The 144179-nt window shown below is 40.4% G+C and overlaps 2 pseudogenes; one reads left to right on the top strand and one right to left on the bottom strand.

Annotated features, from left to right (window-relative positions):
* Positions 1 to 21141: 21141 nt before the first annotated feature.
* Positions 21142 to 21320, bottom strand: LOC138088825 (U2 spliceosomal RNA; annotated as a pseudogene).
* Positions 21321 to 48648: 27328 nt separating this feature from the next.
* LOC138088301 (protein-L-isoaspartate O-methyltransferase domain-containing protein 2-like) lies at positions 48649 to 116373 on the top strand (annotated as a pseudogene).
* Positions 116374 to 144179: the final 27806 nt, after the last annotated feature.

The raw sequence follows: 144179 nt of genomic DNA, 5'->3' as shown, positions 1-144179 counted from the left end.
ACATGGAGTTGAAGTGACTTTCTAGTATTGTTCTGATTACTTTTGTAGGTTTTTTCTCTGAAGAAAGAAAAGGATGGAAAATACTAAAAGAAAAACTGGAAATTTAGAACTTTTTGATAATTGGAATAAATAATAGGAGTTCGAAGCCTCATGCTCTATGCCTTTGATAGCTTCTGATTCTTTTTTTTGTCAAGCTTTGGTTTTTAAACTAAGGCCTTAGCAGTACTTTCACTCCTTTAGGGCACTGGACGTCCATTTAATACATAATTTGCACAGGTTAATTGATCCCCAGTGTCATGAAATAGTTAAAGCCCTTCTGACCACGTTTACTACCAAGCAATGACTTACAATTCAGCCTGTGGCAGGAACAGGGATAGATGTGTGACTTGAGGCAAATTCTATCATTTCCTTCATTTCTTTATATTTCTCACCTCATTTTGGCAAATGAGAGTAATACCATAATCGCTCAGGAATGCTAATATGTTAAAACTAATTTTATCTAGAAATATACTGGAATGGAATGTCAATTGAAAGTAAAATGAAGAGCCATGAAAAAATTCCTGTTATTTATCACAGTGGACTTTCTGACGATCAATCCTTTTACTTTGAAGGAGAAATAGAAATGAAAGTATATTCTTGGAAGGACTGTAATTTATGTCTGTCAAAGCCAAGATTCTCAGGGACTCAGGCTTAAATGCCGGTTTATCTGCTCTATGGGCCAAGTGAAAATCAACTTCCTTCTAGAGTTGACTTGAACTTACATTTCTAATCAGAAGCGGCCCTGCAGTATTTTCACCCTCAGAGCCCCATTGTGCACCATGCTATTCCACATAAATTGAATGGAAGAAATAAGACCGGATCCTTTGAATTGTGTGATCCTGTCATTCATCTCAGAAGGATTTTTATAAATATAAAATGTACTTTTTAAAACTGCATAATTTTGTTTCAGAGAAAGCTTTAATAATATCCTTTCTGAGTGAGAAATAGAGAAAGAAAATCTACCTAAAGCTGACTCTATAGCCCTTCAATTGTTTTATTATTGAAAAGAACAGGACTTATTATACCTCAGTTATGATTCTAAATTGAAATTTCACATCCGGGTGGCTTAAAAAGTTACTGGGTTTCAAAAACTATTGTTTATCTTTATTAATATAAAAACTTGAACCATGTTAGTACTTTAAAATCTCACAAAATATAAAGTGAGGGAAAAGTGAGGAAGTAATAGAAATATGATGTCAAGATGGTCACAGATTTTAAGTATCAGTCTGTACTGCGTGTCTGTAACTCTACAAATTATATATATTCACCCTCATTGAACCTCCAAAACATTATTTCCACTTGTCGCAAGCAAGGGCACTAGATCTCACAGAGTTTTGGTTTTGCACCAGAGTGACACAGATTACACTGGGATCATAGTCTTTCTCTGTGGGGGACTGTTCTCCTGCAGCCCTGCGTTAAATTCTCCAGGGAGGGAGGAAAGAGACGAGCAGAAAGAGAAGGAGAAGATGATGTTTCCTCACCACTCCCAGGGATGTCAGCTTTGGAGCAGGGAGATGGACACCCCCCAAAACCTCTGTGTTGGGACTGGATAAATGTTGGATGGATGTGTGCGTAATGTGCCGTGAAAACATCTATGCCGGGCACCTCAGGGTGTCACCTTCCTATTGACTGTACTCCTTGCCTTTGACCCTCCCTGGGGGATGTCCGCCTTCTTGCCCGTCTTCCCTTTTTATCCCCCATCTGCACTCCCCTCCACTGCACCCTGGAGGACTGTGTGGCTTGGAGACCTACTGCTTCCATAGCTCCAAGCTTTTCCATGAAGGAACGCACTCCACTTTGAAGAGACAAGCCACTGGAATTGGGCTCTGCTTCTGCAAGCCTAGCATTCTCCACCCCTGCCTGGTAGAGCTTGGCTCAGGTGAGGATGCAGCCTGCTGCCAGCTCCACGTGCCTCTTTCAGTTGACTGCATGTATTTCAGATCTGACAGTTTTCTTATTTTTTACCGTTTGCTTCTCTGTCTGAGGTAATATCATGGTGAAAGTGAAAGTGAAACTCGCTCAGTCGTGTCCGACTCTTTGAGACCCCGTGGACTATAGAGTCCATGGAATTCTCCAGGTCAAAATACTGTAGTGGAGAGCTTTCCTATCATCGAACCCAGGTTTCCTGGGTTGTAGGCTGACTCTTTACCAGCTGAGCCACATGGGAAGCCCGATATTATGGTGCTTCTGACCAATGTTTCTCAAAGCATGTTTCTCCAAAGTGCATGCTAGCAAACAGGAATTCTGCACATAGCAGCAGTGATTTAGAGCAGAAAAGGAACACTGACTTTTCACAAATGCATCTCTTCTTCACTACTGTTGGCTTTTAAACATCAGTGGGGGGATGTAATTTCCCCCCCATCTTCTAGGACTGTGTTTCCTGGGACTGCTGGTCCTCCATGGAGACCTGAAGCTTCTTACACACCTGTACTCTACTTGGGGTGACACCCTGTATATGGGCTGTGAACACCCCTAGGTGAAGGCCATTTGTTTGAAGTGTTAGATCTTCAGAGGCTCCGCAACCCAAGTTGGTTTATTTTACTTTCCTTTATCATGCCTCTGTATGGGAAGGGATTTGGATGGTTCTATTGGAAAGGGTAACCTGGAAGGCCAGTGTGTTACAGATTATTATATCATAAATCTCTCAATGACCAAATCATATGAATTTTCAAAACATAATATTGAATATACCTAAGAGGGTCTTAAATTTTGCATTTGGAAAGCTCCCTCCGATGACATTCCACATTTAGAAATCTGACACTTTCTTCTACATTTGGAATGAATGATTTGACAGTAACAAGGATTATAATTTAGAGATAAGTCACATTGCTGATTGAACAATTGAATCTTTTTTGCTGTTTTATTCATTAACTATTTCCTACAACCATGGTATGATTTTGGCCTTCATATCTTTTCCTATCCTCTTATCTTCTACATGTTAAAAGCTTATCCACTATTGATTTATTTCTTAGGCTTCCATCCAAGACAGAAGCAATTGATTCGAAGTGCTAATATTCCCAGGATTTTAAACAGTGGCAAAGCTCATTGGTGAAGAATACAGCTCTGGGTTCTTTTCCAGTTGTGGTAAGCGGCGCTATTGTTGGTTGACAGGCCTTTTGTAATCTGTATGTGACTTAAATCCGGAAATGAAATATAAAATGAAGCCCTTGTTATGGGCACAGAGGAAACAGTATCTATTTATGGGAAGCTTTGGTCAAAGGCATTTTTAGCTCGCTCTGAGGTGTAAATCCCCACGTGGCAATCAACCGTGGTTGGAAATTGGATTTAACGGTTCAGTTGAAAGTGTCTTCCAGCCCAGAACATTGCAAGAATTGTGGAATTTTAGAGTTGGTAAGAATCTCATGGAACAGATTGAAGTCTATTGCCGTGGATGCATTTGGAGAGTGAATTTGGGTTTTTGCAGCCAATTTAAAACCAAAGGAGCCTGGCATACATGCGGACCATCACCCACAGTGTGCTATTCTCTTGTTGTTGGAGCAGAGACATTTATAGCAAATTAATATATCTTGTGCATCCAGTGACCCATGTTGGTTTTTGAGGATCTTTTTATTATAGCCTCATCCTGTTTTCTTCTGAAGAGTTTTGCTGTGGGTGTCGTGGTCACATGTCACACTTGGATCTAGTGGGGAAAACCAGGAGGGTTCTCTGCCAACACCCCCCTCCCACCCCCAGCCTGACTCAGCACCCCCAATCCCTAAGTCGAGCCCCCAACCTCACCTCAGGTTATTTCAGCTGCTTCTGAAGTGAGATTCAGGGAAGAGAAGGGCCAGGGCCCTGGAGCTAGGGGAGGCTCAGATGTGAGGCTGGGGCAATTGCATGCTGGCCTCCTGTGCCTGCTCTTTGCTCCCATCCTCAGAGCTTCTCCCCTCTAATCTGAGCCTTTAGGTGGAGGACAAGGCAGGAGGCCCAGGGCCTGGAGTGGCCAGGAGCCCTCAGGCATCTGCAGCCCCAGCACCCTTTCATCACACCTGTCACCTGTGACTCTCCCTGTTGGCCAGAGTCCATTCTGTTTAGACAAATCTCAACTTCCTGGTGCTCTTATAAGACTGATTTTATCTGCATGGAAACTAGAGGCTCAGGAAAAGGAGCTCCTCCCACGACAAGTAGGCATGACCCCTCCCAAGATGCTGTCATCGCCTTAGGTCCCGAACCCCGCATCTTCCTTGTCTACACTGTCCTCACAACATGCCTACACTCTGGCATGGTTTCATTCTTTGTTATGGCTGAGTAGCATTCTACCTTGGCCACCTGATGCGAAGAGCTGACGCATTAGAAAAGACCCTGATGCTGGGAAAGATTGAAGGCAGGAGGAGAAGGGGACAACAGAGGATGAGATGGTAGGATGGCGTCAACGACTCAACGGACATGAGTTTGAGCAAACTCCGGGAGATGGTGAAGGACAGGGAAGCCTGGCGTGCTGCAGTCTATGGGATCACAAAGAGTCAGATACAATGGAGTGACTGAACAAGTGTTCCACTGTGTGTATGTACCACATCGTCTTCTCTGGCACCCTTTTAATTGTTTCCTGTTGTGTTGTTTTTTCCGGGCTCAGAAGCAGCCAACTGATCTGTGGTCCACACAGTGTTGCCAGAAGTCACCACCACCCATTCCTATTTAAAGATCAAGCCAGGCTCCAGCTCAGCACTTTGCTCCCTGGGTATGTGGACAGATGAGCCATCCTGCAAGTGTGGGACTTTGAGTGACCTCCTGGCCTCTTCCCATGAGATGCCCCTCATGCCATCAGCTCTGGTTGTAACCAACAGCCATAGCTGCCCATGTTGTGAAACATCCCTTGTTCCTGAATTGAAACCACTTGTCTAGCTTGAGTGTGCGTGTCTGTTTCTTAAGCTAATTTTCACTTTATTCACACTGCTACCAGAATAATGTTTTTATAATGAAAGTTTCATGAAGGAATCCCCTTTCTTTAGGGCTTCCCTGGTGGCTCAGTGGTAAGAATTTGCCTGCCAATGCAGGAGGAACGAATTCGGCTCCTGATCCAGGAGGATCCCACAGCGGTGGAGCAGCTGAGCCCATGTGCGCAACGACTGAGCCTGTGCTCTCGAGTCCAGGATCTTCAGGTAATGGGGCCCGCACACCCTAGAGCCCACGCTCTGCAACAAGAGGGGCCACTGCAGTGAGAAGCCCTCACCCCACAACTAAAGAGTAGCCCCCTCTCACCACAAGCAGAGAGAGGCCCATGCAGCAGCCAGGAACCCATGCAGCCAAATAAGTAAAATTTAAAAAGAAGTTCCTTTTCTTTGAACCTTTCAATGTGCCCTGGTGATGACTTTCAGGTTAAATTCAAGCTTCCTTGTTGAGCATGAAAGAGATGAGTGGTCTCCCTGCCCAGCTTATCATCCTGAAGCTCCGAAGCTCTTAGGCCTCTGACCCACGCCTCTGTTCTGTAGGAGTCATCACCTTCCTGCCTCAGTGCCCACATAGGCTTGTCTTCCCACTTCTTAGACTGTCTTTCCTCTTTCACATCCAGTAAGCACAGCTTGTCCATAAAAACTAGCTAAAGAATCCTATTCTCTACACACCTTTATCTTTAAATCAGATTCAAGTCGTCTGTCTTCTTGTGGTCTTCTTTGCATCCCATTATCAGAACACATATCTGTTAGATGTGATCATTGATTTCTTGTCTTTTTCCTCTTGCCAGACTCTAATGTCTGAGAAGGTCAAGATCTTGTCCCACATTTCACAGACACTCAGTTTAGCTCACTAGTGTTTAATATGCTAGAGGATCGAGGCAAAGTGAAGTTACCTTTGGCACGAGCAATCATCTAGCTCTCAGTGGAGAGAGTACCATTTGAATTGAGCCTAAATGCATGAGAAAATATTTTAAGCTTTAGACATTGTAGAAAGAAAAGAGTCAGGTAGATTCAGAGATAGGCACATAGAAATTTTGTTAGAGCAGATATTAGACCATGAGGGTTGAGAGGAGTCACATGTTGGCACTAGATCTTGGGGACCCTTCACTCCAGTGGAAGATGTTGGGGAGACATTTGTAATCCTAACAAGACCATGGTATCATGAGCATGTGTTCTGCCAGAGTTACCAGATAATCCAATATGGCAGACGGGGAAGAAGAGATGGTTCAGATGGACCATTTATAGCTATTCAGTTAGTCAGTTCAGTCACTCAGTTGTGTCCAACTCTTTGCAACCTCGTGGACTGCAGCGTGCCAGGCTTCCCTGCCATCACCAACTCCTGCCCAAACTCATGTCCATCAAGTCAGTTATAGCTATTAGTTCAGACAAAAAGAAATACAGACTTGAAATAAGAGAGTGAAGCACTTTTTACAACTCTCAATTGGACTATTGCTAAAGTGTGTTAGAATCATGACGTTTTTGATAACTATTCTGATTTCGGATTGAAGTAAGTTCTTGAGGAGTCCAACTTGTGTGATTTTTAACTGATCTTAACTATTTAAGCATAAACACAGTCCTTGTAGGATACATCTTGATAGTGTCCCCTGCCATTGATTCTGGCACAGCATGCAAAGAAGATATTAGAAAGCTTTTCTCTTGAACCTAATGGATAATGATAATTCAGTCTATTTTTTCCTTTAAACTCACTTAGAATAATTTACTGTGCTCTGAAATAAGGATCTCCATTCAGAAGCCTAATTAACTTCTAAACTGTATGAATAATTTATTGCTCTAACGCATCGTTCTTGCTTGCTGTTGTCCAGTGAAGCTTGAAAATGCATATTTTAATGTTGCCTGATTTGTATGGAGACTTGGAGTCACAGGGCACATCCAGCATGTGGATGTGGGAACGGAACACAGTGGATCCACAAGTCAGCTGCCTCCTTGGTGCTCCTTCTCAGCAACTTTGCTGTTCAGTCTCTCAATCAGTGTCTGACTCTTTGCGACCCCATGAACTGTAGCCCGCTAGGCTCCTCTGTCCATGGGATTCTCCAGGCAAGAATACTGGAATGGGTTGCCATTTCCTTCTCCAAGGGATCTTCCTGACCCAGGGATCGAACCCATGTCTCTTGGGTCTCCTGCATTGGCAAGTGGATTCTTTACCACTGAGCCCCTGGGAAATAGGATGCTGCACCTCTATTAATTTTTTATTAAGGTGCATAAACCCATCTTCTGTTTTATTCCATAGGATGTGGCTGAGTTCATGCTTGTGAAGGTGAAGCTTGTATAAAAACACTGGCTGGTTATTCATTCTCTGTAATTTGAGGGCTGTCTACTAAGCCTGTGCTAAGACCCTGGGGATGTGGAAATGAGCTTACCCCTGGCGTGGCGTGTCTTCATGGAACTTGAAATCCAGTTAGGGGAGAGAGATGGGGGTCAGAGACTCGCTCAGGTAGAATAAAACCACAGCCGTATGTTGCTATGAGAGCCAGGAGTAGGGCACTTGACAAGCACTCAGGGAGGGCTTACCAGAGGAGACGACACAGTGGAGACCCACAGCCTGGGCAAACAAGGAGGGACTGGTAACCAGGCTGAGAAGACAGTGTGCAGAGTATGGCAAATACAAGATTGAGAGACCAGGGTGGAGTGGAAAGAGGCAAGAGATGATGGAGAGAAGGCTGGAGAAGCGTGCTTGGGCAGGATTATGAAGAGAGTTGGGCTCTATCAAGGAATTAATTGTACCTTTGTTATAAAGTGAAAGCTTTAAGAGCTTCAAGAAGTGTTTGCACAAGAGAGGGGCACAAGGATATGGGACCAATAGGCTGGTTCTTACGTCACAGCACTGGAGGGCAGGCTTGGTCTAGACTGGAAGCAGTGGGTGGGAGGAGACTGGGATGCATTCAGAGACGTGTGGAGGCAAAAATCAAAGTGATATGGAGCCAAATAGAAAAACGGAGTGAGGGAAGAGGTGGTGATGCTTCTTTTTCACTTGGACATGTGGCTATGTGGTAGTTCCATTGACTAAACAGTAACAGCTGAGCAAAGCAGGTGCCATGAAGGATGATGACCTGGTTTTGGACACACTGGGTTTGAGGCTCCATGGTAGGTATCCAGGGGATATGGAAGAAGCTGTTGGGTGTGTGAATCTAGATCTTAGGGGTTAATCTGGAGATGTAGTTTGTGCGCCTGCTGCATAGAGATATTAACTGAAGCCATGGGTATAAATGAAATTATCTGAGGAGACTGTATTTGGGAGAATATAAAATGATACCAGTGATGATTTTCTGCCTTCCCAGGTGGCTTAGACAGTAAAGAGCCTCCCTGCAATGTGGGAGACATGGGTTCGATCCGTGGGCCAGGAAAATTCTCTGGAGAGGGGAATGGCTACCCATGCTGGTATTCTTGCCTGGAGAATTCCATGGACAGAGGAGCCTGGTGGGCTACAGTCCAGGTGATGGCAAAGAGTAGGAAACGACTTAGAGACTCACACTGTCACTTTCAAAATGACATGAGTGATGGCTTTCTGCTTTCAACATACGAAGAAATAGTTACTAATTCATTAATGTCTAAATTCTTTGAAATGATTTAAATAGATTTCAGATTCTTTCAAGTCACCATTTACATTTATCTATTTGTAATGTATGCCTAGAAATGTCAGGATTTTCAATAGCGTAGTAAAAATTAGGTTATAGAAGAAGGTAGGCTGGCTATGTTATCAAGTTGAGAAAACAGTGAAAACTGAAGTTAAATCTCTCCTTACTTGACAGGGCTAAAGCCATAACATATGTCAAACAAACCAAACTGGAAATATCACATGCAACCCACTCCAGTATTTTTGCCTGGAGAATTCCAAGGACAGAAGAGCCTGGTGGGCTATAGTCTTTGGCGTCACAAAGAGTAGGACGTAACTGAAAGACTAACATTTTAGAATTAGTATAAAGTAATAACATATTTTTTGAAAAATTTTGTTAGAGAATTTGTCAAATTATATGGACAAACAGTTTAAAGACATCTGGTTTATAATCAGATAGAACTCTCTGGGTTGTCTTATTTCCCTGCTGGGAACAAAATCTGCTTTTGTGCATTTTCCACATTCATTAGTAGTGAACTCAAACACTAGTGGTGTATCCTACCGTGTATCAGATTGAAGTCTAGCAGAAAGCATTCAACCTACCAGCCATCCCAGTAGGTGAGTCTGGAACTAGGGAGATTTATTCCAGGGGCCCATTGGAGGAAACAAATAGGCTGTGATTAGCAGGTTCTTAGTAGTCTGTGCTGGAAGAAGTTATGCGTTCCTTACGAAGGACTTAGTATAAATTGCTCACATAAAATATTCAACTGTGAAAATTAATATTTGTCGATTCTTTTCATTACTGTGGAATACAATTCTATTGATGAGAAGTATAACTGTATGACTTGTTCCTGACATCATGGTATGATATCGAATAAAACACTGCGTTCTCTTTTAACCCTTCCATTGTCCCTGGCCCTGCTTGTAGTAGGCTCAGTGTGTGAGTTACCCTCCCAGCAGACAGCTCTATTGATTTTGTGACCTTCAGTTTGGGGACCACGTACCCATGCAGACCACACAGTGTGCACAGCTGATGGTGGTGGAGGGAATAGTGTTAATGAAAAGTACCTCTGCTAAACTTCGGTTTTATTTATGGTGACAATTCTAATAAAGAATTTGTTCAAACAAAGGTTAAAAAGTGGGAAAGAAGAAAAGCAGGCCTAGGTTGTTCATAAACCAGCAAATTCACTGTTACAATCTGGACGAGGCATTAAGTGGTGACTTGGCTTGCATCCTGAAAATATGGTATGTTTTCCAAAAAGAAAGCAAATGAAGAATTACACAGCTCAACTTAATTGGGAATCTATCTAAATTAAAACAGATCTGAAAAACAGTCTGCGTTAGTAGTTTGAAGGCTTCTACAAGGATGTCGTTTAATGTTAATATACAAAACAGTAAAATTAAAAGCTAGTTAGCCACTTCCTCAAGCCTTTGTTCCAGTTATGCATGTTTGCATAAAGAAGCAGAGGAATCATAATGCATATAATCACATCCTTTAGTTAAAATTTTTTTTATTTTTTAATTAATTAATTTATTTTAATACATCCTTCAGTTTTGTTTGTCTTGCTGGAGTCCTGGGATGAAGGGTATGGTCAGCTGTGAAGAAAGGAATTTCCACACAGGGATGGAAAGCAGTGAAACAAATAGAGTGTTTATTGGGAGGAAAAAGGTACAGTGTGTATGGAGAGACACATGGGTGAACTCAGAGAGTCGTGTCTAGATTTCCTTCTTTCTGTCTTGGCCTGTCTTTGTCCTGGTCCTGACCAGCCTGCTCTTTCTTGCTCTCCTCAGTTGTCTGTTCATACTTGAAGATACTGGGCAGGTAGTCTCAATGTCTCCTGCCCTCTGTTAGGCAGGTCTGTTTTCTCACAAAATTTCCCCGGGGTGGGAGTTTTAGTTTGGATAATTGGGTGGGAAAATGGCAGATTTCTCCTTCCAACGTACTAAGAGGGGATTTCTCTCAAGTCCAGCTTCACCCCAAATCCATTACTTTTCTTCTGTCAGTTTGTTCAGCTTCTTTAGAGAGGCATTTATACTAACAATAAGGATTATATATGTATATTTTCTTATTGGGCTTGCCTGGTGACTCAGTGGTAAAGAATCTGCCTACCATGCAGGAGACTTGGGTTTGATCCCTGGAGTTGGAAAGACGCCCTGGTGAAGGAAATGGCAATCCGCTTTAGTACTCTGGCCTGAAGAATCCCCATGAACAGAGGAGCCTTGCTGGCTATAGTCCATAGGGTTGCAGAGTGTCAGACATGACTGAAGCAACTGGGCAACATAAACATATATTTTCCTGTTAGCAGCTGGTGTCCTTATAGGTGTGCCAGGTACAGTTAGCTGTATTTCTCCACCAAGGGCTTTGTAAGCCCCTCTGTTGGCAGCCCCTCCTCCATGCCTGCCCCCACCTTCAAGGGCGAGGTCTCTGCCCAGACAGTCAGGTGCTTCCTGCCTCAGGGCTCTCTCTAAGCAGGAACATCTCATCCATTTCATCTGTCATCCTTCTCCCATGAATTTTATGTGTTTCCAGAGTTTGCTGAAATCTTCTGCCTGTTGGTGACCTCCCCCATTCTGGCCTTTTGATTGTTATCTGTTTATTTATTTGCATTGACCATCTGGGCTGTTATTTCCGTGAAATCTTGAAAGAGAATGAGGCGAATTGGGGTACACAGCTAAGTTTCAAATCAGAATTTTTTTTCCCTGTAACTTTGAAATTGTTTGTTGAAATAAGACCTTAAATATTAAAGTAAAATTATTCTATTAAGGTATTTCTCAGTTCAGTTCAGTTGCTCAATCGTGTCTGACAGTTTGTAACCCTGTGGACTGCAGCACACCAGGCTTCCCTGTCCATCACCAACTCTCAGAGCTTGCTCAAACTCATGTCCATTGAGTCGGTGATGCCATCCAATCATCTCATCCTCTGTCGTTCCCTTCTCCCCCTGCCTTCAGTCTTTTCCAGATCCAGGTCTTTTCTAATGAGTCAGTTCTTCTCATCAGGTGAGAAGTATTGGAGCTTCAGCACCAGTCCTTCCAATGAATATTCAGGACTGATTTCCATTAGGATTGACTGGTTGGATCTCCTTGCAGTCCAAGGGACTCTCAAGAGTCTTCTCTAACACCAAAGTTCAAAAGCATCAGTTCTTTGGTGCTCAACTTTCTTTATGGTCCAACTCTTAAATCCATACATGACTACTGGAAAAACCATAGCTTTGACTAGACAGACCTTTGTCAGCAAAGTAACGTCTCTGCTTTTTAATATGCTGTCTAGGTTTGTTATAGCTTTTCTTCTCAGTCTGAAGACATTCAGGATGACTCTGCCTGTCACCCCTCATCCTCATGTAACTAGTTTAGCAGCAGCAGGATACAGAAACTAGGTCCACGTTCGTGGGACTTGATGGAAGCCCCTGTGGGACAATCCTGTGACAGGTCCCCCCACCCCCCAACTTGCATGGGAACAGCCTTCTAAGGGAGGCAGGAGGCCCACACAGGCAGCACAAAACCCATGTCTTCATCTTCCCTGTGAACAGAAGGAATGAGTGGAAAACCCTGGAACTTTACCAAAGTTAGGCTTTTCTCTGGTAGATAAGCCATATCTTTAAGTGTCGTAAACTATTTTATTTAAAAATCTTATTGCCAAGGAAAGGAATCTCTGCATATTTGGTGGAGCCACATGGCTTGAAATGCTTAAGCAGGTTTAGAGCTTGATGCACAGGCAGGAAATTGCAGGAAGGCCTTTGCCAAACTGCTCAGGATTCTGATGTTTGGTCTAATGACTCCCGATTGGTGTTGGGGACCCTGACAGCTGGGCTGTTCTTCTCCAGTGGCACCTGCAGTTTGCAGATTGCTGAGATCTGGGCATCCCTGATTTATCGGCTCCTTGTGTTTATCTTGCACGTGTACACTGACCTCCTCAAGCCATAGCTTGTGTTTTACATGCTTCTTTTTTTTTTTTGGTGTATGTACTTTTATTCTGTTTTTGATGTATATTTATATACCCTTTTATTTTTATACAATTGAAACAATATTGCTTTAGTGCCCTATTTTTTCTTTTTTTCCCTCTCTCTTTATTGGAGAAGGCAATGGCACCCCACTCCAATACTCTTGCCTGGAAAATCCCATGGATGGAGGAGCCTGGTGGGCTACAGTCCATGGGGTTGCGACTGAGCAACTTCACTTTCACTTTTCCCTTTCATGCGTTGGAGAAGGAAATGGCAACCCACTCCAGTGTTCTTGCCTGGAGAATCTCAGGAATGGCGGAGCCTAATGGGCTGCTGTCTATAGGGTCGCACAGAGTCGGACACGACTGAAGCAACTTAGCACTTAGCACTATTGGAGTATGGTCGCTTTAGAATGCTGTGTTAGTTCTTGCTGTACAGCAGTGTGACTCAGCCATATGTGTACTTATATTCCCTCCTTCTTGAGCCTCCCTGCCACCCTCCTCCCTCGATCCCACCAGTCTGCTGCTGCAGCTGCTAAGTCACTTCAGTCATGTCCGACTCTGTGTGACCCCACAGGCCCACCAGGTCATCACAGAACACCGAGATGAGCTCCTGTGCTTTACAGCAGCTTCCCACTAGCTGTCTTTTTTATGCATGGAAATGTATTTAGTCAATGCCACTCTCCCAAGTCATCCCACCCTCCCCTTTCCACCCCCCTACATGTCCACACATCCATTCTTACGTCTGCATCTCTATTGCTGTATGCTTCTTTTGGAATCTTTAGTGATTTTGTCTGTAAAAAAGTTTAAAAAATAAAACATCAAGAAGAAGAAGACCTTGGTATTCTGTGTCCAGAAGGAACACTGGTTGTGCCTGCAAACACATTGATTTTGTTGGTTTGGAGAGAACAGACTACTAACTACATCCTGCTAGGGGTTTATGGAGTGGCATGGACGGACCCAGAGCCAGCCAGCCTGGGAGACGACTTCATTACCAGGCATTCACCTTACCAAGGCCGAGGCATCTTTGAGAGGCTTTCTCTGGGAGTCTTAGCTGAGTATGAAGTTTTCTCTCCTTCTCAGAAGTCTATTTAATTTCCAGTGGGTGCTTTTTGGAACATTCACCTAAAATTCAGGCCAAAGATTCTTTTTTCTCTCCTCCTCAGAACTTTTTCCTAAGAAAACTCATTCACAGTTTTCCTTTCTTAACAACATGTATGTTTCTGTCCCAGGAGAGAGGTAGTTCCTTATATTAATTTCCAGGCAGAGAATGTTGCCAAAATATTATTTTTTTGACCAAGTATCTTTGACAGATGACATCAGCAGCAGATAATTACACAACCCTCCCCCAATACAGGAAGAAGTGCTCTTTAGGTCTGTGTTGGGAGTCAAGCAATCAAAGGAAAACTTCTGCAAGCAGAAATCACCAGAAACATTGCAGAAATGTTCTGAAGAGTCACTTCAGGAAGTTGGACAAAAGAAAGAAGAAACAGAACACAGACATACGTTTTTGCATCCCTGCTAAACAGACTCCCAAAACAATGTAGCTGTTTTAGTGCTATTGCTGAGATAGTAGTATAGGGGGTAAATAATAGTTATTATTATCATATCGCGTCCAAATTTTATGGAAAAAGATACTGAGACTTAGAGAGTCATCGTTAATCTGTTGGAGACAAGCAGTTACAGAATTAACAAGTAGAAGTAATCTCCTATTTGGGGAACATGATAAAGTATATGACACAGAATAATGCTGAAATAACATGAATTTGGAACATTTTGTCACCATTTACATAAAACTAAGAAAAAGTTTTGACAGTGATTTTTCAATATTTATATACCTTGACTCAAAATCAGTAACAATGGAAATGCTGTTTTTTTTTTTTTTTTTTTACCTTGATTTGTTTTGCTGGATAAACAGTTAATTCTGGTTTACTGTCAGGAGACCTGGGTTTGATTCCTGGTTCAGAAAGAACCACTGGAGAAGGAAATGACATCCCACTCCAGTATTCTTGCCTGGAGAATCCCGTGGACAGACAATCCTTGCAGGCTGTGGTCCATTGGATCGCGAGAGTCAGACACGACTTCGCGACTAAACCACCATCACCCACTGTCTCAGAAAGTAGATACCATCTTCCACTCTCTGATTACTGATGCAATTTCCAGCCTCTTAAAGATGGTGAGAGAATGAACAACAGTTATTGTTCTGTTGTTATCACATTGAACTACACTAGTTGTAACATAATGAAGTGAGCCTGTAGCTTGGCAAAAATGAAACCTGCATAAATTGTCCAAATGATGTGGCTTTCCCCAAGATTGAGCAACAATGTTCTATGAGCTATTTCTCCATCCATCCACTGTTGAGATTCTGTTCCAGTATTCCCAGAGATAGGGTTAGGGTTTTTGGTGGGGAAGGAATTTCATGCATACCTTCCCTAACCTAACTGCCCACAAGTTCTTCTCCAGTCATTGCTTAAGACTTTGGTGAATGGGGTGGGGTGGGAGAAGGTGAGTATCAGTTCAGTTCAGTTCAGTCACTCAGTTGTGTCTGACTCTTTGTGACCCCATGAATCGCAGCACGCCAGGCCTCCCTGTCCATCACCATCTCCCGGAGTTCACTCAGACTCACGTCCATCGAGTCCGTGATGACATCCAGCCATCTCATCAGCTGTCGTCCCCTTCTCCTCCTGCCCCCAATCTCTTCCAGCATCAGAGTCTTTTCCAATGAGTCAACTCTTCGCATGAGGTGGCCAAAGTACTGGAGCTTCAGCTTTAGCATCATTCCTTCCAAAGAAATCCCAGGGTTGATCTCCTTCAGAATGGACTGGTTGGATCTCCTTGCAGTCCAAGGGACCCTCAAGAGTCTTCTCCAACACCACAGTTCAAATGCATCAATTCTTCGGCACTCAGCCTTCTTCACAGTCCAACTCTCACATCCATACATGACCACAGGAAAAACCATAGCCTTGACTAGGCGGACCTTAGTCGGCAAAGTAATGTCTCTGCTTTTGAATATACTGTCTAGGTTGGTCATAACTTTTCTTTCAAGGAGTAAGTGTCTTTTAATTTCATGGCTGCAGTCACCATCTGCAGTGATTTTGGAGCCCAAAAAAATAAAGTCTGACACTGTTTCCACTGTTTCCCCATCTATTTCCCATGAAGTGATGGGACCGGATGCCATGATCTTCATTTTCTGAATGTTGAGCTTTAAGCCAACTTTTTCACTCTCCTCTTTCACTTTCATCAAGAGGCTTTTTAGTTCCTCTTCACTTTCTGCCATAAGGGTGGTGTCATCTGCATATCTGAGGTTATTGATATTTCTCCTGGCAATCTTGATTCCAGCTTGTGTTTCTTCCGGTCCAGTGTTTCTCAAGGAATCAAAATAGAGTCAGGGGAAAATGTTTATCTACTCAGCTGTGCATCGTGTCTCTAAACCCATAAAAAGAATGGCTCTGGTGGCTGTCAGAGTGAAGCTACAGGCAGAACACTGGTGAGAGAGCATGGTCAGATGACCTCACTTCATTTTGAGGTGGGAACACTTGCTGTGAAGGAGGACTCAGTGAGATGCTGGTATGGCTGACTGTTGGCATCTGCTAGATATGTCTGAGGGTCTCTGCTCCCATCCTCCAGGCTCCAGATGAGAGTGGCATGGGGCAGTCTTTCCTCTGTGCTGTGGAGACTGCTGTCTTGTCCCCCTTTATCCCCATGTTTTCTGTGGAAGATGCGTTCTCTGGTGCTGGAGACCCAACAGTCCCTAGCTGATCCCAGTGCAGCCATAGTTTCTCTGGTCACAGAAGGGGAAGTGGGATGGCCAGACGGTGCAGGGATGTCCGGGGAGCAGAGAGGAGGAAATCCTGTGTTCTGGGTCTCCACTGCCTTCAACTTCCTCCATCACCTCCTTGTGGAAGCTGACCAGGGAGAGGAAGCCTGGAGGCACCCTGGATAGCATAACCAGGCCCTGGGAGGGGACTGGCCTGGAGGGACCAGTGGCCACAGCAGCACCAGCTGGGACTCTAGTTTAGTAAAACCTCAGCTGGCTGAAAGCTGAAGTGCACAGGTTACATCCACCGCATCCCCGTAACCAGGGCTCCTCTGCAGGCTCCTGAATCATGAATGTTTTATTGTGCTGTTCTTTTTGATGAATACACCATCCATCTTGATTTCCTATCTGTTTAAAACCTTATTTCTGTGAATTTTTCTTCAGTGTTTGTGATCTCTAACTAAGCAAAACAAAAAACTCAAAGGAGCAAGGGGAAAATATCAACTAGTGAGAGATGAGTACTCTTTAAAACAAATCCTTGCATAGTTGACATTTGCTTTGTTCTCACCCTTTCTCCCCAAAATATTTTGTTGTTGTAATTGAATTTTTCTAATTATCAAAGATTATAAATGTATAATATTAAGACATATAGGACAATACTTTTAAATGTACTTACGGTCATAATTAGGTGAAAAAAAAATTACCCCTTAAACTCTTCATTACTCAGTGGTAGCTAAAAGTTATTTTTCATTTTTCAGATTTTCGCATAATAACAAATTGTCTAACATCCTGCTGGGAGTTCTTTTCACGTGGCCTCATTAAAGAGATTGTAAGTGAAAGCAGATGCATAAATACAAAAACCTATGATTTTCTCCAAAATAAATAAATCCGGGTCTACGGTGTGCCTTCATCTCCTTTCGCCAAGAGAGGTTATTGTGAGTCCAGCGTGTTAGGGAGAAAGCTTTTGTTGTGAGCTCCAGATTCATGCAGGACCCAGATCGTCCGCTGCACTTTCATGAGTTCTCTTAGAAGTGACTTTCAAAGGGAATGGTGAAGACAGACATTTTCCTCGGTTCTCAGCAATTTCCTTGCTGATAAATATAAAGATTCTCAAGACTTCCTTTTTCTTTAACTTTTTGTTAAAGAAGAGATGAGAGAAGTTCTGAAGACAGCCCGACCCTCTGGCCAAGCCTCGAAGCTTTCCTCATCTCTCATGGGGATGTCAGTTCAGTTCCTCTCTTCCTTCATTAAACAGACTGAATGAAATCCCCATCCAGACCCCTCGTCTCACAGCTCTGCCAGGTGACTCTCACTCCTCTGCTCTGATCTGTCCTTCACCCCATCTGTGTGTACGTTTAGCATTGTTGATGTCTTCTTGTTTGTGATTTTTCCCTGCACACCAAAAAAACCACTAATTATCAGGTGACAGTCAGCGTCCTGCTCCCGATGCTAGCTGCTGGGCGCCACATGGAATGAGTGAGCATAGGGGGGTCTCCCACCCGAGGCCACTCTGCCGCCCTTGCCCTTAAGATGTCATATGCCCAGATGCAGGACCATTAGTACATGGAGGTGAGGGTAGTTGTTGTTGTTCAGTTGCTAAGTCGTGTCCGACTCTTTGAAACCCCATGGACTGCAGCATTTTTGAAATTTTCCGCTGGGCAGTGAAGAGGCCCAGTGAACCAGTCTTTGCGTGCGGTGACTGTTGACTGGACACTGTCAGAAGGCAGGTGCCTTCTATTCAGCATAGCTGGTGTGATAAGGATGCAGGAGCACCTTCCAAAAGCAAGTGTGTGTCCGTTTCACCTTAGTTATTTATCTATAGTCAATGAATACAGTGCTTTACAAAAATCACATTAACACAGAAATGTAGGACTTCTCTGGTGGCTCAGTGGTAAAGAATCTGCCTGCCAATGCGGGAGACACAGGTTCGATCCCTGGTCAGGGAAGATCCCATATGTCTTGGAGCAGCTAAGCCCGGGCGCCGTAACCATTGAGCTTATACTCTGGAGCCCGAGGGCTGCAACTACTGGAGGCTGCACGCCCTAGAACTCATACCTTGCAACAAAAGAAGCCAGCATAGAGAGATCCCGTGCACTGCAACTAGAGAGTAGCCCCCACTCACTGCCACTGGAGAAAAAGCCCTTGAAATAAAACCTAGCACAGCCAGAAATATATAAACTAAAAATTATAGAAAAGAACTTAAAAATATAGAAATGTTGAGAATATGTCACCAGGTGAGCCTCTGTTTTATCTGTTGATTGGTAACTAAAACTGGAGTCAAAACGGACGGAGAAGGTAAACTAGAAGAAATCAAATACTTTAACTCAGGAGATTTAAAACAAACATCGATAAGTCACTTTTAACAATTGAAAGCCTTGCATGCCAGCCCAAGTATCTGGGTTCAGGGCTGTAGAGTGACCATGACTTCCTGTGGCCAGGGGAGCTCGCTGAGACTATGCTCGAAGTGGCCACGTGTGAGCACCCCAGAGGACTGCACTGACGGCGGCGCCTGTTGGTTACAGTGGAGGAATTCAACGGCAGTGTGTAATTTTCTTTGTGCCTGTAAAATGCCTTTCTTTGTCCTCATTCTATGAAGTGTATTATATAAAGTTGCATTTGGAAGGGCATCATGTCAGAAATGATTTTCTAGTGATTTAGTGAAAAATTTGGTCAATTTCCTTTTCATCATCTGCATTTTTTTATTTAAGGAATTTTTTTCTTTTTATCATCATAAACTGTAAAAACTGAGAGAATGTTAGAAGATCATTTAATCCAACTCCCAAGTTTCAAAGGAAAAAAATCTTGAGGAAAATTATGTTTCAACAAGATCGTAGGACATTGTGACCAATATTAAAGGCTCCATTTATAACTTAGTATCACTTAGTGCTAATAATTAATTATATTTCCCAAACTTTAGGTCAAATATCATAAATATTCATTGCTAGGAGAAACATCCAAGAAATCCATGTTTTCTTTCATGTAAGATAGGACCACAGATATCATTAAAGTATGAAAATTTGTTTTAATCTCACTTTGTATATTTTAGATAATGCAAATTTAGGGTTAAGCAAGCATGTGTTTTCAACAGCTTTATTTAAGCTATCAAATCTTTCTTAAAGAGCTGAATATTACTTCTTAGGATATTATTTGATTCTAATTTCAAGCTTTTAATATAAATTAGAAATTACCTATCTACTTTTTTATATATCCTTATATGTAATATTATTGCCTGGAGAATTCCATAGACAGAGGAGGTTAGCAGGCTACAGTCCATGGGGTCACAGAGTTGGACATGACTGAGTGGCTAACACATCAGTTCATATGTTGTTTTAAATATGAATCAATGAATATAAATGCATACATACATACTTGTGTGTTTATGTATATATGTGCCCATACTTAGGTATGAGTGTGACATTTGGGATCTTTGGAAGCTTACTTGTATGGTAGCTTTTGATGGAAATTTGTTTTCTAATGCTCCATTTACTGACAAGTCAGCATATAATCAACTATGAATTTTTATGCTTTTCTTCATGTAATATTCTAAGATATATTATAAATAGTTTGTATTTTTTGTATATAATTTTAATTTGTAATTGTAGTCAGAAACTCAGACTTGTTTGTAGAATGTGTTTTTAATTCTTACAAAAAACAAATGTAGGTTAAAAACAATTTGGCAAGAAGGTGATTATGAATACTATTAAATCTGGCATCTAGCCCAGGAAAAATACTTCAATTTATAGAAGACTCCAATTTATTTCCATCTGGAGAGTGTTCAGGAGTGCCTGGAAAACAAAAACTGCTGCTTATAACATCCTAAAACTGCTTGCTCTGGCTTCTTATAGTTTAAATTCAGTCATTATGTGTTCAAGGTTACAAGGGCACTGACTAGTGGTCAGAAAGGGACAAATCAAGAATCATGTTGCCTGATGGAGAGTGGGATGTAAAGGTTTTAAAAACAATGAGTAAAGAAACTAAAATCATTAAAAAGGAAACTAAGACATTTAAAAGGAAGAAATAAAATGAGGGAAAAGTATAGAAGTTGAAATATGTGTTAAAATACTGACCATGTCATATAGAAAAATTACACATGGAAGGGAAGGATTTATATCAAGAAATGTCTAATATCCAGATATCATCTTAACTTACTGTTATTATTGAGCATTTTTTTCATAGAAAGGCAAACCATATACTGAAAGTTCATGAAAGGTCAAATATAGTGTAGAAAATTGTTATTGTTCAGTCACTAAGTCATGTCCAACTCTTCTGCGACCCCACAGGCTATATAGAGCCCACCAGGCTTCTCTGTTCATGGAATTTCCCAGGCCAGAATACGGGAGTGGGTTTGCCATTTCCTTCTCCAGGGGATCTTCCTGACTTAGGAATCGAACCCATGTCTTCCGCACTGGTAGGCAGATTCTTTACCACCGAGCCACAAGGGAAGCCATAGCAATTACTTTGAGTAAATATCTGTTTAACATAAGCAGGTGGAAAAAAAAAAACAACACACTGTCAATTCATTCAGTTCAGTTCAGTTCAGTTGCTCAGTCGTGTCTGACTCTTTGCGACCCCATGAATCGCAGCACGCCAGGCCTCCCTGTCCATCACCAACCCCCAGAGTTCACTCAGACTCACGTCCATCGAGTCGGTGATGCCATCCAAGACATCACTAAATCATTGCCATGCCTCTTTTCTGTGGTGGAGAGTGATACTAACTCTGGATTTTGGTAACTCATGATGGCTTCCTAAAAATTGTGGTAAGATACTAAAAAATGAGAAGAGAATAACACTTCCATGCTAGAAGGGGAGAAAGAGTTCATAAAGAAAACTGTGTCAACCTAAGCAAAGGGAAGTGTTGGTCGTTAAGCCGTGTCCGACTTTTTGCGACCCCATGGACGGTAGTTCGCCAGGCTCCTCTGTCCGTGGAATTCTCCAGGCAAGAATACTAGAGTGGGTTGCCATTCCTTTTTCCAGGGGAATCTTCCCAACCCAGGGATCAAACTTGGGTCTCCTGTCTTCCAGAAAGATTCTTTACTGTCTGAGCCACCAGGGAAGGAGAGATAATTTTAAACTGATTAAGAACAGATATTGCATTTGATCTTGGCCAAAAGGCTAAGAAGCAATGACGGGGAGAGATAATTTTAAAGATAAAGTGTCTGATGTAAAAACACTCAGGTTTGTGTAAGTAGAATTTACTTAGTGGCCTTTTTTTTTTCCTTGAAAATATGCCAGTAAGCATATTTGGTTTAATGAAGAAGGATCAATAACTTTTCTTAAAGGCAGTCATCCTCTCTGCTACCTTTTATTCGTCAAGTCCCTAGAAGTTTAATTCTGACACATATTGGATTATCTTCCTTTCCAACTCTGGTGTCAGGCACTCATGTCCAAGCCTTTCTACCTGGGTTATTAGTAGCTTTCTCTGTGCTTTCCCTTCCCTTCTTCTGGCCCTTTATTTCTCTGCAGCAGCTTACACTGCAGCCTAACACACTGATGGCCAAGCAGTACTGTAGTCTTACAGGCTCTGTGTCCTGTCCTGTGTCCCTGTGGCTGCAGCCGGGGCATGTGAGGGAAGGTCTTTGTGATCTTCATCTCTGTCCAGTATCCATCATTTCACTAATATGCATAAGGCATTAATATTGTCAAAACCCATTAAGTTTTTATTGCTGAAATAGGTTAAGTCAATATATCTCTACTCTTCAGTGTATATTCATCTCAGGAATTAAGGACTCCCCAAAACTTAGACCCCCAAATTAGGGATTTTAACACTCTGTCTGCGAGTGTGTGTGCTAAGTCTGTTCAGTCGTGTCTGACTTTCTGCAATCCCATGGACTATATAGCCTACCAGGCTCCTCTGTCCATGGGATTCTCCAGGCAAGAATACTGGAGTGGGTTTTCATGCCCTCCTCCAGGGACTGTTTCCTGATCCAGGGCTTGAATCCGCATCTCTGATGTCTCCTACATTGGCAGGTGGGCCCTGTACAACTAGTGCCCCCTGGAAAGCCCTTTAACACCGTAATAAGTCTTTAATTTCTGCTTGACATTCCCAGAAAAGGTGAAACTCCATTCATGAATCAATCTACACCTTATATGGAAATTGAAACTTACGTGTTTCAAGAATACTTGGTGAATCAGTTTGCAGTATGTTTGGCTGAGAGTAACTGAGGACTTGATGAGATGGCTTAATGCATGGTGTGTGTGTGCATGTGTGTCCATGTGTATGGTTTATTCATGTGCCCCTCATAGTGCTGGGTAAGTCTACTTAGAGTTGTTGCATTACCCAAGGTGCAGTGATATCTTTCCCTTATTCAGTCCCTTTCATGTTGGCCTCTTTTTCCTCCTCATAGTAGTTGCTTCTTGGCCACAAAGTAGCTCCTGTAACCCAGCTTCATGCCCACATCCCAGGTGCACTACTGCAACCAGCCTGGATCAACTCACCAGTCAGTGTTTTCTGCACTGAACCATTTCTCAAAGCATCAGTTCTCTGGTGGCTCAGCGGTAAAGAATCTGCCTGCAGTGCAGGAGACCTGGGTTCAATCCCTGGGTCAGGAATATTCTCTGGAGAATGGAATGGCTAGCCACTCTGGTATTCTTGCCTGGAGACTTCCGTGGACAGGAGCCTGGCAGACTACAGTCCATGGGATCACAAAGAGCTGGACACGACTGAGCGACTAACTTACACCGTAAGTAGCAATAGATCAATAATTTCTTGTTTCCATTGACATGTTTGAGTAAAGAATTGTTTTTCTCCTAGAAATGTTAATATCATGAAAACCTTTTCTGTGCTCTGAAAAGAAGGTACAGAAATGGATTTTTTTCCTGGTAACTCCTGGGGGAAATTACTTTCAAAAGACCCAGACATTATTTTCAGACTTTCAATGTGTCGAGACTGAAAAATCCTTTTGGAGGAATGGTGCCGGCTTTTGTTTCACTTGCATTATTTTGTATTTAATGGGTGCTTTTGGGAAGCAAGGTGCCTGTTTAGACATTTGTCCTGTGACTGGCTCCTTCATTTCACACCCAGCTAGTCCTTTCCCTTCTTACTTTCTTGCATTAGTTTCTGTTTTTTTTTTTTTTTTTTCTGTTTGCTCATCTGCATTAGCTGATGTCTAACTGAACTCTGATCACCTTTCTGGTCCTGTTCATTTTTCAAGCTACAATATGCTAATGGTTTCTTTCTGCCAGTCAGTTGGCACTGAAATTGCCATCTGCTTATCTTTTGTCTCTTGCAGCCATGCACTTGTATTGCTTGTAGATCTGTGTATCGAGATTTTTAATTGGCCTTGAAATGGTCCATTAATCATTCACTACATTTATAAAAGAGGATTCTTTTATTTGACTGGTGTATAGACTAAATATTTTAAGATGTACCCTTTTTGTGTCATCCTAACAGATGTTCTATCTATTTTCTTTAGTTCTTTTAATGTCCTTTTTAAGCCAAATTCACAATTACCCAAAGATGAATTTCCTTCCCTAGACTGGCTGAGCACAGGATAAAGAAAATTAAAAATTAAAAGAGCTTCAAAGAGAGGTGTGAATCCTAGTGTGGGCACTTTGGTGAACAAGCCTATAGTCATCAACAGTGTGAATAACAAAAATACTCTTCTGGGAGAGGCATCATGGTCATGGATTTTGTAAAATCCACCAAGAGTGAGTTTTAATAAAATAGCATTGAGGGTGGGGCTCCTGGCCACTATCATGAGAAGAAAAGATCCAGAATTGTCAGCACACCATTCCAGTCTAATTCCTCCAGCCCATACTTCCCGCTTTCCATGTTTAGATCTTTTGGATTTTCTCACCATTATATCAAAATTTCTTCAATGATCTAGCAAGTTGGTCATTTTAGTGTTTTTTTTTTTTTTTGGTAGGATGTAGAGTCCAGGAAATTAAAAAAAATATTTTGTGTATGAGACCACATTGACTAACAAGAGTTTCATCCTGATTTGGCTTATGAGTTTTAGTTACCATTAAAAAGTTGAAATTGCATTTCCCAACACTGATGCCTTGACTAGATGACTACTTACCACTTGCTTTCATTGTGTCATTAATCCACTTTTTAATGTAGAAATATTTTTGTTCATTGGAAGTGATTCCTGATAATTCTAAGAGCAAGTGTAATATTCCGGAAAGAGCAGCAGGCCAGTTGAGTGACCTAGATTCTCACACTGTCTTTGCTGTGGATTAGCTGTGAGGGTTATTCCCCAGCCTCCCCAGGCCTGAATTCCTTCATCCGTGGAGCAGGGACCATGTCAGCTCTTCTGGGACCTGATTCCTAATATCTTGCAGGCATTCCCAGGGGCTTTCAGGGAGTTGGGACCTGAGACTCTGTCTGCCATCAGAATTGGAGATTTTTAAAAAGCTTTATTATTTGCACACAAGGTGAAACCTGAAACAAGCACACTTTGCTAAATATTATTTATCTTGTCATTTTCTTGTATTTCCAGAGGGTGTGCAAGAGCAAAGAGTGGCAGGGATTGTGGGAAGATGGAGCAATAAAGACAAGGGATCTCTCAGGTCATCTCAGAAAGTTCTCTGGGAAAGTAATCACTTAGATATTATTATTGATCATAGAGTCCTTGTTAAATGGCCCCTGTGGATTTATTTTGTATATTAATTCAGGAGTCATGAACAGATTTTATAACTGTCTATGTAGCTATTGGCTAGTCACAAAAAAATTCAAGTGTCGAAGATCTGAATATTTGGAAATCCTTAGAATTTGACTTGAATGTGATTTATTCCAAAGGATCCTATCATTTGTTGGATGGATGGACATTCATTCATCTTAAGGAGCATGTTTATTCTTTCTGAAATAAATAGGGCAAATTGTTTTAAATTTTACTGTGTGAGAGTCTGTAAAAAATTTTGTCAATGATTCAATTATGATTTGTATTTAAATGTCTATCATTTAAGTAGACATTTAAATAAATAACAACTGTGAGTATTCAATCATATGAGCAGCTCCCATAAGATTAAGGAATAATTCCTGCTTATCGATGACTGCTTTTATGCTTGCAAACCAGATATGTATTTTTCTGGTTTCCCTAGTGACTGGGTGGGATGTTGAGCATTTTTCGTGCCTATTTGTCATCTGAATAGTCTGTTCATGGCAAGGTCATACCTTTTGTCCATTTTCTTTGTAAATTGTTTGGTCTTTTACTGTTGAATTTTAAGGTTTCTTTGTATATTCTAGATACTAACTCTTTGTTGTGTACGTCGTTGGCAAACATTTTCTCTTAGTCGGTAACTTGTCTTTTCATCCTCTTAACAAGGTCTATCAAAACACAAAAGGTTTTTTAAAATTAAAAAAAATTTTTTTAAATTGAAGGATAATTGTTTTACAAAATTTTGTGGTTTGCTGTCATACATCAACAAGAAGCAGCTATAGGTACACCCATGTCCGCTCGCTTCCGAACCTCCCTCCCATCTTCCTCCCCATCCCACCCTTCTAGATTGTCACAGAGCCCCTGTTTGAGTTCCCTGAGTCATACAGAAAATTCCCATTAGCTATCTATTTTACATATAGCATTGTAAACTTCCACAGTACTCTCCCCATACATCTCACCCTCTCTCACTTCCCCTCTCCCCATGTCCATAGGTCTGTTTTCTATGTCTATTTCTCCATTGCTGCCTTGAAAATTAATCCATGAGTATCATCTCTTTAGATTCCATATATATGTGTCTGTATATGATATTTATGTTTGTCTTTCTGACTTATTTCACTCTGCATAATAGGCTCTAGGTTCATCCACCTCATTAGAATTGACTCAAATGTGTTCCTTTATATGGCTGAGAAGGCAATGGCAACCCACTCCAGTACTCTTGCCTGGAAAATCCCCTGGATGGAGGAGCCTGGTAGGTTGCAGTCCAAGGGGTCACAAAGAGTCGGACATGACTGAGCGACTTCACTTTCACGCACTGGAGAAGGAAATGGCAACCCACTTCAGTGTTCTTGCCTGGAGAATCCCAGGGATGGGGGAGCCTGGTGGGCTGCCATCTATGGGGTCGCACAGAGTCGGACACTACTGCAGTGACTTAGCAGTAGAAACAGTAGTATTCCATTGTGTGTACAAACCACAGTTTTTTTATCCATTCATCTGTTGATGGACATCTAGGCTGCTCCCATGTTCTGCTGCTGCTGCTGCTGCTAAGTCACTTCAGTCGTGTCCGATTCTGTGGGACCCCATAGACGGCAGCCCACCAGGCTCCTCCCGTCCCTGGGATTCTCCAGACAAGAACACTGGAGTGGGCTGCCATTTCCTTCTCCAATGCGTGAAAGTGAAAAGTGAAAGGGAAGTCATTCAGTCGTGTCCGACTGTTAGCGACCCCATGGACTGCAGCCCACCAGGCTCCTCTGTCCATGGGATTTGCCAGGCAAGAGTACTGGAGTGGGGTGCCATTGCCTTCTCCACTTCCATGTTCTAGTTATTGTAAATAATGCTGCAATGAACATTGGGGTACATGTGTCTTTTTCAGTTTTGGTTTCCTCAGGATATATGCCTATGAGGGGGATTGCTGGGGGTGGTTTTATTCCTAGCTTTTTAAGGAATTTCCCTACTGTCTTCCATAGTGGCTGTATCAATTTACATTCCGACCAGCAATGCAAGAAGCTTCCTTTTTCTCCACACCCTCTCCAACATTTATTGTTTGTAGACTTTTTGATGATGGCCATTCTCGCTGGTGTGAGGTGATATCTCCTTGTAGTTTTGATTTTCATTTCTCTAATAATAAGTGATTTTGAGCATTTTTTTTCATGTGTTTGTTAGCCATCTGTATGTCTTTTTTGGAGAAATGTCTGGTTAGGACTTTTCCCTGCTATTTGATTGGGTTGTTTATTTTTCTGGTATTGAGTGGTATGAGCTGCTTGTATATTTTGGAAATTAATTCTTTGTCAGTTGTTTCATTTGCTCTTATTTTTCCCATTCTGCGGATTGTCTTTTCATCTTATTTGTAGTTTCCTTTGCTGTGCAAAAGTTTTTGGTTTAATTAGGTCCCACTTGTTTATTATTCTTGTTTTATTCTCCATTACTATGCAAGATGGATCATAGAAGATCTTGCTTTGATTTATGTCACTGAGTGTTCTGCCTATGTTTTCCTCTAAGAGTTTTATAATTTCTGGTCATATGCTTAGGTCTTCAGTCGATTCTAAGGTTATCTTTGTGTATGGCATTAGGAAGTGTTCTAATTTCATTTTTTGGATGTAGCTGTCCAGTTTTACCAGCACCAATTATTGAAGAGGCTATCTTTGCCTCATTGTATATTCTTGCCTCCTTTGTCAAAACTAAGGTACCCGTATTTGCATGGGTTTATCTCTGGGCTCTCTATCTCATTCTGTTGGTCTATATTTCTGTTTTTCTGCCAGTACCATACTGACTTGATGGCTATAGCTTTGTAGTATAGTCTGAAGTCAGGATGGTTGATTCTTCCAGCTCCATTCTTCTTTCTCAACTGATTTGGCTATTCGGGGTCTTTTGTATTTCCATGTGAGTTGTGAATTTTTTTTGTTCTAGTTCTGTGAAAAATGCCATTGGTAATTTGATAGGGATCACATCAAATCTGTAGATTGCATTTGGTAGTATAGCCATTTTCACAACATTGATTCTTCCTACCTAGGAATATGGAATAGCTCTCCATCTGTTTGTATCATCTTTGATTTCTTTCATCAGTGTCTTATAATTTTCCATATACAGGTCTTATGTCTCCTTAAGTAGGTTTATTCCTAGATATTTTATTCTTTTTGTTTCAATGGTGAATGGGATTGATTCCTTAATTTCACTCTCTGATTTTTCATTGTTCTTATATTGGAATGCAAGAGATTTCCATGTGTTGATTTTGTATTGCGCACCTTTGCTGAATTCACTGATTAGCTCTAGCAATTTTCTGATAGTTTATTTTGGGTTTTCTATGTATAGTATCATGTCATCTGCAAACAGTGAGAGTTTTATTTCTTCTTTTTTAAACTGGATTCCTTTTATTTCTTCTTCTTCTCTAATTGCCATAGCTAGGACTATGTTGAATAATAGTAGTGAGAGTGGACACCCTTGTCTTGTTCCTGATGTTAGAGGGAACGCTTTTAGTTTTTCACCATTGAGAATAATGTTTGCTATGGGCTTATCGTATCGTATATGGTCTTTACTGTGTTGAAGTGAGTTCCTTCTCTGCCCATTTTTTGAAACGTTTTAATCATGAATGGGTGCTGAATTTTGTCAAAGGCTTTTTTTTCTGCGTCTATTGAGATTATCATATGATTTTTATCTTTCAATTTGTTAATATGATTGATTTGCATATATTGAAGAATCCTTGCATCCTTGCAATAAATCTGACTTGATAATGGTGTATGAGCCTTTTAATGTGTTGTTAAATTCTGTTTGCTAGACTTTTGTTGAAGATTTTTGCATCTATGTTCCTCAGTGATACTGGTCTGTAATTTTCTTTTTTTGTGTTGTCTTTGCCTGGTTTTGGTATCAGGGTGATTGTGGCCTTGTAGAATGAGTTTTCAAGTGTTCTTTCCTTTGTAATTTTTTGGAAGAGTTTCAGAAAAACAAGACTTAGTTCTTCTCTAAATGTTGGATAGAATTCCTCTGTGAAGCCATCTGGCCCTGGGCTATTGTTTTTTGGGAGGGTTTTTTTTTTTTTTATCACAGTTTTGATTTCAGTGTTTGTAATTGGCCTGTTCATTATTTCTATTTCTTCCTGGTTCAGACTTCGGAGGTTGAACTTTTCTAAGAATCTGTCCATTTCCTCTAGGTTGTCCATTTTATTTTCATATAGTTGTTCATAATATTCTCTTATATCCTTTGTCTTTCCATGTTGTCTATTGTAATCTCTCTTTTTTCATTTCTAATTTTGTTGATTTGATTTTATCCCTTTTTTTCTTAATGAGTCTGGCTAGTGGTTTGTCAACTTTATCTTCTCAAAGAACCAGCTTTTAGTTTTATTAATCTTTGCTATTGTTTCCTTCATTTCTTTTTCATTTATTTCTGCTCTTTTCTTTTTGATTTCTTTCCTTCTGCTGACTTGCCAACTTTAGGGTTTTTTTTTTGTTGTTCTTCTCTTTCCAGTTGCTTTAGATGTAGAGTTAGGTTGTCTAGTCAATGCTTTTCTTGTTTCTTGAGGTAGGATTGTATCATTATAAACTTCCCTCTTAGAACTGCTTTTGCTGAATCCCACAGGTTTTGGGTCATCATGTTTTTATTGACATTTGCTTCTAGGAATCTTTTGATTTCTTTTATTTCTTTAGTAACCTCTTTGTTATCTAGTAATGTATTGTTTAATCTCCATGAGTTTGTGTGTTTTTGCAGTTTTTTCCCTGTAGTTGATATCTAGTCTCATAGTGTCATCATCAGAGAAGATGCTTGATAAGATTTTCTAAAATTTATTGAGGCTTGATTTGTGGTCCAAGATGTGGTCTATCCTGGAGGATGTTCCATGTGCACTTGAGAAGAAAGTATATTCTGTATTTGGATGAAAAGTCCTGAAGATATAAATTAGATCCATTTGGTCTAATGTTTCATTTAAGGTTTGTGTTTCCTTATTGATTCTCTGTTTTGATGATTTTTCCATAAGTGGGGTATTAAAGTCCCCTTCCATTACTATGTTACTTTTGATTTCCCCTCTTATGCCTGTTAATGTTTGCCTGATGTATTGAGGTGCTCCTATGTTGGGTGCATATTTATAATTGTTATATCTTCTTCCTGGATTGATCCATTGATCATTATGTAGTGTCCTTCTTTGTCTGTTATAATATTCTTTATTTTAAAGTTTATTTATTCTGAAATAAGGATTACCACCCTGACTTTTTCACATGGAATATCTTTTCCCATCCTTTTACTTTCAGTCTGTATGTGTCTCTAGGTCTGAAGTGGGTCTCTTGTAGACAATATATATATGGGTCTTATTTTTTTATCCATTCAGTCAGTCTATATCTTTTGGTTGGTGCATTCTATCCATTTACATTTAAGGTAATTATTGATACATATGTTCCTATTGGCATTTTCTTGATTGTTTTGGCTTTGTTTTTGTAGGTCTTTCCTTTCTCTTGTGTTTACTGGCTATATAAGTCCCTTTAGTATTTATTGTAAGCCTGGTTTGGTGGTGCTAAATTCTCTTAACTTCTGCTTGCCTGTAAAACTTTTGATTTTTCCATCAATTTTGAATGAGATCTTTGCTGGGTATAGTAATCTTTGTTGTGGATTTTTCTCTTTCAGTACTTTAAATATATCCTGCCATTCCCTTCTGGCCTGCAGAGTTTCTGAGGAAAGATCTGCTATTAATTGTATGGGTTTTCCCTTGTATGCTACTTGTTCTTTTTTCCTTGCTGCTTTTAATATTCTTTTTTTGTGCTTAATCTCTGTTAGCTTGATTAATATGTGTCTTGATGTGTTTATCCTGTAAGGGACTGTCTGCACTTCTTGGAATTGATTGACTATTTCCTTTCACATGTTGCAGAACTTTTCAACTATAATTTCTTCAAATTTTTTCCCAGTGCCTTTCTTTTTTTCTTCTTCCTCGGGGACCCCTATAACTTGAATGTTGGTACATTTAATATTGTCCTAAAGGTCTCTGAGGCTATCCTCAATTCTTTTCCCTTTATTCTGCTCTTCAGCAGTTATTTCCACCATTCTCTCTTCCTGCTCCCTCCTCATTCAGAGGAATAACCTCAGTTATTCTGCTATTGGTTCCTTCTAGAGTATTTTAAATTTCAGTAGTTGTGTTTTCATCTCTGTTTGCTTATTGTTTATTTCTTCTATGCTCTTTGTGATTATATTAACTGTGTTAAATAGTTCTTACATTTTCTCCATTTTATTTTCAAGTCTTTGAAGCATCTTTACTCCAAATTATTCTGAATTCTCTTCCAGATAGGTTGCTTATTTCCTCTTTGTTTATTTGATCTTGTGAGTTTCTATCTTGTTCTTTCATTTGTGCTGTATTTCTTTGTCTTTTCTTTCTTTTTTTTTTTTTTCTTAACTTGCTCCTCTTGAGGTCTCATTTCCCCAGGCTTTAGTGTTGTATTCCCTCTTCCTTTTGGTTTTTGCCCTTGGAGGGAAAGGTTGATTGAGTAGTTTGTGTTGATTTCTTGTTAGGGGTGACTTGTGCTTATGTTCTAATGGGAGGAAATCAAGCAGATCAAGCAGGTAATTATAGACATAATGGGAAATGTACACACGCTTCCACACATACAATTATAACCAAAGTATTCTAAAGAAAAGAGTACAGGACACTGTTGGTGAACAAGGGAAACCAAAAATGATATTAGCCAATTAACAGCAGAGCTAGCGATTGCTCAATCTGGATATCTGAGAATGAGCAGAGGGCCAACTGGGGAATACAGCAAAGAGAGCTCAACAATTTAACTTATTTGGTGAAAAAAGAAAGAGTGAAGGAAACAAGGGAGAAGACAAGAAGAGGAAAAAAAAGAGGAGAAGGGAGGGAACAGAGAAAATGAGGGAGTGAAGAGTGGGTAGGAAAAAAGAGAGAAAAGAAACAATAGAAAAGCAAAGATAAATAGACATATGTAAAAAAGATTTATATATGTTTATGAATAGCTACAGCCAGTAAAGAACTATAGGAAAAACAGTTGAATATATAAAAAACAAAATCAAAGAACTCATCAAAAAAAAATGAACAAAAAGAAAAAAAATCTTAAAAAGATTTTTTTTTTAATAAGAAAAATAAAAAGGAAAACCCCACAGCACCACAAAAGGCTAATATGAAGGTAGAAATATTCAGGGGGAATAAACAGTGTGATTTATAAAAATAAATAAAAAAGTTCTTAAAGTCATAGTTCTTGGTTGTGGAGTCTGCCCGTGTTGATGGGGTTGGTTGGTGTCCCATGTTGTTTTCCTGGTTGGGAGATCTGTGTTCTGGTTGATGGAGCTGGATTTCATCTCTCTGAAGAGCAGTTCAGCGTCCAATAGGAGATTTTCTGGTGTCTATGGGTTCAGTATGTCTTCGGGTAGTCCTTCTGGTTTTGGTCGTGTTAGACACATCTATTTCTGCAGCTGCTTCAAAGTGGCCCTCTCAGCATATCTTCACATCCGCCAGCCCCTCACTTGTCTCTGGGATCATTGCCGGTGCTTCTGTTCTGCCCTGCACTGCTGGCTGAAGCCTGCTAGGTAGGGTTTTGGGTGGATCTTTTCTCAGCTCCCCAACTGTGCCCTCTGCATTGGGGAGGCTTGTGTGCACTTGTTCCATCTCACCCGCCTGCCCTTTTTGTCGTGGGGCTTGTGTGTTCCCCTCTCAACATACACCCCTGGCCGGCCCTTTGCACCTCAAGGGTTGTGTGTGCTGGCAAGGTTTATATGTCTCCCCACTCTTGGTTCCCCAAGCCTGCCGTCTGGTTGGGGCCACAGTCTGTGAGCTATTAACGGGCTGAGAAGTGCAGCTTTCTCTGTTTTCTGCCCTCCAAGTCCCTGCTTTGTTCAGTTTTCCAAGATTCCACAGCTCCCCCTTGGCCCTGCCTGCAAGAGAGCTTCCCTGTTCATGCGAACTCTTGTTTCAGGCCTCCCTCCCTCCCTCAGGGCACAAGTTCCTTTCCAGAAATTCTCCATGTTTTCCCTTTTTATGTCTCCATCCTCTCTCCCATCTCATTTCAGGGAGCTTAGCCTGTCCCCCTGGAGGCCTGGGGTCTTCTGCTGTTGCCTAGAGGTTGCTTTGTAGGGGTTTTTCCATATCTTGATGAATTTTTGATGTATTTGTGGGGAAGCTGGTGATCTCCCCATCTTACTCCTCCATCATCTTCTTCTGCCCTGCACAAAAGATTTTAATTTCGGTAAAGTCCACTTTATCATTTTTCTCTTTGGTGAATTGTGATTTAATGCAAAGCGTTTGCCTGGCCCTAGATTCCAATGATTTCTCCTATTTTTTTTCTAAAAGTTTTCTGTTTTATATTTAAGTTTTTTGTCCTTTTTGAGTTAATTTTTTTTTAGCTTTCATTTTATTTTTTATTTTTTTACTTTACTTTACAATACTGTATTGGTTTTGCCATACATCAACATGAATCTGCCACAGGTGTACACGTGTTCCCAATCCTGAACCCCCCCCCCCCTCCCCTGCTCCCTCCCCATACCATCCCTCTGGGTCATCCCAGTGCACCAGCCCCAAGCATCCTATATCCTGCATTGAACCTAGACTGGTGATTCATTTCTTATATGATATTATACATGTTTCAATGCCATTCTCCCAAATCATCCCACCCTCTCCCTCTCCCTCTGAGTCCAAAAGACTGTTCTATACATCTGTGTCTTTTTTGCTGTCTCGCATACAGGGTTATCATTACCATCATTCTAAATTCCATATATACGTGTTAGTATACTGTATTGGTGTTTTTCTTTCTGGCTTACTTCACTCTGTATAATCAGCTCCAGTTTCATCCACCTCATTAGAACTGATTCAAATGTATTCTTTTTAATGGCTGAGTAATACTCCCTTGTGTATATGTACCACAGGTTTCTTATCCATTCATCTGCTGATGGACATCTAGATTGCTTCCATGTCCTGGCTATTATAAACAGTGCTGCGATGAACATTGGGATACATGTGTCTCTTTGAATTCTGGTTTTCTCGGTGTGTATGCCCAGCAGTGGGATTAATTTTTGAGTAAGGGGTGAGACTTACTTTGCTGTTCATTATTTTGCTTATGGATACCCAGTCACTCCAGCATCATTGTTGAAAAGGCTTCCATGGAGTTGTTTTAGTACCTTTGTCAAAACCAGTTGGGCATATTTGTGTGGTTCTTTACCCTGTTCCATTGATGTACATGTCTGTGTCTACCATTCATCAATACCATACAGTGTTGATTACTGCAGCTATAGAATCAGTCTTAAAATCTGGTGAGCTGGTTCCTCTCACTTCATTCTTCTTGTTTACCTCTTCCAGTTCCTTTGTATTTCTATATAAATTTTAGAATAATCTTGTCTATTCTTCAAATAATGTCTTGCTAAAATTTTGATAGGAATTGTGTTAAACCTAGTATCAACTTACGGAGAACTGACTTCTTTATTATCTTGAGACTTCCAAGCCTTGACAATGTGTCTCTTTATTTATTTAGCCTTTGATTTCTTACATCAGCATTTTTCAGTTTTCAGCAAATAATTTCTATATATGTTTTGTTAGATTTATATATTGCCTAAATATTTTAAAATTTTAAAGACTTGTAAACGGTATTATTTTAAAATGTCTGTGTCCATATGCTCATTGCTTGAATATACACATGCAATTGATTTTTCCTTTCCATTTATCTTCTATCCTGCAATCTTGCTGAGCTCACTCTGAAGTATTTTGATAGGTTTCTTAGGATTTTGTACACAGACGATGATATCACCTGCAAATAAATAGAGTCTCTTGGTCATAGTGTATAAATCTTTTCCAATTAATGGATTTTATATTTGTATACTTATTTCTTAGCTGAGTAGTGGATACAAGGATTTTCATTATTCTTTCTTATGAAAGAATAATGCACTATGCTAATGAATTTTGTGTCTGCACTCATGAGAAGTCCTAGTTCTGTATCTTCTTTTTCTGCTTATTTTTATTCCTGTCTTCATGTCCTCAAGAGTCAGGAAGATGTCTTCCTCTTTTATTCTCTAGATGAGATTCTATAGAATCAGTGTTCATTCTTTTTATTTATTTTTAAACTTTTTAGTTTGTATTGGAGTATAGCCAATTAACAATATTGTGATAGCTTCAGGTGGACATAAAAGGTACTCAACCATATATATCTTTCATTTTAAATTGTTGGGTAAAATTCTCCAGTAAAAAGGTTTTCCTGGAGATTTATTTTTTGGGTGTTTAAAAAATTACAAATTTGATTTCCTAAGTAGCAATAGGACTATTTCAGCTATCTATTTCATTATTAAGCGAGTCATGGTAATTTGTATTTTTTGTGGAAATGAAGTAAGATTAAATCTTTTCATCCTAGCCAGCGATAAATTTTTGATGTTACCATACACCCTTATTTCAAAGATAAAAAAGATGCTGAGAAAGAATAATGAAAATCCTCGTATCCACTTCTCAGCTAAGAAATAAATATAAAAACATGATTAAAGGCTGTGCATTCTACCTGCTTTTTCTTTGCTCTCACTTCTAGCATTATTACCACTATCCTGGGTTTGATGTTTCTTATTCTCTTAGATGTCAAAGTCATTGATTTAAAAAAATATACTTTTTATGATTGACCAATACAGTCCCCAGATTTATGCTGCTTGAACTGCTCGACTTGACTGGCACGTATTGACAAAAATGGTATCATATGACATTATTTGGGGTTGTTTCCGAAGCTCTCCTAGTGTTTACTCAATTATCAAGGGACACGTGTAAAGTTGGAAAGAATGTGGACATGTCAAGTCAGGCTCAGGGAGAACCACTGTCGACTGTTACGTGGAATAAGGTAAGATCTCAAGTAAAAGTACCACAGTGTTAGAACACTGGCAGACGGATTGCCTGGCTGAAATGAAGTAATGATTCTTAGACTGATTTATTGCCGTTGTGATTTTTTCTAGCAAGTAATAGTTTTTACACTGAATAGATCTGCTGCCTTCTCCTTTCTCTCTCTCTCTCTTTTTTTTAAGTGACTGTATCTGATTTTGCCTCAGGGCTTTTGATAAAGTTTATTCTTTCTCATTTGCTCAATGATGAAAGCTTCATAAGCGAAACTAAATTCCTCTAAGGAAAAATTCCTTTTGTCTTGCATAAATTAAGAGTTTTAGTGACTGGCAAGAGACCATTTTAAATTAATAACTCAGAAGTGGTTTGAAAGTGAGTCATGAGCTGAAACAAGAGAGGATAAAAATCTTGGTACCAAAACAAATTGACTTGAAAAATAGGACTTCGTGTGTTCAAAACTTAAGTGACTTTCAAGAAATAATAGCTCCTTACTATATGTCTTACTTCCTTTTTGGGTCATATAGTTTCAATGTAACTGCTTCTTCCATTTAAGTTTTTCATCAAAATGAGGTGATTGGCCTCAGATTCTAGGGTTCCTAAAATATACACAAAGCTGTATACATTTGAATGGCAGTTTTTATGAAAATTTTGACAAAATAAAAATGTGTGAAGTGTTACAAAGCTGTTTTCTGAAACAACTTGGCTAATTGTTATAGTTAATACAGCTATACAAAACTTGTGAGTACATAGAAAGAACGAATAGAAGCAAATCAGAACTGTGAAAATATTTTTGATATATTTTAGTTGGTGGATTTGTGAGCAGTTTTCTCCTTTTCAGGTTTTACCTTTATTGATTTCAGAAATTCTTTTTCAGAAGTCAGTAGGGCGTGAACAAATGTTTATAGTCATTGAAATGTAATTTTAAAATAATCATCATACTGAACAATCACACGAGTGAACTTTAGTGTGTCATGTTTATTTTGACTAGAGACACCACATTTCCTGGAAACCACCCTGTTTTCTCTCTCCCTCCCTCCATCCTCTTTTCTCCACTGGAACCATACAGCTCCTCATCCACAGCCTGACACACAGTACACGCTCAGGGGATATTTGCTGAACAAATGACACTTTATCAATTAGACATTATTCTGAAAGAAGTCATCTTTCCTCCAGGGACCATTCTGTTTCATCCCCAGGCAGAGTTCCATCCCCTGGGGCAGTGAGTTCCAGGTCCTCAGTGGACCAAGGGTCAGTGTGAGTGTGTGACTGACCAAGGGCAATGTGAGCGTGTGACTTGACTCCCTCTGGTCTACCTGTGGCCAGTGATTCTTGGAATTACTGGAAAGTGTTTAAGCTCCTCACGCACAAGAGGGAGTGTTCTTGGACAGTTTCTGCTCCTAGTCCTAACCATTCACCTCACTGCCCTCCTTCCCTTATACATTAATAGTGGATCAAAACTATATTAACGGTAAACTCTTCAGTGTAAATTATGTTAAATGGGTATCAAACAGCAAAAATAATAATGCCATAGGAAACAGGAAAAGCAGGAATTTGCAAATATTCTCTTCCGTATGTTATTAATTGAGAAGATTTCTGAGACAAATAAGATATTAATAGTATTTTTTTGTTCTAATATGCCCCAATAAACTGAACTTGTTTTGCATAATACAGTGCTGTTTTGAAGAAATCTCTTTGCAATTTGTACAAAAACAAAACAATACTGAAACCAAATGAGTAATAAAAAGATTATTTTACCCTAAAACTAGGAAACTTAAAAATTGATAGTTAAAATGACATAAAAGTGAGAGTTAATGTTAAGGATATTTGTTATATTTTTAATATTCTTAAAAAATGAACTAAAAATATGGGTATGCTTAATTGTTTTTCATATATGAATTTAAAATATTTATTCATGATCATTTTTATTTCATATGTTTCTTGAAATTTAAACTTCTTGAACCATCATCATGAGAAAATTTACTATGTCAAAGATTATCAATTCTAAGTGAAAAGCATCCTTTGTCTATAAAATTGAAGTTGACAGAATTCTCACACTTTCAAGAGCTATAGAAACAGCATGAATTATTTTTCAGTGAAATGTTACTGAGAGTTCAATTCTTGCTTTAAGACATATCCATAGGGTTGTAATAATATTTACTCTGTTTTAATGTTTAACATTAAAGCAAGGTGGCTGAAGAGATAGGCTTTTCATATCTTGCCCAAGATGACAAATTGCTAATGTGCTTGAATCCTATTTGAATCAGGGTTGTAAAAGAGGAAATATTTCACATAGCTTTACCAGATTCTGGAACGCTTTAATTCCCTAAATAATGCTTGGTGGGAGCTTTACTTTAGGATAATTGCCCACTTGTCCTCAGTGGACAGTATCATGTCGACAGTGTATAATGTTGTTATTGTCTTAGAAGTTTTTACAACACCATTTATGAGCACACCATTCTTAACTTCAAGGTCGGTTTGATATTTTCCATCATGGAATCGACTTTCAAAGCCATACAGGGTGGCCAAGCTGGGGCTGGCTTTGCTGACTCATCCACTCTTGATGCTGGGCAGAAGGTTGAGAGCAAAATTAACAACACACAAAGGCATGGATTTTCACAGTAAGATATTTTGGTTACACAATTGTTGTCCCTTCTGTTCTCCTTACTTTTCGATGATCTCCATAAATCAGAACAGGATGGTGGAGACTGTGGCGTGTTTCCAGTCTGTGTGCAGGGACCACCTTGGACTGGAGGCCATAGAAGTTGGGTTGGCCTCAAAGAGAAGGAAACTTGTTCCTGCAGAATCTGCTGCTGCTGCTGCTGCTAAGTCGCTTCAGTCGTGTCCGACTCTGTGCGACCCCAGAGATGGCAGCCCATCAGGCTCTGCCATCCCTGGGATTCTCCAGGCAAGAACACTGGAGTGGGTTGTCATTTCCTTCTCCAATGCATGAAAGTGAAAAGTGAAAGAAGTCGCTCAGTCATGTCTGACTCCTAGCAACCCCATGGACTGCAGCCTACAGGCTCCTCCGTCCATGGGATTTTCCAGGCAAGAGTACTGGAGTGGAGTGCCATTGCCTTCTCCGCAGAATCTAAGTGGCATTAATTTATACCACAGATCTGTTCTGATGCTCCCACCCCAGGGAGCAGGTTTTGAGGTGCCAGCCTCTGCCCGGTGATCGGTCCTGCCAGGCCTTGTCAGGTCTAACGCACCTGGTTGTATGCCATTGCCCACAGGTGAGCATCAGGCTTTGGGAGGCACTGTTTTTATTATAGTTGGCATACGAGCATCTTGAGACCAGTGAAGCTGTTTGATTCCACAAATGCCTCAAGTGTCCTGATGGAGGCACCTGGTTCAATCAACTGTGGTTGTTGTTGTTCAGTTGCCCAGTTGTGTCCACCTCTTTGTGACCCTATGGACGCCAGGCCTCCCTGTCCCTCACCGTCTCCTAAAGTTTGCCCAAGTTCATGTCCATTGCATCAGTGTTGCCATCCAGCCATCTCATCCTCTGATGCCCTTTTCTTCTGCCCTCAATCTTTCCCAGCATCAGGGACTTTTCCTTGATGAAAGCTTGAATCAGCTGTTAGTGTCAATCAATAGTTGATTGATGTTCACATCAATCAACTATGATGTCTTAATTTTATATGAAAGGGAATGAAAAATGATGACAGAGAAAACCACATTAGTGTTTGATTCATGCATTATCTTAACCCCAGTTTCTGAAAATTAAAACTCATTCCGTCAGCTCTGTAGCCCTGCAGGAAGGGAGACACATGGTTGAGCAAATAAAAAGTGACAAGAGGCCAATTAGAATCCGGATGTCAGTCAATTATCCCCAAGGTCCAGGCTCAGAGGGCACTGGTGCTGTTCATTCTGCAGAAGCAGAATGCAAAATAATGAGCTCAACACTTGAAAGCATGACATTGAATTTAGCATCAGTTTCATGGATTTTATAGTTGTGAGTCTTAGTAGCTGTGTTTTAGGCATGGAAAGATAAATACCTGACTTCTTTGCTGGTTCAGACAGTAAAGAATCTGCCTGCAATGCAGGCGACCTGGGTTCAATCCCTGGGTCAGAAAGATACCCTGGAGATAGGAATGGTAACCCATTCCAGTATCCATGGACAGTGGAGCCTGGCTAGCTTCCGTCTGTGCAATTGCAGAGTTAGACATGACTGAGTGACTAACACTTTCACTTGCACTATAGTATATGTGTGTGCTGCTGCTAAGTTGCTTCAGTCGTGTCTGACTCTGTGCGACCCCATAGATGGGGCAGCCCACCAGGCTCCTCTGTCCACTGGATTCTCTAGGCAAGAATACTGGAGTGGGTTGCCATTCCTCCTCCAGGAGATCTTCCTGACCCAGGAATCTAACCTGGGTCTCCTGCGTTGCAGGCAGACTCTTTACCATCTGAGCCACCAGGAAGCCCATTATATATATGAAATAAAGGAGCAAGAACCATTTGTTGCCTGTTTTCCAGTGTACCTTGACTTCCTGCCCTGGCTCCTACCACTCACATCTCTTCAGTTACTCTATGTCAGTGTTCTCTCCCCTGAAAACCAAACTTTATCCTGTCTTTCAATCCTTCACTATTTTCCTTTCCATAATTTCACCTTTTACTTTTTAATTTCCCTTTTCAGTTGTTTTCCTATCTTTTTGGTTATGGAAAGAGGAAAAATCTGTCTTGGGCTTACCTGTCTTTAACCCCAATACTTACTTGTTAATGAGCCTTTTAAGCAAAAAGAAAATGTTTCTCAAGACCAGAGATTTCAAAGAGTTACTGTATGTTGGTAAAATCTAATAAAATTGTTTATTTTTTCAGTGTTTGTATTTTATCCTGACTGTAAAACATATCTCAAAAGCAAATTTCTCATCCATGCTTACCACTGGGGTGAAAAAGGGGAGGGGATTTTCTTGTTAATAGTTGTCATGTGGTAAAGGTCCAAATGTTATGTCCATGAAAGATTTTCTCTGAATGGTTTTTCAAATATGCCAGTGTTTCTTGCACATGAATCACTGGCAGACGTGAAACTGTTCCTTTTGCGGTGTGAAGTCTGTCCTTGTCTGTTGCCTCCTGGGTGTACCTGTGTCAAATTCTTCATTCTCTGTCATCATTTATATTTTTATATTTCTGTTTCTTCTTGTTCTCTTTCACTTTATTTTTAGTCCCATCTCTTTCCCTCTTTCTCTAACTGATCACAAGGTAGAGCTTGAATGACTATTATTGTGCATAGAGTTCTGTGTTCTGTACTCTGCTTTTGAAAATTGGATGACTATTACATTTTTAGTTCTCTGTAAACTAGCATGTGAAGTAGCTTAGATTATTTTCTTCCTGTAAAGTGGATGTAGAAAGAAATGTTCTTCCTCTTACAAAAGCAAAAAGTGGATAAGGCTGTAAGAAAAAAAGGAGACAATTTATTCTCCTCACTTGCTTTATTTTGTGTGCCATTTCAGTTACAGAGATAATGTATCTTAAAGACAGAGCATTATAGCTGTCCAAAATGCGTGATGTTTTAATTGTAGAAGAATTGTAAAAGAAAAAGTTATGAGTCGTTAAAATCTTTCAGGAAGCATTTAGAGTCCTAAGGTAAGTGTTTAGTGAAAAGTATTTTGAGGCAAATTTCCTTCAGGTGAAGAGACTAACTTTTCTTTCTGGTGTTTTAGTGACTGTCAGTTAACCATAGGGCTTCCCAGGTGGCTCTGTGGTAAAGAATATGCCTGCCGATTTCAGAAGACGCAGCTTCGATGCTTGAGTCGGAAAGATCCCCTGGAGAAGGAAATGGCAGCCCACTCCAGTATTCTTGCCTGGGAAATCCCATGGACAGAGGAGCCTGGCAGGCGGCAGTCCATGGGGTCGCAAAAGAGTTTGACACAACTTAGCAACTAAACAACAAAAATTAACCATAGTGTTATACCACGCGTGTTTCTGATCTGACCGTCATGCCGGACGTGTCACTGCTCGGATGGGAGTGTATAGCGTGTCACGGCTTCTCTGAAGCTGAAGCAGCTGCTCGGGAGGGGACATCTCCCCCCTTCCCCCTTGAGTCCTGTGGCTGAACTAATGATCCAGTTGACACCAGAAAGGTTCAGTTCAGTTCAGTTCAGTTGCTCAGTCGTGTCTGACTCTTTGCGACCCCATGAATCGCAGCTTGCCAAGCCCCCCGTCCATCACCAACTCCCAGATTTTACTCAGACTCGCGTCCATCGAGTCAGTGATGCCATCCAGCCATCTCATCAGCTGTCGTCCCCTTCTCCTCCTGCCCCCAATCCCTCCCAGCATCAGTGTCTTTTCCAATGAGTCAACTCTTCACATGAGGGGCCAAAGTACTGGAGTTTCAGCTTTAGCATCATTCCTTCCAAAGAAATCCCAGGGCTGATCTCCTTCAGAATGGACTGGTTAACAGACAGAAAATAAACAAATTTTGATTCAGGCAGCTTTTATACTTTTTAGACAAAGACACAATAAATTGGTGAGGAATTGACAGGATAAGAGACTTAGGTTTTGGTATCCAATTATGGAAGAATCTAAACAGAGTTTGGGCATGGGGGAGTCAATTAAAAAAGTCACAAGTCTTGTTTCTGGAGGCTTCTTCCCTCGAAATCTCCATCTCTGGTGATAAAAGCAACCTTCTCTCTGGGTGCACAGAAAGAAACTCTCAAATGAAAGATTGATTTCCTGCTTCAGAGAGACAGAAGTGATTCTTCTTGTGTTGACCACTTCTAGCTAACTTTAATTCAGAATAATCAATATTGTACCCCTGTACATGTGGGGTGACCTACCCTGGGACCCGATGAATTCCTCTTGAGGCAGAAAAAGTGTGATTTTGTGTCACATTCACAAGGGCATTGTGCTTGTTTGAATGATTCATATTTTCTCTCTAAAAGTTACTAAATGATCGTATTTGTACTAAAAATTCAGAAGAGTCTCAGAAAGCTTTTCCATAAGGACATTTTATCACAAAATGGCATTCCTCAACATTTCCTCAATGTTTGTGGTAGAGGCTTTTGTTTCTTTTAAATCATAATTGCTACATTGTCTGTCCTTCATCCTGAATCAGATAGGTAGGTACAGCCCTGGGGAGAGGGGAAACATTCAGGAGCTTCTGCCTTCTCTGAATGGTCCAGCTGAATGAAAATTCTTATTATTATCCATCCTTTCCAAGCAGACATTAAGGCAAACAGCCCTTATGAAATTAGATATGGATCGACATTGTTGTCTTTGGGGCATGAAATAGCTCATTTCAAGGTCTGTGAATCTTTTCTCTCGATTCTTTGTACATCAAAACAGCAACAAAAATACCACTTTGAAGCATGGCTAGACTTTGTTTCCTCTTATTATTCCATGAGTGTTTCTGTTTGGCAGTCATAGAAGGGTTAGAAGTTAAATGTAAACAGTTAACCTTTGCAGTCATCAAAGTCAGAAGACCCCGTGAAGACAGTTTCCACGCTCGCCCTGGGCAGGGCTCTCTAAGTCAGTCCTTATTTTGGGCAGTGCTGTGGTCAAGGGCATCTGCAGGCTTCAAGTTTGTGCCTGCGCTCAGCAGAAAGGAGGTCGGTCTGCACTGTCACCGTCGCCCTCAGGAGCAGTGCCCATCACGTGCCATCTCCGAGTGTACAAATCTTGACAGTCATAACCATGCTGCCTTTACACCAGTTTAATATTTGAAGGGTTTCCCAGGTGCCAGTAGTAGTAAAGAATCTGGCTACCAATGCAGGAGATATAAGAGATGTGAATTTGACCCCTGTGTATGTTGCTGAGTGTTAGGTTTGGGGAGGAAATTTGTCAAGTGAAGTGATATACCAAAGATACTAATAGAGAATTTGCTTTATATTGTTGCTTGGGGTTAACTTGGGCTTCCCTGGTGGCTCAGTGGTAAAGAACCTGCCTGCCCATGCAGGAGATGCCAGTTCAATCCCTGGGTCAGGAAGATCCCTGGAGAAGGAAATTGCAACCCACTCCAGTTTTCTTCCCTGGGAAATCCCATGGGCCGAGGAGCCTGGCCAGCTACAGTCTGTGGGGTCATAAAAGAGTCATACACAACAGCATACACACACACAGGGGCTAGTTATAACTAAGAAAGAGGAGTGACAGTCAACAATTTAAAAAGTTAAAAAAATAGGGCTAGCATCCTCTTGAATCATGAGGGTGAATCAATAAGTTTCTGCAAATGTATTGATCTCAGACTCCCCTCTGATGAGCCTGGAGCTCACGACTCATTCTGTTTCAAACATCAGCTCTGTGGCATTAATAAGTTACTCAATATGGTACCTGTGCTGTGCATGTTTGAAAGACTCTCAATATTCTCAGAGCTCTAGGGTGAGCCACAGTGCAAGCAGCAAGTGACAACAGGGACGGGCATGTTTAATGTTCAGCTAAATTGGTTATGACCTGAGAAACAGATCAATACCAAAGGACTGAAATGAACAAAACCAAGATTATACTATCAGGGAAAGCTCAGTGTTCTGCTTTTTAAAACCTCAAGCTACCATGTATTTTCTGAACTCTCACAACTCATGGCTATTAATTTCACCTTTTTAACTTTCTGATTTCCATTAACCATTATTGCTCGTGCTGTATAATTTAAGCTTAACCATTCAGAATACAACATAACTTTATAACTTATTCTAAGATATTTAATTTAACAATATGTTCAAAGATAAAAATCAAAATTACCTTACATTAAAAATGAGTAGAAAAACTGTTTTAGAAGTTAGGGGTGAATTTAGCATGAAATTATGGGAGCTAATAATCACATTAGTTTCCTAGGGCTCCCCTGACAAGAACCACAACTGGAAGGCTGAAGAGAGTAGAAATGACTTCTGTTTGGAGGGTAGAAAAGCCTGATTCAAGGAGTCAGTGGAACCCTGCTCCCTCTGGAACTTGTAAGGGCGGATCCTTCCCTTAGTTTCTGGCGGTTTGCTAGCAACCCTTGGTCTTCCTTGGCTTGTGGCTGACACGTGCCGTCGGCCTCCGTCACACCGAGGTGTATTCTCTGTGTGTCTGTGTCTGCATTTTCCTCCGCTCACAAGGACACCAGTCATAGTGGATTAGAGCCCAGTTTATGGACTCAACTTGATACCATCTGAAAGGATCCTGCTTACACATTATGAGACCCCATGGACGGGTGCTGGAGATGAGGGCTTCCACAAACATTTCTTGAGGACACAGTTCGGCAAAAACAATAATCAAACTTTATTTATTAATGTAGCACATTATCCACTTATCTTGTTGGAAATGCAGAACAGGGCACAAAGCAATAAAGAGAAACAAAACACTTTGGCAAAATAGTCTAGATGTTGTGACCTCAAATGGGAAGGAAGCTTTTCAGAATAAATTTCTGACACATGTTCTTCAAACCAAGCCTCGTATTTACTTTATAAATAAATCTAGACAGTTCCAAATCCCATAGAGTCACTCAGAGAGTATAAAAGGAGGGAATGCAGAACTCTTATTGTCTGAGGACAGCAACATTTCAAAATTAGAAAAAACGAAAAAAGCAGTATGAAAAAAGCAACTTTTATAAGATAATATCTCACAGAAATTTAGACAAAAATTCTAAACAAGGTATTGAAAATCCAAGTTGAGCAATATATATATAAAACATGACTAAAATAAGTTCACTCTGTGAATATAATTGGTACCAAAATTTTAAATATTCATATAATTATGTCATGAGCAGATTAAACAGGAAAAAAAAGATCATTTCAGTATTTGTAGGAAAAATATTCCATGAAAAGTGTAACATCTCTCTTGAATTTAAGAGAAGTTCTTACTGTTCTAGGAAAAACAGAGCATCCTAACTTAATAGAGAAAAATCTACTACAAACAATTAATTAAATGTTAAAAACATTTCATTTAAAAGCATAAATAAGACAAAGATGGCAGCTACCGTGAGTCATAGTCAAAGTTGTACAGTCAATGCCCATGTCCTCAGTTCTACATCCATGGATTCAATCAACCACAGCTCATAAAAGAAAAAAAAATTCCAGCAAATTTCAAAAAGGAAGGATGTCAAACACTGTCTAGAATTAAGTTTTTAATTAGCATTGTACTAAAAATTACTCTTTCCTTAAAAATGTTCTTCCAGATAGCTTCCATTTGTGAATTATAAAGAAAGTAGTTAAAAGTTTAACTGTTTTTATTGCACCTTGGCAGATGTAACTCACATACTATTTCATTTAATTAATTCTTATAAATTATTTTTAGCACTCTGGACTTATTGCAACACATCATTGGGCTAATATGCTTAAGGGTAATAATTTAAGAATATATGTAGTCAAAGACTAAATGAGTTGGGAAAGCTTTGGTGCCTTGAGAAAGCTGTCTTCCCTATGTGATTAGTTTGCTAGGGTTGCCATGACAACATACCAAGACTGGGTGGCTTGAGTAGCATAAACTTACTCTCCCACAATTCTGGAGTCTGAAGTCCGAGACCAAGGTGCTGGGAGAGTTTGTTCCTGCCAACGGATCCCACCTCACCTTGTGGACGGCCGTCTGTTCCCTGTGTCCTCACGTGATCTTCCCTTTAGCCTGTGTCCACTCTTCCTTTCAGGGCACTAGTCATATTGGGTTAGGGTCCGTCCTAATGGCCTTATTTTTACTAACTACTCTTTAAAGTCTGTATCTCCAAATTCAGTCTATTCTGAAGAGCTGGGGGTTGGCACTTCCACATATGAGTCTGCGGAGAGGTGGGGGGCACGGGACACCATCGCAGTTCTCAAGACCGCCTCGGTGGCACCAGTTCTTCTGTGTTGCACTTCAGTCTGCTCTGGTGGATCCAGCAGGAGAAAGCACTCGGTGTGTGCTACTCAATTATTTCTTGAAGGAATGAACAACAAGGGTCACTTTAATAGCGTTCTTAAACTGTAGCCTTTCATTTAAAAATGCATGCGTTTGTTTCAATGAGTCAAGAGATATAATCAACTAGTATATGTCAATTAAGAGCAATAGGTCCTTTATAAGTTAACATGTCAATATTAAATCACTCAGGCAATTTCTAAGGCCAGTTCATGCAGTTTTAGGTGAAAAGATGTGTGCGGTGTTTTTTTTTTTTTTAAATCTTGACAGAACTTTGAACCATTTTGTAAAACTTAAATAGAAAGCGATTGTTCAAAAGTCTGGGGTTTAAGAACTTGGTAACTGTTGCTGACTATTCAGAGCTTCCCAGCTGTAGAGTGAGCATCTGTCTTCCCACCACGTCCCTTTGGCTGACCTGGCTTCACTGTTGAGGGTATGTCACTGTCACTCAGTCCAGGCCCTACTGTCACATGCATCTTTCTTTTCTCACCAGCAGGTCTGGTATCAAAGCCTTGGAGTGTTCAGCCCTGCACGGGTCCCCCAGCTGTGACTGGTGATGGCATTCAGCAGGCCCAGGCTGCTGTGTGTGTGAAGGCAGTGCGCCCATGGGATGATGTGAGCTGCCCTGAGATTCTCAAGGCCCATGTGCGAGTGTGGCGGACAGTTCTGGAGGTCAGTGCCCACATCATTGCTTGGGGTGGATTTAGGTACATGCATTTCTTTATTGCCAGGGTCAAAGATCATGCTCTTTGCACAAAAGTACACAAAGAAACACAAGCACTTTCTTCTCCCTTGAGAAGGCAGGATGCTGATGGAGGGGACCCTAGGGAGGCCAGAGCAGCTCTCCCCCAGCTGCCTCCACTCACACCACCCTTGTAGGGGGAGACGGACCCAATGGTGGATCTGGTCTCCTATGCTCATTGCATCTCTCATGCCTACACCAAGGACCAAACACCATTTACTGGTACTGAGTAAATTTTCCTGGGGGTCAGCAAGAGAGAAAACATCCCAGGAATCCAGCTGATTTAGACTATCCATGCTACGTAAGCTGTCTAGCCATGTTCATTGGAAATTTGGGAAAGGGGAGTCCTGTTAGCATTAGTCAAAGACCTTGTCTAGTGATATGTGGTTTGTGATACCTACCTTATCACCTTTTGCAAGCCTTCCAAGTTGCTTCGTAGACACCTATTTTGTCCTCACAGTATCTTTTGAGATGTGGATTCTATCATCCTTCAATAAATGGGGAAAGTATGGCTCAAAAGAAGGAGAGAGTGGGACCAATAGAGTAGCACTGAAATATATACACTAACCTATGTAAAACAGGTAGTTGGAGGGAATTTGCTGTATGATGCAGGGAGCACAAACCCTGTGCTCTGTGACAACCTAGATGGGTGGAATGGGGTGGGAGGGGGGTTCAGGAGGGAGGGGACATATGTGTACCTATGGCTGCTTCATGCTGAGGTATGGCAGAAATCAACACAATATTGTAAAGCAATTATCCTCCAATTAAAAATAAATAAATTAAAAAATATCAAATAGCACGGAGTGAGTGGCGACCTGGAACCAGGAAGAGATGGATCATCTGCTGATGCCTGGAAATGAACTAAGGGCTGGATGGCCCTTAGTGGAACGTGCTGGGGCTTTCCCACGTGGGCACCTACTTATGCTTGTGGCCCCGCCATGGCCACGTGCCTGCCACCCGTGGAGGCTGTGGACTCTGGCAGCTCCCATGTCCTTGGGCAGCTCCCATATTTTCGGGCAACTCCCACATTCTCTGAGAATGAAATCGTGAGCCCCTCATGGAAGCAGTGTTGGGCATTCTCAGGGGAGGGGAGGAGACTGTCAGCTGCCACATGCAGAGCGCAGAAGCAAGCACTGGAAATACAAGAGACGGTCTCGCAGAGCCACAGTGACCCCTGGGCCCTGGCCTTCCTCTCCTCTGTGGCGCTGTTCTACAGACAGATTCAGTCCCATGGGAGGACGCTGTACCTGTCCTCGCCTCAGTGATGGTGGCCAGGGATACTGCAAAACCTCCAAGTCTCCAAATCATGAAAGCAGCGAGGCGAACCACAGAGCAAGGTGGAGGGTTTCCTCACCCCTCCTCAGACCAGTTGTGTGCCCACTGGGTGGAGGGAAGTCAGGTGCACAGCAAAGTGGGGGCCACGCGAGGACCGCGGTGTCCTGGGTGGAAGCAGGGGCTCAAGGCCAGGACTTGGAGCCTCGGGTCCTCCTGTGCCCACCCCGCCTGGACTGTGTCTAGACGTCAGTGCCTCCTGCCCCGATGGAGGATCCATACGTAACACCAGCCTTACAGGACCTTTATGAGTCTTTCAAGGTAAACATTGTTATCCTTGTTTTAATATAAGGAAAGTGAGGTCCCTGGATGCTAAATGCACATCCTGAGGACGCACAGCTGGGATGGACACCTGTGTACCCTGAAGTCCTCTCCTCTGTGCTTCATGGGAGTTGGCTGCCCTGGTGGCTCCTGTGGGGCAGGTGCAGGGCACAGAGACTGGGCACACAGGGCACAGACGAGGGCACCTCCCTCTCGGCTGGTCCCAAGGCTCTTCTGTGCTGCCACACCCTGACATCTCAGGACCAAGAGGAGAGGGCTCTCATTGCTGACACTGTGATGTGCTTGTTATGAGCAATATTTGTTACAGAAAATCCACAGATAAGGGGAGGAGAGAATCTTGAATATGGGAAACACTCTTATTATTAAGATCTGAATTTGTTGTCCTGAGCAACAGCAAGAATGCCCTTCTCTGACAGTGGATCCAAAGATACCTGGGAATTCATCAGCCAGTGGTAAACATCTAGTGAGCTGAATGGAAAATGCACTGTGTTCTTCCATGGTGCCATCATCCTCAAAACTGCTTGGTCACAGGGCATCACTTCTTCCTTACACAATGAGCTCAGAAGTCTTTTTAGCAGCAGAATCCCATAAGGATGTAAATATGCCACATGCAGTTCCAATCATAACATAAGGAATCTGAAAATGTTCATGATGAGAACCCTGTAAATGGATGCGAATTTGCTTCTTCTTGTGCTTTTTGAATAACAAGCATGAACTTTTCAGAAAAACAAATTATAAGGCATTTTTTTAAAATGAGGAACTTTAAATGAGGGTGTTTAGTGACAGCTCAAAAGTGGACCAGTTTCTTACGGCACAGGCTTGTTACATCTCCCAGTGAACAGCAATGTGTTATTCACAGCTACATGTAAGTCAGGGGCTGATGAGTCATTTGGATGCTGAGAAATTATAATAATTTGTAGATTGTTGCTCTGTAGTTTCCTTAGGTCTTGCATTTTAATGGTTTGAATTAACGGGTCCAGAGGTCCTTATCTAAGTCCCGCTTTGTCCACCCCCAGACCTGAAGTGGTGACTTTCTTCCTACAAAGGACTGTAGAAAGGACCAAAAATTGCTACCTTCACGAATCAGATTGCTGGGTTCAGTCCTGTTCGCATTCTTGCTAAAGGAGTCTTCATTTTCCTCGGATCATATGATTCTCAGATGAAAACTAGTGCTGGAATGGTATTTAAGTGACTTAGCTGTTTTAACTGACTTTACGCTAGATAAAAATGTGGACTCTGTTTGGGATCTGAATGCCTCTCCAGGCAGCCTTACTGATTTATCCTTATTAAAAGGAAAGGTATTATTAAACTGGTTCTCAATTACATATGCTACTTTTAAAGAAGCATTTTTTCAAGACTGTTTCTTTAGTTCTGTTTCCATGAATAATAGCCTACTGGTTAATACTGATTATTAGATGCATGCTAAGTTGCTTCAGTCATGTCCAACTCTTTTGCAACCCTATGAACTGTAGCCCACCAGGCTCCTCTGTCCATAGGATTCTCCAGGCAAGAATACTGAAGTTGGGTGCTGTTTCTTCCTCCAGGGGATCTTCCTGACCCAGGGGATCTTCCTGAACCTGCATCTCTTAGGTCTCCTGCATTGGCAGGTATGTTCTTTACCACTAGTGCCACCTGAGAGACCCAGTACTGATTATTGGTGACTTTCAAATTTGAATTTAATTACAAATATAACAACAGCAACAAATCCTGGGGAAAATGTTCCTATTCTAAATGCATAAATACATTGCAATTAAGACTGCAAACTAGTACAGCCACTATGGAGAACAATGGGAGGTTCCTTAAAAAAATGGAAATAGAACTGCCTTATGACCCAGCAATCCCACTGCTGGGCATACACTCTGAGGAAACCATAATTGAAACAGACACGTGTACCCCAATGTTCATTGCAGCACTGTTTGTAATAGCCAGGACATGGAAGCAACCTAGATGTCCATCAGCAGATGAATGGATAAGAAAGCTGTGGTACACCCAGTGTTCATCGCAGCACTGTTTATAATAGCCAGGACATGGAAGCAATCTAGATGTCCATCAGCAGATGAATGGATAAGAAACCTGTGGTACATATACACAAGGGAGTATTACTCAGCCATTAAAAAGAATACATTTGAATCAGTTCTAATGAGGTGAATGAAACTGGAGCCGATTATACAGAGTGAAGTAAGCCAGAAAGAAAAACACCAATACAGTATACTAACACATATATATGGAATTTAGAATGATGGTAATGATAACCCTGTATGCGAGACAGCGAAAGAGACACAGATGTTTAGAACAGACTTTTGGACTCTGAGGGAGAGGGAGAGGGTGGGATGATTTGGGAGAATGGCATTGAAACACATATACTATCATATAAGAAACGAATTGCCAGTCTAGGTTCGATATAGGATACAGATGCTTGGGGCTGGTGCACTGGGATGACCCAGAGAGATGATATGGGGAGGGAGGTGGGAGGGGGTTTCAGGATTGGGAACTCATGTACACCCATGGCAGATTCATGTCAATGTATGGCAAAACCAACACATTATTGTAAAGTAAAATTTTAAAAAAATAAATTAGAAAAAAAAAAGATAATTGAGTGAAAAAAGAAAGCTGTGGTACATATACACAATAGAGTATTGCGCAGCCATTAAAAAGAGTACATTTGAATCAGTTCTAATGAGGTGGATGAAACTGGAGCCGATTATACAGAGTGAAGTAAGCCAGAAAGAAAAACACCAATACAGTATACTAACACATATATATGGAATTTAGAAACATGGTAACGATAACCCTGTATGTGAGACAACAAAAGAGACACAGATGTATAGAACAGTCTTTTGGACTCTGTGGGAGAGGGAGAGGGTAGGATGATTTGGGAGAATGGCATTAAAACATGTATAATATCATATGAGAAACGATTCGCCAGTCTAGGTTCAATGCAGGATACAGGATGCTTGGGGCTGGTGCACTGGGATGACCCAGAGGGATGGTATGGGGAGGGAGGGGGGCATTCAGGATTGGGAACACATGTACACCCATGGCAGATTCATGTTGATGTATGGCAAAACCAATACTATATTGTAAAGTCAAAAAATAAAAAAAACCTAATGTATCCAAGCAGTAGAAAATAATAATGCAGTAGGGTTTGGGTAACTAGACTTTATTATTCTTTAGGTAAAAAGCATAAGACAAAGGATGGACATGGAATCATAAATATGTCTCTCAGAGAGCTACAAGGGGGGGTTTGTGTGGGTGGCAGGGCTGGAGGACCCTAGGGTGTTAAGAAATTGGACTTTGTTTAATTTATTACATGCCAGGAAGACTTCTTTCTACCTTTTTTAATCTGTAAATCTGAAATTTCTTTTCAATGACACTGCAGACAATTCTAAAAGAGCATGCTGATTTTTCTTCTTTTGCTATTATGCCATTCATTTGCTTCTTGTCTGGTATATATTTCTCTATGTCATCCCATTTATATATTTATATATATGTAAAGTATATATAATAAATTTATATATATATATATATATATAGTTTAGTGTTTAATGGGTATATTGAATATACCAAAATTTGTGTGACCATACTTTGTATATCAATGCTTATCTTTCCATTGGCTGGATTATTCTAAAATTCTAAAAGTAAAGTGGATTCAAGAATATGTTTATAGTTTCTTTTTTTTTTTACTTTTTAAAAAAAAATTTAACCCTCTCCCACCTCCCTCCCCATCCCATCCCTCAAGTTCATCCCAGTGAATCAGCCCTGAGCACCCTGTCTCATGCATAGAGTCTGGACTGGCGATCTATCTCACATATGATAGTATACACGTTTCAATGCTATTATCTCAAATTATCCCACCCTCGCCTTCTCCCACAGAGTCCAAAAGACTGTTATTTACATCTGTGTCTCTTTTGCTGTCTCGTATATAGGGTCATCGTTACCATCTTTCTAAATTCCATATATGCATTAATATAATATTTTATACATCAGTTCAGTTCAGTCGCTCATTCGTGTCCGACTCTTTGCAACTCCATGAATCGCAGCACGGCAGGCCACCCTGTCCATCACCAACTCCTGGAGTTCACTGAGACTCACGTCCATCGAGTCCATGATGCCATCTAGCCATCGCATCCTCTGTCGTCCCCTTCTCCTCCTGTCCCCAATCCCTCCCAGCATCAGAGTCTTTTCCAATGAGTCAACTCTTCGCATGAGGTGGCCAAAGTACTGGAGCTTCAGCTTTAGCATCATTCCTTCCAAAGAACACCCAGGGCTGATCTCCTTCAGAATGGACTGGTTGGATCTCCTTGCAGTCCAAGGGACTGTCAAGAGTCTTCTCCAACACCACAGTTCAAAAGCATCAATTCTTCGGCGCTCAGCCTTCTTCACAGTCCAACTTTCACATCCATACCAGACTACTGAAAAAGCCATAGCCTTGACTAGACGGACCCTAGTCGGCAAAGTAATGGCTTTTGAATATACTATCTAGCTTGGTCATAACTTTTCTTCCAAGGAGTAATCGTCTATATATAATATACTTTAAAAAGTTGTCTGATGTATTTGTAAAATAGTAAACATTATAGTTCCAGGAATACCTACAAGAGTACCCATTTCTGCACTGACGATGGATGATACAGCTGTTTGGTTTTTCCAACAATGCCATGAAGAAACACTTGACGATTTCCTGTTTGCCTTTCAGTTCAGTTCAGTTCAGTCGCTCAGTCATGTCAGACTCTTTGCGACCCCATGAATTGCAGCACACCAATCCCCCCTGTTCATCACCATCTCCTGGAGTTCACTCAGACTCACATCCATCGAGTCCGTGATGACATCCAGCCATCTCAATCTTGGTTGTCCCATTCTCCTCCTGCCCCCAATCCCTCCCAGCATCAGAGTCTTTCCCAATGAGTCAACTCTTCTCATGAGGTGGCCAAAGTACTGGAGTTTCAGCTTTAGCATCATTCCTTCCAAAGAAATCCCAGGGCTGATCTCCTTCAGAATGGACTGGTTGGATCTCCTTGCAGTGCAAGGGACCCTCAAGAGTCTTCTCCAACACCACAGTTCAAATGCATCAATTCTTCGGCACTCAGCCTTCTTCACAGTCCAACTCTCACATCCATACATGACCACAGGAAAAACCATAGGCTTGACTAGACGGACCTTAGTCGGCAAAGTAATGTCTCTGCTTTTGAATATGCTATCTAGGTTGGTCATAACTTTTCTTCCAAGGAGTAAGCATCTTTTAATTTCATGGCTGCAATCATTGCCTTTAGTTTGCAACAATTTGCCTGGCTGCTTGCTTTAGGGATGCCCCTCTGGGACTGGGCTCTTGTATTCATTCTGTATGAGCCAGGCCAGGTCTGCGTTCTGACGGAGCAGGGAGTGATTTCCCCGGGCTTGTTACTGGATGGAAATGATTTTATCATTTTACCTCATAGTTACATGCTTGCCTTTATTGTACCTATATTTGTTTGTATTTCTGTAGGTTTCTCCTGTTGCTCTACTTCTCTTTCACAGGTACAGCTGCTGCATTTTGACCATGAGATCCTTTCTCCTTTTACATGGCCGGGTTCTCAGGTCCTAAGGTGAGAGAGGATTTTATTAGTATGAAAATGTCTTCCCTTACTTTCTTCATTTACTGTTATTTAGTGCTTTCCTCAGAGGTTGACCTTATTTCTTAATCTAATTATGTGCACATATGTTATGTACCTTGACACAGTAATGATAAATGTATACATCTATACTGTGGCAAGTGGAAGATACATATGGTTACTTCTTTATTTTTTCGGTTACACCACATGGCATGTGGGTTTTTATCTCCCTAGACAGGGATGGAACCCTCGCCCACCCTATTGGATGTGCAGAGTCTTAACCACTGTACCACCAAGCCTTAACATTGACTTCTTCTCAGTTTTCTTTTTCTTCGGCCTTTTCTTGAAGTGGTCTTTTCTATTTTATTATTTAGTGCTTTTTAAAAAAATCATGTACACCCGTGGTGGATTCATGTCAATGTATGGCAAAACCAATACAGCATTGTAAAGTAAAATAAAGTAAAAATAAAAATTAAAAAAAAAAAAATCAAGTAATGGTCTTTTTTACTTCGGATACTTGTGTAAAATGTTTTGAGTTTTGTTTTATCCTAAAATATATTTTTCTTTCTGAAAAGCAAAGGCTGTCTTACTTTGTATAGAATTCCTGATGGTGGTCTTTCTTTTTTCATTGATTTTTACCTTCTTATAGTTCAGCTGAAAGTTTAGAAACCAGTTTTTCCTGCTTATATAGGTTTTTCAAATTCTTTATGGCAATTATTCTCCCAGGCTCGGGCAGGAAGGCAGCTCATCTACCCAGGTTCTTTACCTTCTGAGAAGCAGACATCTGACCTTGGATCCTGGAAGAGCTGAGCTGCCCAGAGCCCTTGGCCAGGCTGGGAGGGTGCTCTGAGGTTCTGTCCCCAGGGTCCAGCACAGCCCATTCCATCTACATGGGCACATCTGGCCTCCAGGTCCTTTGGGGCTAGGAGCTGGGGCAGGACCCTCCTCCAGATACTGGAACCTCGAGGTCATGTCCACTCCTGCAGTTCCAGGGGTCCTGTAATGAGCCATCCGTTTGTCAGCCAAGGACCTTCCTTCTTGCCTTTGGATGAGCTGTGTCCTGAAGAAGGTCCTTGGGGAAAACATGAGGACTGGAGCTGTCCTGCGTGACAGCCTGAAGCAGCGGGTTGGCTGTTGAAGGTCACAGAGGTTCTTGTTTAATCATTTCCTGCACACTGGGGTCTTGGCTAAAAATATGCTGAAGCAAGTGATGAGAAAGCCAGTTTTGCTCTGAAGAGAAGGTAGGACCTAGAATTGAGTTGTAAAACACATCATTTTTTAAGTTTTAAGATTAAAGTTGCTCTTATACAGAACCTCAGGAATTACCCCCAGGAAAAAGCAAGCACGCTGACCCTGTGCTGACCCATCCTCCCTTCTGTCTGGTGTCTGTGAAGATGCTAATCCATGGGCTCAGAGCCTGCTTTTCCTCAGAGCCTATTTCCTTTAAAAACAGGTAATTTGGATTTATTTTTAATATTGCACTGAGGCCACAGTTACCATGATGGGCTTCTATTTGATCCTGTTGCTTCCCTGTGGAGAAACATGGCACATGACCCCGTTCTCTGGAGACGGCTGTCTTCTCCCCAGTAAGTCTCCATTTTCACTAAATAGACATTCATTTTTTGTGTTCCCAGTTCGGACTTGCTTCACAGTTCTGATTCTGTGCATTGGTTAGTCTCTCAACACATTGTAATTTATCCAAATCTTTATTGAAGTGTGCCATCCAGAAGTGAGCTCAGTTAGCAAGGCATGTTGTAGACAGTGGGCTGATTGTCCGAGCGGCTGGATTCCCTTCCTAACCAAAGGTAGGTCCCCAGGCCCTCAGTTTTAAAAGCAAAAGTCACTCTGTCAACTTCCCCAGATTCAGGGAACCCATCTTTCTTAGGCATCCTGTATGTTCTATTGTGGCATTGCCACCTTCTTGCTTTTGCCTTGTGGGTTTACCTCTCTGCTGGGCTTCTGTATTTTGACGCATCACTTTACAGCTGTCCACTGTCCCCTCTCTGCACAAGCTGCGCCCAAGTGGGTGTCCATGCCTGTGTGCTCAGCTGTGTCTGATTATTTTATAATTCCATGGACTGCAGCCCACCAGGCTCCTCTGTTCCTGGGATTTCCCAGACAAGAACACTGGAGTGGATTGCCATTTCCTCCTTCAGGAGATCTTCCTGACCCAGGGATTGAACCTGCATCTCCTGAATTGGCAGGCAGATTCTTTATCACTGAGCCACCTGGGAAGCCCCCAAGTGTGTGTGACCTAATGTAATTATATATATCTAAAGATAAGCTGGGTGTATCTACTAGGATGACTCCTTCAAGGACCAGCTCTAGATGTTTCCTGTTCAGTTTCTTGTTGTGCACCCAGCTGTCAATCGACATGAGTCTATGTTATATCAAAACAACCAACCAAGTGACTCCAGCCTATTTAAACATTAAACTAGCTTTCAGGGATAATTATAGATGAGTTGATTGCTTGACTTGGAGTTACTCTTACTTTGGCCAGCAGAAAAGTAGTAATTCTAGTAGTAATAATGCCATAGTAAATTGTACATTATTCATGTGGTAGTATTGCCATACATATGTGTTGGAAATCAGTGGGTTCTCACTGAAAACATGGAACAAAGCATGAGGAAGAAAGAGGTGTCCAGGGCAGAGCCTGGGCTGTTGAAGGTATAAGTTACAAGCATTCAAAGTAATGACTGATCAATATAGTGAAAATGAGTATACTACCCAAAGCAATTTACAAATTCAATGCAATCCCTATCAAGCTACCAGCCATATTTTTCACAGAACTAGAACAAATAATTTCAAGATTTGTATGGAAATACAAAAAACCTCGAATAGCCAAAGCAATCTTGAGAAAGAAGAATGGAACTGGAGGAATCAACTTGCCTGACTTCAGGCTCTACTACAAAGCCACAGTCATCAAGACAGTATGGTACTGGCACAAAGACAGAAATATAGATCAATGGAACAAAATAGAAATCCCAGAGATAAATCCACACACATATGGACACCTTATCTTTGACAAAGGAGGCAAGAATATACAATGGAGTAAAGACAATCTCTTTAACAGGTGGTGCTGGGAAAACTGGTCAACCACTTGTAAAAGAATGAAACTAGATCACTTTCTAACACCGCACACAAAAATAAACTCAAAATGGATTAAAGATCTAAATGTAAGACCAGAAACTATAAAACTCCTAGAGGAGAATATAGGCAAAACACTCTCTGACATAAATCATAGCAGGATCCTCTATGATCCACCTCCCAGAATACTGGAAATAAAAGCAAAAATAAACAAATGGGATCTAATTAAAATTAAAAGCTTCTGCACAACAAAGGAAAATATAAGCAAAGTGAAAAGACAGCCTTCTGAATGGGAGAAAATAATAGCAAATGAAGCAACTGACAAACAACTAATCTCAAAAATATACAAGCAACTTATGCAGCTCAATTCCAGAAAAATAAACGACCCAATCAAAAAATGGGCCAAAGAACTAAATAGAAATTTCTCCAAAGAAGACATACGGATGGCTAACAAACACATGAAAAGATGCTCAACATCACTCATTATCAGAGAAATGCAAATCAAAACCACAATGAGGTACCACTTCACACCAGTCAGAATGGCTGCGATCCAAAAATCTGCAAGCAATAAATGCTGGAGAGGGTGTGGAGAAAAGGGAACCCTCTTACACTGTTGGTGGGAATGCAAACTAGTACAGCCACTTTGGAGAACAGTGTGGAGATTCCTTAAAAAATTGCAAATAGAACTACCTTATGACCCAGCAATCCCACTGCTGGGCATACACACCGAGGAAACCAGAATTGAAAGAGACACATGTACCCCAATGTTCATTGCAGCACTGTTTATAATAGCCAGGACATGGAAACAACCTAGATGTCCATCAGCAGATGAATGGATAAGAAAGCTTTGGTACATATACACAATGGAGTATTACTCAGCCATTAAAAAGAATACATTTGAATCAGTTCTAATGAGATGGATGAAACTGGAGCCGATTATACAGAGTGAAGTAACCCAGAAAGAAAAACACCAATACAGTGTACTAACACATATATATGGAATTTAGAAGGATGGCAATGATGACCCTGTATGCAAGACAGCAAAAGAGACACAGATGTGTATAATGGACTTTTGGACTCAGAGGGAGAGGGAGAGGGTGGGATGATTTGGGAGAATGGCATTGTAACATGTATACTATCATGTAAGAATCGAATCACCAGTCTATGTCCGACGCAGGATGCAGCATGCTTGGGGCTGGTGCACGGTGATGACCCAGAGAGATGTTATGGGGAGGGAGGTGGGAGGGGGGTTCATGTTTGGGAACACATGTACACCCATGGTGGATTCATGTCAATGTATGGCAAAACCAATACAGTATTGTAAAGTAAAATAAAGTAAAAATAAAAATTAAAAAAAAAATAAAGTAAAGGAAACATGAGATCCTCACAAGGAATATGTAAACCTAATTATCAAAAGGTTATATCAATCAAGATTAGCAAATGACAGAATCAAAGAAAATAATAAGAAAGCTACAAATCTTATTTTACTGGCGTAAAAGATAATACCAAGTCTCTCAACTGTTCACTGTAATTTAATATCTTGCATCACTTCATTTATAAGCTGTAAAGCACTTCCCATTATGTTTCTAGGTTCTTTTCCTCCCTTAGTTCTCTTGCTTACAGGTTTTCAGAGCTAGAGATGACCTGAGAGATCATTTGACTAAAAAATGAAACAAAACACTCATTTTAAGAGGAAGAAGCTGAAGTTGGAAAGATCTCAGTGACTTGCCTTCAGCTGACTCAGGAGACCCAGGGAAGGAACTCAGATCTCCCAAGTCCAAGTCCAGTTTTTGGTTTTGTTTCTGCTTATCGCGCCCTGAATCTCAGAGCTTAGCTTCTCTCCACTTTCTGCGGTTTATTGCGTGTCTCTCTTACTGTGGTAACTATGGGAACTCTTCCTCAGCTGCCTGACCTTCCTACTTGGAGTCCTGTGCTAACAGACTGTAAATGCAACACTTGACATTTTATCAACAATTTAAAGTAATTTTCAGTATCATCTAATCAATAGAGAAGGGTCGTTACATAATATAGCAAGATTACAGACGCAATTAAATAGTGTTTGAAAGTCCTTCTTACCTGCCTGTTAATTTCAGCAAACTCTGTAATTGGCACATTTGTTTATGCCATACATCAAATAAATCAAACTCTACTGATAAAACTGAGTTTAGATAGAACATGAAACAGTTCCTTGGGTGTCAAACAGAGCATAATTTTCTCTCCACTCATTCTAGAAACAAACAATAGCACCTAACAAGTGGTACATTTCTAAGAGAAGACCAGTGATGTATTGAAACAGTATGCTATTTGATGAAATAAAACCTCCTTCAAACGAAACAGATTCACAAAGACCCAGCAGATGTATATTTTCTGCTGGGGTTTATAGAACCATCTGGTCTTGGAATTTTGAGCCCTGTACTTTGCATTCAGTTCTGTCTTTAAAACATCCAGTAATTTTAAATACAGTCTATTTTATGCACAAATGTAAATATATTTATGTTTACTCATGACTTTGGTTCAAATAAATTGTGCTTATGTTTGGAAACTACTGAAAGTTTAATTTTTTCCATAAGAGGCTAATCTTATTAGCATAATATTTCATGATGTTACGGCTGTTTCATGTTCAACTTATAAAAAGCCTTCAAAGTTAAGAAGTAAGATTTCAGCAATTCTTGTAAAGCTTTTAATGAACCAATTTAATTACAAGAGTGTTCCCAGGTTTGTCTTTGAAAGCTGTTGCTATTTTTAATAGAACACTGTAAGGACATCTCCTACTCTCCTTGGATCTGCTGGTACAAATATCTTCCATGAACGAGTCATTGATATCAAGGTGAGAACAGACGTCACAGCAGGACAGAGAGCATGAGGCAGCCCTGAAAGATGCAAAACATGATGTGTTCAAAAGGTGATATAGTTAATGAATCAGCCTCTGCTGATAACATCCACTTTTAAAATAGCATAAAAGATTCGCTTGAAAATAGCCTCTCCTAAGTTCTGAGGACATTAAGTTCTCTTCCAAATATAGAGTTTATTATAATCCGTGACATATCAGGGGAAAACACCCTATGTCAAACCTAGGTTATTAATAAGCAGTGTTTCATTAAATTGTTTAAATTAGGAATTGTCTCTTAATCCCCCATATTTGTTTTGTTCCTGTTAGTATTATTTAGAATTATTAAGTATTGATGTTGAAAGTTAGTGAGATTTTGCTTCGAATATTCTCCCATTAAATATAAAAGTACTTACCTGTAAAACCAGGATGTGTGGCATCCAGATCCCAAGGAGAATGACTGACACAAAAGAAACTAAAGATTTTTGGTTCATCAATGAACCAAAAATTAAGTTACAGAAAGCTAATAAGACACAGGTAGAGCTGAAGTTTCACTGTGTTAAGGGAATTGTTAAAAACAGAAAACTCCTGGTTTTGTCTATAAGCAAATTTCAGCTCTACACCATTGCAGGAGATATACATAAGCTAAATACTGAGAATGTTAAAACATAAACATGTAAGCAAAAGTAAGGCCGATTTCCAAAGAGATAGAAACATGAGCGGCTGTAACAACATGAAAGAAAGCCAAATTTAAGGAAGAAAATCATTAACTGAGATGAGAGAGCCTAGTTTCACTTAATAATCTACACATGATATGATTAGAAACTCTGACCTTTGAAACAGCTTAACATCCACTCAGCTCACTTTAACGGAAGTGTATTTGAGCATTATTAATGAGATCAGTTTATGAGAGGTGTATCCAATTGTGCACCCTATAAACTAAATTCACTTCACCTACAAATATTCATGGAGGATTTTCAAAAGTTGATTATATGCTACATCACAAGAAACACTAAAATTGTTTAGAACAAACTTCACATGGCTAATACTTTTCAATTCAACTAATCCAAAATTAAATGATTACATTTAAACTAAAATTGTTATTTAGAAATTATGAAATCATTTGAGCAAATATTTTGTCAAGCAGATAATGAAAGTTAAGTGGAATACAGTGTTTAAGAAATAGTAATGACAACATTATGTATCAAAATGTGTATATCAGAATTTAAAATTTATGAATTGAAGACATTCATAGCAATTCTCTTCCTTGGGGCTATGAGGATTGTGAACACTTTGTAGTGTTTTCTTCTTGGTACCTTATTTTCTAGTTTTAATATAAAGAGCTTTTATTAGTTTTTTTAAACTTCCTCCAAAATTAGTAGTGATGATTTTACTTGTAATTTTTAAAGAGCTATACTTATAGAAAAAGGGTAGAATTTGTGATGTGTTATATATTGACAATTCCATCCATGAGAATGCATTTGTGTTCTTTTAAGCTATGTTGTTTGCAGTAACTTGTTGCACTGCAGTAGATAACTAATACAATTATAAAGAAAAGAAAATGAAATGTCATTAACAATATGAAGAAACATCAGTGGTTTCCTGCTGTGAACCCTTCACTTCAAAATAATTTGGGGGAAGCTCAGTATTTCTCACTAATTCAAATGAAACATCATCTAAAGATATGAAATGCTTATATACTTAATCTCATAAGACCCTCATATGTTTTATTTTTATGTCATATATAAACAATATAAATCCACAGCATTAGATAAACTTGTAGTCTGCTGCTGCTGCTGCTAAGTTTCTTCAGTCATGTCCGACTCTGTGTGACCCCATAGATGGGGCAGTCCACCAGACTCCCCCATCCCCGGGATTCTCCAGGCAAGAACACTGGAGTGGGTTGCCATTTCCTTCTCCAATGCATGAAAGTGAAAAGTGAAAGTCGCTAAGTCGTGTCTGACTCTTAGCGATGCCATGGACTGCAGCCTACCCGTCCGTGGGATTTTCCAGGCAAGATTACTGGAGTGGGGTGCCATTGCCTTCTCTGAAATTTGTTATTAATTCCCCCCAAATTGTCATTTTTATTTTTTCTTTAAATTATTATTTGTACTTTTCTCTGTATAAGCAAATGAAAGGTGCTAAAATGTAAGAAACAAGTGTGAAAAATAAAAGTAGACATTGTTATATGTTTTTGTCCATTTTTAAGGCCTGTCGTTATTGGTTTATTTTTAATACGTGGAATACAGCAATGTATTTTCAATACATTGGGACACTGATGTTCCGCAGTTGCAGAGTTTTGATCAATTCATGGAAAAATGCATGAGGTACAGTAGTCCAGCCTCCCCACTAGGAACTTGTGTTCCCACCAAGGAATGTTAATTCTCTCCAACAACTGAAGCATCCAGGGATGTTGCTAAAGCAGTCTGCTGTCTTCAGAATCTCCTGATTTTGTTTAATGAATCAGTAAAGTCCGTACCTGTGTCCTGAAGTATTTACTGACTTACACATATCTGTATCTGGGCCAGACTGGATGTGGTCTGAGTTTGGGGGTGACTCTTTGGGACAGTTGAAACCTACACACTCATTAAAACTAGTTGCCTTTTTTCAACTCTCACCACCAAGACTGATTTAATTTAGTTTCTACTGGTTTAATTTTAAACAGAAAATTGCTGCACTTTAAAAAGCTTTGCAAAGTTTTCTGTGCTATTTTTCACTATAAAGAATTGTGAGTTAATAAAGATGCATACATCCAATTTTGGAGAAAAATTTTTTTAAACTGATTTGGAATTACATTGCAAAACAGTCTGCAAACACATTCTCTTAAGTTCTAATTCATTCAACAACCTTGTTTGAATGGCAGTTGTGGTTTATGAACAAGAACATATTTATAACTGTGGCATTATGCAAAAGTTATTTACAAACTGAAGAAGTCAGTTATCTTTTTCTCTAAAGTTTATTCCCAAAATAAGAGCCACATTTGAATTTATTCTGTATAAGGCATTCTTGCTAAGTGCTTAACTTGCATTATCTCCTTTGATGTGCTCAACAACTTCATGAAATAGATTATAATATGCTCCTCACTTACAGAAGAGAGCAAAGTCCCAAAAGTTTAAATAGCTTCTCCAGTGTAATATGTTTTTAATGTGAAGGACAGGATACAAATCCAGATAGGCTGATTCCTGAAATCATACTCTCAAACTCAGAAAATTAAAAAAAAAACAACTGGTTATTAAAAAATAATGAGTTGGCTTTTTAAAATTTCATTTCATTGAAATATTTGTTTAGTGTATAGGAGCCACTAATCAAGAAGACAGAGTAGAAAGACATGTGCTCATCTTCTCCTGAGAGGACTCCAAAATTGCAACTCACTTCTGAACAACCATCAGTAGGAGAATGTTGGATCCCACCAAAAAAAGATAGCCCACATCCAAGGGCAAAGGAGAAGCCCCAGCAAGATGCTAGGAGTGGTGAAATCTCCTTTAGAATCAAACCCCATACCCACCAGAGATGCTCAGAGGGCTCAAACAAAACCTTGTGCATACCAGGAGACCTTGCAGAGATGAGGCCAGACCTGGCTTTGAGTGTTTGAATGTCTCCTGCAGAGGTACCTGCAGTAGCAGTCAGCAGTGGCCTGCTGGAGGGGCAGGGGCTCTGGGTGCAGCAGACCTGGGTGTGGCATAAGCCCTTTCAGAGGAGGTCACCATTAACCCCACCATAGAGCCGCCTGAACTTACACAGGACTGGGGAAACAGACACTTGGAGGGCACAAACAAAACCTTGTGTGCACCAGGACCCAGGAGAAAGGAACAGTGACCCCACAAGTGACTGACTCATACTTGCCTGTGAGTGTCCAGCAGTCTCCAGCAGAGGCGTGGGTCAGTGGTGGCCTGCTGCAGGGTAGGGGCAGAGAGTGAAGCAGTGAGTGCCCGGGACCTTTTGAAGAAGGTTGCCATTATCTTCATTACTTCCACCATAGTTTCCTCTCAAGGAGATCAAACCAGTCAATCCTAAAATAAATCAGTTCTGAATATTCATTGGAAGGACCAATGCTGAAGCTGAAACTCCAATACTTTGGCAACTTGATGGGAAGAACTGACTCATTAGAAAAGACCCTGATGCTGGGAAAGGCTGAAAGCAGGAGAAGAAGGGGACGACAGAGGATGAGATGGTTGGATGGCATCACTGACTTGATAGACATGAGTTTGAGCAAGCTCTGAGAGTTGGTGATGGATAGGGAAGTTTTGCGGCCGCAGTCCATGGGGTCACAAAGAGTTGGGCACAACTGAGCAACTGAACTGAACTGATACTTTTGTCTCAGGTTAAACAACAGGGAGGGAACACAGCATGACCCATTAACAGAAAATTGGATTAAAGATTTACTGAGCATGGCACTGACCACCAGAACAAGACCCAGTTTCCCCCACAGTTAGCTTTCTTTCTCCCATCGGGAAGCTTCCATAAGCCTCTTATCCTTATCCTGCAAAGGGAAGAGAGAATGAAAACCACAATCACAGAAAACTAATCAAACTGATCACATGGGCCACCGCCTTGTCTAACTCAATGAAACTATGAGCCATGCCGTGTAGGGCCACCCAAGGCAGACTGGTCATGGTGGGGAGTTCTGACAAAATGTGGTCCACTGGAGAAGGGAATAGCAAACCACTTCAGCATTCTTGCCTTGAGAACCCCATGAACAGCATGAAAAGGCAAAAAGATAGGACACTGAAAGATGAGCTCCCCAGGTCAGTAGGTGCCCGATATGCTACTGGAGATGAGTAGAGGATTAACTCCAGAAATCATGAAGAGACGCAGCCAAAGTAAAAGCGACACCCAGTTGTGGATGTGACTGGTGTTGGAAGTAAAGTCCGATGCTGTAAAGAGCAATATTGCATAGAAACCTGGATGTTAGGTCCATGAATCAAGGGTAAATTGGAAGTGGCCAAACAGGAGATGGCAAGAGTGAACATCAACATTTTAGGAATCAGTGAACGTAAATGGACTGGAATGGGTGAATTTAACTCAGATGACCATTATATCTACTATTGTAGGGAAGAATCCCTTAGAAGACCTGGAGTAGCCATCATAGTCAACAAAAGAGTCCAAAATGCAGTACTTGGGTGCAATCTCAAAACTGACAGAATGATCTCTGTTCATTTCCAAGGCAAAAAATTCAGTATCACAGTGATCCAAGTCTATGCCCCAAGTCTATGCCCCAACCAGTAATGCTGAAGAAGCTGAAGTTGAACAGTTCTATGAAGACCTATAAGACCTTCTAGAACAAATACCCAAAAAAGATATTCTTTTCATTAGAGAGGACTGGGATGAAAAAGTAAAAAGTCAAACCTGGAATAATAGGCAAATTTGGCCTTGGAGTACAAAATGAATTGGGGCAAAGGCTAACAGAGTTTTGCTGAGAGAATTCACTGGTCATAGCAAACACCCTCTTCCAACAACTCAAGAGAAGATTCTACACATGGACATCACCAGATAGTCAATACCAAAATCAGATTGATTGTATTCTTTGCAGCCAAAGATGGAGAAGCTCTATACAGTCAGGAAAAACAAGACCAGGAGCTGACTGAGACTCAGATCACAAACTCTTTATTGCCAAATTCAGACTTAAATTGAAGAAAGTAGGGAAAACCACTAGACCATTCAGGTATGATCTGCATCAAATCCTTTATGATTATACAGTGAAAGTAACAGATAGATTCAAGGGATTAGATCTGATTGAGTGCCTGAAGAACTATGGTCAGAGGTTCATGACATTGTACAGGAGACAGTGATCAAGACCATCCCCAAGAAAAAGAAATGCAAAAAGGCAAAATGGGTGTCTGAAGAGGTTTTACAAATAGCCGAGAAAAGAGGAGCAAAAGGCAAAGGAGAAAAGGAAAGGTATATTCATCTGAATGCAGAGTTCCAAAGAATAGTAAGGAGAGATAAGAAAGCCTTCCTCAGTGATCAGTGCAAAGAAATAGAGGAAAACAATACAATGGTAAAGACTAGAGATCTCTTCAAGAAAATTAGAGACACCAAGGGAACATTCTATGCAAAGATGGGCACAATAAAGGACAGAAATGGTATGGATCTAACAGAAGCAGAAGATATTAGGAAGAGATGGCAAGAATATACAGAAAACTACACAAAAAAGATCTTCATGACCCAAATAACCATGATGGTGTGATTACCAACCTAGAGGCAGACATCCTGGAATGAGAAATCAAGTGGACTTTAGGAAGCATCATTATGAACAAAGCTAGTGGAGGTGGTGGAATTCCAGGTGAGCTATTTCAAATTCTAAAAGATGATGCTGTGAAAATGCTGCACTCAATAAGCCAGCAAATTTGGAAAACAGCACTGGCCACAGGGCTGGAAAAGGTCGGTTTTCATTTCAGTCCCAAAGAAAGGCAATGCCAAAGAATCTTCACTCTATCCCACAATTTCACTCATCTTGCACACTAGCAAAGTAGTGCTGAAAATTCTCCAAGCTAGGCTTCAACAGTACCTGCCATGAACTTCTGGATGTTCAAGTTGGATTTAGGAAAGGCAGAAGAACCAGAGATCAAATTGCCAACATCCGCTGGATCATGGAAAAAGCAAGAGAGTTCTAGAAAAACATCTATTTCTGCTTTATTGACTATGCCAAAGCCTTTGACTATGTGGATCACAACAGACTGTGGAAAATTCTGAAAGAGATGTGAATACCAAACCGCATTACCTGCCTCCTGAGAAATCTGTATGCAGGTCAAGAAGCAACAGTTAGAACTGGACACAAAACAACAGACTGGTTCCAAATTGGGAAAAGAGTACATCAAGGTTGTATATTGTCACCCTGTTTATTTGACTTATATGCAGAGCATATCATGCAAAATGCCAGGCTGGATGTAGCACAAGCTGGAATCAAGATTGCTGGGAGAAATATCAATACCCTCAGATATGCAGATGACATCACCCTTATGGCAGAAAGCAAAGAACTAAGGAGCCGCTTGATGAAAGTGAAAGAGGAGAGTGAAAAAGTTGGCTGAAAGCTCAACATTCAGAAAACGAAGATCATGGCATCAGGTCCCATTGCTTCATGGAAAATAGATGGGGAAACAATGGAAACAGTAAAAGACTATTTTTTTGGATTCCAAAATCACTGCAGATGGTGACTGCAGCCATGAAAGTAAAAGACGCTTGCTCCTTGGAAGGAAAGTTATGAGATAGCATGTTAAAAAGCAGAGACATTACTTTGTCAACAAAGGTCCGGCTAGTCAAGGCTAGGGAGGAGTCAGGCTTTTCCAGGAGTCATGTATGGTCATAAGAGTTGTACCATACAGAAGACTGAGCACCAAAGAACTGATGCTTTCAAATCGTGGGGCTGGAAAAGACTCTTGAGAGCACTAGATAGCAAGGAGATCAAACCAGTCACTCCTAAAAGAAATCAACCCTGAATATTCTTTGGAAGGACTGATGCTGAAGCTGAAGCTACAATACCAGGCCACCTGATGTGAACAGCTGACTCATTGGAAAAGACTTTGATGCTGGGAAAGATAGAGGACAGGAGGATAAGGCGGGGACAGAGGCTGAGATGGTTGGATGGCATCACTGACCCAGTGGACATGAGTTTGAGCAACTCTGGGAGGTAGTGAAGGACAGGGGAGCCTGGCATGGTGCAGTCCATGGGGTCACAAAGATTCAAACATAACTTAGCGACTGAACAACAACAAATATGCCAAAGGGCATATCTGAGGGTGGCCTGCCTTGTACTCCATCACGTGTGTGTTGTGCAGACCCTGTGCTGTGTGGCAAGGGTGTACTGTCAGTTAGATCAGAGCCTTCCTCCTCTGTCCATGGCAGGTGACGGGACAGGTGTGAGCAGAGGGTGCTGAGGAGGTGTGATGAATTCCCACCTGGCCTGGCCTCAGCAGTTCAGGAGAGGCACTCTTGAGAAGGTGATCTGACATGTAAGGCATATCCTCAGGTGAGATCAAATGAATCTGGAGCTGGATCATAGTCATAAACGGTGCATTCAAGAGAAGTGAGGCGGGAGAGGTAAACAGGTGTGACCCAGGGAAGATCTAGGGCTCCATCTGAGAGGTGAAGGCTGGAGTCAGCGAGGCTGCACTGAGGGGGAATGTACCCAGCGTCATGCACAGCACTCCACTTCCAGAAGAGAAGCCCGACTGTGGTGTCTCCGTTCATACCTGTCAGTGTCTGGAAACAACCTGTCTGCTGTGTCTCATGTCCCCACGTCATACTTGGACCCGAAATCTGACAATTGTTTTGAGTCAACCTGAATTCAAGTCATCTCTTTTATCATCCACTCTCGACCCACTCATTCATTTATTTAGTTAACAGATAAGGTACCTTTATTCCCAAGTTGCACATAGAGATCCAGGTGTTAATCTTGTTATTTCTATAATCCTCATTCTGTTCTGTGGTGTAGCGGTTGAGAGGTTGGACTTTTGAGTCAGTCATTCTGGATTCAAATCCTGGGTTTTCCACCAGAAGGCTGAAGCACCTTGGAGAAGGTGATGTAACCCCTCTGGGCTTTAGTTTTCTCAAGTTAACAATGGTGATAATAATATGTAACACGATGTATTGTAACATTTCAAATTGTTTCAAATTAAAGTTTTATATTAAGCCCAAGAGCTTGTGTGTATGTGCATGTATGTGTGCACAGATGTATACATATTTATATAAAATAGGTATGCACAGGTGTAAAACCAAAGCATTTACCAAATTATCATGCTGTTTAAATTCAGATGCTGTTTGCTTAAGAGTCAAGCATGCAGCTATCAAGGATGCTCTGCCTCTTCAATAATAACTAAGTGTAAATTCCAAGGTGAATTAAAACAAATAGATGCCAGGAATAAAAGATTTCAGCTGTCACTTTAAGCAAACTGGTCCTAGAGGGTTGTTCACCAAGTCCCCCCACAGAAGGACACTCAGTGCTGGGTGGCATGCGGGGGTCTGTCCCTGTGTGCCTGTCACATGAAGAGGCCTCTCTTAGCTGGGGCTTTTATGTAGATGACTCTATACTATTGGTCCTTTGAAATAAATTCTCGAGTTCTGTCTCTCTAAAAAATACATGAGAGACCATAGAGAATGAGTGCTGACCTACAGAACCATTTCTCTATTTATTTTCCCTTTTTATATGACAATTGCAAGGGGAGTCACTTACCTTTACTGGAAATGCTGTGTTTATCCGCTGGCCAATTTCTTCAAAGAACCATGCCTCACTCATTTTTATTTTCCCTACAGCATTTAGTCTAATACCTCAACATAGAAAATTCTACATAAATATTTATTGACAAAATTATACAGTATTCAAAAATAGAAAAACTGAATTTCATTACATGATTAAAACATATTTTAGCTGTATTTTTTTTGTTTTCATTTCTATTTCTTATTTCCCTCACCCAGATCTGCAAATATTTATGAATTATTTATTGTAGATAAGACACTGGGTTGAAGTAACAATGTAAAATAGGCACCTGTAGGTTCATTAGTATATAGACATAAATATGTAAGTTGCTATTTTTCAAACTCTTTTTAAAAACGTGAAACTCAGCCTATTGTTTAGAAGAAAGATAATCATGTTTATCATATTATTTTAATTCATGCATAAGGTATTTAAAGGAAGGGTTAATTTGCAACCAACATGGATTTCTTTTTTTTTTTGTTCAAGCCACGTGGCATGTGGGATCTTAGTTCTCTGACCAGAGATCTAACCCACACCGCCAGCATTGGAATTGCAGAGTCCCGACCATTGGACTACCAGGGAAGTCACAACATGGAATATTTTTGAAGTTTTAAACAATTGAGAAATGTCCATTTTATTCCTTTGAAATCTCTCAGGACTGCTCTTGTGATAACTGGATGCTTCTTTCTACTTGAAAAGTGAAACTGATAGAGCTCAGTCGTGTCCGACTCTTTGCAACCTCGTGGACTATAGCCTACCAGGTTCCGCTCTCCATGGGATTCTCCAGGCAAGAATACTGGAGTGGGTTGCCATTTCCTTCTCCAGGGGATCTTCTTGACCCAGGGATTGAACCCAGGTCTCCCACTTTGCAGGCAGACACTTTAACCTCTGAGCCACCAGGGAAGCCCTCTTTCTACTTACTTCTCTACAAAGTTCCTCCTCACCCTCGACTTGGAAGCTTCTGAAAGCAAGAGCAGGTTCCTGCCTGGATGTCTCCATTTCACTCAGTAGCCACTCCACAGATCTTGCAGTGATTAAATTCCCCAAATAACAGCCGCCCCACCCACTAGGAGAGGCAGAAGGAAAGCATGCTCTGTAAAATGTTGTCTTTCCCATCTTGGAGGCTTCCTTTTCATATGCCGTGTCTGCGTGCGTGCATGCCTAGTTGTGTCTGAGTCTTTGGAACATTTTGGACTGTAGTCTGCCAGGCTCCTCTGTCCATGGGATTCCCCAGACAAGAATACTTGAGTGGGTAGCCGTTTCCTTCTCCAGGGATCTTCCTGACCCACGGATTGAACCCATGTGTCTTGCATGGCAGGTTGATTCTTCACCTGCTGAGTCAACAGGTAAACCTTTCCATATGCCGTTCATGAGTTAAAATCCGTTTAACTTAATCCACATCATCTTTTCTTTCAAACTCTGTGCTGAGTTTCATGTTTTCAACAAGAGTTTGAAATACTGCAGCACCCATAACCCCATCTTTTTTCCCCAGGAATCTTCCTCACCATGTCCATCTTCTCTCCTTCCACCTTGTGTAAACATCCGATCAGGCATCCCATGACCTGGGCTTCCCATGGGTGGAGAGCGGTCTCTGTAGTGGTGAGGAGCTTCAGAAATGTTTTAAAATCCTGGTCTGGATCCCAGCTGTGCCAGTTATTAGGGATATGAAATGGACATGGTTTCTAAGCTCCAGTATTTCTTCTGAGAAACGGGCGCATGAAGCGTCTCAGTGCTGGTGGGTGGATCTAGTGGCACAGCGGGTCCCCAGCGCTTGGTCCAGAGCCTGGGGTGCAGCAGATGCAATAACGCGGCCCCTGGAATGGATGGAGAGTGTCAGTTGCCTTCAGGTAACTTCCTGGATCCCCGTCCCTGCCACAGGCACAGGTCATTGCTGCCTTACTTGTCTTCCCGGCACAAATGCCCTGTCCCCTGCTTGCTTGTCAACTGCATTTTCTAAGGGACTGTGAGCTGCCTGCTGGAAGCACCCTCATATCTGTCCCAGCAGAGACACGGCACGTGACCGCACCCAGAGCATCGTTGTTGGGTGGTGAGCCCCATCTCACACATTCCATTGTGCCTACATTCATGGGTGCCTGAGTTCCCACACTCAGTGCTTTTAGTCTTGGTTCTATTTTTATACAATTATCCAGACTCCTTTGTGTTAAATCCTCTTTGATTAGACACTGTGGATTTACAGGAGAGAGTGCTATGAAGACAAAGGTGTCACATAATTTTACTTAAAATTGCTTATTTTTATGGATATTACCCATATCAATACTTGTAAACTGGAATCGATTTTAACCCAGCACCACAGTAAAAGCTGTGATTCATGAGGTCTCTAGTCCCCAGTGTCTTATGGGACTGAGTTTATCTAGTGGCTAAGAAACTGGCATTCGTACCTTCTGTTCTCTTTCAGCGCTTCCTTTTTCTGAGTTCGCTCTCTGATGTCAGCTCTACAGCATGTCCCCGATTCACAAACTGTTTCACAAGCTCATAGGACGTGCTGTTTCTTGAAGCCATTCTCTTACTGAACCACAGACGATGTACAAACAGAACCATTTTGAAAGTTAACAAGGGCTTCTTCATGAGGAACACCTTTTAACAAAATTTGGAAAAAACTGAAAACTTGAGCCACAGATAGCATGTCAACTAAATCAAATCTCCATACATTTTTGAAAATAATACATCATAATCGTAGATGGATGGAAGTTTCATTTCAATTTCCCAAACTCATTTTATCCCTCTGTCTCCCGAGAATGTTTAAGCTCTAGGAAACATACCTTTAACTCAACTAAAGACTTTTATTTCCTTTTATTAACAACACTGAGCTAATTTGCATCTGGTACAAAATTAGATTTTTGTCAGACAGAGTGTCCTTAATTTAGTTCTTGCTCTGAGTTTATAATAGAGTGAGTGACTTTCCCACATGGGTACTACATAATGTGTAATATTTAATTTGTCATCGCTCTTTCACTGCGTGAAATGAAATGAACAACTCACTGAGATCTAAATAATACATCAAATATGTCTGTACTACTACATGACATTCCTTTTATTCCACAAGAAATGCTGTTATCATTTTCAATAAACTATGTGAAGCAAGATGTGCCTCTGTCTTATCTTCTCTCGTGCCACTTAATTTTAATTTCTAATTCCAGTCACATGTTTTTCATTTTACAATCACACAGAGCAGCAATTTCTATGCCTTGTATGTCCCAAATGCCTGAGGACTATTTGCTGATTTTATTTTTGTCCTCATGTAACTTCCATTTTCCAGCACTTTGTCTGCTTCTTGTGTAAACAGGCAACAGGATAACTCAAACGTGGATGAAGATGATTGGAATGTGGTGCTTCTGGAAAAAGCAAAATTCGCTCAGGATTTCAGCAATTTTGCAGCAGAAATTCAAAAAACCATTAAAGCTCTCAATGAGCAGGTTTGTTTTTTTCCCGAGTGCCTTGCCTTATCATATAGGTTAGAATACCTAAACTTTAAAGAAACATGCATATTATCATATGTGAAACGAATCACCAGTCCAAGTTTGATGCATGAGACAGGGTGCTCGGGGCTGGTGCACTGGGATGACCCAGAGGGATGGGATGAGGAGGGAGGTGGGAGGGAGGTTCAGGATGGGGAACACATGTACACCCGTGGTGGATTCATGTCAATGTATGGCAAAACCACTACAATATTGTAAAGTAATTAGCCTCCAATTAAAATAAATAAATTTAATAAAAAAATAAAGAAACCTGTCCAATAACTCTCCAAAGATATAGCACAATACCAGAATACTAAGCACATATAGGGGATGTTTCCTTGTAATAAGGGCTTCCCTGGAGGCTCGATGGTAAAGAATCTGCCTGCAATGCAGGAAACCGGGTTCAATACCTGGGTCAGAAAAATCCCCTGGAGGAGGAAATAGCAACCCACTCCAGTATTCTTGCCTGGAGAGTCCCGTGGAGAGAGGAGCTTGACGGGCTATAGTTCATGGGGTCACAAAAAGAGTCGGACACGACTGAGCGACTGACACTTTCGCTTCACTAGGCCATGCTGACTAGTAGCAGGTACTCAACAGTTATTTAAAAATAAATCATGACTTGGATGATCCTCAAGACATCTAGTCTGATCAATGGTTTGTCTCAGACATTTTCTTGGGCTCAATAATTTCTTTCACATGTAAACAATCTTGGTCAAGTATTAGAAATTGTTTTGTAATTTCCATTCACATAGCAGCATTCAAGAGAACCTGAAGGGAGCATTCACCAGGATGGGAACACAGTGAAGCGCAGGTGGAGTGAGAGACACTTGAAAGGCCATTCGAGAGTCCGGGCTCTGGTCCTAGTGACCCATGTTCTTCATTGCTCAAGTTGCCACAACCCACACTGAAGTCTGGGCGGCTTATACAACAGAAGTGTACTTTCTCACAGCTATGGAGGCTGGAAGCTCAAGGTCAAGGTGTTGACAGGGTTGAATTTTTTCTGAGGCGTGTCCTTGGCTTGCAGATAACTGTCTCCCTCTGCATCCTCACGTGGTTGTCCTGCTGCGGGTATCTGTCTCCTCACCCCTGCTTCTAACAAGGACACAGTCCTACTGGATTAAACAGCATCTCACGTGTTTAGTAGTATCTGACCCTTCATGACCCCATGGACTATTAGCCCGCCAGGCTCCTCTGTCCATGGGATTCTCCAGGCAAGAGTACTGGAGTGGGTTGCCATTTCCTTCTCCAGGGGATCTTCCTGACACAGAGACAGAACCTGTGTCTCCTGCGACTCCTGCATTGGTGGGCAGGCTCTCCACCACTGCACCACCAGGGAAGCCTGCACAGTAGCTTATGTTCTTGAAATACTCACCTGCTCTCAGTCCCCATGGTTTGGCCAAAACTTGTTTGCATTTGTCTGAAATACCTTCTTCCCCCCGACTCCCCGCTTGTTCTCCTGAAAGCCATAGTCAGAGTTCCACTTATGATTCAAATGCTCCCCCTCCCCGCCTCACTCTCCCCCACTTCCCTGAAGCTCCCCAGTGGGTGAGCCACTTTACTGTCCCAAGGGAGTGGCCAGTCTCCTGCCCCTCTCAGGCATCCACAGACCCTCATCATCCAGCTGCCTTATGGCAGTGGTTTGTCTCCCACCAGATTTCAGTTCCTCTGAAACTTAACAAATGTTTGTTAAATGAATGCTGTCTGTGGTAACCCGGGAACAAAAAATAAACTATTGATTAGCTGAATTTGTATTCATGCTCTCTGAGAAGATTTTCCAAAGAGATCATTTTATTCATTTGATTTTTTACAAACTTATTTATTTTTAATTGAAGGATAATTGCTTTACAATATTGGCTTGATTTCTATCATACATCAACATTAATTGGCCATAGGTGGTCATATGTCCCCTCACTCTTGAACCTCCCTCCCACCCTTTTCCATCCCTCTAGGTTGTTACAGAGCCCAGTTTGAGTTCCCTGAGTCATACAGCAAACTCCCACTGGCTATCTATTTTACATATGGTAGTGTATATTCTTCCATGCTAGTCATTTGATTTTAATTTCTTTTCCTTTGTAAATTCACTGCTTCAGATACTGGATCTGTATTCGATACATTGCCACATACAAGCGGCTGGTTCTTAGCTTAGACACTGAATGATTCAGATTCATTACTTTTGGGGTAAAAATGAAGAAACAACCTTGTGTTGGCTTTGAAGTTTCTTTTGCCTTCTGGGTATGTGCCTACAAAACAGACCATTTCATCAAGTCGTGTTATTTATTGACTTTGTTGCTGCTGTTTGAATTTCTGGTTTCCTTTCCTTCTCTTCTTTAGATGAACAAACTAGGGCTAGGATGCACAGATGATGGTGGTGGTGGGGGGGCGGTAGTTGGAGGGAGGGCAGTGCCCTGGAGGAAGGAGACTGCACTCCTTGGTCTGCGAGGGCTTTCCTTTGATTGAGTAAGCCATGTTTTCAGGCTGGCAGTATGACTGTGCGACAAGGGAGTGGTCATTTCTGTGCTGGTCCCCTGTGCACAATGCCCATAGGCATGAGGAGCCACATGCTTGGGGTAGGAGAGTGTAGACACTGTGGTCTGGGACTGAAAACAGCATTTATCCAGCAGTCAGTCAATTACACTCATAACAGGTGTCTGAGAAGATGCATCTCAGTGTGACTTGTTTATCTTCTGGACTGAATATTACAGTCTTCAACCCATATATCAAAGGGCAGAGGGAGGGATAGTTGTTTGTGAGATGATGTTAACATAGACTTACTGGGCTGTAATGACTACAGTTGCCCCTTGAACAGTGTCATGTGTAAGGCATTTTTATTTTCAAATGTAATGTAATCCTCCAGTAAGCTCAGTTTCAGGAAGTTTCAGCTCACATAGAAATCCCACATTCCACCTTAAGAGATCTCCCTGGTGGCTCAGATAATAAAGAATTTGCCTGCAATGCAGAAGACCCAAGTTCAGTCCCTGGGTAAGGAAGATCCCCTGGGGAAGGAAATGGCAATCCACTCCAGTATTCTTGCCTGTAGAATTCTGTGGACAGAAGAGGCTGACAGGCTACAGATCATGGGGTCACAAAGAGCTGGACACGACTGAGCAGCTAACACTTACCTACTGCACTAGTAAAGCCATGGTTAGCTGACTGTCCCCAGCACTGATTGGCTTGATGGAATTTGCAAAAAACAATGTAAAACCTATTTGTTCGTCATGAATACCCAAAATGAGGGATGATGTACTACGTATAAATAGTGCTAAAATCTGTAGCTTAAATATAACTCCATATGCTGTATTTTTATCCCTTGTGTCAGATAATTTGCTGACTTTTGTTTGAAGCAACAGAAATAAATTGACGTTTAAATTTGCATTTCAAACATAAACTAAGAGAGAATATATAATTTCTCCCAAATTTATGAAGCTTGTTTTCTGCTCTATTAATATACTTTGTAAAACAAATGAGAATGTCTTTTAATTAATTATTAATCAAAATGATTCAACTCTTAAGACTCAGCACATGTATCTATTTAAAATAATACATATAAAAATATATATAGGTTTATTACAGTCATAAAAATACTGTACACACATATATAATACATGTAATATATGTAAACAAAATTTAAAATAGTATCTTTTCTTATAACTTGCACCTAAATATTGTTGTACATTTAGAATTTGTGCATGTGAGAAAGATCCAGTGTAAAAACTTTTAAATAATATTCTTATCTTGGGAAGGAAAATACACTATTGAATTAGTTATTCATCATTTATCTAGCCATCTATCATTCATATTTTGGTCAATAAACTCTTAAGACCACTCTTAATTCCATGCACATAAACATATCTTAAAATATGAGAAATAAATGGAGATCATTTAAGAAGGATCTCTGATTCAACATTTAAAACAAATTGTCGTGTATTTTTCCACCCCTGTGTATCACATTATATAATGAAAAGCAGTTGCTGACTACTTAAAATACCCCCAGGCATGCCCAGGGTGGGAGGGGCTGGAATGGGAATGTTTGCTCTTTGACTTACTGAGATTTGCTAGAGAGTTTGAATGGGTGGAGATACCAACTTTTCAGCTTTTAAAGGAAAATACCATGTCAGACACACAGGTGAGTGAAGGTTACATGTTTCCTGCCTGAAGTGGTTACATTACTTTGCAAAGGCAGGAATTAAGTTTAGTTAGAAGGAAACTTGGATTTTTGCAGAGTTAGAATTCTCTAACAAGTATGTGGTTGAGAGGGGAAGGTCATCTAGAGCAAAAGAATAGTACCTAAGCTAGGTGTATGAGTATGATGACAAGAGTTTAGTGCTAGAACTGAGAGAACAGGCGGGGCGCACACAGGATATTGAGTCTGGATTGAAGACCCTATGAGGAAGTGGAGTCCAACCTGTGACTGATGTACCGTAGACACCCCAGACCAAGAAATGAATGAAAACCCTTGGTTTTTCCAATAAAGACATCACAAACCATGCTATAAACAGCTCATCACAGAGTGGGGAACAGTTTCTCAAACATAAGGATTAGCACCCTGGAGGATCTGAGATGATAGAACATTCTGGAAGAGAGTGAACAATCCCAACTTTAAACGTTTAAATAAATAAGAGGAGGAACAGAGCTGTAGCCAAATAGGATACAATAAATTTGAGACAGATTTTGAAAGAAACAAATATGGTGTCTAAAAATGAAAATAAATAATAAGCTGGCAAAATAAATATCAGTTGGCTTAACCAGAAGCTTTAAACAATGTTTAAGAACATTTTAAACTATAATATAGATGAAAAGGAATTGGGCAGAATTCAACAGGGCATGATAGAGTTAGAAAATGTTAAAGAGATTTTACAATATTACAATAATGATGACTAATTTTGGACTACTTTAAACAGGGTGAAACTAAAGAATTAAAGAATATAACATAACCATGTAAGAGGCATTCAGAGAGGAAGAATTCTAAAGTTCTTATTTTCTTATGAAGTGTACAGAGGTATTGATTAATGATATTTTCTAAATTGAGCATGTGTTCAGAAACTTAAGTGTAATGACTGGAATAATAGATATGTACAATTTTCATTCACAAAAGCATGGTCATTTCCAAAGAAGGAACAAAATACTGAAGGAAAAATACAGAACTCTGTTACAACTGCCCTTGAAAAATAATACAGGGCAAATATGGTCATTTAGTAGGGAATAAAAAACAATTCATCAGAAATATACAGTAATCCTGTACCTGAATATGCATAAAACATCATAATGGTCACATTAAAAACTGCCAGATTCACAGCATGAAATTTACGAACGGTAATTCCTCCTTCTTCAGATTTTCATTCACTTCTCTCAGAAACTCACATACATCAAGCAGACAAAAGTTAGGCAAGATTTGAGCAATGCAGTGGTGGGGGCACACTGAAGTACACCTCTCTAATTGCTAATGGCCTTGAACTAGACCTGTCTATTGAGGTGTTACCACTGTTTTGAATGTCAAGGAACTTGAAATGGTGTCTTTCAAAATCAGAAGAGAGAATGATGGCCGCATTGTGAGTGCCCGTTTTATAGTAACTACCTTGTATATGCAGTCACGGCCTGATGTTGTGGAGCCATTAGGCAAACATGCTCACCCCCCAATGCCCAACTCTTTGCAGCCTCATGGACTGCAATCCACTAGGCTCCTCGGCCCATGGGAGTCTCCGGGCAAGGATACTGGAGTGGGTTGCTGTTCCTTCTCCAGGGGATCTTCCTGACCCAAGGATTGAACCTGCATTTTCTGCATTGCAGGTGGATTCTTTACCCCTGAGCCACCTGGGAATCCCATAGACTTGATTTAAAAAGCTTTACAAACAAGGACTGTGGATGTGGTGGCTGTTGGCACCGGTGTAGCGACAAGGCCTCCCTCTCTGTCCCCTCCTAGACAGGTTGTCTCAGGTTCTTGGTAAAACTGTGTTCATACCAGGAGATATCTATGCTCAAAGCTTTTTGTCCTTTTTAATAAAAAATTAGGACTAGCCCAGAGGCCACCTGTCTTCAGCAGATTTCTGACCACGTTGGCTGGCGGCATGCCAGCTGACCACCCACCAGCAGGGGAACCTTGGGAGACACTGGTCAGCCTTCTTGGTTTCTTGGTGGGGACAGATGCCTGGGAGAAAGAGGTTGGGGGTGACTGCTGGTCAGAGGACCTTCAGTGTCTGTCACGGCCACATGAGCTTCTTCCATGAATCAGAGTTATTATGAAATTGGTGAAGAAATTATGGAAGAGATTGGGTCCGACTGAACATTTCCAGCCAAGAATCGATCAGGTGTACAAGTTAAACCAATTATTCTGGCTTTTGAGTGTCCCTTCGTTATATTGAGAAGATGTATCCTGACAGATATATGTGTATCTCGTCTCTTTATTATAGAAATAACGGTATGTTTCAGCTGTCTTGGTTGTTTTTTTCCCTCAAGAATGTCAAACGAGCAGATATTGATGAGGCAGTAAACTGGAATTGAATGCCAAAAAAGGAGCAATTGATTTTTATATAAAAGTAGATTAGTGCTATCGAGCCGAACTTTGTTCGATGCATTATTCATGTCGAAGTTATTTATGCTTGTGCATCCTGGAAAAGTGAGTGGGAAAACTACTGAAAATAACTCCTTGACACAAACACATAATATATGATGGGATTGGATCTACTCTGATAATCCATCACAACACTTACTTAATGGTTGAACAGGATACAATTAAATCTCTGGGAACTTAGATTGAATATTGATCAACCCAAATTAAATGCAAAAGGATACTTAGCAAACATTAGGAAGCCAAGTATAGTCTAACTTTAATGATGGTAACTACTCCTTTAGGGCCTGGGAATAAACAAATCAACCTCTCCCCCAGGGAGCACTCTGCTGCTTTCCAGGGTTCATATTCATCTTCTGGGTGTCCTGCCCTCAGTCTGCTTCCCAGGTTTTCTGGGCCCCAGGAATTCTGGCTCACACTGGAGATTCAGGTCAGAATTAAGTCAAGGGAAGTGATCCATTAAGGCTGGGCCATGCTTGCTCAGTCACCCAGAGATGTCTGACTCTTTGCGACCTCATGGACCACTGATCTCCTCTGTCCATGGACTTCTCCAGACTCTTACACTGAGTGGGTTGCCATTTCCTACTCCAGGTTATCTTCCTGACCCAGGGATTGAACCCATGTCTCTTGTGTCTCCTGCATGGACAAGCGGGTTCTTTACCACTGCACCATGTGGGAAGTCCCCATAAAGGATAGCCTGCCAGTATTTCAGCCAGTTTTAGAAATTCAGAAGAATCCTTAAAGTAGAGCTCAAGTGTGTGTGTGTGTGTGTGTGTATGTGTGTGTGTATGTTGTTTTTCAGTCTCTGTCATGTCCACCCCTTTGCAACCCCATGGACTGTAGAATATCAGGCTTTCCTGTCCTTCACTCTCTCCTGGAGTTTGCTCAAAACTCATGTCCATTGAATTGGTGATACCATTCAACTATCTCATATTCTGTCATCCCCTTCTCCTTCTTTCAATCTTTCCCAGCATCAGGGTCTTTTCCAATGAGTTGGCTCCTCACATCAGGTGGCCAAAGTATTATATGTGCATATGTGTGTGTGTGTGTGTGTGTGTGTGTGTGTGTGTGTAGCTCTGAATCATTGGTTTTCCATTTCTCTGTGTTAAAATTGGGTGAAATAGACCTATCCTAGAGGAAATGAGACTACTGAATATGTCTGACTCTCAATACCCACTATACAGATGGAAATACCACTAAGAAGTGATTGAGAATAATTTTTTAAAGAATATAGGCCTTTTTAAAGGTAGACTGCAAGTGGTAAAAAGTCTTTGAAAGGTGATTTTGACAGAGTAAGAAAGAAAGAACACATTTTCTGAAACTTATTTTATATGGGAGTATATTTGACTTGCATTGTTGAGTTAGTTTCAGGTGTAGAGCTCAGTGATTCAGTTATACATGTATATGTATCTATTTTTGTTCAAGTTCTTTTCCCATTAGGTTATTACACAATGTTGAACAGAGTTTATTGTGCTAAATAGCAGGTCCTTGTTTTATGTGCAGTTGTGTGTATACATTAATCCCCAAATCTGTGAGTTGAACAAAGTTAAAAGTGTAAGAAAGAACACAGTTTAGACATAAAAAATTGAATCATTGGTGAGGAGCCAGAAGTGATGGGTGTAGACCATTTGCTTTAGGATTGCAATAGAGAAATGAAAAATCCCTTCAAATTTAGGAGGAGAAAACAGGTTAAGCAAGCTTTCATCTGTTTCTGTTCGTAAGGTTTACAAGGAGACCACTGAATGTTTGCTGACCCTTGGGAGCATAATGGGGGTTGGGGGAGAGAGCAAAGGAAGGCCTAGAATTGGGAGTAGATGGGCATATTGGGAAGAAAGTCACTGAGATGATGGGAACACAGCGGGGAATGATTAATTTTAATAGTGGGAAATAAAGATCTTTCACTGAGATCAAAGTAAGGAATAAGAGGGTGTCAGGAGGAGTTAAGGCTCTGTCAGTTTTACAGAGGTGTTCTTGGTACTTTGACAGATCTCCAAGAGAAGTGGAAACAGCCCTTCTCAGGCTCCCCAGCAGCCCCATGGTCTGATCAGGAGAGACTTCCTGGGGGAAACATGTAACCCAGGACTCAGCCTAGATTTGGCAGCTTGGGGTCTCCTGGCCTCCTGGACACCCTGGCATCTGTCTGGGGCGCTCCAGTGGGTCCTTGCCATGAGGTTTCCATTTTTGACCTTTGGGAAGCACTCTCTGTGCTCTGCTCTCCCCGAGCCGCTCCTGGACTCAGCCATCAGGAGTTTCCCCTGTGTCCATCAGTCCCGATCGGGGAGGGGCCTGTCTGAAGTCCCCTCTCTGGGTGCTTATGAGGGAATGTGTGAGAAGAGCACACCAACATTCTTTCCTTCCAGCACAGCCCCCTTTCTGTTTTTAAGCTTTTACTGAATTCTATGCTTTCTTGCCCATGATCTGGCCTGGGTGGTGGGCTAATGCCTACGGACTCGAGTTCATGCTGTCTTAGCCTTGCCTGGCTTGGAGGACCTGCACCCACTCAGCCTGGACCCTCTTGATCAAGCTACTGACAATGCTTGATCAGAGACTCTCTTGTTCTTATTCAGTAAGAATAAGACTTTTAGTCTGTTGGGTTTCAAGAAGGTCAAACCAGTCAACCTAAAAGAAATCAACTCTGAATGTTCACTGGAGGGACTGATGCTGAAGCTGAAGCTGAAGCTGCAATACTTTGGCCACCTGATGCGAAGGGTCGACACATTGGAAAAGACCCTGATGCTGGAAAAGATGGAGGGCAGGAGGAGAAGGGAGTGACAGAGGATGAGATGGTTGGATGGCATTACTGACTCAATGGACATGAGTTTGTGCAAACTCTGGGAGATAGAAAAGTGCGTGGAAGCCTGCTGTGCTGTGTGCAGTCCATGGGGTCGCAAAGAGTCAGGCATGACTGAGCGACAACAACAATAACAAACCTTCTGAAGCATCTGCTTTGGAGACTCACATTCCCAAGAATAACATATCCTGAGTAGCAAATGTCTTGCTTGAAGCTGGCTTGTCCTTGATGCAGGTGCCATAGATGAGCCAGAAGTTCTATGCCCTTGAGAACAAGAGTTTCTGAACAAGAGTTTCTGTGTCTCTGAACAAGAGTTAATCTGTTCCTGCAACCAGAACATGGAAACATGATTGGCAGCTCAGATACATCAGCCACTTACCTCTTAAGACCTTTTCCAAGTTCAAAAAAAAAAAAAAAATTCTGTGTTACCACCCAGGACAGCTTTTCTCATGTTTCCAGAGGCAGATATATCAATGAAAGCCAAGTCATATTTGATCATTTAAAATTCTTAACACGTTTGTAAGCTGCCAAGAATTCTGATAGATTTGTAAAATATATATTGATGTAAAATTGGAAAAACAGGACTTCTAAAGAGCTTGATAAAGATAATGATAGTACATTTAACTGCATTAAAAAATACACAAATAGATAAGCTTCTGATTTTTAGGTTAATTTTAAAAATACTTGTGTAGTCTACTGGAGAATCAATAATTTAATTTCAAGAGTGATTTTGACTAAAGTGTAGGTTACATTTCAAAAATAATTTTTAAAAATACTTTTATAAGGAAGTTTACTTAACATTCTTAGAAAGAAAGAAAGTGTTAGTTGCTCAGTCCTGTCTAACTCTGTGACCCCATGGACTGTAGTCTTCCAGGCTTCTCTGTCCATGGTATTTTCCAGGCAAGAATACTGGAGCGGGTTACCATTTCCTTCTCCAAAGGATCTTCCCAACCCAGGGATTGAATAGGTCTTCCTCATTGCAGGCAGATTCTTTACCATCTGCACCACCAGGGAAGCCCACTTAAGATGCTTAATTGTTTCCAAATATCCAAGTATCTCTGTTCTACTTAGAGATTCAAAACATTCTAAACTTTGGGCATGGGGGTTACATTTGTCTGTGTGTATATATATATACGCATTTGCAAATCACTTGCACCCATTTCACTTTGGAAATATGTGACTCTTTTTTATAGAGAACATCCAGACTCTCTGAAGGACAGTAATAAAAAAAGAAAACTTTCTCAATGAGAGTAATGCTACAGGTTTAGTCTTTGCAAGGACTAAAAGCCTCATTAAAAGCATAGAAGCCATATGTATGCTTCATTCTTAATTATTTTGCTCCATTATTCTAATCTTCATTGCATACTCATCAAATAGAAATTTCAGTATTTGGCATCTGAGGCACATACACCATTAAGATTTTTAACAGCACATTCAATTTTGCTTCCTATGCAATTATTTGAGAGGCCAGATATTATTTTTCACTTCCTAAAAGATTTAAGAAATAGCTAATGTTTGTGCCTGGAGGCAGTAAGTTTTTTTTTTTTTTTTTTTTTTTTTAGCATTTCTGAAATCCAATATGTTCCAACACATCCTTAGAAATTTGCAATTAAATGGAATTGAATTTGGCATATGTTTTTATTGGACACCATAGAAACTGTAACTCACCAAGATGGCGTTTATAGAACCAAGTTTGTTGATATATGTGCTTAATACATTATACACATCTGCATGAAAAATACATTTTAAAATAGTTTTTTTCTTGTCTGAATGATAATTTATTGAATAACTCAACGTTAAAAATCAATATAGAAGTGATTAAACATACTTACTGATTAATTGTGATTTATCATACATGACTTAAATTCAATCATTTGTCAATACTCTAAAAAGAAACTCCAAATGGTAGGAGGTAAGAGAAGCCATTGTATCTTCATAAGATTTTTTTTAAGTATATTTTGATAAAAGTTCTTTTACTTTCAAATTACATTTATTTTTATATAGTTGGAGGAATAACATTAGCTTTTGTTGTTTTGTGAGACACTAAAAATACGTTATCAGAGTACGGAGTGTATTCTTCATGGACTTTAGATGCTAATTAGTCAAGAAGGGAGAGTGAGTATCTTCACAAATAAAGTAATAAATCTGCATAAGTATTTTATCTTAAAATACATATGGTCAAGGAAGAACAAGTTTCTTTCTATGAGTCCAAAAGTCAATATTTCCAGGACCACTTAGAGTAAAGGCCAGTAAACTGTTTCTGTAGGAAGCCAGGTAGTTGATGGTTCAGGCTGTGTAGGTCATGTGGTCTTTGTCACAACTTCTCAGCTCTGTCCCCATGAGATAGTCAGGAAGACCCACTCAAAGGTGTTTCAATAAAACTTTAGTCACAAAGTAGCTTATCTCCAAATGTCCCAATACTCATATCTATCTTTGCTTTCTCTTTTACCATGAAGCATCTCAAGATATATTATTTTTACTGCCTCTATTTTAGGTTTTTTTTTTTTTAAGTGCATTATCATCTGGGTTTCACCCTCACAATTTGGAGGATGTATATAAACTTTTTCAGCCCATTCCACACTTTTCCAGGGTTGTTATTGGAACTTCCTTCAGAATCTGGCACAGTTCACAGTTCCTTCCTCCTGGACTTATGTCTTGTCCTTGGTGTTTTCTGATGCTGGGTCCTCTTCCTTCACTTTCCTCTCAACTGTGGGAGCGGTTTCAGGTTCAGCCTCACATCACTCTCTGCTTACTTGTCAGTTTCTCCTTGGGTAGCTTTTTTCAGTGTTGCATCCTTACCGACCCCAGCACTGGTCCCTCCTCAATGTTCATCTGGACTTCAGAAGTAAATTGACAAGACCACTACTTCTCCTGTCCCTGCTGCTCCCATTATGACTACAACTGCCATTTTTTTCAGGCTTCACCTAATGTTCTGTGATGGTCACCTATTCTCTGATCCTAACTCAACTGTCTTTAATGTCCATATCCCAGGGAGGTGAGAGCCAACCATGCACCTGGTTTACAAATGAGGTCTTTTACTTGAGACTTCCCCGGGTGGCACTAGTGTAAAGAATCGGCCTGCCAATGCAGAAGATGAAAGAGACTGAGATTCGATCCCGGGGTCAGGAAGATCCTCTGGAGTAGGAAATGACTCCCCACATCAGTGTTCTTGCCTGGAAAATTTCATGAACAGAGGAGCCTGGCAGGCTATGGTCCATGGGATCACAAAGAATTGGACACAACTATGAGAATTAGCATGCACAAGAGACTTAGGCAAATGTATAGCTAAAAAGGGAAACAGCCAGTGCTTCAAGTCAGCTAATTCTAAGGTTTATGTTTATAGACTATTAATAAGTGAGGAGAGCGAAAAAGTTGGCTTAAAGCTCAACATTCAGAAAACGAAGATGATGGCATCTGGTCCCATCACTTCATGGGAAATAGATGGGGAAACAGTGGAAACAGTGTCAGACTTTATTTTTTGGGCTCCAAAATCACTGTAGATGGTGACTGCAGCCATAAAAGTAAAAGACGCTTACTCCTTGGAAGAAAAGTTATGACCAACCTAGACAGTATATTCAAAAGCAGAGACATTACTTTGCTGACTAAGGTTCGTCTAGTCAAGGCTATGGTTTTTCCTGTGGTCATGTATGGATGTGAGAGTTGGACTGTGAAGAAGGCTGAGCACCAAAGAATTGATGCTTTTGAACTGTGGTGTTAGAGAAGACTCTTGAGAGTCCCTTGGACTGCAAGGAGATCCAACCAGTCCATTCTGAAGGAGATCAGCCCTGGGATTTCTTTGGAAGGAATGCTGCTAAAGCTGAAACTCCAGTACTTTGGCCACCTCATGTGAAGAGTTGACTCATTGGAAAAGACTCTGATGCTGGGAGGGATTGGAGGCATGAGGAGAAGTGGACGACCGAGGATCAGATGGCTGGATGGCATCATGGACTCGATGGACGTGAGTCTGAGTGAACTCCGGGAGATGGTGATGGACAGGGAGGCCTAGCGTGCTGTGATTCATGGGGTCGCAAAGAGTCAGACACGACTGAGCGACTGAACTCAACTGAACTGAATAAGTGATTCAAATATCTCATTTAACATTAATCTCCATTTGTAAAAATGTTCTAAGATGAAATCCCATCTCAGTTGGTAAAATTCACAACTGAAGTTGGAATAATTTAATATTTTTAATTTAGTCTTCAGTACACAAAGAGTTAGACAGGACTGAACGACTAAGCACGCACACAGCACAGCACTAGGTGAATTATTGCAATGTCTGGGAGAATTACAAATCATCCTAAATTATGAATTAGCCTAAAATATGTGTGTGAGTATGTGTGAAAGGAGTGCAGGAAATGCTGATTATGCTAGAATATTTAATGAAGAATTCTGAGTTATTCGGAAGAAGAACAAAAACTCTTTGGGCCAGTAGAGAAGAGAAAAAAAAATGCCACATAACACTGGAAAACTGTTATAAAATCGGGTGAAATAAACTTTCAAATTAGCTTCAGTTACCAAATGGATGTGGGGATGAAATAACGAATCTCCTGAAATAGAGTCTACCAAAATAATGAATCCAGTCCATTTACTAAAAACAAGTTTGTTGTGTTTTAATGGCAGTGGGGCTGTAATTTTACCAATTCATTCTCAACCCCATATTTATCTCCACTTTAGTTCAAACAGGACATTTTTTGAGAGAGTCAAGGTCAAACTAGAATCTCCATTCATTTTCTGGAAGAATCACACACACTATCTTGGTCTCATTAACAACATCTTCTCACATCTGGACAACAGGATCACAGACGTGGGATCAACAAGGCTGTTAATGGAATTGACACGTTGTTGATATAGATGTTATGAGATAAGGGAAGTGACAAATTGTGCATCTCTGCTGACATGTATTTACTGAATATCCTCTTCAAAATAAAGAGCAGAAAACTAACAGATAAGCAAGTTTGATAGCACAGAGGGAGCTTACGACTTAAAAAAATCATAGAAGTTTTCAGCTGGAGCTGGTAGCTTCAGAGGCAGCACATCTTAGAAGGTGACCTGACTTCTTCCACCCAGACGTGCTGCAGCCACCGACCAAGGCTGCTGAGCTGCCCAAAGGCTCAGCAGAGGCCCAGCACTGTGCCCCCTCACATCTGCAGACCCAAGTCACCTTCACCTCCAGGTTAAGGTGCAATGGCCCATTTGGCAAACATCATAACCAGTGATTCTGTTGTGAGGTCTCAAAAGATGTAACCAGTCAAGTGGTTTTCAGTAAATAAGTAACTAAAAGAAATATGATGAGAAAAACTTGATATGTGTAACCAGTAAATTTTAATTACCAATATATATTTTAAGTCTATCACTTGTTCAGTCTGTTCCAATAATCATTTTTTTCCCAATGGATATGAGATGATTGTGTGAAGTAAAAATAAGACATTGAAGGAAGAAGTTTAAAAGTTATTGATAAAAATGCTAAAATTTGTAAAGTAGGGGATCTTAGAAGGGAGACACCCATTTTGATAAGGAAGTGATAGAAAGACAAGATGCAAAGGAATAAGGAGAATACTATTTATAATTCAGTAAAAGAGATATTTATGTGCCATAAAAACAAAGTGAAGTAAAATTTCCTCAGTCCTGTCCAACTCTTTGCAACCCCACGGACTATACAGTCCATAGCGTTCTCCTAGGTCAGAATACTGGAGTTACCACTTTCCCTTCTCCAGGGGATATTCCCAACCCAGGAATCGAACCCAGGTCTCCTGCATTGCAGGCGGATTCTTTACCAGCTGAGCCACAAGGGAAACCCAGGAATACTGAGTGGGTAGCCTATCCCTTCTCCAGTATATCTTCCTGACCCAGGAATAGAACGGGGTCTTTTGCATTGCAGGCAGATCCTTTACCAACAAAGCTCTCAGGGAAATCCCCCCAAATATTAGTCAATTATTGCAATGGACTTTTTTTTTTTTTTAATGTTGGTATGCTTTACTCTGAAAATTTCTGTAGTGACAGCACTGAAATAGTTGAGTGAGTTGATCTTAATTTTGAAGTCTGTATGAATCCCTATTCCAGAAGACCCTTGGCTTATGGCTCCTATGGGCAGATGAATTCTTTCTAATGTCACAGCTACCCCTGACAGGACTGCCACTTTCTCTCTTCCTGGTGGGGATGGTCTTGCTTCTCCTTCAGTCTTATTACAGAGCTTTCACTCTGGCAGGTTTTGTGCTTATTAGGCAGCAAAGATAAAAAGTGTCATACAATGCCAGAAGTGAAACAGTTTTCTTCTGTGAGTTACCATAAAGGTTCATCTGTGGTCATAATGATGGCTTTAATTTAGCATGTATCAGCTGAAATTCTCCTTAAGAGAGAAGTTGAATAAACATTAGTTGGCTATGATACTATCTAAAGGCCAATTAAAATCCCCCCTGGATAACCATATGTTTCTCTCACCTCCATTCTGTTCACATACTCAGGTGAGATGCACAGGTGGGCCTGCAGCCCTGTTCCTAATATGGACATCAGTTCTCACAGGTTTGTAATCTTATAATCAGTTCTCCATACCTGTCGCCTGCAAGAAACTGTCATCTTTCTGCTAATAAACATTCCCTTTTATCTTTATCTACCTTTGGTCTCACCTACTGCTCATTTCCTTAGCAGACATCTCACAATACTTGCTGACTGAGTTACAAACCGACTTAACTAAAAAGCATATAGATTGTAGCATTGAAGTATAAAACCTATTCACCTGCAGTTTACTAAACAAGGCTGTTAGGTGAGTTTTTCCTATAAGAGGAACCTCAGTTGCCTAATATTTTTATACTGTGTATAAGGAACATATATAAAATGCCTTTTCCTTAAATTTTTAAGAGTGTTTTTAAGGGCATAAAAGTTTTTAATTAAAAAAAATTTCACAGCAGAGTTCTAAGACTTAATAATATGGATTTAGTGATTCCAGAATGAGCACTTAATTTCATATTATTGCTACACTGCTTATTTATTTCTAAACAGATGCTCATATTTTAGAATTAGATTATTTAAGTTCAAAAAAGAGTTTCCCTGGTGGCTCAGGCAGCAAAAAAATCTGCCTGCCAATGCAGGAGATCCAGGTTTGATACCTGGATAGGCAAGATCCTCTGGCAAAGGAAATGGCAACCCATCTAGGGAATGGCCTAGAGAATCCCATGGACAGAGGAGCCTGATGGGCTACAGTCCACAGGATCACAAAGAGTCTGACACAACTTAGCAACTAACACTTCTTTCACTGTAGACAAGAGAAACACCAAATGTTCTTGGTGTGTTCGTTTATTTTTATGAATACAGGGTATGAATTGCTATCAGGGTTTGTTTATGTTATTTGGGAGTGCAAAATGGTGTGGGTCAGATCACGTGAGATTGTTGCTACAGCTAGACCTGCTGACCTGCACCTGTGGGTGCTTGAGTGCATCCTCACTGCTGGCTCTGAGCTCGTCCAGCAGAGAAAGACACTCCCCAGAGGGCAGGCCATTGCTTTATTTGTGAGGATAAATTATGTGTGTCTTACTGGAATTCTATAGAGAAATGTCTTACACACCTGTGAGTAATAACATTACTCTGGAATAAACCCTGATGCTGAGAAAGATTGAGGGCAGGAGAAGGGGGTGACAGAGGATGAGATGGTCAGAGGGCATCATCGACTCAATGGGCATGAGTTTGAGCAAACCCGGGAGATAGTGAAGGACAGGGAAGCCAAGTGTGATGCAGTCCATGGGGTCGCAAAGAGTCGGATATGACTTAGTGACTCAACAACAATATCTGGAACAAAATGAACTTAACTGTTTTTCTAAGTGCCATATTTCAAACCTGTAACTGTTTAGTATCAGATTTAGGTATTCAGTGATGAGTCCTGGGAGTGATAAATTAGTCGCTGAAAAAAATAGATCACTGAATTTTAGAGATGATGAATATCTACTTTGTAAACCACAGAGAAGAGGACAAGTCTGTATGGAAGAGATGCGCAGTGTAGTCCCTTCACTAAGTCAAAACTCATACTGAAACCAATCCTAACTTAACCTAACCAATCCCAACCTAACTTAAACTAACCAATCCTAACCTAACCTAATTTATCCTAACCAGCTTAACCTAACCTGACCTATCTTAACCTAACCAGTCCTAACCTAACCTAATCTTGCTGAACCTAATCCTTACCTGACCCAACCTGACCCAACCAAAGGAAACCACAGAGTGACCGAGGGTGCCAAGAGAGGCCGCAGCATAAGCCGCAGGCAGTGAGCTGAAACATCAGGAATGGCGAGTGCCATCCAGAAACATTTTGAGGACTCCAAGGCTTTTTTAAGGATTTGACTTCAATAAATAAAAATTTTCAATAGACGTGAAAAGAAAACACAGAGAAAATGTGTTTCTTCAGAAAGTACAAGTGAGTGTTTAGTTTTGTATTCTGGCTATTAATTATTCTATATGTAAAATAATAAAGTCAAATAAAATCTTTCCTTAAACTTGTACATTTCATGTTGTGGATTCTGACATATTCCTTCATACAATAAAGTGAATTATTTTGATACACTGGTAGGTAGTACAATGCAAGTGGAGATTATTCTTTTGGAAATGACAAAAGAGAATTTTTGGCTGCTTTAAATTGCTATATTCTCATCAGGCCAAGGATGTAAAGGACTCTGTCAAAATAACAACTCTCACCTAAAGCAAACATTTCAAAAAGTACTGCAAAAAACCACAGATGAGCTTGGCCTCTTCAAAAGCAATGACATATAAAAAAGGTGGAGACAAAGAAAGTAGGTGATTGGTTTGTGAAAACCCATGCGTAAAGCACTCTCAGATAAGAAAATTTAGATCTTCAGCCTTGAGGAATATGTGCTGCATTTAATAATTCATCACATAATTTTTCACTGGAAATAGTTTTCAAAATAACCGAGATTAATGTGAATAAAAGATGTGTGCATGTATGAATTGATAAGTGGAAGAAGATGGACAGATAGAATAGGTATTTGGAAAAAAAGTATACATTTTACTTAATGCTAATTTTTACTTGACAGGGAACTTCCTAGAAAAGTTCTGAGAGCTTATATACCTTTTTTAATAAGGAGTGATAAATGGTAAAGATGTGACTTGACAGAGGAAAAGGGTTTTTAGGCTTCCGCCTGTGCAGGTGTGCTCCATCGTGTCTGACTCTCTGTGACCCCATGGGCTGCAGCACTCCAGACTCCTCTGTCCATGGGGATTCTCCAGGCAAGAGTACTGGTGTGGTTTGCCATTTCCTTCTCCAGGGAATCTTCCTGACCCAGGAGCCTAAAAAGGGCTTCCCAAGTAGCGAAGTAGTAAAGATCCCGCCTGCCAATGCAGGAGACTCCAGTTCAATCGCTGGGTCTGGAAGATCCCCTGAAGAAGGGAATGGCAACCCATTCCAGAATTCTTGCCTGGAAAATCTCATGGGCTGAAGAGCATGAGGTCACAAGAGTTGGACACGGCCGAGAGACTAGACCACCACAGAGGCTGTAAACTGTGGATAAGTAGGTATATTAGGAAAACTATATGCAGGATAAAGACTCTCTTCACAAGGTTTGCTGGTGAAGCTTTACTTTGGTGCCAGCTTCCTGTCTTTTCGTGACCCTAAAACTTCCCTGAGGGAGGGGTTTATGGCAGTCCTCTTTTGTCAGAAGTCTCTGCTTTCAGTCAGATGAGGGAACCTCTGGAGAGGCTTCCTTCCACATCTATTGTTGCATCTCAAAAATACTCAGCTCAAAATAATCCTTCTCCCAAAGTGGCATATTTTGGGGTGGCTTATTCTGACCCCTTTTACAGTTAGCTAGCTGAATAAACCCCAGAAAGGATGAACACAATGAAATCCATGCTGACAGATCATAACTAAACCTTCTGAATGAAAAAGGCAAAAAGAAAGCAAAACTTGAATGCATCTTAGGAGAAATGGCACTTTACCTGCAGGAACAGCAATTTGAACGTTAACAGATGATTCATCTGAACCACGGAGGCATAAATGTAGCAGCTCACGTGTTAAACCCCGAAAGAGGGAGCTGCCAGCTCTGATTTCCATCCAGAAAAGATATCTCTAAATATAAAGGGAAATCAAGACATTCTCAGCGGAGCAAAATCAGATCACTTATTACTAACAAGCCTACCCTTAAAGAATGGCTGAAAAAGTTTTATGAACAGAGGAAGGGTTAGAACTTTAGAAATGGAAGAAAACATGGAAATGAGTGAAAATAAGGATAACTATGATTGACCTTTCTTTTTCTTTTAAGTTCTCAAATGATACTTTATACTTGAAGCAAATATGATAACCACCAGGATGATAGGATGTTGACTGAATGCAAAAGAAATACTTGAGAAAAGTATAATTAAGATGTGGGGAGCTTTCAGAAACCTAAGTGGAATAAGATTTCTTCTTGAAATGACAAAACATCGATTTCAATAAATTTGAAAACAGGAAAAGTATAGAGAAAATAAAATGAAATAAAGAATTATTTCTTTGAGAAAATCAACAAAATTGGAAAACTGTAGCAAGACTGACAAAGATAAAAGGAGATAAGACAAACATCGCCAATATCAAGAATGAAGCCAGATCTCTCCAGGTTCTGTAGCCATTACAAAGATAATAAAGAAATTCTACAGACAGCTTTTCTCTCCATAAATTGCCAACTTAGATGAAATGGACCAATTCCTCAAAAACCATGAACTACCAATACTCAACCAAGGCAAAATAGCTGAATCTTGCTGTAATGGTAAAAGAAATTGAATTTGTAATTTAAAAGTTCCTAAGAAAGAAGTCTTCAGGCTCACATGGTTTTACTGAAGAATTCTGCTAAAATTTTAAAGAATTAAGACCAACTTTACAAACACAAAATAGAGGGAAAAGGAAAGATTCATCAACTCATTTTATGAGGTTGATATTACCCTGGTATTCTTGCCTGGAAAATCCCATGGACACGGGTCCCAGTCCACGGGGTTGCAAAGAGTCAGACATGACTGAAATAACTTAGCAGACATGCATACAAACTAGCCAGAGTACAAAAAAATCCCACCAAAAATGCAGATCAATATCTTACTTTTGAAATAAGATACAAAAATCCTCAACCAAGTATTAGCAAATCAAATCCAGCAATTCATTAATACATTCATTTATTTTGTCCTGTGGGAGGTACTATCACTATTTATTTCCATTTTACAGTTGGCAGTTATGGCCTGACTGTACACATTGAGTTCATGTCTGCAAAACCTGGGTTCAATCTAGCGTGTCTGACTCCAAACAAAAATGTGTCTCGTTAACAATTATAATAATACCATACATTCCTTATTTTCCTTTTTATGGCTTAAATTGCTAGTTGTCAAAACAATATTTTCTCTTCTCCTTCTTTAGTTGCAAAACCCTAGTGTTAACATATTGCTATTTTATTAAAAGATTTCATCCTTGTTCCTAGATGTGGCCTTGTTAACTAGGTGATGATACTGAAGTAACATTTTCCTCGAGATTTCAACCTAGCTTCCTGAGGTCCTTTTCCTGCATTTTCTCTCCTCCTTTTCACAGCCTGTTAGGCTTACAGGATGACTGAGTCCCTGGTACCTGTGTTGGAACTTGAGGTAATTCGAGGATGCTGTTTGTACTGAGGCTGATAGAATACAGATTTGGAGACTGCCTCTAGGATGACAGTCAGGAGTTGCCATAGATATGATTGGATGTCCTACTTTCAAATTCTTCAAGAGAGAAAGAAATCACTATCCTGCATAAACCATGGTTATTTTGATTCCCAGATGTGTGAAATCTAACTTGATCTCAATGATGCTTCTCCTGCATTCTTCTAATTAATTCTAACACAGATAATAAAAAGTCACACTAATCTTAATGATATTCAGTTCTTCTGATGGTAGAAATTTAGACATAATCCTTTTGCAATTTATTTATATCCAATTTGGCATCTTTATTTATCCTGGAAATAATGATGTATTTTTGAAAATTATTTCACAAGCCTATCATCTTTTTACTATTATTTTTAAAGATTGACGTGCATAGATGTTTTGAATTAAATTTTGTGAAACTCATACTTGTCGGGCTTTAGACAAAAATATTTCCTTCGGGCTTCTCACAGACATTGGCATTGCCAAGGAAGTCCTGTGCCTGCTGCCTGCCTCTGCAGACTGATTCCTGAAGACTCGTACTTGCTGAGCTTGGTGAGCAAAGACTGAGCCTGTCAATCGTATCAGCCCATCTCTGACTTGAGAGAGATGTCACGTGACATTAGTATTATGCAGGATTCACTTGCCATCTCATTATTTTTCTCTTATTGCACAAGTATTGATGCTTCATTGGTATTTCTTTTTTGACCCAATTTTCATCTTGTTAAAAGGAGCAGTTTTTGTGTTTCCTCATGTTAATTTCCTTGGAATATTTTCATAAGACTCCATATTTAAGAGAGATGTAGCAGGATCCTTTAATGGGGAACTTTATTCAATGTACCTTAGGGCCAGCTATATAATGTAACCAAATGCCTTAAATCCTTTAAGGGGAAGAAATATTTTGTAAAAATAAAGAAGCATCCAATAACAACAAAAAATGAAAAACAGAGAAAGTGGTGTACTTCACAAGTCTCTAGGGCAGAACTTACATCTTTGACTGTTGATGTTAAACTAGTAAATGCTTTTCTGTATAGGATGAGAGACTGAATATTATAACAGTTTTGAAGTGGAAGTGTCTTTCTTTCTGCTGGTTAGTGAGTGATTTAAATATTTATAGGGATATTACATTAATCTGTGGCACAGATAGTGAAGGATAGGGGAGGCTGGCATGCTGAAGTTCAGTGGGGTTGCGAAGAGTCAGACAGGACTTAGTGACTGAGCAGCAGCAGCAGAACAAATATTGTGTTAATAACATTAGCATTGTAAGTTTGTCTTCTGGTTACGTCTAGACACCAAGCACACACTGGCAGGAAACTATGGGGTCCTGTGTGCGTAAGCATCTATGACATTTCAGCTAGACCATGTAGTTGTCCAACCTCCAAGCCCAGTTACCTGCTCAGGGCATTTTTCAATGTGAAGGAAGTTGCATAGTTTGTTTCTTTGTTTGTGGGATATGCAGGCTGACAGGCACTTCAGCCACTCACCTTGCGTGGGGAGACCACTCATTTCTTGTATCCAAGGTGCTGAGGTCTGAATGTTTGAGTCCCTCCAAATCCCAACATTGATATCCTAGCCCTCGAAGATGCTGGTGTCAGGAGATGTGGCCCCTGGGAGCACATGAGGTCCTGAGGTTGGAGCCCACGTGAATGGGATGAATGTTCTTACAAAAAGACCCCTTGGTAGTCCCTTGCCTCTTGCGCCCTGTGAGGGAGGCTTGGCTGTGAAGTGGGAAGAGGGTCGTCACCACATCTGACCAGGCTGGTGATTGAATTTGAACTTGGCCTCCATTAGTGTGAGAAAAATTTCTGATATTTGCAGCCCCCTAGTCTGTGGTGTTATAGACAAACAGACTCAGGCAAGAGGAAACAATGGATGTGATAAGCAATAGCCTCCATCATCAATGCTGTAGATGGAGCCCCCTAGAAAGAGGTGTGAGTGCATTGCCAGCCTTTAAACTGCTTTGTGTGGGGGTGACAAGTGGTGTTGACTGAAATGCACATTTATTCTGACCTATTCTTTACTCATAGCACGAGCCTCCCTGGAGAATGCAGCAAAAGGTTAGAAAACAGCAAGTTCTCCATCTAGTCAATCTGCAGTTGCCTAAGACAAAAAGAAAAGGCAATAACACACAATGCCATGAGCAGACCACACTCCGTGTCACCCTCAGAGCAGCTGTCACAGTGAAAACTGCACCCACCCACGTGAAGACCTGTTACATAAACAGAGTGGAAACTGGTTCCCAGGGCTGGTGACTCACGGCTGACCGAGCCTCTTGTGATGAACGTGAGGGGGTGTGAGACACGGACTCTGTTCTGGATGGAAACTCAGGGAAGGGATGCAGTCGTATACATCTTTATTTCCCCTCAAAATATTCCTTTCATTCTGCCTGATTTAGTGGCCCCAGGTTTGTGGTTAAACTTGCACATATGTGTGGAAAGTGCTGGCAGTTGATACATGTGATACTCAAATCTATATTTGATATTAAATGACTTCCTTTGAATTTCCTACAGCTATATCAGAGCGGTCATAACTTCACCAATTTACAGGTAATTGTGAGAACGGCTCCAACAGTAAGCAACTTTCTAGGCAGCACTGTGACTCTGTGGGGCTTTCCAGGTGGCTCAGTGGTAGCGAATCCACCTGATAGTACAGGAGCCGCAGGAAACTCAGGTTCGATCTCTGGGTTGGGAAGAGACCCTGAAGCAGGAAATGGCAACCGACCAGTATTCTTGTCTGGGAAATCCCGTGGACAGAGGAGTCTGGGGGGCTACAGTCCATGGGGTCATGAAGAGTCAGACAGGAATGAGCACACATTGAAACTCTGTAACTGCTGAATCCCTGCATCTCTCCTCAGCGTGGGGTCAAGGCTTCTTAGGAGGCCCTGACTGTTGCAGGCCCGCTGGTTAAGCTCTATGTTAGAAGTGGATAAATGACCACTTCTGGCCAAGGATGGGGTGGAGACAGACAATAAAAACACGAGGGAAGACCATGGCAAACCGACAGTGACTCACATACCAGTCATGGTCCCAGGAGTATGTGACCACAGGCTTCCAGGAGAGTAACTCAATGCCAGGGAGCGATACACTAAACTGACCTTCTTGGACCTGGTGCCAAATGAAAGCCAGCACAGGGAGAAATCTCTGTTTCATCATGGGATAGGAATTTTTCTAGCTCTGCCTAAATAGTCCACCTGGATAATCTGCTGGAAAGAAGTGATGAGATGCTCCTGATTCGTCCTTTGGGTAACTGACCACATGCTCCCAGTTTCCGGCTTCTAGGGCATGTGTACGATCCTAGTTTTCTCCCAGGAACCCAGAGAAATGCTACCACCATCTCGGGAGAAAAGGCCACAAGGCAGAGCTGTCACATTCCACGTGGCCGTGAATCAAGACGTTCTGTTGCCCAGGCATTGGCTATGTATGACAGGAAGCAGAGCGTGGCACCTGAGGATCAGATTAGCTCTATTGTACAAAAGACTGTCTGGGGATGAGACGTCTGCAGGGAAATCAGAAATGGAAATTTTCTGGCCTGAGGGAAATACCTCCCTTAGCCCATCACTTCTCTCTGTGGTTTTCAGTTTGTGTCCTGGTGACCCAGTGTTAGTGATGAGTTATCTCCCAAAGGACGCGAAGAAGTTTCGAGGTCGTTTCGTGGTATTCCTCAGTGGAGATGTATTTGAGAGGTGCTAAGTCACTTCAGTCGTGTCTGACTCTTCGTGACCCCATGGACTATGCCCCACTGGCTCCTCTGTCCATGGGCTTACCTAGGCAAGAATACTGGAGTAGGTTGCCATTTCCTCTTCCAGGGAATCTTCGCAACCCAGGGATCGAAATGGTATCTCCTGTGGCTTCTGCATTGCAAGCTGAGTCTTTACTACTGAGCCACTGGGAAGCCCATCTGAGAGGTCAATACACTGAATTGACAGGCTACTGGAAGACACACCAGTTTGAGCTCAGCTGGTTTCACCAACAGCACCAGGGAAGTGGATGTCCATGTACACGGCACAAGTGATCACCTAGTCAGTGTGGGCCATGTTCTCAAGGGATTTTAGACACTGGTCTTGATTCCTAAATCAGGTCCAAATAATGTCTTCATCTAGCTCCACATACTCCCTGACCCTTGCTGGCCAGGCCCTGGCCCCACCTTGTGTCTTCATGAATCCAGTGCTTGCTTCTCTGTCTACAGCTCATGTAGATGCTTTTCAGTATTTGACACACATCACTGTGTCTTCCATCTTGAACCTATTTTCCCCCTGAGATTCTGTCCAAAGAAAAATTCAGTTTTTCCTTGTATACAATATTCCCATGAACTTCCTTTCCTTTTTCCCTTGTTTGTCTTTTCTTCTTGTCTTTAAAATGTTGCTGCCCTGGCTCTCAGGCACGTTTATCTTGGCCATCCACTTACTCTGTCTGTGATCTCAACTGTTTCATGGCTTAAATACACCTATAAGTTGTGACTCTCCAATATATCCCCAAGTCCTGACACGTCTCTGTACATCCCAGACCTGTATATCAGCTTGTGCCCTTGATGTTTGCAGTTGGGTTTTTTTTCCCCCAAATTTTAAACTGTTTATTTTGTATTGAAGTATCTATCAATCAGTTCAGTTGCTCAGTCATGTCTGACTCTTTGTGACCCTATGGACTGCAGCACGCCAGGCTTTCCTGTCCATCACCAATACCCAAAGCTTGCTCAAACTCATGTCCATCAAGTCAGTGATATCATCCATCCATCTCATCCCCTGTTTTCCCCTTCTCCTCCTGCCTCCAATCTTTCCCAACAACAGGGTCTTTTCCAATGAGTCAGTTCTTTCATCAGGTGGCCAAAATATTGGAGCTTCAGCTTCAGCATCAGCATCAGTCCTTCCAATGAATATTCAGGACTGATTTCCTTTAGAATGGACTGGTTTGATCTTGCAGTCCAAGGGACTCTCAAGAGTCTTCTCCAACACCACAGTACTGGGGTAGAGCCAGTTAAAAATTCCAGTTGGGTATTGAATAAGCATTTCAAACTCAACACACCCCATGTAGAATTCCCACAATGGTGCTTCTCAAACCTCAAGTTTTGAAGTAATACCCCAGCAGTAATTAATTTCCTCCTGTTAGTGCCCAGAGTCAGGCCATCAGCATGTCTTAACTTACTCTGTGCCCAGGAGATAGCCTGAGTCTGAGTGTCTCACCATCCACATTTATTTCACCACCATCCGCTGCCTGATTAATTGCATCCTTGTCTCACTACTTTCATTCTAAATCTTTAATACCCGTTTTTCACACAGTCATCAATGGAGAGATTTTTCTAAAATGTGATCACACCACACTTGATCACAGCTCTGATGGCTTTTGTTCCAAATTTATCTTTGCCTAAAAGTGTCTGTAAGACCTGGCTGTGGTTATCTCTAACCTTTCTCTCTCTCATTTACTGTGTCCCAGCCTGACTGACTGATTTACTTTCACACACTGAAGTATGGTGTGTTCAACCCCAAATCACTAGCTTCTCCTTCTCTCCAGGTAGCTCTCTCCTCTGATTTTAACAGATCTGTTTTTTTTTTTTTTTTGTAAAGGGCTTACCTGACCAACTAATGAAAGGAGTCCCTAGTTACTGTTCCATGATCTCATTTAATTTTCTAACTCCTAGTGGGACACTAACCCACTAGCACATAAGCCTCGTGGAAGAATGTCCTGCATTTGTTGGTTGTACTCAGTGTTCAGGGCAGCGCCTGGCAGGACTACACATCAGCGATGTGACTGAGATGACAGACCCTCCAGGACTGAAGGGAGCCCAGTGGGGTGTCAGGAACTGGCTAAAGAACCTGTGTTCCTACCAGACGGGAAGAAGAGGAATATGACTTCAGAACACAATTAAGCAGTAAATAGACTTATTTAATTCAATCAATGGATGGTGCGCTTCGGTTGGCAGGTTTTAGATAAAAGTCAGGTAAGTCTGTAGACACTGAGGTCCTCAGTAGTTAGGGAGTTTTGTTCTTGTAACCACTGGGCTTCCTGCTCTCAACCAGCGTCTAGAGCAAGAATCAAGCCATCATCCTGGTCAAATATATCTGTGGGTGATATAAAAATACTGAAAAGGAAATTTTGACTTCTTTGGAATGGTAAATGTCAGTGGGTAAGCATATTGAATATGAATTCCAGAATAACTGAAATGAAATATGAAACATGAAGAAAACCAAGCCCATTTTCTGAATATTTTGTGTTCTGTTTAGAACAATTGAAAACATTTAGTATTGCTTTATTTATTATCTCCTGGAGTAGTAAATAGCTACCAGCTCCAGTATTCTTGCCTAGAAAATCCCATGGACAGAGGAGCTACAATCCTTGGGGTTGCAAAGAGTCAGACACGACTGAGCATGCACACCATATCCCACTTATGCTTCAAAGAACTTGGAATGTTGGAGGCCTAACAGATAAACTTTATTTTTCTATTTGAAATGTGTAACAAGATTAATTACCTTAACGCTTATGATTGAAAACTATAAAGGAATGTTCACAAAGATTTTAAGCAGTTTTGTAATATTTAGAAGAACTTGTAATATATCAGCTATATGAGCATAATTGATTAGATTTATAAACCTTATTTAATAATTGGAAGCATTTTGCTTGTTAGACAATTAAGTACTTAGGACATTGGATATGTTAAATTTATAATGTTTACAATGTATAAAGGATTTTAATTATCTAAGATATAAAATCCTTGTAAATGACTTAATAAATTGTACTATATTTATAAAGAGTGATATTTATAAACTAGATTAATAAAGCTATGTTGATTTATATTTCTATAAATTAAGTAAATTGAATAATAATTTAAAAACAAGTCTTTACTATAAATAGAAACTACCTTAGTGAAGTTAGAAAGACCCATAAGCTCACACACACTTTCATCAGATTTGATCTTTACAAGCAAAACCCCTGAGGGGGATGGATGCATAAGTCTTACCTCTTTTGCTTTAAGACGGAACATGGACATTCCCATGAGCTTAATCAATAAACTCTAGTCCTTCTTGTTGGTGGACTTTCCCGGTTTATTCCTCCTGAGACACTTTGCTTGTCCTTTACCTTCCTCTTCTCAGCTAATTTCTTCCTGTCTTTCTCCAAAGAATCCTACAAAATAGAATAGATGTGCTTCCCATGTGTTTCCTTTGCTTTCTGCACAAACCTCAAGCCAGTCCTTAATGTCATTGTTGTAATGGTTTATTTACCTGTTCCTAGACCCTTAGTATTGAAAAAGGCAATGACACCCCACTCCATTACTGTTGCCTGGAAAATCCCATGGACAGAAGAGCCTGGAAGCTGCAGTCCATGGGGTCGCTGAGGGTCGGACATGACTGAGTGACTTCACTTTTACTTTTCACTTTCATGCATTGGAGAAGGAAATGGCAATCCACTCCAGTGTTCTTGCCTGGAGAATCCCAGGGACGGGGGAGTCTCGTGGGCTGCCGTCTATGGGGTCACACAGAGTCGGACACGACTGAAACGACTTAGCAGCAGCAGCAGCAGCAGCAGCAGCAGACCCTTAGTGTACTGACAAGGGTGCTGTATTTTTCACAATTATAACATCTATGTTTTGCACATTGTTTTCAATTTTGTTGAATAATTTTTCTTTACTTTCCCCAGCCTGATTGGAGTAGGATTGATATGTAAAAACTGTACATATTTAAGGTGTCCAGAAAGAAGAGAATGTAGGGTAACTGCTCATTGACACTGATCTTGGCCCTGAGTTTCTGTATTTGACAACAAAAGCACAAAGAAAGCAAAAATAAACAAATGGGACTACATCAAACTAAAATGTTTTTCCATGGCAACGAAAACAATCAACATTTATAGAATGTGAGAGAATATTTATAAGAATATTAATAATACTTAACTTACAAAAATATTTAATAATTAAATTTAATTAATTTAATATTTATAAGAATAATCCAATAAGAGGTTAATATCCAAAATATACAAAGAAATCCTATGACTTAATAGCAAAAGAATCAAATAACCCAACTGAAAAAGTGGGCAAAATACCTGATTAGACATTGTATCCAAAAAAGATATATAAAGGATAAAAACCATGATGAGATACAAACTTGAACACAGTATGTACTAAGTAAACATTGTTAACTGAAGATATTCTGTGGGTAAAGCCATGTAGCTAGAGTGTAAATGCAATAATTTTTCACTCTAGAGACTCTGCTGCTGCTGCTGCTAAGTCACTTCGGTCGTGTCCAACTCTGTGCGACCCCATAGATGGCAGCCCACCAGGCTCCCCCGTCCCTGGGATTCTCCAGGCAAGAACACTGGAGTGGGTTGCCATTTCCTTCTCCAATCTCTACTCCTTCTAAATTAATTTTCCTCCCCTAATCAATATCTTAAAAGTCTCTGATATAAATATATTATGAAAATTTTCCCTCATGATTGGAATTAGAAAGTGGATTTTGAAATATTTCCCTATTTGTTAATATATCAGGATATTCTGGAATAGGTTCAAATTGCCAGTGGGCGGGGGTGGGGCTTCCCAGCAGTACCTGCAATGCAGGATCCTCAGGAGACGGGGGTTCGATCCCTGGGTTGGGAAGATCCCCTGGAGACAGAAATGGCAACCCTCTCCAGTATTCTTGCTTGGAGAATCCCATGGACAGAGGAGTCTGGCAGGCTCTAGTCCATGGGGTCACAAGAGTCGGGCACGACTGAAGTAACAGTGTGTATGCAACAAGCCAGTCAGCCCAAGTAGGGCACTGGGAAATAGATCAGGGAGACACTGCATGCCAGTTGGAAGCCAAAGAACATACATGTGGATAACACATTTTCAATTTCTAGGCTGACAGCTTCCCCAGCATCTTCACAGATGCTGATCAGTGCTGTATTCAGTGGTCACCAACCTTTTTGGCACCAGGGACTGGTTTCTTGGAAGACACTTTTTCCATGGACCAAGAGTGGGAGTTGGTTTTGGGATGATTCAAGCACATTACATTTATTGTACATTTCTGTTTGTGTTTCCCAGGTGGCACTGATGGTAAAGAACCCACCTGCCAATACAGGAGAAAAAAGAGACACGGGTTCAATTCTTGGGTTGGGAAGATCCCTTGAAGGAGGCCATGGCAACCGACTCCAGTATTCTTGCCCGGAGAATCGCATGGACAGAAGGGCCTGGCAGACTACAGTCCATAGGGTTGCAAAGAGTTGGACATGACTGAAGCGACTTAACACACACATTGATTCTGTTATTATATCAGCTCCACCTCAGATCGTCAGGCATTCGACCCCAGAGTTTGGGAACCCTGCTGTATACAGAATAAGACCACCACCCTCCAGGGGCTGAGAGTCCAGGTAGAGGAGGTAGACTCCACATGGAACATGCAACGTGGGTCAGCGCAGGTTAAGTGAGCAGCAGGGAGCAGACACTGTGAGGACTGCAGGAAAACCAAACGCCCCATGTGCTGAGCAAAGGCAGATGCACCCCTGGAGGATGCACCTCGCCAGTCACTGCAGGAGGGTCAGTGCCTGGTCTATGGCCGGAACACGAGTCGGGGAGTGAATGAGTATGTGGACACGGAATTGAGCTGGGCCTTAAATAAATGATTAGTCAAACACATTTGGTTAAACTTTATAAATAAAGATTTTTCATAAACCCTGCTGCTGCTGCTGCTGCTACGTTGGTTCAGTCGTGTCCGACTCTGTGTGACCCCATAGATGGCAGCCCACCAGGCTCCCCCCGTCCCTGGGATTCTCCAGGCAAGAACACTGGAGTGGGTTGCCGTTTCCTTCTCCAATGCATGAAAGTGAAAAGTGAAAGTGAAGTCACTCAGTCATGTCTGACCCTCAGCGACCCCATGGACTGCAGCCTACGATCCTTTAAATGAATCTTAGGATTGACTAATTAGTCTAGTCTTCCCTCCTAGTTTCCTCTTGGACATCTGTATTTTAACAGACACATATGAAAGGTTTTGCCTAAAGAGTGATTATTGTGAAATATTAGAGATGGGTGTTGGATGAGTTTCTGGGAAGAAAAGGTTTCAGAACTATTAATAGCTCTGCTTAGGAACTACCTGCTATAATCTGAATAAAATATTTAAAAAGCGGTATTAGAGAGGTTATCTTGGCAAAACTCTGTTAGCCTTTGACCTGCTTCTTTTTGTACTCCAAGGCCAAATTTACTTGTTACTTCAGGTCAAAGCAGGTCAAAAGCTAACAGAGTTTTGCCAAGAGAATGCACTGGTCATAGCAAACACCCTCTTCTAACAACACAAGAGAAGACTCTACATACAGACATCACCAGATGGTCAGTACTGAAATCAGATTGATTATATTCTTTGCAGCTAAATATGGAAAAGCTCTATACAGTCAGCAAAGATAAGATGGGGAGCTGACTGTGGCTCAGATCACGAACTCCTTGTTGCCAAATTCAGACTTAAATTGAAGAAAGTAGGGAAAACCATCAGACCATTCAGGTATGACCTGAATCAAATCCCATATGATTATACAGTAGTAGTGAAAAATAGTTTCAGGGGATTAGATCTGATAGACAGAGTGCCTGAAGAACTATGGGTGGAGGTTTGTGACATTGTACAAGAGGCAGTGATCAAGACCATCCACAAGAAAAAGAAATGCAAAAAGGCAAAATGATTGTCTGAGGAGGCCTTACACACAACTGTGAAAAGAAGAGGAGCAAAAGGCAAAGGAGAAAAGGAAAGATATACCCATTTGAATGCAGAGTTCCAAAGAATATCAAGGAGAGATAGGGAGATCGTCCATAGTGAGCAATGGAAAGAAACAGAGGAAAACAATAGAAAGGGAAAGAATAGAGATCTCTTCAAGAAAATTAGAGACACCAAGGGAACATATCATGCAAAGATGGGCACAATAAAGGACAAAAATGGCATGGACCTAACAGAAGCAAAAGATATTAAGAAGAGGCAGCAAGAACACACAAGAGAACGATACAAAAAAGATCTTCATGACCCAGATAATCACGATGGTGTGATCACTCACCTAGAGCCAGGCATTCTGGAATGAGAAGTCAAGTGGGCCTTAGGAAGCATCACTACAAACAAAGCTAGTGGGGGTGATGAAATTCCAGGTGAGCTATTTCAAATCCTGGAAGATGATGCTGTGAAAGTGCTGCAGTCAATATGCCGGCAAATTTGGAAAACTCAGCAGTGGCCGCAGAGCTGGAAAAGGTCAATTTTCATTCTAATCCCAAAGAAAGGCAATGCCAAAGATTGCTCAAACTACCACACAACTGCACTCATCTCACACGCTAGCAAAGTAACGTTCAAAATTCTCCAAGACAAGCTTCAGCAGTATTTGAACCATGAAATTCCAGATGTTCAAGCTGGATTTAGAAAAGGCAGAGGAACCAGAGATCAAATTGCCAACATCTGTTGGATCATCGAAAAAGCAAGATAGTTGCCGGAAAACATCTACTTCTGCTTTATTGACTATGCCAAAATCTTTGACTGTATAGATCACAACAAACTGGAAAGTTCTGAAAGAGATGGGAATACCAGACCTCCTGACCTGCCGAGAAATCCGTATGCAGGTCAAGAAGCAACGGTAAGAACTGGACATGGAACAACAGACTGGTTCCAAATCAGGAAAGGAGTATGTCTAGGCTATATATTGTCACCTTGCTTATTTAACTTCTATGCAGAGTACATCATGTGAAATGCCAGGCTGGATGAAGCACAAGCTGGAATCAAAATTGCCAGGAGAAATATCAATAACCTCAGATATGCAGATGACATCATCTTTATGGCAGAAAATGAAGAACTAAAGAGTGTCTTGATGAAAGTGAAAGACGAGAGTGAAAAACTTGGCTTAAAGCTCAACATTCAGAAAACTAAGATCATGGCATCTGGTCCCATCACTTCATGGCAAATAGATAGGGAAACAATGGAAACATTGAGAGACTGTACTTTTTTGGGCTCCCAAATCACTGCAGATGGTGACTGCAGCCATGAAATTAAAAGGCACTTGCTCCTTGAAAAAAAAAGCTATGACCAACCTAGACAGCATATTAAAAAGCAGAGACATTACTTTGTCAACACAGGCCCATCTAGTCAAAACTATGGTTTTTCCAGTAGTCATGTATGGATGTGAGAGTTGGACTATAAAGAAAACTGAGTACTGAAACATTGATGCCTTTGAACTGTGGTGTTGGAATCCCTTGGACCGCAAGGAGATCAACCCAGTCAATCCTAAAGGTAATCAGTCCTGAATATTCATTGGAAGGACTGATGCTGTAGCTGAAACTCCAATACTTTGGCCACCTGATGCAAAGAACTGACTCATTTAAAAAGACCCTGGTGCTGGGAAAGATTGAGGGTGGGAGGAGAAGGGAACGACAGAGGATGAGATGGTTGGATGGCATCACTGACTCGATGGACATGAGTTTGAATAATCTCTGGAAGGTGGTGATGGACAGGGAAGCCTGGCGTGCTGCAATCCATGGGACTACAAAGAGTCAGACATGACAGAATGACTGAACTGAACAGATTAGAGAGGTTAAATATTTTATTCAGACTACAGCAGGTAGTTCCAGTAGTCATGTAAGGATGTGAGAATTGGACTATTCAGAAGGCTGAGCACCAAAGAATTGATGATTTTAAATTGTAGTGCTTGAGAGTCCCTTGTACAGCAAAGAGATCAAATTAGTCAATCCTAAAGGAAATCAGTCCTGGATATTCACTGGAAGGACTGATGCTGAAGCTGAAGCTCCAACACTTGGCCACCTGATGCAAAGAAATGACTCATTGGAAAAAACCCTGATGCTGGGACAGATTGAAAGCAGGAGAAGGGTGACACAGGAGAAGGGTAACACAGGATGACATGGTTGGATAGCATCACTGACTTGATGGACATGAATTTGAGCAAACTCCAGCAGATAATGGAGGACCGAGGAGCCTAGTGTGCTGCAGTCCATGGGGTCACAAACAGTTGGTCAAGACTTAGAGACTGAACAACAGCAACAGCAAAATTAAAGAAGTTTATTGGCAGGAGGCTTTGTTTTCACATTAGCATTACCATATGTAAAAGATGCCAGGGTGATAAGAAAATAAGATAAAGGGATTTGGCAAACACACTCTTGTGTTTATTTTCCATCTTTTTATTTTTGGTTATTGTACTTTTGCTACTTTTAATATATTTGCAGTATCTTAGACTATGTATTTGCAGATGACAGCTTGAGGAAATCTTTCCATATAATAACACATCCCAAGCAAAATTATCAAAAGTTTAAATCAGCTCCTGAAGTCTTCAAGTTATTAAAATGGATGCAAAATCAAGATGAACTTTATCCTGTAAAAAAACTAATGGATTAATTAGAGTCTTCAAATATACAGTGGTTTGAAGGAAAATTAGAATTTTGATGCCGTGTCTTCAGGGATTATTTCATTTGTGGAGGTCAAAAGATTTAATCATTTGAATTCATAAATGCTTTTAATAACATTTTGCAGCAATAATGGAAAACAGGATTTAACAGCAACACTCACATTATGTTGACGCAGCATCGGGAAGCAAGTCATCCTCTGTTTAATCTGCAGATACTCTGGTTTTCATTAACTTTACAAGTGTTGCTTGATTGAGTCAAATCAATACATCCCCAACAAGTAGCGTTAATTTATATAAGAGGAAAAAGGTTTAAAAGATAATTTACTTTTCAGATTAATTCAGGTTAATACATTGTTTACAAAAATTCCAACTAGTCTTTGAAAATAATTACAAGAATTTTGTAATGAATAACACTCTGTCAACCCCTTTCCTTGTCTTAAGCCATGATATGTTGAAAATGATGTCATTTACATATGTGGAGAATGTATTAACATATTCTAAAACAGTTGGACTATATAGTGCAAATTTTAAAATAATTGAAATTCACCTCTATTCAAGAACATCAGGTTCAATGTTAACTATGTTAGCTATGAAAATAATGATAAAGGACAAAAACAAAAACAAAAACAAAAAAAACCCCTTCAAACCTGTGGTTCTTTGGTGCCCATGGCTGTTGTGTGTTTTATATTTCCTGTTTTCCTGAATCACATATTTTCTCAGTTCTATTTCATAATGTGAATTTTCAGTTTTCCCTCGTCATGCCCAGCCTGCTCCCTCTTTTTAGTGTGAAATGCCTGCTCATCCCCAGCACTTACCTGTTCTCCATGTTCACCTGATATTAGACCCACCATATTGGCTCCCATGCCTTCCATCTTATCACTCAGTGCTGGTGGTGGTGTTATTGTTGTCTTAAAAATTGTTTGGATAATTCAATGTGATTATGGGGCTTCTCAGGTGGCAGATCCCATCTGCCAATGCAGGAGACTCAAGTTCAATCCCTGGGTCAAGAAGATCCCCTGAAGGAGGAAATGGCAACCCACTCCAGTATTCTTGCCTGGGCAATCCCATGGACCTAGGAGCCTGGTGGGGTTGCAAAAAGTCAGACACGACTGAGTAACCCCATACATATACATGTAATTATACAAAGTGTGGATTTTATTCAGCTATTACCACACCTTCCAGTGTTATATAAAATGTTAATATAATAAAAAATAAATGTGCCAGACTGTTGCTGTTCAGTCACTAACTTGTGTCCAACACTTTGAGACCCCATGGGCTTTTAGTCAATAGCAGCTGAATCTTTATAATAATCACTTTCTGCTTGTCCCTACAACATATTGCAAATTTAGATTACCATCTTCTTTACTACACTTAATTCTGTTAATTTTTTTACATTTTCCAAAAGTTATACTTACTCTCATAGAAAAAATATATATACTATTTGTCACATTGTTGTTATTGTTCAGTGACTAAGTCATGTCCAACTCTTTGAGACCCCATGGACTGCAGCACACCAGGCTCCCCTGTCCTTCACTATCTCCTGGAGTTTTCTCAGATTCATGTCTACTGAGTCAGTGATGCCATCCAACCATCTCATCTTCTGCTGCCCCCATCTTCTTTTGCCCTCAATCTTTCCCAGCATCAGGGTCTTTTCCAACAAGCTGGCTTTTTGCATCAGGTGGCCAAAGTATTGGAGCTTCAGCATCAGTCCTTCTAATGAATATTCAGGGTTGATTTCCTTTAGGATTGACTGGTTTGGTCTCTCTGCTGTCCAAGGGACTCTCAAGAGTCTTCTCCAGCACCACAGCTTAAAAGCATCAATTCTATGGTGCTGTCTTTATGGTCCAGGTCTCGCATCCATAAATGACTATTGGGAAAACTATAGTTTTGGCTATATGGACCTTTGTCAGCAAAGTGATGTTTCTGTATCTTCATATGCTGTATAGGTTTGTCATAGCTTTTTTCCCCCCAAAGTGCCAGACTAATCCTGCTTTTTAATCATCCACTTTAGCATTGCACTTAAGCATCCACTTTAGATTTCTTGTGCTCTGGACCATCTCTCCTCCTCCTGGTCAGTCCTGGGCTGTGTGCTGGGCCCCCTGCGGCTACTCCCCCTCTTCCTGTCAGATTCTCTCCTTAAGTCTCCAGACTTGAAGGGAGGCTGCCTCTTCTCAGGGGTCTGGCAGATTTTCTTGCCCCCAGGCTAGTGCATTGAAACAATTGATTTGTTTTGTGATGAAGAGAAAGATACTTAGAATGGAAAAAAGTAAACTCGCCAAACACCTTAAAAATTGGAAAGTGGAGGTAAAAAGAAACTTGGAAAAGTTATTAATCAGGTTAATGATTCTTGAACTGGGGAAGGGAGAGAAGACAAGCTCAGAGCAAAATGTATGTTGTGATTCTGTGCGACGCAGCACCCAGCCATGCAAGCTGCGTTCGGGAGAAACCTTACAAATGAGGTCAGATGGTGTAGAGAGAAGGGACAGACATTAACGATATCTTCCTGCAAAGAACTTTATGGAAAAAAAATACAGAATGAGTTCCCTGACAAAGAGAGAAGTGTATTCAATGGACTTCAGAATCACCGTGTACTCACATCATTTTTATAATAAGGGAAATAAAGAGATTTTCAGAAACCTGTGATTTGGAAGCATCTTTAGGAATAATGGTCAAAAGGAAACAACTGCATAATCCACTTATTTGATTATTTCAAGCACACCTTTAAAAAAATTATTTATGAACAAGATTCAAGCACAAATATAAAATAAACCAAGCATCTACAATTTAGATCAAAGTCAAAAGATATGTTATTCATCAAGAACAAGTTAAAATTGGTAAAATTCATTTTTATATCATTAATCTATATCTATCTATCCATCCATCCATCCACCCAGTTTTTACATAGTCAAGTTACAGAAATCATTAACTACTGTAAAGCTACTACAGTGGAAAAAAATATGTGACTGAAATCGGGTCTATAAGAAGCAACTTACTATGTTTTGGCTCATTCACTCATTTCTTCAGGAAACATTTACTAAGTGGCTTATATATGACTTTGGCAAGGCAGTGAGAATTGAATAGTAAAAGGACACAGTTTTGTTTTGTCTTATGCTTTTTTATTTTGTACTGGCGTACAGCCGATTAACAATGTTGTGATATTTCCGGTGAACAGCAGGGACTCAGCTGTATATATACATGTATCCTTTCTCCCTCAAACCCCCCTCCCTTCCAGGCTGCCACATAACCTTGAGCAGAGTTCCCTGTGCTACACAGTAGGTCCTTGTTGGTTATCCATTTTAAATGTAGCAGTGTGTATACATGCCCATCCCAAGCACTCTAACTATCCCTTCCCCTCATCCTTCCCCTCTGGTTACCATAATTTCATTCTCTAAGTCTGTGAGTCTCTTTCTGTTTTGTAAGTAAGTTCACTTGTATAATTTTTTTTAGATCTCACATATAAGGGATGTTGTGCAATATTTTTCTTTCTCTGAAAAGGCAGAATTTTGTGGTTGTAGGTCATATTCTAGATAGAAATAGAGGCAAAAACCTAGTAGACAGTCATGAACAGGTTTACAATGTGATTAGGTTATGAATGGAGCAAACCTGGGGCTGAGATAGAAAATATCTGGGGTGTCAGAACATGACCAGCACCTAGTCAGGGAACCAAAAACCATGCTGAGGACAATTTATACTCAGAATTAATAAGGAAGTTTATTTAAAAAATAATTCAATGATCACTGGACTCAGAGTAATGGGTGAACAAATAATGCTAGTAAAAAGCGAGTGTTATCAATGCAGATCATTCTACATGTCATTTCAGATTATTGAAACCAAATGCCTCGTCTCTTGCCTACTGGCATGGTAAAAACAAGAATACAGCTGCATTCCAGAAACATGTTTCCTTGTTGGTATTTATATTCTGGCCAAGATGGAAGCTATGCTATTATTAAGCATACTGGATGGCTGGGAAGCCTAATTATAGCATTGGAAAAGAAAGTTTGGCTTAGCAGCTTCCACTCACATACACTACACTTAAAAATTTTCACAACCATTGACGAGGTCTCCACTGGTAAAGTCCAGAATTTCAAGAAAGCCAACCACATTAGCAAACTGAAGCTTAGATTAAATGTTGGAATACTGGCCTGAGAATTTTAGATTTGATATGTTAAGTTGCTTTAGTTGTATCTGACTGTTGGTGACCCCATGGACTGTAGCCTGCCAGGCTCCTCTATCCATGGACTATTCCAGGCAAGAATTCTCGAGTGGGTTGCCGTTTCCTACTTCAGGGGATCTTCCCAACCTAGGGATCAAACCTGCATCTCTTGCATTGACAGGCAGGTTCTTTACCACTGTGTCACCTGGGAAACCCTTAGATTTGATAGCTCTTTAAGCAGTCTTCGGCTTCTTTATGTAGATGTTTCAATTCATTTTAAATGGATCATATTAACAATTTTGTGACAATTTTATCCAGGCTCTGGAGCTTATAGTGCAGCGGTCCCCCTCTAATCCTGCTGCAGAGGAGAGTGTGGGTCCCCTTTGTTACACAGATGGAGGCACAGGTTCAAGGTCCCTGCTTGGCCTCGCTGATACATGAGTGGGAAGCACCATTGCTGTTGCAGGGTGTGGCCAAGATGTATAAACTGGCGCATGTTAACTGAGTTTCCTCCACTTTCAAGACTGGCAATCATCTTTGCTTGGATTAGTATACGAACAGGCAAAAAATCAGGAGAAGCAAAATATGTCATGATATCTGAGAAGAAACTTGCTTGTCCATTATGCTGTGATGTTGAAGTCAGGTGAGTTGGAGAAATGGACACTGAAAAACAACTGTTGAATGGAATCAAGAACGTCTTTCCATGGAAAGTGAAGTGAAAGTTGCTCAGTCGTGTCCGACTCTTTGTGATGCCATGGATTATCCAGTCAATGGAATTCTCCAATCAGAATCCTGGAGTGGGTAATGGTTCCCTTCTTGGAGGGATCTTCCCAACCCAGGGATTGAAGCCAGGTCTCCAACACTGCAGGTGGATTCTTTACCAGCTGAGCCACAAGGGAAGCCCAAATTCCATGGAAAAGGAATTTAATTAAATTCAATGAACCTTGATTGTGCATGTTCTGTGCTAGACTGTAGGTGAGGAAAAATCCAAATATAGGAAGAATAAGACATAGCACTTGCCTAATTCAACTTAAATTGAGTAAGTGTAATAAAACACTCAAAACATGACATTATACATAAGTTTGAAAAATTGTGTAGAGGCTCCTAGAGGATTTGCATTCAAATCATTGTATCTAATGCTTTGGGAAGATTTTATTTATCCTGTCAGCAGAGGTTATAGAGTAAAGAATGTATAAAAAGCAATCAAATAGAGTGACTAACTGTCACAAAATCATGGTGAAAGTTAGGCACTGAAAGAATATACAAAAGACGGGGGGCACGGTTAAAAAACTGCAACCAGGATGAGGTAGAGGTCAAAGGACAGGGAGTACGTCAGAGCAGGTGAAGATAAAGAGTGCGGGCATCTCACACAGCCCAGTTTTCTAGAGCATCCTTCCTTCATTTCAATAAGGTATTTTTTATTTTGCAGGGGAAAGTGATACCTGGAAACACTGTTGTAGGAATCAGGAGTGGGTCTAATTTCCATCAGTATTATACTGATATCAGTTGTCACCTTTTCCTGGACCTTTCCAACAAGATACAGCTGTGTAATGTTTCAGAGTCAAAATGTCTCCAATGTCACAGAAAATTTGAAAGATCAAAGTTTAAATCAATCGTCTAGCTCCATGAACACAAATTGTCAACCTTTATTCAACTGATGCTGTCTTATCTTGAGATAAAACTATGTGTTTTCCAAAAGAGAGGAAATTTGTTTCCAAGTGTGAATTTGATTAAAATGACATAACCTTCTAAACCCTTGACAAGTGTCATTAATCAATAACTTTTTATAATCTGGAGATATGAATGGCCCTTCTTGATACCCTAACCTATGGGGAAAATTTTTATCAAATATCTTAGATATTAAACATCTTTTTGTAAAATATAGTTCCAGGTTTTAAATGTGTCTGGCCATGTACTGGATCTAGAATTGAGTAGTTTTCATCTGCTGGGCCTGGGGCAGAGAGGGCTGTCAATGCAACTTAACACTCTCAGGAAACCGCAGCTACTTACCTTTCCTCAGCAAGGCAGTTACCCTCCAGCTTCAAAAATGGCCTAGCCTCAGCAAGAGAAAGATATTAACATGTTTTTACTCAAGAGGACAATCTTGTAATCTCAGTATTTTAGTAGAGAAAAGGACTTTAAAAACCCAACTCATTCAGTTCAGAAAACCATACAGGCTCATTATAGACTACAACCTGCATGGCAAACTTCACACACTGCAGACCTGACTGATCATTAGAAATGATTAGTGTTGCTCATCGTTTAAAAAGCAATACTTTAATAAATCAGTTGGAGCTGTCTATTTAAATATAATGTTGCTCCTGTCACACCGTTTGGAAAATCCATGACTTGACTCTGAACAAAGATACATATTTAAAACTCTTAATGAAGATATGTATTCAAAACTATAGAACATTTGACTGAGAAAAGAACTGAATATTAAAACCGGAGGAATAAAACTGCCAAAGGGTATACTGACGCTGAAGTGTTTGATTTAGTGAACTGTGTATCAGACTGTGTGCGTGCATGCTAAATTGCTTCATTGTATCTGACTCTTTGCGACTGCATGGACTGTAGCCCGCCAGGCTCCTCTGTCCATGGGATTCTCCAGGCAAGAATACTGGAGCACGCTGCCATGCCCTCCTCCAGGGGATCTTCCCAACACAGGGATTGAACCCATGTCTCTTTTGTCTCCTGGCAGGCAGGTTTTTTTTTTTTTTTAACCAGCTGAGCCACTAGGGAATCCCCTAGGATAGACTATCCTCTCTCACTTCATAGAACCTACCGTGTAATTCTAATTCCCAATGAGATTAAGATTTCCTACAAAAAGCTAGACGGAGGCTGCAGTGGGAAATGATTAAAATTTGTGAAATTTCTAGCTTAAAACCTGGCATACAGCAAGCATGCCCTACATGTTATTTCTCTTCCTCCTGACTCTGATAAACTGTGTTCTATTTTAAATAAATTAGAAGCAGAAGACGGCAATTTAGGGGTCAGTGGTTTAATTCTAAAGGTAAAGAGGAATTATATGTACAAATGCAAAATAAACAACTCAGTAATTTTATAATCAAGTTATTAGTAGAAAATATACAGGCTTAGGAAACATCCAGGCTTGGCTGACCTGGATTTGAACATCTGTCACGTATTTATAAATTTTGTTGATTGGGGTAGATTAATTTACCCAAGGTTTTTGCTTGGGTAGGATTTTGCTTAGTGGCAGTTTATCCATATATATAGGCATCTTGATGATGCTGTCAACATCATGGAGGAGTCATTGGACAAATGCTCCCCAAGGGGTCCAGTCTGACTCCATTCTGTTGGATGATGCTACCGAGGTGTACCAGAATCCTGGTATAACTGTAGAAATGCAAGGTGAGATGGACAGACTGCAAACAAGTATACAAAACACAAAACAGGTGCACCAAAGTGAAGGTCAGGTTAGAAAGTTTAGCTCCAAACCATGGAGACCGACTTGAAACACAACTATTCCACTTTTGTAAAAAAGTGTTGTGTCTCAGGTTCTCTATTAGAAATTCCCGACTTGGTGATGTATTTTGGTCAACCAGAAGAGTAGTACACCCCTCACTAGTCATGTGACTGATTAGGCAAACATTTCCTGAGGTTGCTATCACTGAAAGTGGTGTCACCCTCAATGTGAAAAGAGAGATCAGTGTTCAGAATTACAGTGCCTTAAATGAAGTTATAACATGAGTGCTCTGTATAGCAGGGAAGTCAGTATTCCAAATGGTAAGGTTGTCAACAGTCACATTTCATGAAAGAAGAATGAAATATACATTGTATTTTCACATCTGGAGAAACTGTGCATCAAGAACACTCATGACTGGGTGGATGTTTATGGCGGCAAAGGTCCAGGCTGCATGGTGGGAGGTGGATGGGCGAGAGGTGCCCAAGGAGCTGTAACTTTGCCTAAGCGTTATCTCGAAGATAGGAGGTGCCTTAAGTACTGGTGATGACAATGAGCTGACAGACAATCTGAAGGAGGCTCAGTACATCCACTCTGAGCTGGAGGTGCAGGCTTTCTGAGCTATTGACTGTGCAGACTATTACCTCGAATTTAGAGAAGGCATATGGCATGGAAGAACAGCAGCATCCACCTCTCTGCTCCGTGCATCTCTTCGGAGGTGATGGAGGCCCTGGACCTGCAGCCTGGCCTCTCCTTCTTGAATCTGGGCAGCGGCACTGGCTACCTCAGCTCCATGGTGGAGCTCATCGTCGGCCCCTTGGGTGTGAACCACGCGGTGGAACTCCATTCAGATGTGACAGAGTACGCAAAGCAGAAGCTGGACTTCTTTATCAGGACAAGCGGCAGCTTCGACAAGTTTGACTGCTCTGAACCCTCCTTCGTTACTGGCAATGGCCTGGAGATTTCTCCGGATTGTTCTCAGTATGACCGGGTGGACTGAGGGCCAGGTGTGCAGAGGGAGCAGGAGCAGCGCGCGAAGAGCCTCCTCAAGGTTGGGGGCGTCCTGGTCCTGCCGCTGCAAGAGAAGTGACGGAGATAACGCGCACTGGCCCTTCCGCTTGGGAAACCAAGAAGCAGGTTTCTTGGCCGTCTCCTCTGCTCCGCTGATCTAGCCCTGCCAGTCAGTCAGGGAAGCTGAGGCTCGTCCAGTTACGTGATACCCCTGGCGGTTCACAGTCTCCAGGACCTGGCCCGCATCGCCATCCGGGGCACCGTTAAGAAGATAATTCACCAGAAAGAAGGGAACGGAAACGGGGAACAGACTGAAGAACACTCCCAGGTTTAAACGAAGGAGAGTTCGCCGCCGCCAAGTGAAAACGCTTGTCTTTTTGCATGAAGAGGTCTTTGCCAGTCGGATCTCCAATCCCTCTGATGACAATGGCTCTGGAGACCTGGATGGGGAGTGGCGGGAAAGAAGAGGTGACCACCCCACCAGAAGCCGAGCCTGGGACCCCGGTGAACTTCCTGCGTGAGAAGCTCCTGGGCCTCCCTCTGCTAGATCCCCTGAAGTACTACCTGCTTTATCACAGAGTAAAGTAGGTCTGTGGTCCAGGGGAGGAGGCCGCGCCTCCCTGGAGCACCATCTGCACAGGTGCACTGGGGAAGCAGGGGCTCGGCTCTGCATCTCCAGTCCTTGACTTTCCTCTAGAACACTCCTTCCTCTGTCCGATTTCTGTGAACATAGTTTACAAGGTAAGATGCAAGGGAGAATGTTTTCTCAAATGGGTGAGTGCCCCTGGAGGAGGCGCTGACTTCCGTCTCAGGAAACACTGAGGTCTGTGTGCAAAGGTGGCTGGGAGACTGTTCCTTATGCGAGGTACACGTGTCTGCATCAGAAAGGAAAACTGAAATTGAAATTAACCCGTGTTGCTTATAAAATATGAGACAGAAAGCACAGGTTTTTACGTGTATAAAACCTTTTCTGAGTGGGACACGCCGATGTCCAAGTTTGAATTTAACAGTATCTACCTCCTAATTGCTGGCACTGAGTTTCACTAAATCTTGCAGTTCTCTGGAGCGGGGAGACACAGAAAAGCTCCCTTATTTTAAGTAAAATAACGAAATCTTACATGAGTTGTCAATTGTAATTTAGAAAAAGAAAAACCTGATGGGGGGAGGAATGAAAGTATGAAATTGCCAGATGTCTTTGTGGAATTGTAGAAGAATTCCATGGAATTTTTTGTGACACCTTCATTACCTTTGAAAGAATCGGTGTTGAGTAATACCCTCAAAGAAAATCCTGAAGAAGGGTATCAGTGTTGTGTGTAAGAAAGAAGCCACATTGCTTGTGCTGCAGTGACAGAGAGGATCATTGATTCAGCTCTGAGTTGATGGTGTCTGAGGCTACATCCTCAGAGCAGGTGGAAGGTACTGGCTATAGGAAGTGGGCTGGGGAGGATGTGGTTGGCCCGTGGAGTTTTCTTTTCAGTTGTCTATTTTTCTGTAATCACATTACAGTACTGACTCATAGATTTTATCTTTTGTAATTCTGGAGAAAAAGATTTGTTAGTTTTGGAATTTTTTTAAGAACAAGCATAAATGATCGGTAGCTCCATTGCACCAGAGTGGTTTCTCTCACAGTGATATGTGCAGTCCATCTTCTCCAGGCCTGGGTGTTGAGAGCTTCCTGTCTTATCACATCCCAGGGATGTGTGCAGAGGCCATTTTGTTAGTCAGGTGGCAGGATGTTTACAGGTGACACTGCTTCTTCTGAAACATTGGTTCTTGTCAGACTTTTCAATTTTATCCAAAGGCTAGTATGAAATATTGATAGTAAATCCAAAATCAGAGTGCTTATGGAAGATTAATCATTCAGATTTTACGATTAATTTTATCCCTTAGCTTCCCAAGTGTTGCTGGAATTCAGTGCCTTTGTGGTTTCACTAACTTCATTGAGTTCTATTATTTTTTCCATTTATGCTTTTTTTTTAAAAAAATTAACTGAATCATTTTATCACAGACTACTGTGTGCATGAGCAGCTGGGGAAATGTGTACAGTGCCCTGAATTGGTACAGTTAAGCTATTGTAAAGAAGGTTTCTTCATGGCTTTGCTTACCTGCCTTTCACTGGAAGTCAAGCCTCATTTTCTCAGAGACAGAATCATGAGGTGAACTTACTTGATAAGGCTTCTATTTGCAGATCTAATTGACCCTACTCTAATTGACTTGTAGAGACCTCTGCAACACATGGACATTTTTGGACATAATGTTAAGTAATGATATCTGAAATCTGTTATTATTAGATGGCTTGACTACATTTTTTTTTCTATCATTGTATATGTGTTTCCCTATTTTTTCAACCACGTTTGCCTTTATGCTGGATTGTAAAAAGTCTTAATAATGCAAAAGACATTATTTTAACCCTTTCCTAACATTCCTAACATTTCAGCAGTATGTGGACCGAGAACTTCAAGATGTTCAAGCTGGATTTAGAAAAGACCAAGGAACCAGAGATCAAATTGCCAACATCTGTTGGATCATCAAAAAAGCAAGAGTTCCAAAAAGATGTCTACTTCTGCTTTATTAATTACTCCAAGGCCTTTGACTGTACGGATCACAACAAAGTGTGGAAAATTCTTTAAGAGTTGGGAATACCAGACCATCTTACCTGCCTCCTGAGAAATCTATATGCAGGTCAAGAAGCAACAATTAGAACCAGACATGGAACAATTGACTGGTTTCAAATTGGGAAAGAAGTACATCAAGACTGTATATTGTCACCCTGCTTATTTAACTTATATGCAGAGTATATCATGCAAAATGCTTAGCTGGATGAAGTAGAAGCTGGAATCAAGATTGCTAGGAGAAATATCAATAACCTCAGATATGCAGATGACACCACCCTTATGGCAGAAAGTGAAGAGGAACTAAAGAGCCTCTTGATGAAAGTGAAAAAGGAGAGTGAAAAAACTGGCTTAAAACTCAACATTCCAAAAACTAAGATCATGGCATCTGGTCCCATCACTTCTTGGCAAATAGATGGGGAAACAATGGAAACAGTGACAGATTTTATTTTCTTGGGCTCCAAAATCACTCCAGATGGTAACTGCAGCCATGAAATTAAAAGACACTTGTATTTGGAAGAAAAACTATGACCAACCTAGATAGCATATTAAAAAGCAGAGACATTACTTTGCCAACAAAAGTCCATCTAGTGAAAGCTATGGTTTTTCCAGTAGTCATGTATGGATGTGAGAGTTGGACCATAAAGAAAACTGATTGCCACAGAATTGATACTTTTGAACTGTGGTATTGGAGAAGACTCCTGAGAGTCCCTTGGACTGCAAGGAGATCTCACTAGTCAATCCTAAAGGAAATCAATCCTGAATATTCATTGGAAGGACTGATGCTGAAGCTGAAACTCCAATACTTTGGCAACCTGATGTGAACAACTGACTAACTGGAAAATACCCTGATGCTGGGAAAGATCGAAGGCAGGAGGATAAGGGGATGACAGAAGATGAGATGGTTGGATGGCATCACCAACTCTATGGACGTGAGTTTGAGTAAGTTCTGAGAGTCGGTAATGGACAGGGAAGTATGGCATACTGCAGTCCGTGGGGTTGCAAAGAGTCGAAAATGACTGAGCAACTGAACTGAACCGAACATTTTGTATTTGCATGTTGGTTTGTGACTTTTACACCAGAATCTGGTTAAATATATATATATGAGAGAAAGAGTATATGATATGTGAAATAATTTGGTGTAGATCTATATTATAAACATAAAGGGGAATCATCAGTGAGCTTCCCTGTGTATGAGCACCTTTTTCTAGAGTTCAGGATGAGGCACTGCTTTCTTTTTTTAAAAAACAGATGAATTATATATAGTCTGTGTTGTCTGCAAGCTCTGCATTGTAAACCAGAGACATTGGCTGACTTTTATGTTTTGATTAGTCTGTAATTTTATATGTGGTTTTTGTTTTGAAAGTAGTTAAGCCATAGACATGTGCAAAACAAATAACAAATTTATAAATATTAAGTATGTCATATAGAAATCTTCTGTGTACTTAATATTTTTGCCAGTCTGGAGCTTTCAGGAGATTAATACAAGAAATAGGGAACAAAGACTTTAATGAGCTGATATAGAAAAGATATCAATAAAGATATTTAAGACACACACACACACACACACAAGAAGACTCATAACTTCAGCATACAAAGGCTCACTTTTCTCTTTCAAAATAAGGAGTCGAGAGAAAGATATGAAAAGTTGGTGTGATGGCTATATAGACATCAGGGACCCAGGCTTGTAACATCATATTTACATAGCATCATTCTGGGCATCCTTCTCAGCATCAGTCTTTATACAGCATCATTCTTAGCACCAGTCTTAGTGTGATTCTTTGCACCATTCTTAGTGTTATTATTTATACAGCAGCCAGAGTGATCTTTATTTTCTTTTAAAACTAAAATACACTTTATTGAGATGCATTTGTTTTTCTCTAATATCCTTTTTCTGCATCAAAATCCCTTCCATAATGTTACATTTTAGTTAATCACTGTGTCTTCTTAGGCTACTCGAGCCTTTGCCAATTTCTCAGGTATTTGGTAAAAGGTCCTTCAGTTTGTGTTTGTCTGGTGTCTTCTCAAGGTTAGCCTGGGGTTTTGTGTTTAGGGGAGGAAGCTGACAGAGGGAAGTGCAATTCTCAATACATCATGTGTAAGTTATGTTCCAGCAACAGGATTTACCATAAACGATGTTGACCTTGATCTCCTAGCTAGGGGGTGTTCACTGGTTTCTCCACTGAAATGTTAACTCCCTCCCTTCTTCACACTGTATTTTGGGAGGCAGATTACCACAGATGCAGACCACAGTTCAAGGTGTCCCACCTCCTTGTGAGGGGGAGTATCTATATACATTTTTAGGTATTCTCTATGGGCTGCTTTTGCTTCTAGACCATTTCAGTGGGCAGGGCTAGGATATAAGCCTGCGTATTAATTGTGTGTGTGTACATATCCCATTAGTACCTACGTCAAGCTGATAGTTCAACTATGTCCTCACTCCAAGCCAGGCATCCATGGTTCATTCTATCCAGCCCCCTTGTTTATCTCTTCAGAGCCATCTTCTAAATACAAAACTCAGAAAATTCCTCTTCTCTGTTTGAAATCTATGGGCCTTCTCACCTTAGAATAAAAATTCAAACTCATACCTCTAGTCTACAAGGTCTTGTGCTACACAAATGTGCTGAATTCCTCATTTATTTTCTTAACGGTTAAAAGCCATCTTTACTATCTGTAGGAGAGTAAAGAACTTCCCCATAGTCATTTATTAAAGATTGTGATGAAAAAACAATCATATAATAAGCACTACGTTAATTTGTTTGAACTGCAAATTTAAAGCCAAATATATTTTGTTAATATTTAATCAATTAACATTTAGTCAATTATTATCAATCACATTGGTATTGTATTCATGTAAAAATAAAACAATATTAAATTTGAAGTAAAGTTTCTCAAACATATGGAATCAGTTAGTCATATTTTTTCAGCACAAGAGACAACAAAATTAAGAAAAAAGCTGTTTTGTTGTTGTTCAGTTGCTAAGTCTTGTCCGACTCTTTGCAACCCCATGGACTGCAGCATACTGGAGTTTCCTGTCCTTCACTATCTCCCAGAATTTGCTCAAGTTCATGTCCACTGAGTTGGTGATGCCATCCAACCATCTCATCCTCTGTTTCCCCCGTCTCCTCCTACCCTCAATCTTTTCCAGCATCAGAGTCTTTTCTAATGAGTTGGCTCTTCGCATCAAGTGGCCAAGGGCTGGGAGCTTCAGCTTCAGCATCAGTCCTTCCAATGAATATTCAGGACTGATTTCCTTTAGGATTGACTGGCTGGATCTCCTTGCAGTCCAAGGGACTCTCAAGTTCTTCTCCAAACCATAGTTTAAAAGCATCAATTTCGTGTGTGTGTGTGTGTGTGTGTGTGTGTGTGTGTGTGTGTGTGCCTACACACACAGTCATATCAGGAAGCTATACAATGGCAGTTCTTGACACTCATATCTACATAAAGCTCAAGAGAGGGCTTGAACAATAAATAAGGTTTAATGTGCCATTTGTTTCTCTAACAAATCTTTATTAGGATGGACATTTTAAATTCAGAGTTACATTTTTAGGAAGAGAATGCTGGGACCTTTGTTAAACAGGGAACAGGAAAGTGGAATCTCAGAATTGCCTTTTAAAACTTTGAAGACATTTTTCAGATTAGATAAATAAATAAAACCTAAAAGTTGGAAGTTTAAAATTTAAGCTTGGAAAAGGCAAATAAAGGATTTCCTATCTTTTCTTTGGTTTTGTTCACCCCTGAAATACATTTCTGATTTTCTGTTGTTGAATTTTGATGTGGTTTTTAAAAGACATAATAAGTGGGTAGATGGACATGAGTTTGAGCAAGCTTTGGGAGTTGGTGATGGACAGGAAATCCTGGTGTGTTGCAGTCCTTGGGGTTACAAAGAGTTGGACATGACGGAGCAACTAAACTGAACTGAACTAATAAGTTGGTAAAACTCAGTTATTCAACTGGCAAGATTTTCCACTGTTTATTTTTTAAGAAATGATAGCTCTCAATATTGGGGGAAAAAAATGTCATCTCAGGACTAAGTGAGAAAGTCAGGCTTTTCAATGTAATACAATATGCTAAAATATGCCTTCCCGAAGAATTTAAGAAATCATGTCACTCATTTTGATACTATAAGTGTGCATTTGTGCCCTGGACAGAGAACATACCTAACTGTTGACCCTATGGCCATTCCTGGATGTGACTGATGAACAGCTGATGGTTGTGTCTGTGACTCACCAACTTCATATGCGTCACTGCCTCTTTCAACCATAAAGTGTGTTATGACCAGTTGTCTATGAATAAACAGTCTGAAGATTGGCACTAAGGCATTTTCTTGCTGTACTTATGCTGATTCTAAACTGCAATTTCAGTCTCCTCCATGACACATGAAAAAGTCGCTCAATAAGTAAAACACCTTTCTCACTCAACAAAAAGCAGAGTCAGTGCCCTTTCTGAAATTGTTCTGTTCTCATGTGTATGCTAAGAGCTGGTCCAGCTTCACCTGGCTTCTTCCAGAGGCCTGAGTACAATTACTCTTCTACTAATGTGCAGTCTCCACAGTGTCATACAATACATGGGGTGGTCAACAGTCACATGGGTTCTGCCTCAGTCATAGGCCCTTTTCACTAACCTTGGTGCTAGTTTTTAAACTTTTCTGTAATAGACTTACTTGGATACTTTGAGCCATGACTAGTATTCCTTTAAATGACATTTCTCTAGTTTGGGTCTCTTCTGTGTCTTCCGGGCAAAAAAATTCATTTCTTATTATAAAACATGCTTTTGAGCATGTTATAGAAAGCCAAAATTTTTTGAAAAACAAAATGATACACATTTTTCTGGCTTTATGCTATTTTCTGACAAAATCTATGAAAGGTAATATACAGGGAACTAAGGCTTTTTGATATCATATAAAAACACTTTTTAGATAATTATAATTGTGTTTTCTATTCAGAGTTTACTTCTTAAGAGTCTGGGTGCGACCAAAACATTTAAATATTTACTTCTCACTTGAATTTGAAATCACAGTCCATGACTCATATTCTCCATTTATATTGTTATTTTCAGTTTTTATTTTTATACTTTATGTGTTAGCATTTTCTTCACATTATTTTTTGTGAAGTAATTATTACTTTTTGCTATAATTAATCCTTTTGAGTCACTGATCCATAAGCAGTGTTTGAATAACAATGTGTTAATGTTAGAAAATAAAGCTATGGTGTGTGACTCTCATGAAAACAAGTTGCCGAGGAGGAATGGCGCCCCCAATTCAAGGTTCACTTCCTGCTCGTGCTCATGTCTACCATCAGGTGCAAAATGTAAGAGTATGTCAAAAACCATGATACAGATAAACCATATTTTATGCAATAACTTAAAAAAATTAATGAAGTAAATGAACCCAGAGCCTGTTATACAGAGTGAAGTAAGAGAGAGAAAAATATAGTATATTAATGTGTTTATATGGAATCTAGAAAGATGGTACTAATGAACCTTTTTGCAGGGGTGCATTGGAGATGCAGACAGATTTATGGACAGGGGAAGGGGGTGGGTAGGAGAGGATGAGATGAATGGAGAGAGTACAATGGAAACATATATACTACCATATGTAAAATAGATAGCCAATGGAAATTTCCCAATGACTCAGGGAACTCAAACTGGGACTCTGTAGAAACCTAGAGGGCTGGGAAGTGGGAGGTAGGAGGGAGGTTCAGGACGGAAGGGACATACGTATACCTATGGCTGATTCATGTTGATGTATGGCGGAAATCAAACCAATATTGTAAAGCGATTATACTTCAGTTAAAATAAATAAATTTTAAAAATAAAAAAAAGCTTTGTTGTTTGGAAAAAGATTAAAAATAATGCAGAAATCCCTGATAAAATAAAATATCAACATCTTAAATTAGGATCAGTATTACTGATTTTTATTTTTTTGCTCAGATACCTATATAGCAAATACAGATAAACTATCTGCACAATACAGACAAAATCTCTAGGTAAAACAATTAATAAGATATAATCAAAGTTGAGGAATTTTTATAAATCAAATTGTTTCTGCATTCTCTTCTGAAACAACCAGGGTAGTTGTGAACCAATTGACCGATAACTGGAGATTAAAAGCAAATTAAATTCTAAGAAAATGCATTGCAAAAAATGCGTCCATTCAGTGTTTTCTGATGGGAAGGACTTGCATTTTGTGTCTATGAACTTCTGTTTGATGATAGTCACCCTTCATTATGGGCTTCCCTGATAGCTCACCTGGTAAAGAATCCAGCTGCATTGCAGAAGACCCCAGATCAATTCTGAGTTGGGAAGATTCCCTGGAGAAGAGACAGGCTACCTACTCCAGTATTCTTGAGCTTCCCTGGTGGCTGAGATGGCAAAGACTCCACTCCAATATAGGAGACCTGGGATCAATCCCTGGGTAGGGACGATCCCCTGGAGGAGGGCATAGCAATGCCCTCCAGTATTCTTTCCTGGAGATCCCCACGGACAGAGGAGCCTGGCAGGTTACAGTCCATAGCGTTACGAGGAGTCAAACTCGACTGAGCGACTAAGCACAGCATATCCTTCATTACCTGTAAACTGTACTCACATGTCAGTTGCTGCCATCATAGGTAGTGAAGGATATTCTGTTCTCTATTTTTCTTTCAATTATAAAAATAATAGCTTCTACAATTACATTTTTCGAAACTCTGTCATGACATAAATGGTTCTCTGTTTGATCATACACAAGCATTTGAAATAGAGAATAAAACATTCCTGCTTTGTTTCAATTCTCTTTTACTTGGACTTATTGGTACATGAATCAGTGATGCCATCCAACCATCTCATCCTCTGTTGCCTTCTTCTCCTATATGAAATCATTCATATCCAGGTGAAAATATATTTAATGTTTTATATTTTGGTTTGTGATTTTGTTTGAAACATGTGTGAGCATATTCAAAACTGTGCAGTAATGAATCATACATTTGAAATTTAAGCCCTAGGCTTCCTACATCAAAGGCAAATTTCTTTCAATAGCATATAAAATGTTTATGATTCCTGAGCAAATGAAATCAGTTAAGAGATTATGCGTGCAACATAGTTAATGTGCCAGAAAAAGATTAAAGACAAATACAACATGGCATGAAATCCCACATCACGGAAAGCATGAGGCCGTGTTCAATCACTCTTTCCGTTAATAGCAAGAGCTAGGGGGCTTGCCTCCTGCGGCAGGAACACTTGGGCAACAGTCACAGTATTAAACCACCATCTCCCCACCTCTAGCTCCACTCCCTAGGAGTCCTGGGAACACCTTAAACACAAGCTGTCAGTTGGCAGCTCAGATTTGAAGTGTGAGAAGTCTGTCCAAGAATATGATGTCAAAGCAGTCCGGTCACTAGAAAATGGGAAATTCATTTTTTTTTTTTTGACTAAAGAATGTAATCAGATTAAATTCAAACGGTTGGCAAGGCAAGAGTACTAAAGACAGCTTCTATGTGAAATATTTTACCTGCTATTTTCCCTTTCCATTAGTTTGATGTCTTAAAGACATCTCAAGTCAAAGTAACTCAAAAAAGCAATTAACATTATCTATCGTATTAAAGAAGAAACTCAAGGCAAGACAGACATAGTGATATCAGTTGAAAAAAATGTAAATTAAGACACGAACATATTTTGAACACATATCATACTTAAATGTTTCAAAAGAAAAGTGATTTCAAATTTGTGTTCTTAGCAAGTGATCTTTATAATAAGATGGACTAATTCAGAAGAAATACTTGCCATTGCTGAGAGAGAGAGAGAGAAAGTATTGATTTGATTTCTTAAAAAGAAACATAGCTTCTGTAGCTGTTTAAACATTTCCAGGAAGTCAGTGAGGAAGGCTGAGTTGGGAGACTGTCTGGCTTTTATTTTGCTGATTTAATTTCAAAACCCTTCTCTCCCCGTAGATGATGAATGGGAAGCATCTATCAGGTAGATGGAAAGTAATAGAGCTAGAAATGTGGTTTTCAGCTTTGTTCAGAAAGATACTGGTGACTTGAGAGAGTCATTACACACGAATATGAGTCCTGAAGGAATCTGTTTTGTCACCACATTCGAGAGATGGGGACGAGATGGTGAAGAAATATGTCCCTATTACAGAAGCAATGTTACCACAGGAGTGAATCACTTTAAGTGGATGGAATATAAATTAGTAATATGTCTCGTGGGGAAGATACAGTCCTCAGTGCCTCGTAAGTAAGTGGGCTTCTGGTTAAATAGCTGCAAGGCTGCTACTCAATGAAACAAAACTACATAAAAGGGGGAAGTAATTGATAATCAGTTCAGGATAATTTTAAAGAAGATGCATGAGCTTGTTGGAAGGAAACTAAACTTGATCCATTATTTGCTGCAACTTGATAATGAGAGAAAGATGACAACCTTGGATTTCAAAATACAAAGGATCAGTAGTAATAATGATAAAAAATTTTATTTCTTTAAGTCAACTTGACATATAGAGCAGCTTCAGGTTCACAGAAAAACTGAGTGGAAAGTGCAGAATTCCCATATACAATCTGCCCCATGGACTTAGCCTCCCCACCATCAACACACAACACAGAATGGAATATTTGTCACAATTCGTGTATCTGTGTTGACACGTCTCTACTACTTAATTCTGACTTTTTGTTCATACTAAAATATATACTTGGTCTACGTGATTTATTTATATTTTTTACATAACTGTAGGTTCACATGCAGTTGTTGGAAATATTACAGAGAGAATCCACATACCTTTTACCCCATATCACCCAGTAGGGTCACCATGCTTGGCTAGAGTGCAGTCATACAATAGGAAATTGGGGTTGATGCAACACATTGGCTGTATGTGGATGTCATCATTCTATATGCAGTCCAGTGTGTGTGTTTGTGTGTGTGTGTATGTGTGTACATTTTATTCTATGAAATTTTATCATATGTGCAGATTCATAGAAAACCACTTCAGTTGAGGTGGAGGACACTTCATCACAGAATCCTTTGTGCTGCCTTTCATAAGCCAATTCCACCCCACTCCCCAGAGGCTAGAAACCACTAACGCCTTGCTCATGTTTGTAAGTCATGTCATTTCAGTACTTTTATTTAAGTGAAATCATAAAGTGTGTAATCCTTTTGGATTGCTTTCTTCACTCCATGAAATCCCCTTGAGATCCATCCCAGTCTTTGTGTGTATTGCTACACGGCTTCCGTGGTTTGTGGCACACGGTGTGTTGAACCATCCAACTGCTGAAGGACATGCGTGTTGTTTCCAGCGCTTGCCTGGTGACATAAAGCTCTTAGAAGCATTCATATCCAGGGTTTTACAGGTGAAGATATGCTTCTATTTCTCTGGGATAAATGCCCAGTAGTACAGTTGCTGGGTCCTGTGGTAAGGACAGATTTAGTTTGTCAGGAATTGTGAAGCCATTTTCGGAGTGGTTACACAGTCTTACGTTCCCAGCAACAATGTGAGTGACATAGTTCATCCACACATGATGTTGTTAGCCTCTGATGCTGTCACTTTTAAAAAAATTGGCCATTCTGATAGGCATGTAGTGACCGTTTGTTGTGGTTTATCTTGCGTTTACCTAATAGCGAATGATGTTCACCAAATTTTCATGTGCTTAGGTACCGTCTATAAATCCTCTTCAGGGAAATGTTTTTTTATACCTTTTATTTTATTTGAGAATCTTTTCTGTTTTATCCTTTACATTTAGATTTACAACCTACCCATGATTGATTGCTTGTCTGATGTAGAATAACAATTTTCAGAAGGTTAGTAGATAATTTTGTGCAAATTTACACAAGTTAAAATCACAGACATTCTTATAGACACAGAAAATTTCTAGAAGGATACAAAGGAGCTATTAAAAGTGAATATTTCAGTAAAAACTGATATCATCAGGTATGGGATCACTCTTTTTTCTTTACATAAATTGAGCAGAATACACAATGGTAGAATGCTTAACATCTGTCTCTTCTAAAATCATTGTTTTGTAGGGTTAATAAAAGATAGTGATGAAAATGCAACAGGAAGAGTCTCTTAGGAACCAATACTATCTTTTTTCTTTGCCATTGTTGTGCCAAAGACAAAAATTAAAAAACATGCTGAGAATCAGTACCTTGCCTTTAAAATGCCATGTGGACCATCCAGAGAAACAGTGTGATTCTTATCAGCTACATTGGGCTTTTTAATAAATTGATACTGAAAACAAACAAACATGCTGAGAATATGCCATGTAATAAAGCCTGGAGGAATTGGGAAGCTCCTTTAAAATTCTGACTGTGATTTCCAGTTGACAAAACTAATTAATCAAGTCCAGCTCAAGTTCAATCTGATTATTTTATGGTTTGACTTGGTGTTGAAGGTATCTTTGGAACAAACCTATAAACATTTCTGTGCCTGATGACTTTCAAAGCCAGTACTTTAATGACTCAAAGCATAGCAGAATATTTTTACAATACAATCTGAGACTATTATGGCACTTTAGTGCAATTCAAGTTAGGACTTTCTATCCTTATTCTGTTATGTAGGTAAAGAACAGTGAGTCAAGAATAGTCAAAGTTTTCCTGAAGAAAGCTTTACATAAAACAGTAGAATGAAGAAAACATAAAAAAGAAGTGATTTTTCCCTAGCTAATATCTAAATGTTCTGTTCCGCTGTTGAAATGAGGTACTTGGCTGAGTATTGACCTAAAGATGAATTGTATCAAGAAGCAAATGAAAGCACTGATAAGATGTTGATGTATACTTACTGCCCTAACATTCAGGTAAAATTTCAGGTTTACTGTATATGGAATTGAGGTTTATTATCTTATGTTTTGAGGTCCAATTTTAAGGTCTTATTTTTGCATGAATGATGGCAATGACAAGACTTTCAGCAACTTGAACTTGCTGCCTCCCCCAAGTGAGGTCAGCCTACCGAGTGTGTGGGTGGCACCCACACTCACTGGAAAAGGTAGGTTGTGATCCTTGATGAGGGTGCGGTTAGCGTTAGGGTTCAGCCAGTCAGTTCAGTCATGTCTGACTCTTTGCAACCCCATGGACTGCAGCATGCCAGGCCTGCTTATCCATCACCAGCTCCTGGAGCTTGCTCAAACTGATGTCCACTGAGTTAATGCCATCCAACCATCCCATCCTCCATCATCCCCTTTCCTCCTGCCCTCAATCTTTCCCAGCATCAAGGAGTCAGTTTATTGCATCAGGTGGCCAAAGTATTGGAGTTTCAACTTCAGCATCAGTCCTTCCAATGAATATTCAGTACCGACTTTCTTTAGGATGGACTAGTATCATCTCCTTGTAGTCCAAGGGACTCTAAAGAGTCTTCTCCAACACCACAGTTCAAAAGCATCAATTCTTTGGCACTCAGCTTTCTTTATTGTCCAACTCTCACATCTATGTATGACTACTGGGAAAAACCATAGCTTTGACTAGACAGACCTTTGTCGGCAAAGCATTAGGGTTAAGTGGTCTAATACTTTGTGATGCCTCTGGTGAGAAGATGTCACTCACCTGGGCTCTAGGAAAAGTGCCTTCTCAGCAAAGGTGTCCAGGTTAGTGTTTTATTTTGAAGAGCTCCTCCAAACCGTAGCTGATGATGTTGGTTTAGTGATGGGTGCCTCTTTCAGGGAGTAGCTCCTCTGCTGCTGAAATTAGAAGTGGCTGCAGAGGGAGGAGTCAGCACTCCTGTATAAGCACAGTGAATCAGGGGCGCGCCTCACCTCCAACCTCAGAGTGACGACGGCCAGGTGAAAGCTCACCAGCCCCCAGCTGGCCCAGAGCATGGGCCAAGGCTCTTCTCTTCATACACCACTTGGTAACAGAAGCCAGAGGAACAGGTCTACTGAGACATGAATGATGGTCATTCCTTTCACAGTTTTTAAGTTGGGTTCTCAAAGAAGATTCCTGGTGGCCTTGTGGGGAGGATCATTTTACTGACCTCTGCATCAGAAACTTCCCTGAAGTGAGTGAGATGCACGTAAACTGATCTGAGAGCAGTCAACCATGTCAAAGTGTGTCTCATCTGGATTTCTTTTCTGACTCTGGCAATGGAGATAAAAACATTAATGAAAGCTTTGACATTAAAAAAATTAATTTATTTATTTTAATTGGAAGATGATTACTTTATAATATTGTGATGATTCTTGCCATGTATAATGTGTATCAGCCAGGCATACGTTTCCCTTCCTTCTGAACCCTCACCCTCTAAAGGAACACATTTGAGTCATTTCTAATGAGGTGGATGAACCTAGAGCCTATCATACAGAGTGAAATAAGTCAGAAAGAGAAAGACAAATATCACATATCAATGCATATATATGGAATCTAGAAAGATGGTACCAATAATCCTACATGCAGGGCAGCAAAGGAAACAGACATAAAACTTATATTTTGAGAAACAAAAGAGGCCAGACAGCTCTGTCTGCAGCAATACTTGGGACCTGACTCGGTGACTGACTTTTTTCTCCCTTTGCCCTCACCCACATGGTACCAGAGATGAGAAATCATTTTGAGGCAGATATAAAGACTTGCTCATCTTATGACCATAATTCAAGCCCAAAAAATAAAATTTGACTTTTTAATATTTTACTACCAATTTCTACAATGCAAAGAAAGATGATGATCCTACCCTACATTCCTGGCAACTTATGTGCCCATCCTAAGGCCATGGGGCAACAGTTTCATAGTCTAAACACAGTCTTGACTGACCCTTCACTCTTGGTATCTGTTTTCCTGCTGGTATTGAGAACTGCCAGGTATCCTATAATTTAATACTTATTCTCACTGGCCTTCAGTCAATTAGAGCAGATATTAACTCCTTGTTTCTGATACCAGTTTACTGTAATGATCAGGCTATTCATTGCAGACTACCACATTCTTTCATTTTAGCTGAAGCAAGGAGAGATTTAAATGATGTGACCTATCAAACTTAAATGGAATGATTAATAATTTATAGAAGTTGGAGAGAGCGTGCATGTAGGTGTAAGAATTACATGTAAGTGAAAGGATTCCAGTGACTATGCCTCTGTAAAGGGAATGCATCATTGACATAAATAAGCAGAAACCTGGAGAAGACCTATTTTATCATTGCATTTATGTTCTAAACGTTTTTGCTAGGAGCTTTTATCGCACAGTTATCTATAGGACTCTTCTGACTGGTAGCATGGTTGAATGGCTAAGCATTTTGGAAATGGTACAAAGGATCTTTTTGATAACCTGGTTACTGCACTGAAGTCTCTTAAGGACTTCAGGGCAGCCAGAACATTGCATTTTTAAGGCTTGCTATTTATTCCAAAGGCATTTTCTTCTTGGGAGAAATCACTGAAATGGATGACCTTGGATATTATCAACCAAGACTGCCAATATCAACCTTAGTAAGTTTCATTTTGTTCTTTTATTACTAACTCAGTGGCTTATGACTTGGAATCAAATATCTTCTCCCACCCTTTTCTCATCATAGATACGGATCAAATAATTGTACATACACCTGAGTGCTGCCAGAAAGCATGGGCAATGCTTCGTTGCTGGTAGTGGTAGGTTCTATTAACTCTTCATATATAAGAATTCAAAATGCCTTGATAATTAAAGTCTGACATCACTCCCAGGATTGGAAAAGGATTAGCTCAAAATGCTATTTTTCTTTTCAAGGATCAACTATTGTGAAGAGCAATACTTTTATTTTTAAAGAATTTGAAAGTGAAATGTAAAAGGGGCTAGCACTTACATGACAAATCACTGAAGAGCAGAGAAAGGTATAAGAATTTGATTTGTGAAACATACAGTCTTGTCAAAGCAGAACTGACAGCTGTCCGATTGTTTTCAACTAAATAATTCACAAAAATTTGATAAGCAGATGAGTTAAAAAAAAATACTGAACATCAGTAAAGGCTCCATATAAGCTGTGGGCTGTCACCTTAAAGTTCAGGTGTAAATGTTGGTGTGTACAGTGTTGCTGGGTGTGGGTAGAAGGGTTTCATGTCTTTGAGATGTGAAGAAACCTCCCCACAAACCATGCAAGTGGAAAAGGAGATCACTACATTTGGCAGAAGACTGGTGAAGACCCTGACTGCTGACGGCCAAGCCCAAAATGAACCTGCTAGTGTTTCAGAATCGGCTTTAAGGAGTTTTGAACGAATGTTGGCTCCCCGCCTTCCCTGCTCCCCGTGGATCAGAATTAATCTTACCTAGGAGAGTTCTGAGAAGCTTCCCTGCTGGCTCAGATGGTAAAGAATCTGCCTGCAATGTGAGAGACCCGGGTTCAATCCCTGGGTCAGGAAGAGCCCCTGGAGGAGGAAATGTCTACCTTCAGTATTCTTGTTTGGGAAATCCCATGGACAGAGGAGCCTGGCAGGCTACAGTCTGCAGAGTCACAAAGTCGGACAAGGCTGAGCAACTAGCACAATGAGGAAAGATGGAAAAATATATTGATGACATTTTCAGTCAAATTTGTTTTGATTCTATTTGGACCAGTTGCTTCACTTTGTATATTATTCACCTTGAACTGTATAGGGCTGCTTTGCAAAGAAAACCAGACTAATAGTAAAAAGGTTGCTTCTCCTCGGTAGGACATGACTCAGTGTGTTAGACACGGGTTTATTTTCAGCAGTTCATTTGCATTCTTGTGTGATAAATACAGTATAGTTTCTTTGTTTAATATGATTTTAGGCAGCTGTAGAATCGTATGCTGCTGGCTTTAGAATACAAAAGCCATACTCATGAGGCTTCACAATGTATTTTACCTTGAATCTTTGGTCTATTTCTCCTTGAATCTCTGTTGCCATGTAATTTGGTATGTGTTCTGCTCATTCACATGGTTAATAGATACTGTTATGCAGTCAAGAACTGAATGTACAGCCTGTTCCATCTCAGTGGCTGTTGATTTCCATTTTGAAGGAAGGAAAAGTAATAACCTTGCTTTCCAACATCTCCAGGTGAGTCTAAGCTGAGCACTGATGTGAAACCGTTTAAGAGGGATCTATTCTAATACCAGATATTTTAAAATGTCATTTTCATGACATTTTGACGGTATTTACTCATTATGCTTTAAAATATTCTGTGATAACCGCTATGGGAAAAGCATCTGGAAAAGAATGAATATATGTATATGTAGAAATGAATCTCTGTGCTGTACATCTGAAGTAACACAGCATTGTAAATCCCCAAACGCCAATGTAAAATTAAAAATTAAATTAAAAAAACTAAAAGTAAAGGCAGAGGTCTGAGATCACAGTGGGCACTGTCATTTTTTCTATAATCTAGGGGTGAAATCAGTGAGTAAGTGGGGAGCCATGATGAGCCTACATTCCTCCCCACCACAGAGGCTCCTCGAGGTTTGGTCTGTGCAGAGGGACCTTTGGAAGGGGCAGCAGTCAAAGCCTTGCGACCCCTCAGGCAACACAAATTAACCGAATCAGAAGCCTGATGACAAGGATGAGTGTAAATTGGTCCATCAGCTACACAGCAATGAGCCCAGACTGGCGGTTAACTCCAGTAACTAAGCCTAACGCTATAAGGAGCATTAACTTGGGGCTCTTCATGCTGACATCACACATGGTACTGCAGAGAGGCGGATAGAAAATTGCCGTGTGGTCCAACAGTCACTTCACAACATTTCTGTCTGGAATATAACAGGCCTGGTAACGCCTGTGTCACAGATGTAACACACCCGTATGAAGGAGCGTAAGAGAAAAAGATGGGAGGACCTACAAGCACACGGCAGGTCTCCAGACCTTTCGGGGCAGAATTTCTCAGTGACGTACTCTGAATTTTGAGGCAAAGAAACTCAAAAGCAGTGTTTCCTCTTCCTCGGAAATGCTGTGATTAGAACAACACAAGACTAGGGATCCATATAATGTAAGTAATCACTTGAGATAATTTTGTAAATAGTTGATACCGCTTTTTACATTTTGAAAATTGTCTAATAAGAACAATAAACATAGAACAAAGAACATTGTATTTTATCTAAGAATAGTAAGATAGAAAATAGCTTTATGGTGCTACTGCTACTGCTAAGTCGCTTCAGTTGTGTCTGACTCTGTGTGACCCCATAGACGGCAGCCCACCAGGCTCCCCCATCCCTGGGATTCTGTTATTATTTAGCAGCCAATTAGTAGAAACAGATAGTAGAGAATTATAACATCTTAAAATGTTTTAAATTCTTTTCAGTATGAATATAGGTCTTTCATGAAATTATTTGAAAAGAAGTGGTAGAAGGAAATGATTTTTCCTCTCTGTGAGTTCTTTTCCAGCATAAGTCTATGCCTTTAAAATTATTTTTCAATACTAATGTGTAGTAGTTGTTCTTTAATTTCCCAAGGAAAATAAAGCTGTTTCTCCAAGGACACTTAGAGTCACGTGCACATGGCATGAATGAAATCACCATGAACTTGCACGGCATCTATAGAAGGTCACTGAGAAATGGGACAAATCAATGCTGAAATAAGGAACTGAAGCAAAATTGAAAGAGACAATCTGATCCTAAGGAAAATATTTCCTTAATGAGTGTCAGACTATACTCCAAAATAAAATAAAGATTAAATTAGAAAATCCTACCTCATTTGTGATGCTAAATCATTTCATACCATCATCTTTTCTGCTTATCTGTTGATCATCTCAGGAATTTTCTTAGTTAGTGAAAAGAAAAAAGAAGCCAAATCATTTCTTGTACATTAGAGAATTCCATTTGTATTGATGTTTCCTTTGAATTATAAATTATGCATGTTACATGTCAGCTATGCTCTGTAATTTCCACTTAAAACTCAATAATCTTGTATAAGGAGATATTCTCAGGCTCATTTACTTTGATGGAATATGTAATCCATAAGGAAACAGACTCTCTTGTCTAAGCTATCTTCATGATGTAAAAGTTATATGATATTAACATCATCAAACAATATAAAATACTTCTGGTTGTTTCTCATTTAAGTGCAGTAAATATTAGAGAGGTGGGAGGAAAAAATAGAAGTAAAAACTAACATTCATTGAAAGCAAGGTACATGTAGATCTTTATTAGCTGTTATCTCACTAAATTCTAGTAATAAAGCAAGAAGTGATATTTTTAGTCAATTTTGAGATTATGTGGGGCTTCCCTGGTGGCTCAGATAGTAAAGAATCTGCCTGAGAGTTCAGGAGACACGAGAGACATGGGTTTGATCCCTAGGTCAGGAAGATTCCCTGGAGAAGGAAATGGCAGTCCACTCCAGTATTCTTGCCTGGAGAAACTGTGGACAGAGGAGCCCGGTGAGCTACAGTCTGTGGGGTGGCAGAGTTGGACCCAGCTGAGCGACTGGCACACGGGCTCCCCTGTCCATGGGATTCTCCAGGCAAGAATGCTGGAGTGGACTGCCACTTCCTCCTGAGACCTTCCCAACCCAGGGATCGAGCCTGCATCTCTCGTGTCTTCTTCCTGTGTCCTCACATGGCCTTTTCTTTATAAACACCCCAAAGGAAGGATCTCTGTTGTCTGTTCTCGTGAGGGTGTGGGTCCTGTATGATTGGAACCTTATTTAACCCTAATTATCTCCCAAAGTCCCAGCTCTTAAGCGGTCACACTGCAGGTTAGGGGGTATTCCCTACACTGGATAACCGCCATCCTCCAGGGAACAGCAATCTTCTCATGGAAAGATACGTGGTTCCCAGATGTATTTTTCCTTTCTTTGTCTCTAATGCGTCTGCCAGAACTGCCATCTGTGGACATTCAGAATGCTTTATCTGCCAAGAGGATACTCCAGGAAACACTGCTCTGACCGGGAAACTTCCTTCACAGGGAAAGAATGTGCAATGGCCCCTGCTGTTGAGTTCACTTGTCTTATTTCGAAACCCTACCGCTCACAAGCTATGGCCCAATGCATCTGGGAGGGGACCCTAGAAGGCTCCGCTATGGCCCCACCTGAGAAGTGGCATATGGCAATTTGGATCCTCCAGGAAATGACTCTGAGAGAGAGTTTTGTGTCTGACATGGATCAGAAAGTTGCTCTTTTTAGATATTTCAGCATCTGTTGTTTTCTTTAATTTTGCTGTTACCTGGAGACCCTCAAGCCCCATTCTTGCAGTTTTGATTCCATATTATGGTTTAGGGCTTTTTTGCCTCCTCTATTTTCTGATGCATAATTCGAAAGGTATAATAGGAACCTGGGTGGTCTTTCATTGATTAAATTGACTCTTTGCTTACCATTGGGGGCTTCCACAACAGCTCAGAGGGTAAAGAATCTGCCTGAAATGCAGGAGGCAGAAGACACGGGTTCAGTCCCAGGGTCAGGAAGATCACCTGGAGAATAAAATGGCAACCCACTCCAGTATTCTTGTCTGGGAAATTCCATGGACAGAGGAGCCTGGTGGGCTACAGTCCATGGGGTCCCAAAGAGTCGGACATGACTGAACAGCTGAGCATGCACACTTCATTGACTTCAGCTCTGTTCACAGGTTTTGGAATCATATGTATTTAGAATTATTATTTTAACTGCCTGAGCAGTCAGGCACATATATCCTCAAGAAGAATTCTTCCTGGAAAATAAAATGTGCAATAGACAGATTACAGAGATATGGGGGCAAAAAAAAAAACAAACAACTGTTGTTGTAACCAAGCTAAGCGAGTATGTAAGATTCATCATCTTTTGTGCCATTGTTCACTTTTTATTAAATGCATTGGGTGCCTCCCCAGGCGTTCAACTTCTCCTAAAGAAGTTATTATTTCTTTACTCTAGATGACAGGAGATTGATCAAATCTGCTTGTAGAAATCTAAATGATATCTGTAATATCAGTGAGTTGGTCATGTTATTTTGAACCTGTCTAAAGCATTTTTGCAGAACTAAAGTCTTACAAATGAAATTTTAAGAAGTAAACCTCAGGATATTTTCAACCAGTAAATATATCATGTTATCTTAAAAGAATGGAGCACAAACAATTAAGTCTAAAGTGGTTCACGTGGTTTTCTTTCACATGTTTTTTCCTTAATTGATTTAATTATGTTTATATGCACACATTTCCAAGGTGGCTATATAATATTTTATATATATATATGAAATGTAGCAAAATATATTCTATAGTATATCGTACAAAAAAGTATTTGGGACTTTTTATTTAGTTCCATTGAGACACATGCTTTCGAACTGTGATGCTGGAGAAGACGCTTGAGAATCTCTTGGATAGGAAGGAGATCAAACCAAGCAGTCCTAAAGGAAATCAACCCTGATTATTCACTGGAAAGACTGATGCTGAAGCTGACCAATGCTTTGACCACCTGTTACAAAGAGCCAACTTATTGGAAAAGACCCTGATGCTGGGAAAGATTGAGTTTAGGAGAAGAAGTGGATGACTGAAGATGAGATGGTTGGATGGCATCATTGACTCAAGACATGAATTTGAGCAAGCTCTGGGAGATAGTGGAGGACAGAGGAGCCTGACATGCTGCAGTCCATGGGGTTGCAAAGAGACGGACATGACTTAGCAACTAACCAACAATATCAACAACAACATTGATTAAAGTTAATTTTTATTAGCAAAGGAAACTATACAGAAGAATAGAAATCTAAGTTTAGAAATGTTGATCCCCTTCATCACTATGAATTAACAGCACAACACAAATCACTAAAGAGTACACAATTATTTGGTAATGAATTGTAATCATAAGTGATTTCCCAAAGAGTAAATTAAGTATTCATTAGAAAAAGTAATCACTATTAATTGCATTAATCATCTTAATTAAAAGGAATAAAATGCATTTTTATATGAATCTGGGATTACTTTAGTTTCAATCTTTGAAAAGTCTCAATTCTCTGGATTTTTAAAAAGTAAAAATAAAAAGTAAAATGAGTATATGAATGTTTATTTACCTCTCATTGCTGCAGTGTTTGAAGACAGTGAAGTGATTCTTCTTTCTGTGGTCTGTACTCATGTGAAGTTGTAGAGCCTAGAAAATAAACTCAGTATTTCCAGAAAATAATGTAAAATCTTTTTCTGCCTCACATAATGGTTTATAAGATACATCTTTCATATTTTAACATTTTAATCTGTCCAGTGAGTGACATTCTAACTTCCTCAGTACAAGGTCATGACATGGACCATGATGGTTTCTGGGCTGCCGGACACCACATACATAATAAGACGTTGTTTCTGGACGTGTCTGGGAGGCTGTCTCAATGGGGGCTGGCATCTGCACTGACGGACGAGTGAAGCAGATTGTCCTGCCCAGTGAGGGCCTAAATAGAAGGAAAAGGTGCAGGCAGGGAGGCTACTGACTGTTAACCGGGTATGGCTGTCCCTACTCTCCTGGCCCCAGGCCTTCAGATCCAGACTGGTGTCTACACCCTGGGCTCTCTCGCTCCCAGGGCTCAGAACCACACCACCTGGTCTCAGCTTGTGGACAGCAGCTCTTGGGCCTTCTCAGCCTCCAGAGTCCTGTCTGCTGGCACATTATTGGCTTGGGATTAGCTCTCCAATATGATTAGATTTAAAGACCGATGCTCCTTCCATTAGTCAAGGGAGCTCTCAGATCTGCGCCAGTTTACAGATCCAGGGCCTCTGGAATGCAAGGGTGGGGCTGGGCTCCCTTGAGAAAACTTACACATCCCTCTTTCTCCATTCTTCCCCAGAGGGACCTGTGACTTTTCACCAGGGAAACTGTCCTTGAAAGGAAATAATCAGGGACTACTGGACACTGGATATTCTTCTTTCCTTTTTTTCCTTCATGAATTCATCTAATTGACTGAGTTCATTTGCCTTACATTTTAAAGTCAAGATAACATTCATATAAGATTATACTGGCCATTTTAAAGGGAATAATTCTGGGACGTTTAGTACATTCACAGTGTTGCACAACCACCACATGCATCTAGTTCCAAAATGCTTGTATCACCATTTGCCCCCGAACCTCCCGAGGCTCACAAACACCCATCGGCAATCTGTATGGATTTTGTACAAATGGAATCATGTGATGTTCTGTGTCTGCCTTGTTTCAGTGCTCAGGGTGATAATTTTGAGGTTTATCACATTGTAGCATGTTTAAATACCTCATTTTTATGGCTGATTAATATTCCATTGTATTCATACACTACAGTGTGTGATCCACTCATCCAGTGATGGATGAGTCATTTCCTTTGGGTCATCTCCACCTTTTGGGTACTGTGAACAGAAGTGCTATGAATGTGCCTACACAGGTATTTGCTTGAGTACCAGTTTCATTTCTTTTGGATCTGTACCTAGTAGCAGATGGCTGGTTCATAGGGCAATTCTACATTTAATGCTTAGCAGTACCACCATCTGTTTCCACATGGGCTTCACTATCTTGCATTCCCACCTGGAACACCTTGAGTTTCAGTTTCTCCACATCCTCCCCAGCACTGCTTATTCTCATTGCTCTGAGCTGGAGTAATCTTTCCATACTAGGCCAACTGCTTGCAGCTCTCTATTTTGCCATCTCCTCCAGTTTCCAGCACCCAGCGGGGTCCTCTCCTGCCTTTTCTGAGCATGTTTCCAGGCCTGGGCATGCAGTCTGCGCTCCTGCTTTCACTGGTGTATGTGATGGTTGTTCTGAGTCCTCATTCCTGTAGAAGTCTTGCTGATCCTCCTCTTCACATCTGGGTCTCTCTGACCACCATATCTGCTGTTCCCCCACCAGACAGGCATAGGTGGTGGACATCTCAGGATGTTTTGATGACATCAGTGCCACTCTCAGGAAAACAGCTCCAGCCCCAGGCAGCAGGGAGGAAAAATAAGGTCAACATTTGTGCTTGTCCCTCAGGGAACTTCAGAAAGGTCAGAACACAAAATTTTAAGAATACATGCTTTCACAGTATTTTTAAAACCAAGTCCACAGTAGCCTCCGAACCATGGGGCCACACTAGGAATGTGGGCTCCCCTACCTATCGCTGATGCCTCTCCTTTTCCACAGGCAGGAAAAAAGGGAGTTGTGGGCAGGTGAACAGAAATATCACACTTTCTTACCAAAAATTACCTGTTCTTTTCATTATTAAACAGTCCTATGGTTACTGGAAGTTTTAGATTAGTTTCTAGGGTTCCAGGTAATTGATTCTCCAATTCTCTTTTAATATGAAATTCTCTTCATTAGCTTTAAACATGTATTCTTTGCTTTCAAGTTTTAAGCTTAATCCTGGCTAAACCGAACGCTTGTCATCCTGTGCCTCAAATCAGTCCTTTCATGGTCTTGCCCATTGCCAGAAATGATATTTCTATCTTTTCTGTTTTATTTTTAGCTTGCCTTATTCTACTGGAATTGAGGTTTTATGTGATGAAGCCATCTGTTTTGTTCATTTCTATGTGCCTTACATCTAGAAACTATGATAGCCCCTCAATGGATGTGTGGTGAATAGATGTCTAATGATCTTTCCACATATTTCTACCTGAATTTGTCAGTGTGAAAAAACTCTCCTATTTACACTGTAGCTTGTCTCATTGCAATCCTTATTACAGTCAGCCTCATTCCACTATTGTTTATGTTTTTAGGAAATTGCAGTTCTGGTCTGTAAATGCCTTGGGAATGAAGTTTTCTTTACCTATCAGTTTCTTGCCAGGAATAGAATCTCAACTATTGTTCATCATTTTTCAATCTGCAGCTGAATTCTAGAGGAGCAAAGAGCAGTGTTATCTGTGAAGAAGCCACTGGCTCGCATCACATAAACAGCCCGGCTTGTCCTCTGAAAGGTGGGTGTCTGCAGGTGGTCACCCCAGCGAGCACCTAGTGTTCACTCAGCACTAGGGTCATTAGCGGCCATTAGTGGTCACTCCACCGCCTTTCCTCCCTTCCCACTTCAAAGGTCTGACAGAGCACTGTTACCTTTACCAATTCCTGTCTAAGACTCCAACTACACTGCTTAGTTCCAACAATTACTGAAAACAGTCAGAGAGCTTAGTGAAACTGATCAAAATTTAATTTCAGGGAGCTCAAATACCATGATCCTTTCCTTTTTTTCTTTATGTAGAGTTCTGCTCTTCAGAAACACCATAAAGTCCTTTTTATGGGCTTAGAATAAAACTTTTATATTGATCTTTAATCTCTTTTAGTTCTTTTTTATTTTTTGGTAGTATTTTAGTGGTGGACTGGTAATAAAAGGAAAACAACAGCAACTAGGACAAAACTATAGTTAGGAGATGACTGGAAACACACATTTAGAAACACATTTTCATCTATCATATTAGTACTAATGGGACAAAAATGTGAACAATCATTTATAGTAAGGAAACCATCAACAGAGTTTGGTGCGCTGATACCCAGAATGAGCTATTATGAGCCTTAAAATGATGTCTAAAAATACTGAGCTGTTCATCACATAATGTTAATTACAAAGGGATCAAAATCTAATACATTCTGTGATACTTACTTTGTTTGAAGAGTTTTCAACATAATAAATTTCAAAGAAAATACATCAACAATTTTAATGTGCTTCAAAGTCTGAGAATACAGATGGCACTTTTTTAATCAATTTGTCTCATTAAATCTTCCCAATCAACCATAATGTACATTTTTTGTTGCTTTCATTCTTAAAGAAAAAATGTCCAATAGAGAAAATATGTATATGTATATGCATGCATTATCAATCTGATTTAGGTAATTTTGCATTAAAACTTTAAAGATTTCTAGGAGCCTGTTATATCCACAATTTACCTATGCATTCATTGTTCTAGGGAGTCTTTTCTGAGTGTGTAGAGGGCATCAGTCTCTATGCTGGGTACTCACAGACCTGCAGGTCCTCCTCCCCGTGTCAGACTGGGCACAGTCTCTGGTCTTCTCCCTCCAGGCTGTCAGGCTCCGAGTTCAGGGGTGCGCCAGTACCACCTGTACTCCCAGCCCAGCATTATGATGGTACAGACAGCGCTTCCTTACATGCTTTCTGAATGAACATATGAGGTGGTGCTTTTAGAGCTCAAAAGTCCATGGAGTTCAGCTTAATAACTAAGTTATGCTTCAGCTGTTCGTGGAGTAGGAGAGATTTTGGTCTTTAATGATTGTCAGCTAGTGCTGGTTGGGGAAAAATTTCTCTGGCTTTTATTGTGACCAACGAGCCATTCTACTTACCCTGCTGTAACTCAGACTTTTCACATATTGCTGGACATGTGACTTGGTGTCCTTGGGAAGGCATTTTGTTATTCTCCTGCTCAGCGCATACATACCCAAATACATGTTCATGTATTTCAGCATATATCAGATCTACCTCAGAGCAGGTAAACGAACTGATAGAGTACCATTAATTAAAAAGTCATTACTTACTCATGGATCTAAAGAGAAGAGCAGTCTCCTAAGAGAGTTTGTCAGTAGACAGTTTAAATAAATGATATCTCATCAAATTTTTGTTCATGAGTTGGTGACTTTAGCTGTGTGAATCATTCAGGCAATCTATAAAAATGGTGTTTTTTTCTCTCTTAGAAGTAGCATTACTATCAGTCAGTCATCAATAGCTTAGCTTAGAGAATTCTAGGTAACCAATTTTAACTGCCTAAAGTTTTCAGGCAAACAATATGTACTTCTACAGTCACCATATAATCACTGTCATAATAAAGTTATTGTTGCATGTCATTGTTGTTGTCTTCTATTTCTAATATAAAGTGATATCCCCAGGTAGAACATTGGTAAATATTTCATACCAGAATATGAAAATAAGATGAGACGTTTCAAGGGCAAAACTTAATTCGTGAACTGTCAAGAATAAATTTAAACAACTTGAAAAATGTTCATGACATTTCCTGACTACTATCTGAACATTCATTTATTTGTGAATTATTGAACTCACATTTTAAAACACTATTCCCAAAACTAGAACAAAAGATATCTGTCCTAATAAAACCTCAAACTTTATAAATGACAATTTGATACAGTGCAAAGAAAGACATTTTAATGACATGAATATGAGTCACTGACTTGAGAAAATGAATAAATTCTCCTAAAATATTGCTTTTATTCAATTGACAGTATAAAGCCAAATGATGAACTTGATAACATAGAACATGAATACTCCTGTATGAAATTACATTGTCTTAGTAAGCAGTATCACGACTTTACAATTAAGCAAATTTAATAAATACCCAAAGTGCCAATGTCATAAACAAGTGCTAATGGGAGCTATGTTTCAGACAGAGTACTCCTAGAAAAATTTTCTAAAAGACTAATATTATCTCCTGATTCATTGTTAAAAATGAATGATGAGATAGGTAAAGAAAAATCTCCTTCCTCTATCCACATGTTTGTGGTTGGAAGTAAGTAGCTATTCCATGACCTCATTGTAAGAAATGGAAGCTGTGGGCATCTGCTAATTTGATGGAAGAGAAAGAAAGAGCAGAAACAAACAGAACATGTCTGAGTCCTATTTTTTGGGGGAGCTGAAGGATCCAGGAAGAGGACTAAGAAACTTAACTGAACTGCATTCAGTTAAATAGAACTGCATTCTGTGGGAAAAGAGGTGATCGGGGATCCTTAAGTCCATGGAATTCAGCTTAGTACTTAAGTAACATACTTTAGCTGCTTCTAGAGAAGGGGAGGGTTTGGTCTTTAATGATTGTCAGATAGCTCTGGGCAGGGGGAAAACATCCTCTGGCTGCTTGAAAAGGCTGAAAACACGTAAGGAGACGGCTGCTCAATTTTCTGATTAAAATCATCCTCAATCCCTGAGCCCAAGAACAGACCGTGAAGGGATAATGATCTCCCTACCTGCTTTGAGAGAACAAGTAAAAGCTGACTCCCAGCTCCATTTTATTTACTGCTTCCACTGACCTTTAAAGAGTAAAAATATCATCTGAATTTTTGAGGACAAAGTGAATGCGTATTCTGGTTTTTACTGTTTACA

Source organism: Capricornis sumatraensis, chromosome 11 (genome assembly GCF_032405125.1).
Source record: "Capricornis sumatraensis isolate serow.1 chromosome 11, serow.2, whole genome shotgun sequence".
In the NCBI taxonomy this organism is placed as follows: domain Eukaryota; kingdom Metazoa; phylum Chordata; class Mammalia; order Artiodactyla; family Bovidae; genus Capricornis; species Capricornis sumatraensis.
The sequence above is the reverse complement of the archived record's forward strand: the minus strand, read 5'-3'. Positions and strand labels throughout refer to the sequence as shown.